Here is a 139,045-nt window from a genome sequence, read left to right on the forward strand (position 1 = left end):
ATAGCTCGTAGTACCTGGCTGGCAGCTCCAAGCCATCTGAATATTTTGGTAGGCAACTTGTAGAGTCAGGAAGTTCGGCCACACCTGCAGACATATCCATCTAAAACCCTGCCGAGGAAAATGAACCACTTTAAAGTCAATCCAGCCATACGGGATGAGATTAATTTAATTCAAACAATTTCGAGTGCATTTACATCAGGCATTTACACTGGGGCAGCCAGCTTGACTTTAAGCAGGATTAGCTGACTGGAGAAGCGCAAAGCGTTTCCTTGTCTGAAGGGCCCTTGGTTTGATGCTGTTGCGGGGTGGATTAGAGCCGAGCAGAGCCCTCTGTTCCTTGCAGCACAAGGAGCTTAGGGAACGGATGCCGCAGGCGGGAGAGCTGGTGAGACACGATGCTAAGCACAACCCATCAGGCAGCTTGGAGGAATCCTGTTTCTGTACAGCGCTTGATCACATTTTGCATGAAGCTGGGATTTATCTCGGCCGTGGCGCTGGCTTTAAACAGCACCTTCCACTCAGAAGAAATTTCCTGGCAGAAAGAAAAAGACTTGTTAGAAAAGTAATCTCATTGACTAGTGCAGCAGGAGCGTCTCGTCTCGGTGGCTGCAGAGTGACCGGGACACGTGTGGACGTGCCCATCAGCATCCCCAGCTCCACAGCCTTGGAGCAGCGAGGCTGCACCAGGTCTGCCCCAGGCGCTCAGGAAGCCTTGGAGCAGCAGCACTATCTTCGTAGCAGCCTCACGTGCCAGCCCTGGGGTTATTCCCCTACTGGAGCTGCAGAAATCTGTAGCCTGTATCCAGTGTGGGAGAGGTAATGGGACCCAGCCCTGGCAGAAACATGCCTCTTGGCCCCACATCAGACGGTTGCATGGGTCCACAGGGTTGCCTGCAACTCCTGTAGTTAGAAACCGCCCCGCTCCTGCCCATGCGGGGTTGGCTCCTGCCTTGCCAGTCTGCCTGCCTGCAATGCGTTTTCCCATGCAGCTAACAAAACACTTACTGGCAACATCTGGTAACAGCCTCACCCTATTTCTGACCCTTTCAGGACCCTTCTGGTCCAACACCACAATTTGGGGTTTTAGAAAAGCCTTAGACATGACTAAAATCTTTCTGGTGCTGCTTTCCCTTTTTCTTTGACAGGTCAAACACTGCTCTGATAGGAGGTCTCACCTCACCTGCGCCCACACCCCTGCCTACCAGCTTGGGTCCATTTTTAAGCACACTTAACAGCACTCTCATCCCAGTGTGAACAGGCAGAAGGCTTGAACCAGCTCTCCGGTCAGGCAGCAAGTGTCTCTGGCTCTCACCTACCAGATGGCCACATTTTATTTTCTGACCATGAGTTTTTGCTGATGATGAGCAATTTGGGACAGAAAAGGAGCTCTTCACAGGGGCCCAGGTTATGCTGCTGCTGTGTGCTGTGACCTTGTTTATTTGTTCCACGCCACCTTCCAGCACTATTTCAGCTGTAATTTAATTCCAGGCTTCTAGGAGAACCACTTCTTGTGACCACCTCCATCCTCCTCATGCCCCTTCCAGGGATGCTTTTCCTCCCCCTCCTGCACTGGTGACTGCAACCTTTTGCCATGCCTGGCTTGGCTGAGTCTCGCTGGAGAGGAGACACTGCTGCGTAGGAAGTGGTATCGGTGCTGTGTTAGATGGTGCTTTTCTTTCTTCCTCTCGGTTGGTGTTGAACTGCAGTGGCAAAGAGCACTCTTACTGAAGATGACGTCTCGGGTGAGATGTCTAACTCAGGTCCCGACTGCTCAGCAGTCATTAAACATCTCAGGGAAGATGTTCCAGGAACAGGGATGTTAACCTTGTGGTCCTGGACTGATTCCAGCTCGTTTAATTACAGTCTTCACAGCCGAAATTTGCTCCGCACTTTTGACCGGTGATGGGATTTTCTTTCCCCATCTCCTCTAAGCTGTTGAGCAGCCTTGCTCTGAGCTGCCACGTTCCCCACACGAGCTGAAGCAATAAGCAATTACGGCTGCTCCCTCTCCCAAGATTCTGAAATTCATGGCATTTTCTGGTTACTTAACTATTCAGGATCCTGCAATGTATTATGTGCTCGCCTATACAGAAAAGTTTTACCTGCTTAATCTGGATAAACTAACAGCACCGAGTATCCAAATACGCACCGCTGTTGCAAAAGAACATGATCTTTATCATTTATAGAAGTAACACATATAATATAGAAAAATATTAAAAGTAATTTGAAGTAAGAAATAATGTAATACGAGCTAAACAACCTACACACATTCCCTTATAATGAAAAACTACCAGTATAAAGCTAAACTATGTGAGTATAAAGCTTATATGAGTATAAAGCTGTATAAAGCTATAGGAGTATAAAATCACTGTATGAGTATGCACATATATATAGGTGTGCATACATATATATATAAACCCTATAAAAGTGTTTAAACGTACACCCCTGTGTATCTGTGGTGAACCTCCAGAGGTCCCTTCCAACCCTAATGATTCTGTGAATCTCTCCCCATCAGCAACCCTTTGCCAACAGTCCAGGGCTACTAAAATCGTGTCACGATTAAATCCCCACCTGCCAGCGTGCAGGGGTTTTGGTGTCGTGACACGAATCCTACGCTGGACTGCACGTACAGCAGCTCAGCACCACAAGGCAGGAGATGCGCTGTGTGGATGTGCCCCAGTCCCGCAGGAAGCCCTAAGCAGGGCCGGGTTTTGGGATGGCTCTGAGGTGATTTTCCTGCCTGGATCAGGGCTGCGGGCCGCCCACAGCACCTGCCCGAGGAGCGGACCCAGCGCCTGCAGGAGGCGCCCCGGCTCCGTCGCTACCAAGCCCCTGCCCCACGCCACACACCGCGGCGGGGCGGCCGGGCCTGGCGTTGCCGCCGGGGACTCAAGGGAAGGAGGCGCTGGCGGCGGCAGCGGGCTCGGCTCTTCTCCCGCTCCGCCCCGCTTCGCTTCCCCGCCCCGCCGGCTCCGCCCCGGAGGCCGGCACGCTGGCTCGCTCCCTGCCTGGGAACATGGCCGAAGTCGGGGAGGACAGCAGCGGGGCGCGGGCTCTGCTGGCGCTGCGCTCGGCGCCCTGCAGCCCCGCCGCGGCGCCCCCTCCCGGGCCGCCGCCCCCGGCCGGGCCGCCCGCCGCCGCCGCCTGCGCCGGCCCGGTGCTGGCGCGGCTGCAGGGCCGCGAGTTCGAGTTCCTCATGCGGCAGCCGGCCGTCACCATAGGCCGCAACTCCTCGCAGGGCTCGGTGGACGTCAACATGGGGCACTCCAGCTTCATCTCCCGGCGGCACCTGCAGCTCAGCTTCCAGGAGCCGCACTTCTACCTGCGCTGCCTCGGCAAGAACGGCGTCTTCGTGGACGGTGCCTTCCAGCGCCGCGGCGGCCCGGCCCTGCAGCTCCCGCCGCAGTGAGTGCCGCTGACGCGGGCTGGGTCAGGGGCGGCGGCACCGCGGTGAGGCGGCGGGGGCCCGCAGGGCAGGGCAGGGCCCGCTTCAGAGCGAGAGCCCGAGGCCTGCGGGGAGGAACCGAGGGCCTGAGGGGGTGGAGAGGGAGCCGTCATTCCCCGGGAGGGGACGTGGGGCTGGGTGCAGAAGGGCTCCCTCCGATGAAGGGGATGGTGAGGGGTCCTTTAGCCTGGGAGGTGTGTGTGCCCCTGGGAGGGAACGTGGGTCTAGCCAGGAGGTGGTGGTGAGGGTCCACTGCTGATGGACAGTGAGGGGTCCCCCACTGACCACAGAAGGCCTGAGGAAAGGTGAAGGAATGACTCTGAAGGAGGTGGTCTTGAGGCCCTCCCCAGACCACGGAGAGCCTGAGGGGATGGTGAGGCTCTCCTTGCTTGAAGCTCGTCATGGAGGGTGAGGGATCCTCTGCACAGTGGTCCTCACCTGATGGAGGGCCTGAGATGGCCGTGAGTGGTGTCCGCCTTGGCATGTGGATCCACCTCAGCGTCAACAGGGGATGTCCTCACCTTCCCAGTGTTGCTTGTCATCCATGACTGAAAAGGGGGTGATGTTTGTCAGGGCTGGGGCTGCTCCCTCTGAGGGAACAGCATCTGTGGAAAAAGCATTTGGGGCCCCTTGCTGCAGGGCACTCCTTCAGCAGGCTGTGCCTCATGGTCATCATCCTCCATGCCTGCCTGCTGACAGACTCATGGTCAACTGGTGGCCCTTGAGGGGGTTTCCAGAAGATAAATGAGAGAAAAAGACTTGTCAGTGGGCTAAAAGCTTGCTACTCCCATGGCTTGTCTTCCCTGGGAAAGATCTGGTGGAAAAAGCTGGGAAAACAGTTTGCCAGAGTGCTCATGTTAGGGTTGATGAGTTGAGTGTTGTTCCTGGTGACTCCCTGGGGCAACAGGAACAAAGAGGGAGTTGGGCCAGGCCAGAGGTGATGTTGCTCACCAGAACTCCTGGAGAGCAGGCACCCAAAGTGTCCTTGCTCCATTGAGGAAGGGGAGTGGGCTGCAGAAGGGTGTCTGTGCTAGGAACAAGGTGGTTGTGCTGTGGTTCAGATAAACCCTTGCAGGAAGAGGAGTGGGGTTGACGTTGATCTATTTCTTCCTCTGAAAACATTGTTTATGGTTGCTGAGCACTGTCTAACGACTTGCAGTGCTTCACCCCAGGGGTGGCATCCTGGTAGTGGTGGGTGATGTCATTCCTGCATGCATCTCTTCAGGTCATACCAGGCAGGCTGTCTCATGCCATCTCTGAGTGGAAACGGACTGTAAAGGCAGGAGATTAGGTTTTTGTTGTTTGTATAAAACATCTGTTTTCATCTGGCAGTTCTTGGCTTTGGTACTGTTTACCTCGAGCACCAGGGTCCTGGAGTTATCCCTCTCTGGACAGCCTGTTGCTCAGGGGAGGGTTTTTTAATTACTCATTTCCTCTGCAGGCTGCTTCATTTTGTACTTAGTAATTTAGTTATAACTCCCTAGCTGCTCGCTTTGAGGCGTTTTGGTTTGTAGCATGTTTCATTTTCTACAAGAGATGTCCTTTAGTGGCTGTTTAATTAATCTTGCTTTGTAAAACAAGACCACCCAAAGCCCAGGGCATTTCTCTTGTCAGTCCCTCTGGCTTTGGGTTTATCTGTGCAAGCTTTCTCCTCCCTGTCCTTCTGTTTCTTCAGTTGGTTAATCATAAGCACTGTGCTCGAAGACTCTCTCGAGCAGCAACTTGGTTGCTTACTTCTCTCCCCTTCCATTTGCTCGTGACTCCTGGAGTGGGAACGGCAGTTTTCCTTCTTCATCGCTTTAAAGGGAGGAGTTTAATGTACAGTTATGAACTCTGCACAATAAGGCATCCTCTTTGCTTGGCCACTGCTTGAGCTACATAAATAAACTGGATGCTCCTCCCTTTCTGACTTCCAGAGTAGGAAAATGTTTTGCATCAATCTAAAGGAATTTGCCCCCTTGCTTCTAGCAGGTAAACAACTACTTTCCTTCTACTGGCCAGTGAAGGATTTGTAACCCAGACCAGGAAAAATCCTGTTGAAGCTTGGTATACGGAGTCTTGATTGAGGCTTTACTGTTCTGTCCACTGTTGAGCTCTGCTCTTGACAAGTCAGACAGTTCCCTTCCAGTCACCCCCTCCACATGCATACACACACCCCCAGATCTCTCCCCAGTAAACAAAACAAAGGGCTGGTTGGTGCCCTTTCTTTTCTGTTAGAGGAGCCTGTGTGCTTACTGCTAGCCAACTGATACTGTCAAAAGTAGGACAGAGCGAAGACAGGCTGTAGTACACAGAGTTTACAGTACAAACCACTGTTTTTTGTGAACATTATTATATGGTAATACTACTTCCCTGTGTAATACAGCCACACCACCTCCAGGTACCAGCAGAATATACAGTTTATGTTAAATTTCAGGAAATAGTGGCCATTCCAATGAATGATTTAGATGGGAGGTCTTGGTCACCTCTGAAGAAACAGTTGTTTGAATAGTTGTCCCCTCCAACCTGTGAAGGGTAGCAGAAATGTGCCAAGTCCTATTTCTTTATGACCAGTGCAGTTACTTGTGCTGTTATGTTACAAGCAAAGGAGATGCTTGTGCATCATGAGATCATGAATGGAAGCAGGAAAAAAACCAAAAAGCATCTTTCAGATGTCATTCATACTGTTTGTTAAAAAAGTAGACCCTGGACTCAGAGATTCTGCTTCTGAGGTTTGTTCTCACTTTACTTTTTCTGTGTGAAACTTCTAACTTTAGGAGTAGTTATTCCTAAAATTTATGGGAAACTTGTGTGGAGGAGTGAGGAAAAGTTTCTGATACCTTTCTTGAAGACTGCACCTACCTCCCAACACAACAGACCTGTTCAAAGTCAAGGGCCTTTGAAAAGTTCCGTATCATTTCCTCCATCGACATCATGTGCATGTATAATCTGCTGTAACCAGAATTTCACTGGTGGGTGGGAGTATCATTTTGCACAGCTGTGTTGTTATGGAAGATTATATTTCACAGATGTGATGACATTACTGTAAAGTATAATTAAATGGTAATGACCAACAAGGAGGGCATTTCCTAGAGGTTAATGACAGTTAGGAATAAAATGGGTGGAAGAGTACAGGGCCCAGAATACAGCTGAAAACCCCATAATCTGTTTAATGAGTGCCAAACTGCAGCAAGCATTACAAATATAAATGAAGGTGAAATTATGGAAGTACTTACATCAAAAATAAGTGCTTTCAATCAAATTAAAGACTGATGGGAACTTTTTTTAGCTGCGCTAGTGGAAGCTGCAAATCTGTGGATGAATATCTGGGTATTTCTGTATGGGAAAAAAAAAGGAGAAACTAGATTATCAGTAGGTTATGCACTAGATTTTAAAGTATATTCATTTGATTTACAAGCCAAAATGTAAGGTAGAGCAGGAATACTGGGTAGCTGGAGACTGAAGACAGTAATTTTTCCCCCAAATGTATAGTGTTTATAGGATCAGGTTAATATTGAATTAATTATCTTTCTCTTTGTTATCTTCAAAATTGACTCAGTATTTTTAAAGTGACAATAACAAGTTAGAGACTTCCAGTAACTAAAATAAGCATTTATTTTATTTATATCCCCCACCCAGCCCCCTGAACCAAAAGAACTGAAGCAGTTGAAAGCGAAGCTTGCTAACCCGAATTTTAAGCAGCTGTGGGTCAGGTTTTCCAATGCTCCTAAGTACAAAAGTTCTGTTCACTAAAACCTGCAGATGTTGATTGAGCATAACCTGATAATAGCACTCGAGCTTTCTGAACTGGAAACTCAATAGATTGGAAAATGGTGCTTGTCTGGGAATATTTCATGGGATATTTGCTTATTGCTTCTGTGACCCTTTTGTATTTTTGCAGTAGCGATATTAATGGAGCTTGAAGTTTGTGTTTTTCAGTGTAAATGGATACTTCCAATATGAGATTTCTAGGTGTAAAAGTTTTTAACCTGTAGTTCTTTTAGCATTTAGGAAAGGGAAGAAATAAAGAAGATGCTTTTTAGTTTGAGCATAAAATACAAGAGAAGTAAATAAATGGATATATGAAATAGATTAAAACATGGAGCTAAAATAAAAGAAATACGCATATAAGCCCCATTATAAACTGAAAACTTACCATGCATGGGAAGTTTTATTAAGAGCGTGCTGCTTTATTTATAGTGGGATTTTCCTAGGTACTTAATAAACCTGACAAAAATAAACAGCCCAATAGTCTGAGCACATATCCAGATGCTGATCCCACAGATTGGGGGGTGTGTGTGTGTTAATCTTTCTGCATTGTGAGTACACAAATTCACTTCAGCATTTGAGTAGTAGGGGTGTTTTTGCAGTTAAGGATTTCATAACCAAGCAGAAAATGGAGAGCTAGATCCAACAGTCTTTCCACTTCCTTCTGTAAGGGAGGTGATTGTGCAGTCTGTTAGCCAGTAACTTGAGGGACTAATAAAAATCTAATCTAGAATTCTAATAAAGAATATAATCTAGAAGAATGAAGATCTGCTCAGCATGTCGCAGTGTTTTGATCAGCTTGCTAACCACTCGGCCTCCATTGTTGTGGTTAGGGTGATGCCATCATGGTGTGTATGAGTGTGGTATCCTTACATCTCAGAGGGAACTGCAAGCCGTACATACACATACTAAGGAAGTGCTGTGACCACATAACCACGACTACAGAACTAGTTGTTTCTGAAACGCTGCATATGTATGTTGACTCTGATAATTTTACTTCTTAAATATTGCATAATCTGCATTTGCAACTATTTCTTCTTTTGTTCTTTGAAGTGCATCATTTGCTTTGCTGCAACTTGTGGATGGTGGTTTTACTCTCACTTAGGAACTCTTTTAAAGATTTGCTGTCTCAGTGCTTCATCTTATATTTTCCTTATGTCCTTATTTGATTTCAGACTCTTTGAGAACAGGTTTTTTTTGTTGCACAGCGAGATAGTGATAAAGAATTACTAGAGTTTAATTATGGACTTTATGTCAAGTAATAAGTTTTGGCTAAGCTCAATTTGTCACAGGTTATATTAAACGTTTAAGGAAAGTTTCTCTCATGTGAAAATACAGCTCAATTTGTTGATTCAAAAATAGCTGTGCTGTAGGTCAGGTTGTGACTATAAACTAACGCTATGCAAAGCTCAGTGTGTGCTCTCTTATGTATTCCTTTAAATCAAGCTTGGCTCAGTTTAGCTGATGTGTTGATTATGAAAAGATTAATTTAACCCGAACACGCCACACTTGTCTTGTACATTCTTGTGCAGGGTCTCAGCTGTAAAGGCTTAAACGTAGATTCAAGTTGCGCTGTTGTAACTTCCTTGTGTTAACAAACTCTCAATCATGACATGTATGCTTAGCTGACTGGGGGATTCTTTCAGTTGGTACTGATGTGTGTTTATATAAATCTAGGGGATGAGTGAATGCACGAGTCTTTGCTTTTATGAAAACAGGAATAAAAATGATGAGATCTGTAGTAATTCGTATCTCGGTTATTCTGGTGCCAGCTGTGTGAGCATCCTCACTGCGCAGTGTCTGTTTTGACTTCCAGCAACAAATCAGAATAATGCTTTTTTGCCTTTTTTTCTTTTTTCTATTTCCCTTCCAGAAAATGGGACACGCAGCCTTGCACCGACTAACTGAAAGCATAAATGACAACCAGATTAATGGGATTGTTTTCTTTGTAAGCAAGCTCCTAGTAACTGTGCTGCCGTAGCCCTTTGGCGTCAGCTCTTCTGTGGGATGCTAAATTCTCTTGCTCGGTGTTGCAGTTTCCTGGAGGAGTAGATGTAGCAACAGGATGTTGGTAAAGAACAGGAAACTACTTGAATTTGCTACTTATGCCATGCAAATGAAGTCCTGCTACTGGCCCATGTGTAGTAATTAGTGTCTGCTATCCACAGAAGTGTTTGCAGCAACTGCAGAGAGTGGAGATTGGTGAGTGTGTTCAGCTGAGTGCTTGAGGGGGCTGCACACTGATACTGTGGGTAGCAGAGGTGACACAAACTGGTTAGGTGCTTGTTAAACCGCTGCTGGAGAGTTGACAGCTCCAGCTGAATTCGTCTTATTCAGGCTGGGTCTCTACTGGCACTCGGGTCCATATCAGTTCTTCTGACATGCTGATTTACTTTGAGGTCCTTCTTCCTCTAATGTCTGAGCAGGCAGCGTCTGGGTGTTCTGCCATGGGGCAACGTAACCCAAAATGCTTAGCAGACCAGACTTCACCTTACTGCTGGTTAGATGTGGATGAGCCAGCTTTCCCTTCCCAAACCAAGTGGAAATGTGGTTTAAAAAAAGAAAAGTCATGTGCTTTTGAGCTGGCAACATTAATGGAAAGGGAGAGGAATTATCTCATTTGCTTTTAGTACAGATTCTTTCCTCTCCTTTTCCTTAAAAGCAGCCCTAAGCACAGAAGCTTCTCTCGCATGTAGCCATACCTAACAGCAGCTTTGTTTTACGTGTCTTTGCCTTAGTCCCCATGCGTCTAGGAGTTTCCTGAGGTTGCGGGTTCATGGGTAGGAATCCACTTCAGGATTCCTACTTCAAAGAAAGAGAAGTGTGAAAGCAAAATATGCTGTAGATTTTAGTCTAGTGTATTAGTCTGTAGTGTGTAGACTTAGCCTACAGTGTCTATTCTATAGTGTAGTTAAGGGCTTTGTTGTCTTACAACTGCATATGTCTAGTACAGGCAGCAGAACTGTCTCCTGAATGTCAGCTATGAAAAAATATCTTTTAAGGTACTTCCAGACTTGGTTAATTGACTAATTGTGAGTACATATTATTGTGTGGTCTTAATGCATTCACTTCAGTCAATAATTCAGTATTAATCACTGAATAGTGTTTTCAAGCATTCAGAAGTCGCCCTGTATCAGTTGACTGCAAGACTCCTTATAAAAGCAGATTGATGAGATGCTTATAGAGCAGGTAAATCACTTAGGTAAACGCAAGCGACAATTCTTATGCAATAGTATATTCTTTGTTTTCATAGTCCAGACACAGTTTTACTAGTATCTATTCACTCTTGGCCACAAATGGTTTTTGCTACTAATTCACCTCTTCAGTTTCTTCAGAACAGCTCGATAAAATGCATGCGTGCATTCTGCCTGCATGGCACTTAGTTTTTATGAAATACATATTTTATTGGACAGTAAAACATTTAAGAATCTTAATGGCCTAATTAATACTCTGCATCCACTTCTGGCTCTTGTGTTTTGCTCTTCAGTATCGTACAGCTCTTTTTTTCATGTCCTTGTGCATTTTTAATCATAAAAAACTCAAGCAGTCTTGAGAGAGCAGTCTGTTAGAAGCCCGTTCTTGGAATATTCAGCAACTCTTAAGATGTGATTGATAGTCCCTTCCCTCCCTGCCCAATCTATTTTTAGTCATTTAAAAGCGAGTTTAATTCCTTGGGTTGTCTTTTGTTGTGTATGTGTGACTGACTGTGGTGGTTTTCCTCCCTCCTCTAAATGTCCCAGATACGTAATTTTCATGTTGCTTGAGGACATCTTGACAGTTTGGGAGAAATAAGGAAGAAATTAATTGGGGGCTCTGCCTTAGCTGAGGGAGCAAAGATGGACAGCCTTTGGTTCTGCTGTATATATTCACACAATATATACTGTGTGATTAGGATAGGAGGATAGGTGAAAGATGACTTTAAGCACATTGTTACCACTTACTATCCTGTTTCAAGAACCCCCTAGCATATGAGACTGTATTAATGTACAAGTAGAAGCCACTCTTTGAATTGTGGATCTTTTAGAACAGAATGGGAAGACAAAAGCACCTTGCAGAGGTGATCTAAGCACTATCATAAAGGATGTTCCTCCCCGTCTCTCTGAAATATAGCATGCTGTACCCCGGTTTTCTGCTTTGTGCCACTTAAGAGAGCCTTGGGAAGTTTTCCTACACAGTTTTAATCTTCCATCTCCCTTAGGCCACATACAGAAGCCACCGACATTTTGACTAAGCACAACTGGACTCCCTGCAGAGCCAGTTTGTGCACTTGCTAAAGGAATTGCTCTTGAGCAATTTAAGGCCTTTCCTCTCTCGAGGGCATAAGAACTATGGACTCTTAAATGCTCAAAAACCTGATTGTGTGGGAGGAGAAAAGGACGAGACACAGAAAGCAAATTTTGTTTCCACCTGGTGGGTAGACCAAAAACGTGTTTGCTTTTCATACTCAGGTTGAGGCGTAGCCCAAACTCGTAGACTCTTGGTGTGGGATATGTGCCAACAGCTATTTATTTATTGATCTTCTTTGTAATTGGTTGATGGCTTGTGTAAGGTGGTGTACCTTGGGCTGGCTGCCTGCCCACCGTGCGTAAAGGGGTGTTGACTGTCAACAAGCCTGGCAATTGGGTGGCTTTGCCTCCTTCTCCTGTGTCCATTCAGCTGTATAATTACTATCTATTTCCTTCTACCATGGCTCCCTCAAACACTGTCTAATGAGACAAGCCATAGTGAAACTGTTTTAGCACCGGGAAGACCTGCAGACAAAGTCAAAGGCTGGCACATGTTTCGCTGCTAATGTCTTTCTTTATGGACTATTAAGGCAAGCGCTGACGTTTTCTTCAGGCATAGGAATTCTTAGGAGAAAATTCCTAATGCGTAGTGGTTCAATGAAAGTGTTGCTGGTGTTTTGGGTTTTTGTAATTTTGTGTAAACAAGGCAGATGCAAACTGGTTCTTAGAATAGGTGCAGTCAAGTGGTTCACAGACTCGCACATGTTCTGTTTACAGTTGAACATCCCAGATCAGCACTTCACTGCAAACAGCCACCGAATGAACCTGGGAAACAAAAGTATTCTGATGGTCAGTGATTTCAAATCTGAGGTCTCTCGGTGACAAACCAGTGCATCCTCTTCTTCAAGTGGTTCACAGCTTCTCAATTTCATCCTGCTTTGTGCTTTGCCAGATAGTACTGCAAATGTGAGAATTCCCATTAAAAAGAACTGTAGCAGGGAAGGGCTAGAATCCTGTTCTAGCTGGTATTGCAAACGATGAAGCTTGCGTGAAGCTTCCAGGTAAGATACCTCTGTTAAAGAAAACTGTTTCCCTAATTCTGTATTTTATACTGAAGCACAGGAAGAGGAGCATGAGAATATGGCAGTAATATGACAACGTAACTCTCTAAAACTTCCTGATCTAAAGATAATGAAATCACTGTGGCAGCAACTTAGATATTTGCTGTTGTTTTGCAAGAGTCATTGTCGCTTCAGTTGGTTAAACTCCTTTCAAGGAAGAAACCCCTCAGTGCAGTCCCATGTGCTGGCAGGATTTAAAATGCCTTAATAATCTTGGGATTGTTTTACACTGTTTGCAGTCTTAGCCATGCCCTGCTAAAGTGGTCTTTCACAAGCCAGGCACGTAGATATTTTCCTCCTTCTGAATCACAGTAAAATTACGTTCCTTTCGTCTCCTTTCATAAGAAGGAAGATTGTGCCTAAGATTCTCTTCTAACCTTTATTTTCAATGTCAGTGTTTTGGATGCTGCAGGTGGATGTCACTTTGTAGACATTTGTGTGAGAGAGTCTCTGTGTTGCCCCAAACATTTATTTGGCTCTGAGTCTAGAAGATGTCAGCTTTTAAAACATGTAAATTACCCTCCGAGCTGCTTTTGAAACAGTAATCCTGGCTTCCTCTATTGGGTATTGAATGGATTGTGAAATGTCTTCAGAGGGAGTGGAACGGACCTGAGTGAACAGTTTGTGAAGTCTAACTCCATATGGATCATTTTTTATAATGTACATAAATAGCACATTAGCTCTTTCAAATCACTTTCTAAATGAACTGAACCAGCCTCAAAGGAGAATACATCATAGTCATGCTCTGTGTGTTAGAGCCCTCTTAGAGAGTCTGACTGAATTCAAAGGTTAGTAACATCCCACACACAAGCTTTTTCTGGCATATGTATGTGGGAATTAGGATCTTTTCCTGAGCTTTACTGAGGTTATTTTGTTTTGCACAGCCTTTGCTAATGTGTTTATAGGTAGCTCCCGAGCTTTGGAAGGGTAAGTCGTCTTCTACCTGGCTTGTGAGACCGTTCAAGGAATTGGGCTGGCTCCTTGAAAGCATACCCTACAATGATGAATGGCCCATTAGAAGAAAGTTGATGGCATTGCAAATGAGATTTACATGAGAATCAAACTGCTCTAGTGTATCCAACAAAGATGCTGAGACAAGTGCCTCTCTCTGTGATGGTTATTAGGGGGTTTATGAACTGATCTTTTCAAACAGTTAGTTTCTCCTCTTTCTCCAGAGTTTAATAGTTTCCCAAGGATCTGGATACTTGCAGTAATAAAGGAAGAGCATTCCCAAGAAGATGGAAGGTAGGATGAAAGCACGGATAGAACTGAAGTTTCATGTAGTCTGTGGGAGCTGTGGCCACATTTCTGTGGTGAAAGAGGCAGGATCTGTGGTGAGCTGGAAATTCCATGGCCATTGAGCAAAGTCTTAAAATGCCTGGTGTTGAGTTAGGTATGGAAATGAATAACTAGTGCTACTTGGAAAGGCCAAGTGTGGCACTGCAGTTAGTTCCGTGCTGTCACTATGTATTTAATTCTTGGTGTACTGCATAATTTCTTATTGAAAACAGAACTCTTTGTAGAAGCTGTTATAGGGAAGTTCCCCAGAGCGTGGGTGCAGGTGGGGCTTTGGCACTGAGGTAGGTGTTAATTGTGGTTTATGATGGAGAGAGAAATATACTTAGATGAGTGTTTCTGTCAAGATGAGCAAAGAAGGAAAACAGTTAATATTGACCTTTTTCTTTCAACAGAGATCAGTGGGAACAGCAGAGACTTGGAAAGCCTCTCAGGAAAGCTCTGGGATTTCAAAGAAGTAGGGAAGGAGTGAGAGAGGCTGGTGGTAGCCGTGCTCTGCTGAGTCACTTCTTGTGGTCTCTGCTGTGGTAGAATAGAAGCCATGCTTAGGCTCTTAAGGTTTGTCTGGAGGCGGGGGGGAGACTCAGTGCGTCATGAATGGGGGCTAGGCAGCCTTCTCTGGTGCTGAAGTGCCAGATGTGTGTGTTACAGAGCTAGTACTGGCCTTTCTGTGACATATCTGAAAAAAAACCTGAATGTCAGACTGACTACTCACTGCCTGTTGCTGCCAGAATAGCCATGGTTCAGGGGTCCTGAAGCAGCCAGGGGCTACGTGTCATCACAGGGGCTTGCAAGCTGTGGTTTGGTAGTACTGCCCTGGGACTGGGGAAAGTGGGATGTGAGAAGTCCTACAGGAAAGTGAGATAATTGTTCCTCTGATCCCTTGGCAAGGGCTGAGCAAAACTTACTCCTGATCCAACATTGTATGTAGTGTCTGCCACATCAGTCTTACAGTGGAGAGTTTGCCACCGCCTCTTGAAGGGGATAGGTGTAGGACAGGGGTGGTGACAGCAAAATATCAAAGTACCATCCTGCTTTGTTTCAGACAAGTTGCCTTTTGTTGTGTGCTTGAATTAAGTTAGTGGGGCAGCAAGTTAGCATGGGGGTGGATGGAATAACCTTGCTTGTCACCGTGGTGTATACTGTATTTTTTAATAGCATAAAACCGTGGCTGTTGTCAAGCACACACTTAAGAATATTTATCTCCACTGTTTTTTCTTTAAAGCTTCTGTTCCACTCTATAGTTCTGTCAATTTGATGTACTTTAGGTTTGTTTAATGGGTATTATCTGGTAGGGTTGGGATTTTGTTTTGATTTGGCTTTTTCTTCCTTTGAAACATCACACTGGGGTCTAAAATGGGGCTGATTTAAAATCAAGCACTAGAATATGGTGGGTTTTTTTGCCAGTGTTGTCTGAGTAGCAACTATATAAAATGTATTTCTGTGCCCTCCCTGATATGCCAATGAAGAGTTCTCCAGGGCTTTGTGGAAATGCTGGCTTAAGATACATCTTCGCTCTCTGTCAAAGCAGGAGTGACAAGTACAATGTTGATTCTTCTAAGATGGATACTGGCTTAACAGGACTGAAATGCTTGCTCTCATGGAACTCATTTTAATGGTCTGTAGAGGCCAATAATGACTAGAATATGTTCAGAGTTATTTGAACTAGGTTTGAAGAGGTACTTTGTCACCCAGTCTAAAAAGATACCAAGCCCTGTGATGAATGCTGTTAAAACCCCAGGAGAGCTCCTATAGGTCCTAAATACACATTTACCGTGTAAGCAAGGTGGGCTGCACTCATGAAGAGACACAATGGATCCTGCTCCTGAGTTGATTTTCGTGGTGCTGGCATGCAAGATAAGCAGGACGAGAGGAGTTAAATTTAGCTTGATTAGCAACACAGAAGGGAATCGAGATGACTGCACTGTAAATGGCAGTGGGATGAAATCAATGAGGGTAATTTATTTCCATGCATCTAAGTGGGTGTTCCCGGCAGTTTAACTTTGCCTTTTTTCTGTTTGTTTTAGAGAACCAAGAATGTTAATGCATTTAGTCCTTGAAATCCTTCTGTGGTTGCAGTTCTGGATACTTTAATGTTGTTGCATAGCGGTTGTTTTAAATGAACACCAGGTGCTCGTATTCTGTTCCTTTGCAGTTCCTTGTTTCTCTGCTCGCTGGTACCTGGTTCAGCAGCATGTGATTCTCAGTACTGGACTCTGTTTATTCCTGCTCAACGTTGTTTATATTTGGGAGCATGTTCAAAACTGTTTATGATTAAACATTGCTCAAACAGCCAGGTACAGACTTATTGACATAAAGGAGGCTGGGAGGAGGGAGTAGCTGGCTGGTCATCGGTGTCTGCCTCCATCAGATAGTGAAGTTGTACACGTGTCTGTGCAATGGCTGTGATGTGACAGACAGGCTGCTGCTCGAAACCATAGTGCCAATGGTCTGATACTCGTCAGCAGTCTTTTTTTCCTTTGGATGGTACAGTAAAAGCTCAAGCAAGGGAGTGTATGTAGGTGATGCTTGGGGTTCTGAAAGCATCCTGTGGTTCTTGAGTAGGGGACCACTGCCTTGGTGGCAAAGGCTTGCGTGCCTTTGAGGAGGGAGCTCAGACTTCAAAACATGCTAACAGGGTTATGACCTACAGGAGTTTTAACACGGATGCTTTCAAGTAAGACCTGTACTCTTTAAAGGACAGTGGTGTTATGGAAGGCAAGGAGGTTCAAATAGAAGAACGGGAGGCGAGCACTATTTAGCAAGATAAAGTCAAATGAAAATACAAAAATATTAGAAAGAAGGTAAGTTCATTTAAAAACCCAAACAAATAAAAAAAAAACATGATTTTTTTCCTGAAGCTAAACCAATTTGTTCCCTGGCCCCTTTTAGCAACATACAGACCAGAAGGGTTAAATAGCAATTTGGCTTTTAAAGGAGTCTAGATGCAGCCTGTTGGGGTTTGTTTGTTTATTTTAGAATAACAGATACTGATAATTTTCAGTCTTTAGGAAAAAATCAAAATTAAAATGCAATGTTGACAATCTCCTAAGGAATTTAACAGATTGATCAGCCCAACATGGAGAGGGATTTTTGCAGTTATAAGACTTGCTGATAAAAGTGAGATACACACAAATGTTGCACATAATTTAATAAGTAAATACTTTTTGGCTGGTGAAGAAATGGTTGATCGGATCTAGACCTCTACAGGCTGGAATCCCCGATTAGAGCAGCAGGGTACACAGGCTGCTGTGTGCACTGTAGAGTCTCTTAACTCTCGTTATTTTTATGTATACAACCACACACACAACAAAATAACATAATAGGCTTGCTGTGTGTTACAGATGATATCAGGCATCTGCAGTGCTGATAGTGAAACTTTCTGCTGCTGGCAGCCAACCTCATTTAAATAGAAACATCGTCTGTTCTTTGTGCCAGCCCACTTCTTCGGTGGCAGAATTTCATAGCAAGGTTTTTATATGTCAGGCCACTCGTTCTGACACTTAAAACACCTCCCTATTGCCAAACCAAAAAATAAACAGCAGCTTTATGGTTAATTTTAGACTTTAAGGACTGCTCACTAAATGTTCTCTGCAGGTAGGTAGATGTTGACATCCCTGGGAATGCAACTGCAGGTTTCCTCCATTTGTTGTTATACTTAGAGGCATGGTAAATGAGATAGACTTTGACTGGCAGAGTGGTGTTGGGTTAGGACATGGCTTACCATATGACACACAGCAAAAAGTTTACTGTGTCTTAACAGTTTGCTCAGAGACATGAAGTTGTTTATAGTAAGGACTACACAGGAGAACAGAGCAGCTTCTGTAATGGTGTGGTAGAAGTGGGGCCAGGATTCACCTTCAGGAGACTTGAATATACAAAAACCAATCAGACCAAGAAAAGCCCAAGCAATATTGATTAGAAGATGGATGTCACTGATGCTGCAGACTGATTTATATTGGTGTAAAATCACATCTGATTTTTGTGGGTGTAGGTAAGACCTTCTAGACTCATATGTTCAGCACATTGGCAGACTTGAGTTAGATCTTGCGATGCTTTGGACTGGCTGTACTCCAGGTAATCTGCCCTATGTGCTGCTGAGCTGCAGCTTGCTTGTTTTTAAAGGAATAGGAGCACTCAGGAGGGAAAGAGGTATTTGTCTTCTGATAGCAAGCCCTGTGCCCAGCACTCCTGGTTTGGAGTGAATGGCATATTTTGAAGCTGACGCCAATGTTTTGAAATGTGAAGCTAAGTGAGGTACAATTACAGGAACCACCTCTGTGTTTCTCTGGGCCTGGTGGATGGGCACCAAGTAACTACCATGTTGTCTTGGCATGCATATTTAAAAGGTGTTTTGGGTGGTGAGCTTTAACAGAGTTCCTGATCAAAGTACCAAGACTCTGCTTTAATGGTATATGTTATAAAAGCCTGTTAATTATATTCTGCCAAAGCTTGGTTTCTGAGATAATCTTACGTATTTATAATCCATGTGGAAATAATTATTAGGATTTTTCTGGATTAATTTTAACATAAGTTGGTATTTTCTGTGTTTTAAGTAAGTGAAAGAATCCTTAGTCAGGTGTGGATTGACCAGTGTTCCTCTGAGTTTGTAAGTGAGTGGTAATAATGGTGGAGTTTCAAGAATATCCTTCAGCTTTCTTGCAGGCATTAAAGTCAATGAAAAGATACTGCTAACTGGCTTACAGTGCAAAAGTTTCAGCAAGATCAGTTTTGAAACTGCACATTCTTGGCCCCTTGAGCACTGATAGTTTTCTGGAAGAGACTGGAGCAGCTTCAGGTAGGGTTTTTTTTGCATTGGACTGGGCAGGATTACTGCAAGACCCATTCTGCAAAGCTGGGGGTAGTAGGAAGAGGGAAAGACCTGTCCATAATGTGAATTTCCCAGGCAGGGTGGTGACTTCAGAAGGAACCTCCTACCTATTCGTGCTGGCTCTCCATAAGCTGATTGAAACTCCCTTCTCAGCGATTGCAGTGATTTCTTTCCTCCTGTTCTTCTATGAGATGCTCTTGTGATACTTCATGAATTTATTCCCTGACCTCGTGATAATTTCATTACACTGAAAAAATGGTAACTACCATATCTTACATGGAGTGGTTTTTTTGCTTTCCTGCTCTGTGCTTTACTCCTCAAAGGGGAGAATCTGGAAGTGAAGCTGTGCTTGATGTCTCAATAATTTCCAAAGTGTAAAATCAGAATATTACTAAAGACACATAAGGGATGTAAAAATAAAAAAGACAGCTCTTGATTCTTCACTACTAATTCTTCAGTGTAAAACAGCATTGAATGTTCTCACCTGGATGAAAAATCAACTGTTTCTGTCAGCGGTGTTGCTTGATTTATCCGTTTGCTCTGTGACAGCAATTAAAACGCTTCCTAGGTAAGAAATTGTAGGGAAGATGTGTAGAATAAAATGACTGTTGAAGTTTCACAGCATGGTATCACAGTGCAAACTTTCCTGAAGCTTTTGCTTTTAACATCTGGCTGCTGGAGCCCCAAAAAGTGCTCATCTTCTTCTGTGCGCTTTTAAAGGTGTGTATATATAGATATAGATTTATATTATATATATGTGTATATATATATATATGAACCAAACCAGCATTTTGTTGGTTTTAGAGTTGGGTTTCTGCTATCTGTTCCTTTTTAGCCTTCCTGATCAGCCTAGGGGTGTTTGTACTCTTCCCCCTCCACCACCTGCTTGGCTCAGTTTCACTCACTGCCTTTTCCTGGGATGGGCAGCAACAGGATAGGCAGCACCCAAGACCTTGCTCTTCATCAGCATTGTGAGGTGGGATATCTGTGGAGAACGGAGGCACTGAAGAGACAAAAATAACCTCTGTGTATGTGCATGGTGCTGGCAAGGAGAAGAATCCCAGGGTTTGCTCGAACTTTCCTGTGAACATTTGCTGTCTTCAAAGGAGTTTGCTAAAATACCTATTTGAAAATCTGCCTGTGTGTGGAAGTGTTTCTCAGTGTGTTTGAACCTTGATGAAACGGCAGAAAGGGAAGCCCTGTGCAACTGAGCTCGATAGAAACATTCATTACAGCTAATTTACTTAGTGCTTTTAAGAGGCATAGCTATTCATAAGTTGTGGTTTTTGCCTGATGCTGTTAGTAGTATTTGTTTTAAATAGATACACTTGCCTGCACACGCTCTTTGCCCATCTGAAATCTTGTCTGGCTGTGTTGGAAACCTCATTTTAAACACAGTAATATGCAGTGTTAGGCAAATCACAGTGCAACCTGTGATGCCTTTCATTAAGGGAAAAAATCCTTTACCGTGTGTACAGTTCCAGCTTAACAGCATCAAGGAGCATAAGGAAACGGCTTGTGACAAAGAGAAATGGCAATTTTAACTATTTCTGAAGCATTTTCCTCGTTCAGCCATCTTGTTGTGATTGCCTTTCTTGGGATAATCAGTGAATAAACTCTGGATGCACAAAGGTACTAACCTTTGCAGGGCCTGTGTATCCCATCTGAGATGGCCACAAACCCACTTCTGCAGATGTGACCTTGCCAGTTGCTATGGCAGAATTGCCATGGGTACAGGGCTGCAGGAAGCGCTTGTTGGAATGCAGACAGCATTTTAAAGTCTTTGTTCAGTCCTCTAGCATACAGCTGTGGGACTTGGGGTTTGAAATCGTTAAGCTGAATCCCCAAATATAATGATTTTTCTGTTTTGGGAGCTTCTGAAAATTTCCAGCCTTAGAGCATCATCATAGCGGCTGGTGTGATTTACCTGATAAGGGCCAGAGCTTTTCTCAGAATGAATGAATTGCATTTTATTTTCTGAAAGGAGAAGGCAGTGTTTGGATCATGTGATGTTAAATCTGAGTCTGTGGTTACATACCCTGGGGTTTTTTTATAATCTATTATAAATCTGCAACATTTTTGCTGGTTCCTCCTTTCCTTCCTCTGCTTGACACTTGTCCCCTCCACCTCCCCAGTGTTGGTGCCTGTGCGGCCATGTGGATGGCAAGATAAGGGATCTGATCTTCCTGACAACTTAGTCCCAACAAAAAAAAGAAGTGAATTATTATTTCAGCTACCTGGTTTGACCTGCTGCGCAGTGGTCTGGATGGTACCATTGACATGAGGGTGACATTGAGAGGATATGGCTGAGAGAATGGGATGGTGGGGAGGGTAAAGGAAATGCCTCTTAAAGCAGAGAAACAGATTTAGACTGTGTTAAAATAAATTTGCATGAGATTGAGGAGCACAATTGATATCTCTTTAGGGAGATTATTTCTAAGGCAGAGGAAAACCAGTGGGCTGTCCATGTGAGCCTGAGAATTTTACCCAGTTGTGCAGTTACTCATCCCAGCAGGTCAGGGTGACCATGGAAAGAGGAAGATTTCCAGCTAACTTGGACGCATTTCAGTGGAAGGACAGAAAATCCTTCCAGTAATCTGGGATTACAGGCTAGTCAATATTAATTCCAGTGAGTTGGGTATGAGGGATTCTCATTTATTTCAGTGTGAGTTTGCCTTCTGTAAGATCAGGTTTACATGAGCTCTAGTACAGGTGTGATACCTGAGAAGTGGTGCATGCCAGGGACCCCAGTACACTCGAGTTGAGCTGCTTGGGCATGTGACATAACAGGGGAATGCTGGTACTTCCTCTGCAAAAACACCCAGCAGAAGAAAATAATTAATGAAGTAGAAGCAGGACCACTCTTAAATTCAAGTATTTATTTCAAACCTGAGCTCGTTCACATGTGCACACAGACAAATTGGGTTCAGTCTCAGCTGGTACATGTACTTCTTGTACATGTATCATGTACAAAGCATGACAGTGTATATTAGATTGTGTTACAAAGTGTGCAGGGCGAGTGATTTGTGAGCTCAGGGTAACTGTGAGGTTAGAAACCAGTCCTGATCTAAGCTCATGTTGTGGCTAACTGAATAATTACAACTAAACCTTTCAGTGGGTTGCTCTGTCTCTTCAGCAGTGATGGAGATCTCTATAGTCCTTTATTTGCAGATCATTTCAGTACTTTCTAAACCTAATTCTCCTTCACATATGTTAAAAACACTAACGGGGGACTTTTATAGCTTTTCCTCTAATTAAACAATAGTGGATAACACCAGAGGCATTTTCTCAGGGAACTCTGCAGTTTATTTCCTTGTCCTGCTGCTGTCTGGCAACATACTTGCCTTGCTTGTCTTCAGATTGAGTTGATTCATTACAGGAAGAACAAATGTGGATTTTGGGCTTCACCATTTACTTGCAGACCCTTTTGTTTGGCTCTTCATGAATGCAAGAAATGATTTTACCAACCATCTCGTTACAGCTGCTTCTCTGATGTGTGTTTAATAAAGGGCTGTATGGTTAGGCGTTCAGTAAGATTTTGGTGTTAAATCTGGTTAGATCAGGAAAGCAACTGAAAGGGAAATAGCAAATGCTGAAAACTCAGTACTTTAAGACTGTGGTAACCTCTAAAAGGAACCAAGCACTCTTAAAAGCCTGGCAGTTATGCTGCCTGTGTCTCCTAGCCTAAAGAGATGTGTAAAGGAGAGAATTATATTGACTCTTAAATTGCCATGGTGATAGGTACATGCTTGTTTTGTAATGAGTGTTTAGACTTAAGAGAATAAAATGCATTTGTCTTCATTCCCCCAGACTTCCTTCTGTAGTCTCAGTGCAATTAACTTTTTCATTTGGAATGCAGACAGCACTAGCCAAGTGGATGATATAACTGTTTTCTTATTGGTGTTGCTTACAAAGTGTTATTTAAGGGGGGAAGAAAAAAAATCTAGGGTAGGGAATGGAACAGGAAATGTTGGATGATTTTTATTATAAAGGAGAGGCGAATATACCTTATTTCCTGTGACAGCTCACACAGCTTTCAGGGCTTGTTGTACAGTTTTATGACATGCATTCAAACTAATACTAATTTGAGTACTAATACAATTTGAATTGATTGAGAGGTGGTTTTGTTACCTAGGCTTTTGCCCACTTTGCTGCTTCAGGCAGCTCTAGTTCCAGCAAAATAATCATTTTGAGCACAACACTTCTGATGATTATTCCCATTGGGGAATAAGGGTCTAGTGTAGTTGCGTGAAGACTGGAAAAGAGTCTTGGTTATTTTAGCTATGAAAACGGAGGGGAAGCCTTCTAAATATTCTGCAGTTGGAGTGTTTTGGTTTGTGCTGGATAATGAGTGAGGCTTGCTGTAAGAAAGCCAAAGTTCTGAAGAGCATTGCTCTCCCTGGGCAGAGTGCAGCATCACAAAGCAGCAAACCTTGGTCAATAAATGTTCCCAGCTCAGCTGTTTTGCAGCAGCCACAGCAATTATCAGAGCCTTGTTTTTGAAGAAACAGGAATCTGAGGCAGTTGTGCCGTGTCTCAGTTTGCTTATCTCTCTGTGGGCAGACCTTCAGGGCTTAGATACGTGTTAAGTGAAGCAAACTATCTTTTTCATATTGGGTGCACTGATGCCTAAATTTTCCCAGTCTTTTATGTTGTCTAAGGCACCTCCTTTCAGATTGGTTCGAAGTATTACGGAAAAATTTAATGGGAACTTGATTTTTCATAGATGCAGGCATGTGATTCTTCCCTTAACTGATCACAGAAGATGAAGAAAACCAGTTACAGGAGGTAATTGGGGCACTTCTCTGTAATGGCTGCTACGGACCTTACCTGTACATTGATCATGGCCTGAAATGTAGGTATTTATCCTGCACACTGACTGAAAGGATGAGAAGTATCCACTTTGCCTTCTGGTAAAATCATGTCAGGTACCTTGAAATAACTGGTAATGGTAATAGCCTGACAAAGATGATTGATGGCAAATTCTCACTTGTGCTGAGAAACACAGTGTTTTTGTGGAGCTCTGTGTGTGGGAATAATACGGTGTTCTTCTGAGTGTACTGTATGTAATTAACACAAACCAGATTGGTTTCAGAAGTTACAGGGGACAGAGAAACAGCTGTTGTGTGGGGCTGGTTTGGGACTTTCTTCTTTTACAACGGCTTCTGAGAGCATATTTGGTCAAATTTTAGCTAGTAATAACAGTTCTGTTTCATCATGACATGTGCTGATGTAATTAGATCTCTGGCTGCCACCTTTGCTAAATCCAAGGTATTTGCTGATTGTAGAGATCACTGCCTCATCCTTAACAGTTGGGCTGGTGTCCCCTTTCATCACAGAACCACAGAATCATGGACAAGACCTCTAAGATGATTGAATCCAACCATTACCTGCTAGTTTCACTCTTAAACCATGTCCTCAGGTGCCATACCTACATGTCTTCTAAACACTTCCAGGGATGGTGTCTCCACCAGTGCCCTGTTCCAATGCATGACAACCCTTTTGGTGAAGAAGTTATTCCTAATATGCAATCTAAACCTCCCCTGGGGCAACTGAAGCCACCTCCTCTTGTCCTATTGCTTGGGAGAAAAAAACCCACAACACCCACCACACTACAACCTCCTTTCAGGTCCTTGTAGAGAATGATGAGGTCCACCCTGAGCCTCCTTTCCACCAGACTAAACAACCCCAGTTTCCTCAGCCATTCCTCATCACACCTGTGCTCTTGAGCCTTCATCAGCTCTGTTGCCATTCTCTGGACCCGCTCCAGCACCTCAATGTCTCTCTTGCAGTGAGGGGCCCAGAACTGAACACAGGATTCAAGGTGCAGCCTCATCAGTGCCGAGTACAGGGGGACAGTCACATCCCTAATCCTGCTAGCCACACTATTGCCAATACAGAGTGGCAGAGGGAAAGATTTAGACACTGAGAGTCGGAGCTTGAGGTAACAGCATCTGCATGTTTAAAAAGTGGAAGTTGCAGCAAAGGCAGACAGTCATGCTTAACCTCTTTAGACTTAAACCCGGGGCCTTTTTTTACTGTTTCAAATTGCAAAAAGTGTTATTTTTAACAATGCTCTTCCTATAATGTTTCTTGCTCAACCTGCATCTCAGCCCTGTTTGTAACGCAGATGCTACTGGTGTATTTCTACCCCCAGCGTTCAGGAATAACAGGATTTCATGAATTATGGCAAGATAAAGTAGACAAAGATGGTACCAACTTGCTGATGACAGCGCATGTGTAGCAGTCTTCCAACTTACTTTTCTGGTATTCCCTTTTGCATAATAAACTGGAATGATGTTTATATAGAACATACAGTATTAAATATTCTGTTTATATATATCACATAATATATAAATAGCATTCTAGGGTTTATATGTACATTTTTGTATATATATATTTTTAATAATGTTTCACCTTGGCTTTTTCACCATTTTGACACTCTGCGTTTCCCACAGTGTAAATGTAAAAACATAAATGCAGCCCAGTTTCCTGTCTTCTTTTAAAATCTTTAAATAGCCTTTTCTTGCTCTTATGCAGCAGATCTTTGCAGAAGTCACTGGGTGTCAAACAGCACTCAGGGTGCTCTAAGAAAGAAATTGGTGACTGTAACAGCTTCTATTGAACATGGTACTGTTCAGGCAAACGCATCTCCTTTTCCTTTGCGTATGTGAGTAAAAGGCACTTTGAGGAGGGGGAGAACATGCCTGGTTTTCAGTTATGCAGGGTATGGAATCATTTTGTTGGTGTTTTTTTTTTTACCTAACCATTTTTCTGCTTTAGCGGTGGCTGTTTATGTAAAGTCTAGCATTTCCTAGCACTTCATCTACATACGGTCTGAAAATGAAATGCTTGTGGTCACTGTCACTGGTTCACCACATGAAGGATGCCCAGTAGCACAGGTGCTGTGTTGTCTCTGCAAGGAGCTCATCCAGGAAACTCCTGGAAAATCTGTCCTGCTTAAAACAAACAAAATTCTAGCAACATCTTTTATATCACTGTAACTGTATGTGGCATGTGCACTCCTTCCCTTCCCCTTGGTCTCCTCTGTACATAACAGCATGCATTCAGTGAGGGCTTATGGAGTCTGTGAACTGTGATTTTTCTCTTTCTCCTGCCTGTAATGTAAGAAGACAAGAATTGTTTCCATGCAGCTTATGGAGGTTGGGGTTTGTGTGTGCGTGTGTGTGTGTGTGTGTGTGTGTTTAAACACAACTGAAAGAAAGCTTTCTATTCTCACTGATTCAAGGCATCCTGGACAAATGGGAATCCTTTCCCCCAAGGAACTGACATATGCAACATACTGTAACTGTATGAGTACCACCCAGATGGTTTATATGGTCAGGGGTTGCAGGATGTACGTTTCTGTAGCAGGTTATCAAGTAAAACTGAGCAGTTCTGGAACTGAAACAGGTTGCTTCCTGCCTGTACCAAGACCAGGAGATTTTGCAGACCATTAATTTACCCCTCTAATTAGCTAGAAATTTCAGAGGTACTTTAGAATTGCCTCTTAGGTACCCTTGGAAATACAGGTTAACTTCATTATGCTTTTTATGTTGAGTCTAGTCTCTAGTTCTGGATTGATCTTCTCATGATGGAAGTGTTAAGCAGTAGTAGTAATTGCTATGCATCTTTGATAGGAATCATGCAACATGAATCAAATAGTATAAGTCATTTTAAATAATTCAAAATACATACAGTAATCTTAGAATCACAGACTGGTTTGGGTTGGAAGGGACCTTAAAGATTATCTAGTTCCTGCCACGGGCAGGGACATCTTAAGGAAGGCATGCTTAGTTCTGCTTGGGTTGTCTGTCTTGTCTTGCTTATCTCCTGTTAAAAGTATAGTTCTCATAGGCTTAAATCCTGCACTAATGTGCCTCTCTCCTAAACAGGCCTGCCTGATATAATTTGAGTTACCCTCTTTTGGCCTGAAAGAGGTTAATTAAGGGAACAATTAGAAAAGCTCATTAAAATTGCATTCGGGTTCAGTGTAATAAAAAGTGAGCTTCCTGTGACAAGATGATTCAGAAATCATGCTTTTGTGTTTTCTCATTGACACAGTTCCCCAGTGTAAGTGCATCTATGCTGATTTGAGGCAGTGTCTTGGGCTGTGCCATTGTCACTGTCTGCATTACTGTGGTGGCTGTGGTAGAGACTGGCACCTTCTCACCCCTGGGGGCAGGGAGGAGTTCTGCAGGAATTTACAATCTATTTTACATTGCATTTCCATTTCTTGGGTCCCAGGTTTTTACAGCAGTAAAAGTATACATCAGATAAATGACTCCCACCTTGGCTTTGCAGGCAGTGTCAATACCGGAAGCCAGCAGAGATGAGCCTGCAGAAGCCTTCTGAAGTTGTGAGCACCCATGCATATATCCACACTGATTTTTCTGGGGCTGGTTCCTTACAAAATGGCTATATACGTGCTAGCAAGCATAATCTGTGCAAGCGAGTTGTATGTCCTGGCTTGTGCTTCAGTGGATTGGGAAGCTGTCCTTCTAAAAATGAAATCACAGCAGGCAGCAGATTGTTTGCTTGTGTAGTCAGCCCAGCCCAGCCTCCCTGTTTCGCTTCGTTCCAGTCTGAGATTGTGGGTAAGTCACATGCCTGAATCGGATAGCTTAGGGGAGGCTCTCAAGGAAAAGCAGTGGTAGATGGGCTTTTTGAGCACATTTACTGGTTAGCTTACACCTAATATTTCAGGTTGACTCATGGTTTTGGAAAAGTAACAGATTTTCTTAAGATTGCTTGTACACACAGACTGATGGGACTGTCTCACAGTGTTTTGGGTACAGGTATCACTTTCTTATCTAAGCTTGTTACAGCATCAGAGTATTGTAGGGTTGAGGAGTTAGTTGCACCATTAGCTGAAAGCAGTAACATGTAGATGTGGATCTTGCATTACCGGGTCCTGAACAGTAAGACTTCAGTGGCAATGGGATAAAGCTCCTTACTTGTGTGAAGCTGCAGTGGGGATGTTCTGCCCTCAACAGTGCTGCAAAACTGCCTGAGAGCTCTGTGCAGTCAGGCCTGTTGAGATCAGCAACAGGTTGGGATTGCACTGAACACTGTTAAACAAGGACTGATTTGTCCTTGACTCAGATGTTGAAAAATGCTGAGCACCAGGTGTTACAGCAGAGAATTCCATTCCTCTGTGAAAGCAAGCTCAGCTTTTCCCCAGCAAGGGCTTGAGAAATGATGAAACTTTGCTCATACTGGTATTGAGCCTCAGTCCATGTGGTGCTTATTGCAAATTTATATATTCTCTACTCTTTTCTCTAAGTAAATCAATGTTCCAGTATGAAAGCTTAAAATCCAGAGAGTGATTCAACAGTCTTGTTTCGGGTTCATCTCAGTAAGCTGTGTGCCTGCTGCTGGCAGACACTGCAAGGTACAGACACTACTGTTTGGAGTTGTGCATCTGTATTGAGTCTGCAGGGACCCGTGTTTCAAAGGGTTAGATAAACACAATTAGGCTGCATTGCCAGCAATGATGTTCTTATTTAATACGTTAAAGAGTGCAGGTGGCAGGACCTCTGAAGTGAATTAAATGCAATGTGCAAACTCCTGCTGTATGTAGCAGAGCCATAGTGAGTCCAAGCCGCTGAATGCTGAGCCAGGTCATTTGAGAGATGAGGTGGGAGATGGGAATGAGCTTCTTATGCCTGAATGATAATTTTACACTCTTCACAGCAGGCTTCTGAACATTACCTTACAGCAGAACTAGCTTGTGCAGAAGAACCAAGAGCAAAAGAGTGCGGTTTTAGAGCTGCAGTAGGGTATTTCTCTGCATTTCTCTCAATAGCATTGAGATAGTCACAGATTTACTTGCTTGCTACCTTTTTCTGTTACCTGGAAGCATCCAATAATGCAGCACCATTAGCATTATTGAATCTAGCACAAGCAGTGCCAGAACAACACTGCCTGTGCCCCTTCGTTTCCTTCTGTAGGCAAAATGCTAGAAGCCAGCACAATTACTGTGCTCTGCTAGCCTTTCCCACAGTGAAACCTGGTTTTTATTTCCTGCTTCTTTAACCTTATCAGTGAAGTGATCCCTGGAAAGCTTGTATTGATTGCACATGATTGTCTAATTAAAGTGCAATAAGAATTGCAGAGCACTTGCTCTTACAGCCCTGCACCCGTTGTAGGTGCTATAAATTAGAAAGCTGTCAGTTCAAATAGGGAAAATGTCAGTGCTTGTTTCCTTTTGAGTTTCCCAGTATCTCCTGAAGGCCACACTTGGGAGATGTGTGATTTTGTTTTTATTGTTTTTCCATACATAACAATTGGAAAGAAGTGTTACTTGGAGAAGAAATTAGGCCCTATAGGCTTGCAGGGACCCTGTTCTGGCCCTGTTCGCTATAACCCATGTTGTTCTAAAGGGAGGCAGTCGTAAATTAATGTATTTTAATCTGAAACCTGCTAGATGATCCTGTAGCATTATGTGCAGAGATATAAATGGCTATTAGTTATACAATACGTAGAGGCCAGTCTTTAAATAGTGCTGCCTGGTCTTACCTGGAGGCTGTTTGTTGCTGTCTGGATTTTATAGCTCTGGTACTCAATGTTGCTTGTGGTTTAATACTTTCTAGTAACTTGTATCTTCCTGAGTTATGTGCAGGGAGCTAATAAAAGATGAATCCTAGTCCTTGATATAGCAGGAACCCAAGAGTTTGTCACTATAGTTCTGCATGTTGCTTAGTCACTGATTGAATACATGGCCTTGGGGAAATCACTTAACTTACTCAAACCTTCAGCTTGCATCTCATCACTAGTGATACATGACACTATGATACAGAGATCTATGAATGATCAGTGATTCTGCACAGGACACTGAGCAGAAAGATGCTATAGAGAATGGTGGACTTCTGTGCTAGGAATGATTTAATGAATTCATGGTTCACCAGTTGCATGCAGAAACACTTATATATTCATTATTATGTGTGAAACTGACTTTTCCCTTTCTTTCCCTTACAGATGTACTTTCCGATTCCCTAGCACGGTTATAAAGATCCAGTTCACATCTTTATACCATAAAGAGGAAGCAAAAGAGGAAGCCTCATCACCTCCCCTTCGGCCACTTTACCCTCAAATATCACCTCTGAAGATCCACATCCCGGAGCCGGATCTCCGGAGCATGGTCAGTCCCCTCCCGTCCCCCACAGGCACTATCAGGTAAGATGTTAACTATCCAAAGTGTGTTCTCTGACTTCAGTCTGTCAGCCCGCTTTTGTTTGGTATACTTGGTGCATGAAATACCCCATTAAAAATAGCTAGCTCAGAAAAATCTGTTCAGAAGATGGGAGAGTGCTAAAATGGTGTCATGGTGGCTTGAAATAGGGCACAAGGGTTTTGTTTAAGAGCTTGCAGGGTTCAGGGGGGGAACTTTAGTGTTAGTTTCACACTATAGAGTTACTAGTCTATCTTTGGCAACGGAATTAGAAATATCTATCAGGAGCTACCTATATGCCTGGAGAAGAGAAAGCAGGCAAATACTTTCTATGTTAGGACCGCCTGTTTTATTTTTATCTCAATAATATTCTGTTGTTGCTGGGTGGTGCTGGTGTTATCTGAAGTTAGGGTGGCGATTGGCACGTGGTTTCCTGGGAATAGAAGGAAATGGGGGTAGGATGCTGACCATGTACTGAGGGGCTGTAGCAATCTGAATGTACATCTGTGTGAGCATCCTGTTTTGTAAATTATCTGATTCATGAACGTGCGGTGGAAATAACCTGACCATTGAGTTACTGCCTGGAATATTTTCTCTTTCTTTCTCAGCAAAGAATTGATGCTATGGAGTTGCAGTTTAATCTCTTTTAACATTAAAGCTGCGGCCTGAAGTATAATATATTTTATAAAGTAAAACAGACTCCTGGTGTATAGGATGATGCATGAGAGGTTTAAAATTTTCAGGCCTTATAAATAGCAAGAGTGTAGCTGGTAACAGTAATAGCCTTTTGGTTTGTTTTCTTGTCTGGCCATCTATAAAAAGATGTAATAAACAGCTTCTGACAGCACTAATTCAGTGAATAGTATTCAAATATATGTGGCTGAAAACGACTTCAGTGTCACAATGAAGCCAGTTTGGGTTTGCATAGATTTGCAGGCGCTTGCTTGTTTGGGTTTTTCCGCCTGTCTTGCAGAGCTGCACAGATGTGCAGTGCAGATATTCTAGAAAGAGGGGGCTGGAGGTAGCTGTGGTTTTAGTCCTCTGTTCAGGCACTGCTTTTAGTTTATATTTAACCTTCTCTTTTTAGATGAAGCTTGTTGCTGGGAGGGGAGGGGGATGGTTTCTTTGCCAACATATGGTAGTTAGTTTCCATTCAGTCATCTTGCGCAAAGCAGCAGTACAGTGTGGTTTCTGTTACTAACACAGGCTGTATCTTTTGACTCTGGCATATGCCTGCAGCTGATATTTGACTCCCCGAGAATGTTTCTTTTGCATAAGGAGAAAGTGGAAATAGTAGTGTTGAATTGTGCTCAGCCCCTAACAGAGTGTTTACTAAGAATGATTAATGATTGCATCCGTTTGTCTTGAGCAGAAGCTAATCCAGCCAAGTCTAGAAAACCTCAAAAGACATCTGAGGTTTCACTTGCCAAACCCCTTTCATTTCTGAGTTCCTCTTGCAGAGGAGGGGCTGACACATTTGTAAACATCTCTGCTCGGCCCCTTCAACCATTCCCTCTCCCCCGGCAGGGTCTTGCAGCTCTTACATTCTGTGGGCCAGGCGCTGGGAAGTGATTTGGGTGTTTCTGCCCGAGAAGGAAAACGCTCTCCAGGGAGCACATAGCTGTGCATTCTGGCTTTCAGGGCAGCTCTCTGCCTTCTCGGTGGCTTTGCAGTAGTGGGTGAGGCTGTCACAGTGTCCCCTCCCTTTTCCCAGGGGCAGGGCTGGCTGGGGTTCAGCATGGGACCCATACTCCCATGGCTGGCTCTGGGAGGAGGTTTCAGAGCTGGGCTCTCCTCCCTCTCCCCCTTCTAGTATTTACTTTCCTAATTTGGTCCGTTTGCCTCGCTCCTCCCTGATTGGCCCATGGAAAATTATTGCAGTTTGGAAATCCTGGACAGGGTGAAATTTCCTTTTTGGAAAGCTGCTCCTGGCCCCTTTTCCTGCCTCCGCCCCACTGCGGGGCAGGGGCTGTACCTGCGCTTCCACCGCCCGCTCCAGCCCTGCCCTCCTGACCCGCAGCCCTGCGCTGCGCTGCCTCCCTGTTTACATTGCAGCTTGCTGCCCTGCGGGGTCCCCCCTGCAAGCTTCTGGGGGATTTTTTTTTCTTCCAGCCTATTTATTTTCCCTCTGCAAAGTGCACGCCTCGAGAGGGAATGAGCTTTAGTTAAACAAAACCAAGCCGGCCACCCTCAGCAGCTTTGCAAAGCGAGATTCCTGCTTACTCCTAGGGAGAAATGCATCCACTGTTTTCTCAGCTAGGTGTTTCCTCTGCAGGAGGGGCCGTTTGGAGATGTGGTTTGAATGCTGTTGTACAGCTTTAAGGGAAAACGTTGGCTGGCAGCGTGCTGTGAGGCTTACACACAGGCATGGCTTATTTCTTCCTGCTTTGAGTTCAGAATTCCTTTTAAGAAAAGACAGGCATGTTCCAAAAAGGAAGAGGCCACTGTGGCTGTAAGAAGTCAGTAGAAGCAGCCTGGCATTTTACACAACATAAGAAAGGGCAGAGTAGCACCAAATCTCAGTAGATTCAAGGCATTGAAAAGCTGAGTGAAAACCACACGTACTGTGGTTAAATTCAGCTCTGCCTGTTGGGACATATAAATGATTCACAGTTTGAGGTGTTAAGGGGACACTCTTCTGATACATGGCTTTAAGGTTGTGCAGCTTGCATTTGGAGGATCCTCTGTGAGTGACACTGGTGACGTGAAGTTCCTCACCTATGCTACAAACACTTCACTTTGCTGGGTTTTGCTGTAGGGCCACAATGCCTACTTGAATGTGACTCCATGTATATGTTGCAATTTAGTCCCCAGAGTAGCTCGTGCTTGGATTATAACGAGATCCACATAGACAACGTGTGATGCAGGAGACTTTTCCTGGTCTCAGAGTCATGCTGAGTTGGAGTTCAGATTTACAGTGTTTAGTTTGCCTTTTATTATCTTCCAATTGGTGTTAATGACCCTGTAGTAGTAACTTAACTCGGTTTTCCACAAAAGCATCTCTCCAGCACTGCACCTCAGGGTTGGGGTATTTATGAAAATGAAATTATTTCTCTGTGCATGCTTCCCTGTTCTAAATAGCAATTATGTTCTCACTGATCTATATATATTTAAAAAGCTGCAACAAAGAAATACTAAATGCTGCACTATGGAGGTCAGTATCGTTATTCATATTTCACAGCTGCTACTTCTGGCTTATCTCTGCACCAAAATGATTGTGGGCTTGAACACTCTGTCTTGTGCTTGTTTGGTTTTTCACTGCAAGGGCATGGATAGTTAGCTCACATACAGTCTTTATCAATAAAAGAAATAATGGTGGCATGTAGGAGGAAGAGCCCTTAGAGCCCTATGAGAACCAATGCTTGAGAAGTGTCTGGTGAGGTTCTGTGTTAATGCTACACTGGTACATGTTCATGTGTGCCCACAAATGTGTATTTTAACTCTTAGTACTTCATGTACCTGCCCATGTTCCACCATTACTAGAAGGGTCGATATCTAGTTTACAATGAAATTAATGGTATGAATAATGAAAGTTCAGCTGGCATCCTTCTGCTCTTTTGTCTTATAAGCTTGATTAGTAAACCAGAAGATGTGAGCTGAATTGCCATGGTTTCATAAGCTGTACTCTTCAAACTCTTTACTCTTTATTTCATTTTTTTCCTTACTTCCACTAGGCAAAATTAGTTCAGTAATGTATTGCATGCTCTGATAGTGGATTACTTGAGGTAATTGCAGTTATCTTGGCTTAGCCACCAACTTGTTCTGTGGCCTTTAACAGGTCATTTAAATTCATTGACTGATTTTTATGCATCTATAGTGTAATTACTATTTTCCAAGAGTGTGTAGTAGATAAATTATATATTGGGCTTTTATTCTGTAAAGCATGACAGAAGAGTGTGTGTGAGCCATGTTAGGGTAGATGTGCAAATGCTGGCTCTGTTTTGATTCAGGCTTGGCTTAGGAAAAGGGAGTGCATTTTAATAGGCTCCAGGACAGCCATACAACACTGCTTCAGATCACTTGGGATTTACTCTGGACTTAACCATTTCCTCTGAACGTATGTAGTGGGAAACTGAATGAACCCTGACTTCAGTGGCTGCATTCAGTCACCGGAATAGGATGCATAGGTATCGCCTGCTCTGTTTCATTCAGGCTTTCCTTCTTCCTATAGCACTATTAGCCATTTAACTGCAAAAGCCCGTGAAGAGCTCCAAGGCAGGTTTTTTTACAGGCTCTTTTGCATTGTCTGGGTTATACATTACTTCCTGCATTTGGGCTGAATACACAGCTCGGGTAACTCCCACAGTTGGACAGCCCAGTGATTATTTTTAATCACCCTTGTCTCCAAACCACAAGCCAACTAAGTGTGATGCATATACATCATGTAAGAAAGAGCAGCAACCTGTACCGGGCTTGGGAGTTCCTACGCATGTTTATTTCAGATAATGGACCATGTGCTAGAGGAGATGTGCCAAGCCATGTGCTAGAGAAAGGGTTGCAGATGTCACCAGCTACACAAGCACTTCCCCTGACCACTATAAAATGTTCATTCAGTGCACAGTTGGAGTGAGCTCACTTCCTTTTGAAGAGAGGAACCACTGGAGCACAGACAAGTAACAAGAGATTCAACTTCTGCAGATAGTTAACTTTCCCTGTGGCTTGTTCGACAGCTTTGGGTTTGTTTCAGCTTTAAGCAGGCAGGGTAGTGCTCAGATTTCTCCTTTCACATCAAAATCCAGCTTGGTTTGGCAGTCTCACCACTTGTGATTGTTTCTGAAACCTGTCTGAAGCATGCAACGTGCAAGGACTTGCCTTTCTTTGAGTTACGATTTTGGGGCTAGGCGGGGGAAGGAAAGAGCAGCAGAGAATTCTCACCCGTTATTGCTGATTGGTGTATCGTGGAAATGCTTGTTTTGCAAGCTGAAGTGTTGTACTTTGACCTCATTCTTGCTGATTGCACGTAAAGAGCGTCCCTGTATCTTTTGGTGCCCCTTTTTGCAGGCTTACGAAATGCAATATAGAGGTAGTTTGAGGTTTGCTGTGTTTCTTTAGCCATTGTCTTTCGTGTGCCTGGCAACACGCTTCCAACTTGCATTTGAGGAGGAGGCTGGTGGCTAAGATGTTAAGAAATGGGGATTCTCCCTTTGTACTCCATAGGTGCTTTAAAAAATTGCCTATTCAGACAGAAATCTGTGTATTGGCATTATTGCTGTGCTTGTAACTCCTGCCACTGCTGAGTGTCTTGTACCTGCTTCACAAATGTGCATTTGGGCATTTTTCAAAGGCAGCACCCATGTACATACCAAATCCTAACCCACAGAGTTGAAAAGCTGGATTTTTCCTCTTCAGCAGTGCAGACTGCACATCAGGGGACCAATTTTATATGGGATCCCAGGTTATCTTTCCTTTTCGTCATAAAGAGGATAGGTGTTTTATTCATATACCTGGCTTAAACTAAGCCTTTCTAGCTTGATCCCTACAGATACCTTTCTTTATGGAAAAGAATGAAATTAAGTAATAGAGCAACTTTCTTGCATTCTTCCACTGCCTCTCCTTCTGGGGAAATTGGCACTGGAGTTTGGGAGTGTTTCTGTTCCCAGCATGTTCATAGACTTGTAATATGACCATAAATAAATCATTTAACCACTTGTTGCTTCATTATTTTATATTGGTTTTCCCCCAGTCTGTAAAATGTGGTCTGTATTGAGAGCGTCTGGAGGTCTTCACATGTGGATCTCTCTATGTGCTCAGGCAACAGATCCCTCTAGCACAGTATTCTGCGTCAGATAAGTGTCTTTGGGGTAGTATAAGAGCACAGAAAAGACAGAGTAATGGTAACCCATGTGCAGTTTTCCTCCACCATTTTCTTGGATCAAGGACTGCTTCAGAGCAGGGACTTCCTGACCATCTGTTTAATAAAGCCCCTGATGGATTCCTTGTCTTCCTCCTTTCCCCCAGACCTTGTATAATAGCCTTCTGTATTCACATAGCCTTTTAGCATCAGCCCTGTCTTACAGCATGTTATTGCACATGCTGTATGTAATTGCAAGCGTAGAAGCACTTTCTCTTGGTTTGGACATGCTACTTAGCTCCATTTTGTGTTCACCATCTCTTCTATTGGAAGAGGTCAGGAGCTGAACACCTCTTGGCTTTGTTTTTATAGGCTTTGCTACCTTGTGCCTCAGTTTCTGTCTTAAAACTGTTCCTGTATGGAATCTGTTCTGTATCTCTGCTGATCCTAGTGATCCCATCAGTACCTTCCCTGGATCTGCTGTATCCTTTTTTATTGAAATGAGAAGAGACAAGCAACACAGTGTCCTCGGTATGGACTCACCGTGCACACAGTGCTGCACCCCATTTTTGATTCTTTAGTCGAAGCAAACTTCGGCTGGAATGTCCAAAATCAATGCAGTAAGTTGCACATATTCTTCAGCAGCTGGCATTTAAAGATTTAATTGTTGTTGCTAGCAAGTGCTGTGAACTTAAGAGGCTGGATTCTTGTTGGCAGGAGTTGAAAGTGAATTGTGATGCTACAAAGACCTGTTATGTTCTCACTAGCCAGAAGTTAAACCCTGTGTTTAAAAGGCATTCTGCCCTTTACATGGGTGAATGTATTGCAGACACTGCATTCAGCCCTCATCTTTCTGGCCTTCCAGCTGAAGAAGAGTTAAATATTAAATGGAAAACATGCTGCAAAGGACTGATATGATACTGCACGTGGTTGTAGTCAGCTTCTAAAGCCGAGTCTCAGCGTGGTATTTGGGGAACTGTGGCTCAGTGGCTGGCTGCAGTCAGTGCTTGAAGTTAAGATGCTGAATCCTCAGTGGGTGTCAAAGATCTCTGGAAAATGAGGCATTAACCATGGTGCCCACCGGATTAAGACTGTGGGTAACTGCAGCAGGTTTGCTTACATGCTGTGTGTGTTTTTCAGTGGTATGAAACGCTTGCTTCCTCTCCAAAATGCTTTCTTCTGTGGTAGATGAGCATAACCCAAATTAGCTTGGATTGCTTGTAAGCTAAGATTGCCTGTATGGACATTAAGCGTGGATCACAATCTAAGTTAAGGATGTCTGAGAGCTGGGGAAATTGCAGACCTAGCTATGCTTTTAGGTTATAATATCAAAATGGATCAAGTTATTGCCAAGTATCGGTGCCCTGTTAATGTCCAACAAATCGTAATCACTGTCCCCACACCATTTTTGGTTTATGGCACAAACAGGTGCTTGCAGGGAAAAGTCTTTTTTGTTCCATAATATTTTTCAAGGGGGTGTGAGTGCATGCAAGCATCCCCAGCCAGCCCCCAGATCTGGGTGGCGAGGAGAATTCCAGGAACTCCAGGAAACTGATGTCACTGCATTGTGTTTGCTTGTTTTCTTTTGACTGCATTAATGTTTAATTTTAACTTAACCCTCAGAGGGGTATTTTTAGTAAAACTGTTTCTTCACTCCTCCTGTCCCTGTTGGGGACAGTGGGGAGCAAGACAGATTGTGTCCCCTTGGTTTTTTCCAGTATTCAGCTCTTTCTCCCTTCTCTCTGAAGAGCAGCTCTGGTGATTGACTGAGAGCTTGAACACTTAACAGCACGTGTTTACCCTGTTCGTGTTGCTTGTTCTGTGCCTGTGTCTCTTGATTTGATCATTGACCCAGGCTGAAAGGAAGCAGGTCTACCTGGACAAAAGTGCTTCATTCTGCTAAAAGAATAATACCTCTTCCAAATCTTCAGATGCTGCTGTGGGTGTCCCAGGGGATAGCTGCTCCTTTAGGGCACTGTCATGTTCTTCAGTGACTATCTACTGGAAGAGGCTTAAAGTTAACACCACTTCAGGTTGGAGGGGCTTTGCCAGCACTCAGGAGAATCACAGCCCTGCAGGGTAAGGGGTTTTCCCTTTGGTTTTTCTAATTAAATAAAAAGGGCAAGAGATCACAGATCATACTTAAAACTCATTATCAGACTCAGAAGCTGAGATTTGAACACTAAAAGCTGAACTACTTGCTCTGCTGATCTTGAAGAAACAAATCAATTCTTATATCTGAATTGCATGAGGTAATCTTTGAAGCCATGCTAGTTTATTAAAAACCTAAAGAAACACAGGTCTTTGCAGAGCATGGGTTTACTGAAGAGCTTCTCTTCCATATCTTTGACCTGAATTTTGGCTGCTGTCTGTGGTTTGCTGTTCATGTATTTCTGCAGACAAAGAAGAAAATGGGACAACTCCGTTTCATCCGGTTCCATTCCTAGTCCTTGTGTTACAATAAATGCTCGGGTGCCAAACACAAAGATAAAAAGAATGGCTGTGTTGTTGCTTTGTCATTGTTTCATGTATGGAAATGGCTTTCATTTGTAATTATGTACACATTAGAAGAAGTGTGTATGTGGAGAAGCTATTGAAAAGTGACAGCAGAATAATTAAATTCACACTAGCTCCCATGTGAATGCTAAGACATCAAGAGTGTCTTCTGTGGTTTAGCATTAGCCACTTCCAGAGCAGGCTCAGAGCGTGGAATAGCAAACTTTGATTCATTTTCCTGCATGAACAGGTTTCTGATTTTTGAAAGACATTTTGAAATGCCTTTATCTCTAGCAAAGGGAGATTTATACATATGGGCTCATCAACATCATGTATTGTGCACCCTCCTGCTGCGCTTCTGCATCACCCGTTCGTGCCAAAGACTATTGCTGAAAGGGTTACCAGGTGCTGTGCCCCACTTTGCATATCTCTCTTATAAGGAAAACGGGTTTTCTGTTGCAAGGGTTTGTTGTGGCTGGGTATTTGTGCTGCCTTTTCTTCCTCCTCTGGCCCCCATCCTATAACTCTCTTTTAAAAGAAACCAGTCTGGGTTTTGCTGAGCTCAGCACTGCAGCCATTTGCAGAGACACTGCAAGGAGAAGCAGTATTTCTCAGTTTACAGGCTGGACTGTGGCAAAAACTGGTCATTGCTTACACTGTCAGATTGCTTATGTGCTGAAGGTATTGCCCATTGAACAAATAAGGGCTGTCTCACAGTTTCCTGTCTGTCTTCATGTGTATGTGTGTGTGGGGAAGCTATTTAGACAGTCCCCTTTTGGAGGAAGGGATCATGTTCCGCTTCTTCATGCAGCATTCAGTAGTCTTCTAATGAGTGTCAGTTACTGCATTGATCTGTGTCAGGGTTAGCACTGCTATTGAGTGTTTGACTGATAAGAGGATTGTTTATGCCACTTGTACTGAATCCTGGTTCCCAGCTGTGGGCTTCAGTTTGCATCTTTTCCTGCCATTCGAGCTGCTTGTTTTGCTACGTAAATCATATGGGTATTGTTTTCCTTTCTTGTTCCTTGTTTCTCTGCTCTTATGTAGAAGACATATGTAATCCTGGGATTTGGCTGTGTGTCATTCGGCTCTGGTGTTTTACCCCTCATTGCTGGACAGCACAGGACAGAGAAAGGGAACATCAGATTCCCAGACTCGTTCCTCTCCTCCCATCCTTTCAACTCTGCAAATGAAGGATGTGTGATCCCTAGACAAGCCCTTCTGATTAGTTCCCATCTTGAAGCTCACTTCTGTGTGCCTGAGTGGTGCTGCAAATTATAGCCACCTTTCATTTGTTTGTAGCTTTTTATGAGCTCTAGCAGAGCTTTGCTGCTCGGTTGTTGTTCCTGTAATGCCATCTTGTGGTGGCCCTGCCACTTTGAATGGCTTCTCTGTGCTAGCCAGAGCTGGTGAGTGAGCTACCCTCTGCATTGGATGCTATTGGGAGCGTTTGCATTTCCCTTCTTCCAGCTTCATTTGTGTACTGGTGAACAGTGTGGCACTGATCAGTGTGTGATCTTACGAAGCTCAAGTGCTGTTTTGGACAGTGACCTTCATGACAGGTGCCTGCACTGAATGCTTCAACTACAGTAGTGTAAAACAACACAGCCTGTATCTGTTAGGAGGATTGACTAAATATTACCAGTCTTATAAGGAGAGTGGTGTGTTGTTCATTCACAGTTTATAATACCAAGCTCTGTACCCATCCCTGATAGAGTGTATGTTGTTGGAAGTTTCACATAGCTTGAAGTGCTTCTCTAAACACAGAGGAATTGTTTAATACTTTGGGACTCTGCTGTCTTGTGATTGCAGAAAGTGTGTGGTGGGAGGGGTGTCCGGACTTTGTAGGAATTCCAGTTTTATCTCTGCCTTTATTTTCTCAATCTGTCTGGGCTTTGGATAAGCCACAGGGATAAAAATAAGTCTAGTACATATCTGCTTCTCAGTGACGTGGGAGCTTTACTGTACTTCAGAGTAAGAACTATGTGTCTTGTTAATAAATGAAGTAACAACTCTATTTTCTTCTTGTTTCTCCAGTGTTCCCAATTCCTGCCCGGCCAGTCCACGTGGTGCTGGATCCTCAGGATATCGCTTTGTTCACAACATTACCTCAGATCTGCAGCTGGCAGCAGAGTATGCTGCAAAAGCAGCATCGGAACAGCAGGCAGATGCATCTGGCGGGGACAGCCCAAAGGTTCAAAGCAACTTAACTTACCCAGCATTGCTCACGGGGAGGATTATTAAGATCTGGACTTTGTTGCCAGTGGTGGATATAGTTAAAAGGGGTCTAAGGGTGCTGTGTACAGTATCCTCCAGGTTTTTGAGACCATGCCCTCAAACCACTGTCTTAATAGTGGTAGAGGATGAATCTGCTTCCTTAGCTGCCCAAACTGTATGCAAGTCATTGACTAAAATGGTTAAGGAAGAAGAATTTCTTTTTGCTTGTTTGATAAATCAAGAACCCATAAAGAGGTGCAGTAAAATCCAGAGTCTTGGTTTTGCCTTTTAATTAATGGTATTTTGCAAAACACAGTTGGAGGAAGGGGAAGCAGAGGAAGAAACCAGATCTTTGCCATGAGAAATCTGTAGTCTGACTTTAAAACAAACATGCAGGCCTGTCAAGCAAGCATTAAATGAGGAGAGTAACAAATGGAATTTAGATTAAAACATAACTTAGTTATAATGATAAAATTTTATTCTGGTAAGCTGATCTTCAGATCAAAGTTAAAGGTTTAGATCCAAAACCACCTGATTTGGGACTGGGTGGAGGAGCACAATACTGGATGGCTTATTTTGTAGCTTGAATTCTCCCTTGAGACAAGAAGCGCTTTTCTTGATGGAGTAATATGAAGAGCTGGGAATATGAGATCTGGCAAACAAATTACAGTTCTTAGAATGAAACAAATGCTGCTGGAGAGGGGAAGGGACGGGATCTAGTTTCATATCGAGCTTGTTGCTAGGAGGAGAACTGATAGCAGGCTTGCATGAAACCTTCCTAGCAGAGTGTAGTTGTAGCTGGGCAGAATTGAAGGCTTTAGTTTCATTAACACTGAAAGCTGTAAACATACCCTACATGCTCTAACTCTGCTTTCAATTGCATGTCCTGATGCTCTTCCTTGTGCTGCTCTAAGCTGGTGGTAGATTTGGTGAGGAATGGAATCAGATTTAAGATGAGGTTTTGGTGTGTGCTTGTGGGGAGAGGGAAGGAGATACTTTAATTTGGCTCAGTGCTAAATTGGGATTTGGCAGTATTAAACGGGAGTGAGAGGGAAGAGGGTGATGCTGCTCTTAGTTGCCCCAGCTGTTGTCTTAGCATCTGTGAAAATTACAGCCCAGTGTGCTTGTTCAGTTCATGTTATTCTTTGCTAGTGACTAAATCTGTTTGGTTTTCTCCTTAGGATGAGTCCAAGCCACCCTATTCTTATGCTCAGCTAATTGTGCAAGCTATATCTTCAGCACAGGACAGGCAGTTAACACTAAGTGGGATCTATGCCCACATTACCAAGCATTATCCATATTACAGAACGGCTGACAAAGGCTGGCAGGTGAGTTCTTGACACTGACAAGCTTTTAAACTACTTTGACAGGGCTTATCTGCTTTGAAATGCATGTATTAAAGTTTTGGGGCACTGGGAATAGAGCTGCTTTGACTGTTCCCAGAGTGAATTTGTTTAACGTAAGCTAACTAGTTTGTTTGAGGGTGATTAGTATTTTTAAATACTTGCTATGGCAATGTAGTGTGTTACTGTTGGGCTCTTGGGTTCTTGCAACCCTTTTAATGCTCTACTCATGCATCTTTCATTTTTGTATGTTTATTTTCCCACATCCTTGCTAACAGTCACTCCTTTGCCCAGAGACTTGCCTTAATCTTGCTCAATCCTTTACCTGGTCTTTGTTTGGCATGATCTGTCCAGGCAGAAGACGGCCAACCCAAAACTGAGGTCCCAGTTTTTAACCACAGTACCTTAAGTGATCCCAGATGTTTTGTTTTCCCACTGTATCAACTGCATTGTCTAAGTCACAGTTGGCAAGTTTCGAATCTCAGAACGAGAACTGGGGGAACTTTGAGTCTGTGTGTTTCTTGTGGTATTAAAGGAAATCTCACCAGCTTCATAGGAGAGTTTGGAAGTAGTTAACACATGCTAAATCAAGCTTAAGTGTTCGTTTGAGGGCTGCTTTCAAAGTTTTAGAAACCTCAGCTCCACCTGCTTTCAGACTTTTTCTTGGCATCACACCTCTCAAATAGGTGTTGTGATTTGAATATAACACACAAATGCAGCTGGAAAGCTTCTTGCAGCTGGTGATTTCATTGCATTCAGCTGGCAGGAGCAGTATTGCTTGGTGCACTTTGAGTAAAGTTGGAATAAATACATTTTTGCCTCCCTGGCTTTTCCCTGCAGTTCTGATTAATTGTGGAATTCACTTCCTGCCTTAACCTGCTCAGCAGAGTTGTGCTTTACGAACCAGTTACTGGATCCTGCTTCAAAGAGAGCTGCGTTTCAGTGGAGGATGAGTTGCCTTTTCCTCCCCACTACCAATAATGTTGTAAGGCTTCGTTTGTGAAGAGGTTGTCTAAAGCTGCTACAGAAGCTCTTGTTTTGTATTGAAAGTGGAACAGAAATGAGCCTGTGCACACCTGGGCTCACTGAGCCTTTCCACTAGCCCAAAAGACAGTGCTACACCCAGTAAGAGGTGGGCTTTTGCAATTAAAAGCATAAATAGTCTTGTAAGCATCTGGAGAGCTGCACAGTGCCAGACTAGTGCCACACAGATGATGGATTCTTCTCAGACAGGTGTCTGAGGGCATGTTGGCTGGCTTGCATTATGATTACCATGAGATGCAGTGTCCTTTAGGGCATGTTTGGGCACCCTGGTGATCGTTTGGCAGGTAAGCAGCGCAGGCTCAGGCAATATTTTTCTGCTTGCCTAAAATAAAGCCTGTCTTTTGAGAGAGTTCTGATGTGGTTTGCAGTGATTTCCCCCTGCATCAGCAAAAGCTTTGCTTTCATTGCTTTCCACAGAAAAGTCACTGCATTGCCTGGCTCCAGATGTCTTTAAGTGATAGTTAAGTACCAAGCAAACCCGTCAGCATGGTTAGTAGAAACTCTGACATGTTTCCCCAGGTTTTCTCTTGCAGCACTTCTGTGACTCCAGAGCTGTGTGAGTCAAGTGACTTGTATCTGCCTTCACCACTGATTCTGGCAGTGTGGATTTCACTTTTCCAGGCTGTGTGGTGAAGCCCATTCGTCTTTGTTATATACATCCTCTTGTCAAAATAATCATCTCATTCCTCTGCTTCCTGCAGAATTCCATTCGGCACAACCTCTCCTTGAACCGTTACTTTATTAAAGTCCCACGCTCCCAGGAGGAGCCTGGAAAAGGCTCCTTTTGGCGAATTGACCCTGCCTCTGAAGCCAAACTAGTAGAGCAAGCATTTAGAAAACGAAGGCAAAGAGGAGTGTCCTGCTTCCGAACACCTTTTGGGCCTCTCTCCTCCAGGTAACTTGAGTTTCCTCTCATCGCTGTGCCAAACTCATTACAAAGAAAGCAAAACAAAAACCAACATACAGTGAGCAAACTTTGCTGCTGTGTATAGCTGGAGAGCTAATACAGTTAGATTGTCCTGAGGCATAATCTGAAAATTGCTCTGACTTCTTAAATGCTTACCAAAAAGGAAGATAAAATAAAATCCAGAAGCAAACTACAAAAGTGCATCAAATAACATATCTGGTTTGGCATCATTTCAAAGAAATTCAGAGCATTTATCACTGGAGTATTTTCAGATGCCAGTCCCTCACTTCAGGAAAGCTGTGTTTAGATGTGGATTAGATCATAGGAGGAATAACTTCTCTGGTATTTGAAACACTTTCCTATAGGGAAAGACCATGTCGATTGTGGTTGTCAGCAGTGAAGCAATGGGGGGGTTCTGTGTAAGCCACTGCAGTGTAACTGCAGAACAGGAGCTGTGTGCAGTGAGAGCTTTCTCTGAGCCCTATAACTGTGAGGATAAGGCTTGCAATTAAACACTAGCTGGAGCAGTTTCATGTAACGTTCTCCCACACCTCTTCTTTTTTTGTCTGGTAAAATGAGGGGGAGGAAGCAGGAGGAGAAGTTTTCAGCTGATCAGTTTCTCTGTCCTTTGTCTTTAAAGAAATGTTCAATTCCTTGTGTGTTTGGTGCCTCTGTGGGACCAGAGGTGGGATGCAGTGGGGAGAAGGGGGAGTAGCCGCTCTGCAAGCATACGTGGGGGCAAGACACTTGCATCCACATTGAATCTTTCTTCCTCTCCCATCACTCTCAAACACTGGCAAAGATGCTTTGAGAACAGCCTGAAACTATAAAACTGATCTGAACATGAGGCATTTACAGCTTCTCTGCCAGCAGTGGGTCTTAAAATGAAATGTTAAGCATACTCTGGGTCCAGTTTCCTTCAGCAAGGAATAGTATGACAGTATTTAGTGCTAGAGCATTACTGTGTACCTTTCAACTCTTCTCAACAAGACTATATATTGGGTAGTGTGGGAGAAAAGCTGTCTTTTCTGATGGAGAATCCTTTCCTGGAGGTAACTCTTGGTCTCTGCTGCTGTCTTCTGGTCAAAATGCATGTACACTTGCCAACACTATGTTTTGGTGTTTCAGGAGTGCTCCTGCCTCCCCTACTCACCCTGGCCTGCTGTCCCCTCACTCTAGTGGCCTACAGACTCCAGAGTGCCTATCACGGGAGGGCTCACCCATTCCACATGATCATGACTTTGGGTCAAAGTTAGCCTCAGTTCCAGAGTATCGGTATTCACAGAGTGCACCTGGTGAGTAGCTCTTGTTTCACAAAGGGTGACTTCAGCTGCACCAAGGGCCATGCTAAGGACACCACTGGAATGCTTCTTACAGTGTGTTAAAGGAGGATCTAGGTCTCTCTTTCCACTTTGTTGTTAGAGACTGATGATGCATGTGCAACTCCAGAGCATTTTTCTTACTGCTCTTTGGATGAGGGGACAAGAGATGAAGGAATGTGTAGAAACACATGGGCTAACCTTGAACTAGACCTGGCAGCAGAGTAGCCATGGCAGTGGTAGCTCACTCATTCATCTACCAGCCTTCTGGATAAGATCAGCTTGGCTATGCAGAGCTCTGTGGTGCTGTGGCCAGGGCCAGGGTAATTTGTTAAGCCCTGGTAAGTATCTGCTTGTCAGCTGTGCTGTGACTGGCCTGATGTTTAGGGTGTTCCTGGTGAAGTTGGAAGGCAAAGCTCATTAAGTAAAGCTACATTTTTTTGTGCCTGTTGTGGCTTTTGCTCACAGATACGTGCTCACATGGCAGGTGGGGGTTTTGTGAGTTAGGAAAGAGAAGATTGAAGGTGGTTATTTTTGAAGCTTTATTTTTCGTTCCCTATTCCTGCCAGTGCTGAAGGATTATTGCAGAGATTAGAAGTGCACAGATGAAATGAATGGAGGCCTTTTTCTCCTCTCCTACTAATGTATGCTCCTCTGTTCTGTTCAGGATCTCCAGTCAGTGCCCAGCCAGTGATTATGGCTGTTCCTCCCCGACCATCTACTCTGGTGGCAAAGCCAGTCGCGTACATGCCAGCGTCAATAGTGACTTCTCAACAGCCTTCATGTCACGCAATTCACGTCGTGCAGCAAGCTCCCACTGTTACAATGGTCCGAGTTGTGACCTCCTCTGCAAACTCTGCAAATGGATACATCCTCACAAACCAGGGCACAGCAGGAGGAGCTCATGAAGCAGCAGGAACAGTGTTGGACTTAGCTGGTGACCACCGAGGTAGCTTTTCACCTGCTTTACTACTCTGCTAAGTCTCGAGCAGGCTTGTGGGGGGGTTGTCAGACACTGTTTTCACTGGCTGGGTGCTTAGCCCTCAATCAAAGATGTTTCTCTTAAGCTAAAACTTAAACCAAGTAATAGCTTGTCCATTTGATGTCTTCAGGAACGAGCAGGGTGACTGTGCTCACTTATCTCCTGTGGGGAGCAAATTTAAGAGACTTTGGAGGCTGAAAAAACATGCAGTGCTTTAAATATTTACATTATCCCCGGTATCAGTACTATGCTTGTGTATTGGTCAGCTGGATGTGCTATGGAAATGGGTGCATTTTGTAGCCAAAAAAAGATGGCCTAGGAAAGGCTGAAGGTCTCTGCTTCAGATGGCCTTGTGAATAAATGATTGAGCCTTTCTTTTCTGCAGGCCTGGATTCCTAGAGGAAAGCATGTGCTTCTGGAAGTGCAGGCAGTACCCCGTTAAAGCAGTCTTCAAAAACCAGTTACAACAAAGGCCTCCTTTTTTTTCCTAAGCTGGAAATTTCCAGCCTTGGGGGTTTTAGTGAGTTAAATGTTCTCCTGCTGTGATGTAGACAACACCTTGTCTGCTCACCATTTCGCAAGTGCTCAGTGCTACAAGGTGTGTGGTGTACCAGCAGCAAGACTGGTTACTCTGATTGCTTTTATGTGGGTAGTGGGGCAGTGACTCTTCTCTAAGGGAAAGAGAGAAATGACAAAGACTTTCCCCTGCTGCAGTAGCAGGACCACTGGCATTTTTAGTTCATCATGCTTGAGTTTCACTTGCATTCTCTAGAAATTCCTGTCTGGATCCTATACATGTTCCTGAAGTACTAGCAGTTGCAGCTGCTTGTCACCTGCTCCATTCTTTCATTCACTAATTCTTGGTGTCATTTGCTCTTTTCCTACTTGTCCCTTTCTTATTCCTACTCGTGTCCTTTTCTAGTCTCTACTTTCCCTTTATCTTTGCTAGTTGCTCCATTTTCCAGCCTTATATCTCTGCTTTCCTTGCCTTTTCTTTCCCTGCTTCCCATCAGTTTGGGAAGCTCAGTGCTTATGTGCCATATAATTCCACTCTTCTTACAAGTCTACTAATATTAAAATGGGAGAAGTCTTTCTCTTCCTACAGGACTAATGAGTTTGTGCTTCCTGCTTTCTCTGCTTTGAGACCCTAAAACCTTGAAGAAGAGTGGCTTTCCTTTCCTGCATGCCCTGCAGGAGGCTGTCCTCTATGTGTTACATACCTGCTGAATTGACCCCTTACTTGTGTTGGGAAGTGAGATAAGTGGTTGAGTGCTCTGAAACAGTTATTTCTGTCCATGAACTCATTCCTCCTTTTTCTTACTATTTTTTACTTCTTTCTGGTTTCTTCCTATACTTCCATAGCTGGCAAAAGCTTGCAATTATGGAAAGACCTCCTTGTAAATCAACCTATGTGCACACCTGACAGCAAGCTGTTGCAGACTTCTAGCTCCAGGCATTCTTTAAGGACTTAATGCCCTCTCCTGCTGTGTAGTATTGAAAGTCAGGCCAATTTGCCTGTAATTACAAAGTAAGCTGAGATTTGCAGTGATCACAGCCATAATGTGCCAGTAAGGGAGATGGTGCCTTTTTAGGACAAAGGGTCAAGTTTATTATCTTGATTTTATTTTCTTTGGCCAAGTGGCTTATGCTATAAGAAAAATGATCTTAATATTTATAGGGTATATGTACAATAGAGAATATTTTAGTGTTTTCCCCGACCTTCTGTGGTGCTGAGGTATTTTCACATTTGTAAGCCTGGGGTATATATCACTGCTAAACTGTTTATGAGAGTAAAGCCTGCTCCTGAGGCAGGGTAGTAAATGATGGTTGTCTCTTTTTACTCTCAAGCAGGCATGGATGAAAAGCCAACGATCGCATTTGCCACGATACCTACAGCCAGCCGTGTTATTCAGACAGTTGCCAGTCAGATGGCACAGGGTGTTCCAGGACAGACAGTCACAATCCTTCAGCAGGCAGCTCCAGTGACCATTGGACAGCATCAGCTCCCCGTGAGGGCAGTCACTCAGAATGGGAAACATGCCGTCCCCACCAACAGCATCACTGGCAGTGCTTATGGTAGGCTCTGTTTCCATCACTTTGTGGTGTTTGATTTCCTTCTGAGCTTAGCAGTTAGGTTGTAAAGCTCTAAGGGTTTCTCTTCTTAGTACATATCAAGTTGTTCCATGTGTCCAAGTTGTCCACTTTCAAAGGTATTCCAATTCTTCAACTCCTGTGGCTGTGAATATCAGTCATGGATATACTTCTGTCCACTTCTGTTCCCTTCCCTCAGTTGCTATCTAGCACTGGTTCTGAAAAGTCCTGTCTTTCCTTTGTCTTTGGCTATATATTTATTACTGCTTCACATTTTGAGGGTTACTTGTTGAAAGTGTTAGTGAGTCTTGTATATAGCCTGTTTTCATTTGTTTTCTTCTGACCAAGAGCCTTTGCTTCAAGCATCTTGTGAAATGATTCCATAGAGTACTAAGAAAATAACTTACTTTCTCATCTTAAGGTCATAGAGCCTGAGAGTAACAGGATCTGTTTCAGGATTTTTTAATATACAGGATGTGTTCTAGTCATTTGTCAAGTCTGATTTTTAAAATCCCATGCTAGCTTTGTCTTGGCAGCCTCTTTTTATTACTTGCTCAGTGTCTCAGATTTTGGTCAGTTAAGGATGATGATGGGGGATGGTATATCCAGGTTTCTTACAGCCCATTTCAGTGAGATGCTAAGCACTTCTGCCGTCCCAGGCTGGTGCTTATGGGGAGTTTGAAATGAAAGGGCACTGGGGGGATTTTGATGGCTCTTGTGAAGGTAGGAGTGTTTATACCTGCCATGTCTGTTTGCAGTATCACCTGGCTTGCACTTGAATTGCAAGAATCTCATTGGAGCAATGAAGATAGCTATAAGGTTTTATGTAACTAGGATGTAAAAGGTATTAAATAATCAGACATGTGGAGCCGCTGTTACCCAGCAGTGATGTTTGTCTATTGTAGAATTAGTTTTGTACTTAACATTTTTATGTTGAGACATCCTAATCTTATCAAAATGTTTCTAGCACTCTCCTCAAACTGGAAAGTATTCCATTTGCATCTGAGGGGGTTTCTGTAAGTGGTAGTGAATTTTCTAGTTCACAAAATGGAGCCTGAGTCTCTTGACTCCTGTCTGTAGGAAGCTAGTATCTTTTCAGCTGCACGGTTTAGGTTCTCCAAGTCACTGCAGTGTAATTGGTGACTGCCCTCATCCTAACCCTATCTTTTTTTCCTTCATCCTCTTGATACTCTACACCCCCCTTCCCCTGCCTTGGGAGAAGTTGCTGGGCTTTGAGGACCTTTGTTCTGTTTGCTTTGTTTATTTATCCTAGGGCTCTTTTTTGCTACACTTAGTCAGCACACCCCTAATGTTCTGTCCTTCCATCCTTTGCAAATCAGTCTGGAGGGCAGAGGATGTGCTGTCTCCCGAGTCCCCTTTGGCTGCCTCTCCGATTGATGCAGAGGCCAAAAACTGCATGTGTTTTGTTTTTCAAGCAGTGGTGTGTGCCAGAGCCAGTGTGTAAGCACATTCTCTGTCTGGAACTAGAAATTGTAGACATTTTTACGGAGGGTTGCTACTAAATGGTCTTTTTTTCTCACCGCTTTCATTAATGGGAGGGTAAAACCTTTTGTTAGTACTGGAATACAAGATTAGACCCAAATATTCCTATGTTCTCATCCCAGTTCTGATGGGAATGCACTTGGTTGTATGGGGTAAGCTCTTTCCTGCCCTTTTTACAAGTGAGATGTCAATACATTCAATATTTAGATTCTGATCTAGTTTCCCAAAAGACTGGCTGTTGTTACTGTGCAAGCAGGGCTAAAGAGAGCCCTCTAAATTGAAGGCACAGCACACAGATGATTTAGCTTCCAAGTTCTGGTTGTAGGTGGCCAGAGAGCTACCCCTCAAAGAGGAGGTGTGCTGTAATTTTAATAGGGGTTTGATCCTCCCCTTCTAGAGAGGAATGCTTAGCTGGCAATCCCTTGTTTGATAATGGATAGGAAGAAGGAAGTTCTGGTCATTACCGCTTTGGTAAGCTGAGATGGTGGGGGAAGAGGGAGAGACAAAGCCTTTCAAAAGGGACTTGAAAACCACCCTTGAGTATGTGCCAGCTGTTGCATCTGACCGTGGTGTGTTGTTTTCTTGCTTTCTGGAATAGCAGACACTTGCGCTGCTTCATCACACTAATTCACTTTCTCTCTCTTGTCCTATTTCCCAGCTCTCACAAATCCATTGCAGCTTCTTGCAGCCCAGGCCAGCTCATCCACTCCTGTTGTAGTCAGCAGAGTATGCGAGACAGGGACCGAAGAGACAGCAGCAGCCTCCTCCAGTGAACCTGAAGTCAAAAGACCCCGGATAGAAGAGTCCAGTGGAGCAGTCCCAGCCCAAACTGGAGTCATCACATCTGCAGTGCCACAAGGACAGGCAACCAGTGAATGAAGAAGCAGTGGGAGGAGTTGGAGCGATGCAGGGTGGGCATGGGATGCCAGGAGTCCTAAAGCAGCTTCTTTGAAAAACAAACCACAACTGTAACAGCTCAAACCATAGTGGATAAAGAGCTCTTTCAAGTCAGATTGTTATTCAATGGGAGGACAACAGCTGTTAGAATCACAAGGTGCCAAAAAGAATGGAAAACCCCTCCCAGGAACCCATATCTGGAACTCTGTTCTGTCTTTACCTATGGGATTTTTTCCTCTTCTGTTTTGTTTTTAAAGATTCAAAAAAGAAAAAAAAATACAGACAACTGATTGTATGACTGCTGGGATATTTCTGACTGTCTTTTCCCCTTTTGGCTCCAAGGGGATGGGATTTGCAGTTCAGCATCTAAAGGAATGTAACACAAATACAGTCTGCTCCCTGGAAAGAGAACTCCTCATTTTCTATGCCTTAATACTGTGCTTCTTAGAGCTTTGAACCACAGGACCATTTTAAAAAGGCCACCTAAGGCAATCAAATGCTGAAAGATGGGTGCAGTATCTAGCAACAACATTAAAGAAACATGGTACCAAGCTGAAAGGAAAAAGGCAAATGAATTTGGTTTTGAAAACAGAAAAGATCTGGATATGAACTAATGTTTATTTATGTGGGATTCAGGAGGAAGAGTTACAGGGCTCAGCCACCTGGATTTCCAGATGCAATTTCTCTCCATTCCCTCTGAGGGAGAATAAGATGACAGAGGAACTGTATTAATGTAGTTCCTGTAAAGATATTAAAAACAAAGGGGTTTGTACCTTCAATTATTTCTTACAATTATTCATCACTTGCTCTGGACAGCAGCCAAAGTATCTCAGTGACTGAGAATCACATGGGGAAGGGTGTCTCCAAAAGGTTCTGTGTGCATTTGATTGATCACATCCTGTGCTGGAGCACAAGGTTTTGTTTAGAATAGCACTGTAGGTGAGCACATTGCCACTGTCTCTGTGAACCTGAGAAAATACTGCACTAAAGCAGTCTGCATTCACCTCCCGGTGGTACTGTGGCCCTCAGCTATGTGAACAACAGCCAGGAGGCCAAGGCTGGGTGGGAATCTGTCACTGACCTTCTGCTGTGGCTGATGGCAAAGCTTCTGTTTTATCCTGAGAGGGGAAGTTGAGAGCTGGGCTGAGGGGCAGCAGAGTTCATACTGTATTTAATACAAATTCTGTAAGGGTGTGGAGACCAAGGCAAAAGAAGCCTTTTATTTTCCATGTGGCGAAAGTCACTGGTGGTCTTGAACATGTTTTCCAAAGGGAATTTGGAGGTTTCCTTTCATTGTCTGACTCCCTCTCCCAGCTCTCCTCCCTGGAGGACCATTTGGGTTGGTCAGCAGGAGGAGGCTTTTACTCAAACTGTATTCCAGGCTCTTCATGTAATACAAGTACGTGTTACGAGCAAAGCAGATTTGAGTCACTTCAGCCTCGTGGAGCAGTGGGTACATGTGACACCTTGTGACTGGCAAAGGAACCAACCCCTGCATGTAGCCTCCAGCTAACCCCTTCGGTTTGATGCCTGTTTGCAATTCCTTTGTCTAACATGTCTTCTGGCAGCACAGCAGAGATCTTTTAATTGAGAAAATATTATGGCTTTGGTAATGGCAACAGAGATTTAAGAGGGATGGGACTTGCCTTTGGTGGGTTATCCCCCTGTGTGTACTGATTTATTGTCACTTTGTGGCCTTGTACGCTCTGACAATGCTATCACAAAGCAGAGAGGCAAGCCCACTGCATAAACATGTTGCAAAAAGAATTCCCAAATGTGCAGTAAATGATACTGTCAGTATATCCATGGGGATTAGAGGGTAAGACACAACGTTCAGTGTCTGCTGGAATCTGGGGAGGGAGAGGAAATCCATAAGGTAACAGCTGGCATCACTTGTTCCCCTTGTTCCCCTTCTAGTTTTCCTTTCTCTTTGCCAAATCCTATTGAATAGCCAAGTCCCACTGCTTGAATAAAATCCAGCCACGTTTTATTTTCAAGCCAATTGTTTTGGGAGAAGTATTTCTGCAAGAAGGAAAGAATTTCTTGGTCTCCTGGTTCGTGGTTACTTCCTGCAGTTAGAGGCACACAAAACATTCAGGGCAGTTCGGTTATTTAGAGCTAGGCTTTCAGAATTCAGGTGTGTGCCTTTAGTGACAAGGTACTAGGTTGGGTGTTAGTACTTTGAAATGATTCTGTGAAGGAGGATTGTTACAGACCACAAAGTAATTGAAGCAAGCTGGCCTCTGGCTGTCACTTTCTCTGCTAGGAAGCACTAGGTGCGGCATAGTGGAAAAGCGCATGGATTAGCTCTGCTTTCTGTAGCCTTTTCAAAGTCAATTCAATAAGTGGGCTTCAAGGAAGAATGCACAAGTGAGAGTGCTGCATGGTTTATCTCTGATTAATCATTACTTTTGGGTGAGTGCTGGTTTAGAGCCAGACGACGCCTCTGAAACAGCCCTGAGGCTAGGGAGCTTTAGGTTTCCAGTACATTGGGTGAGTTGCTCAGCGTGAGCTGAGCAACCAACGGAATACGGTTCAGGGTATGGATTTTTCTTTACTGCTGCTTTTTCTCTTGGAAAGTCTAAATAGTTAGGCTCTAAACTTCTGTAAACTATGCCAGCACCACAGAAATACATCCGCTGCTGCTTCATGGATACCTCTTGAAAGCCCACCTTCAGGTTGCGGGTATAGATCTGCCTCCTAAGTATTTAGAACAGAGTAAGTTTTCTCATTCTTCCTTTAGTGGCTCACAGTGCCTGCTGGTTGAAATGTGAGCTGAGGATAAGCATCTTTGATCTGCTCACTCATTCTGCTTGAGGTGTCTGGAACTTGTCAGTTCATCCTATCAGAGGGGCTTTGCTTCATCAGTCTGTTGCATCCCTCCGCTAATGTAGGAAGCAGCCATTCCACTTGCATATAATTTCTCTCTGGTTTAGGATTGTCTATGTCATTGCCTGCTACTGTGTCAAATAACAGTTCAGTCCTGTTGGATGCTGTGGAGAAGTGTGGTCCTCATCTGGACACATGAGACGGAGACATCTTGTTTGAGGCCTTCAGGCTCTTTCAACACACTGCTTGGTCTGGAGGACAGCACTGCTCTGGTGCTTTTTCTCCAGCTTTCAGTTTGGAGCACTGCAGTGAAGTGAAAATTAATCTGATGGTAGAATTAAGTCTTCAGCTAGAAAGAAAACTTTTACCTTAATGGTTATATGCAGTACTCAGATTATTTTGACTTGATAGTCTACTTTGTTTTTATTGCCCAACATTGCATCTTATGTCCTCAAGTAATTACATTAACTGAGGGGAGGCTTAAGGGGGGGGGAGGATAAGGAAGCTTCACTGCATCTTCTGCTCTCTGTATAACAAAGGTCAAGGTGTGTTGAGTATTTAACCTATTGTAACTTGGACTTGGGAAAACTTCAGCTTTTCGTACGTGAATTCACTTTTCACCTTACCCTATTGATTTATTTTTCTTTTATCTTAGGCAATGACAAAGACTAATTATAGTTTGATTGCAGTCTGGTTATAGCAACATTTGTTGCCTCAATTTGCAAAAGCTGAATGTGGTTGTTCTTGGGGTTATTCCACTGGAATTCCTTAGTTATTGTTTTGTCTTGACCTTGGCTCTTGTGATACAGGAAGCTTTTTACAGTCAGATCAATTTAATGTGATTTAGTGATAACACAACACAGTGCTGAGCGCAGAATTGAAGCTCATGATTAGCTCATATATTCTTTCCAAACCCTTTTTTCTTCCCCCATTCCTCCCTCCCCCATACCACTAATGCTGTTCCCTGTAGCATATCCAGTCATTTTTATCCAGTGAAGGGAGCAGCACCTTGCATTAAGCTCTGCCCAAGGACTCGAGGATGAAAATACCTATGGGATACCTGGAACTCCGCAGCGTGTTGAGAAAGGTCAATTAGTTCACCTGTATTTAATTTTCATACTGTGTTTTAGACATGTTACTGTTGGGCACAGCTTGTTCAGGCTTGTGTTTTCATGTTAAAGCTTTGAAATAGAAAGAAGCAGTTAAATAACAGCTAGAGCCTTTGCAGTGCTTCTGCAATCAATGTCATGGTCTGACTTCAGGTTTTAGGGAGAGCAGACTTGGTTTTGCATGTTTCAGACATCTGTCTTGTGTTCTGACTTGGAACTGTCATTCCAAGTTAAATTCCACATTTTTCTCTCCTTTTTCAGTAGTGAAATGTAAGCAGTAAAATAAAACTTGAAGCACAGGAAGGCTAGGGATTGATATCTAAGCAAGTGAGGATGTCTGACCTGAGCTTTCACATGATGTGGTATGGAACAGTTTTAACTGACTGCTTAATGTTAAATTGCTGTTAGAACTTTTCATCTGTGTTGGTGAAGGGGTTTCCCAGTGATAGATCTGATATCACTCTTGATGTGTGCTAGCATGTAGAGATGAATGCCAAAATGTGGGGTGAAAAGAGAAACGTTTACCTCCTGTACGTAGGTTTGGGTATCTTGGGTGACAGGATGTAATCTGGCAGTAGGTCTGTATCTTTGCATCGAGGATCAAGAACTGTGTCTTCAAGTTTATTACATCTAAGGATTAAATTCTACCTGGTTTGTTGTTCCATCTTCATTTCTGAGGTTTAAACTATGAGGTACAAACTGTAGTTTATCACTGGGATAAACAGATCACATAGAACTGTAGCATTAGGGAAGATCAAAGCTCTGTTTTCTCTGACACTGGCCAGCTGTAGCTGTGTAGAAATATAGAGTAACTTGGGTTGGAAGAAACCTTTGGAGGTCTCTGCTGTAACCTCCTGCTGAGAGCAGGTCCAGCTAGATCACATTGCTGTGACCTTGTCCAGCTGCCTTGTCTGCAGAGATAGAGGTTCCATGACTCTCATCCCTATTCCACTCTGACCAGCCATGAGGTGAAAACTATTTCCCAGCTATCTAAGAATGATTTCCCATGCAGCTGCATGGGTTCATTGTCTCTCGTCACATCACACCTCTGAGAAGAGCCTATCTCTGCCTTCTCTGCATCTTCCAAATAGGTAGTTGAAGACACTAGTAAAACTTTCCCCATTTGCTTCCTTTTCTTAAGGCCGAATCAACCTGCTTGTCTCAGCCTCTCCTTATACATCACTTTTACATCTTCTTGTACATTCTTGTGTTCCCCAGGGCATCAAGTGGAATTGCTGCAGGAGGTTCCTGTCTGTCTTGTGCTGGGGAGCCCAAAACTGGGTACAGTATCACAGACATGATCTGACAAATGCTGGATGGAGTGGAAGAAAAATCACTCCGTTGAAAAAAGTCACTCATTGAAATGATTTCCTTGGACAGCTAGCTACGCTCTTACAAGTACAGCCTGGGACCTGTTTGCTGACTTGCTGCAAGGCAAGTGTAAGTGTAAGAAACAAGCAGCGTAAAGTGAACTGGAAACACTTAGGCTAGCATTCGTACATGTGCAACCATCTTGTCCATCTCTTTTAAGAGTGCCAGCTTGGGTCTTGAAGGTTTTTGAACAGGAGGCAGCACTGAAGGATCCTGATCACTTTAAGGCTTTACCTTAATGATAAGGTAAAGGACCTTGCCTTGAGTTTCTACCCAGATGCAAAATCTTTCAGGTTTATTTAGTCCTGCTGCTAATAAGTTGGTCTAGGGCATTAAGAGCAAACCTCTAAAGGAACATGACTAGCCTCATAATTTTAGCCCTTGCTGCACACAGAGCTTTGGAGTTTGCAGATGCCATCCTGAAACAAATGATCTGTCTTTCCTTGTCGGCTGGTCTCTCAGGCAGCTCCTGTTTCTGCTCCCCATCACAGTTTCTCCCCTCGATTTGTAGTTGTTTCTGTCATCTCCAGAGCCCTTTAATCCAACTCCTAATTTAATGCCATTGCTTGAAGGTCTGCATCTGGTGAGAATCTGTGCGTTAGATTGCAGTTATACAACAGATTGTTCAGTCATGTAACTTTGTGTTTCCTTCTGGTGAAAAAATTATGCCAAAGCTGCTACTACTATAGCATACACTACTGTCGTAAACTGTAGCTTACAATGGAACCAGCTGTGCTGCAGAAAACAGTTACACTACAAGGTCATCTGGGTTGCTGGAACTGATGGGATTGGGAAGTGATGCCTTCTTGCATTTTGATCTGCGCCTCATCGAAGCATAGCTGTGACTTCATGCTGGAGCATCTCTGCAGCTGCCTAGTGGCTATTTGGCTGTGATTAGATCAGCCTCACCCTGCTAGGTGGGTTATTTGCAGGACAGCGCATGTGTTTGTGCACACAGGTGTGGGTATATGCATGTGTAATAATCAGCAGTGGAAAATAACCTAGCTGTGATGGCAGGCTTTCTCTTAGGGTGTCTTTCATGTGGCAGTAATACAGCAGTGAGCATTGAACTTTGGCCTGAGCAAGACATTTTGAAAAAGACTTAGTTTTCTTGGAGCACTATATTTAAATTCCAATTTTTAAATCAATTTCTAACCTTTGTATTTATATGTTCAGAAAATTCTTTTGATACCTTTTCAATTTACCAACACTGAATTAAAACCCTTCAGAATGTATGGCTGGTCCTTCTCCTTATGCGTCACTTTACGTTGCAGAGAGGGGTAGTTGTGCCAAGTCTACCCCTTTGCTTTCAAGATAAAGAACATTGACAATTCATGGGTGGCAGCTAAGGAAGAAACCCTTTAAATATGTTTTTTTTCAGAGAATATTAAATTAGATCTGTGTAAACATGAAATTTATATTTATTAATGTGTGTGTGAGTGTGTGTGTCTGTATAGATATATAAATGGTCCATGACTATTTCTTTCTCTTCAATGGTACTTTACACAGACTTTTATACAGTGTGTTGGTAAAATCCTGCACCAGGCACTGATTCTAAAAGAAAAACGTACCTATTTTTGTAATGAATATGAGCAGCCAGAAGAAGCAGCTTCACTTCAGTGGCTGCTCTCATTCCTGTCACAGAGCAGAAGAGATGACTTGGTACTTGCATCTTCCTTGTGTAGGAGCCCTGCTTCTGGCTTTGTCATGCTTGCAGCAACCCCACCCCATGCTGCTCATCTGGCAAGAAAATGTCCCAAATGGCGCTAATGAAAGCTGGAATCCTTTCCTGTCTCAAATTAATCTCTTTACAGATTCTGCTCTGTAAGTAAGGGGACCTTATTTCTAACAGAGGAATTGAGTGGAGGGTCTGTGAGGATGCTGTAAGGTTGAGGAATTCCTCCCGGTCAGGTGGCTAAGCTAACACTGGGGCACTGTGAAGTGTCTCCTCTGTTCTTTTATGATGCTCCTATCTCTTCACAGGGTGTGAGATGTGTGTATAGCCCCTTAAAACAAATGCATAAGAGTTTTTCTAATGTTCCCATTCACCTGAATGTCCAAATTTGAGCTATGGCTTAACTCCATGAGGATCACTAAATTCACAAGTGTGTGTTTTGACCCACTTGGAATTACTTTTAAAAGCAGGTGATACTTCGCTTCCTAATCCTGATTGCTCTTCCAGAACCAGAAATCCTTTCTCTAAGGACCTGAATGAATGCTTCGCCTCAGTGCTTACTATCTGGTGACCGGGCTCTGGTACTAGAGGGGAAGACAGGATTTGGTGGTAAGAAGAGTAATCGGAGCAGTGAAAGGAAACAGCTTTTCTCCTCAGCAGAAAACAGCCCATGTTAAAACCACACTTCCTCTAGTATCTGGTTACTGCTTTGTGTCTGCTGCTGAGTTAAGCAATGCACCTCTGCTGTGATCTCAGCCTTTCAGTCCTGCTTCTACCCCACCTCAGTTTCACTTAAAGCAGTCTGAAACAGAGCCTGCCTTAAAGCTAAGGGCAACGTTGAGGGGAAATATTCTGCTAGCTGAAAGAAATATGAGATTTAAATGGAGCAGAAAAAGTGAGATTCCCTTCTGTTTCACTGCCTTGCTGCTAAAAGTCTGGTGCAAAACATTCTAATGTTCTGATTTATATGCCATTCTTTGGAGGTGGGCAGGCTGCTAGGTAGGCAGAGTGGCTCTATAGCAAATGAAATTACTGTAAACTTAAACTTGCTTTATTTCTCTCCTGAATGGGCTTGAAGTAAAGAGAACCAGAGTATTGTTTGTAAGATCTTTTGCTTTAATGGAAAAGAAACTGGAGAATATGTATGTATATATATATATAAATCTCATTCAAACATACTGACACAGAAAATGGAATGGCTTTAAAATGCAGAAATCTGACAAGACATTGTCTTGGGTTCTGGCCATTTGTAGAGCAATGGGACTGGCCTTGTCCAGCCTGCCAGCCAACCTCCACATAGCCAAAAAGAGCTTTCAAGAGTCTGTAGCTATCCAAAGGACTGTTTTCAATAAGACTGTTAAAAACTGCTTTAGGGGTAAATCACGAGTTGTATGTGAGCAGTGGATGGTAAAGGTGGAAATTCAGATCCAACTCTGAATATTTGCTTAGATAAATCAGAAGAACCTGAAATCCCCCTGTTCTGCAGATAACACATTCCCACCGAGTCCTTAGGGGACGGCTGCACCCTGAAATACCTGAGGACCTGAAATACCTCAGTGGCTTCACAGAAGCATTTTGTAACAGAGAGCTGGAGGGAGCCTTGCCCCTTTCACCTTGGTTTGGCACTTAAAGACAGGGAATGGATGGGGGGACTAAAGCCACGCTTGCATTTCAGTTCCTGGTGTTGCCTGCCAAGGCACCTCCAGCCAGATGTTACGGGGTTTGCGGGGTTCTTTTTTCTTACAGCTCATATCAAGGTCATATCAAGGGTATTTTTATGTGACTTTTCGTTATCAGTGCTTTTCACAAAGCAGGTGTGTATCCCAAGGGGGAAAGCTCCATCTGGGGCAGTGGATGTGAAGTTCATCATGATCTGGCCATGTTGCAGCGCTGCTCCTGTGAGATGCTTAACTGCACAGGCAGACTGTGGCTCCCACAAGGGCTGGGAGAGCATCCTGGTCGTGCCAAGGAGGCTGCTGCTCATCAGAGGAGACGGTAAATACAAGCATCCAAGGAGCAGGACCTGCATTTCCACATCGGATGGGATACAAGTGGTTTTGTCTGGTTTTGATATGGAGCCATACTTCGGGGTTTTTTTAAGTAATTTGAGATCTGAATGTGATTTCTAATGTATCAAGAACGTTAATATTTTAAAGCTATAACAAAGTTTTAAATTTCTACTATTTTTGTTTTTCACTTGTTTTAACTGTTCTGTTACCTTCATTTGATGTATGTGGTTGGGGAATGTTGCTTCTCCTCTTAGCATTTGTTTCTATAACCAGAAATAAAATTATATATGAAAGAGAAAATGCCCTGAAATTCCTGGCTGCTTTTGAGTGACAGACCTGCATCCTTCCAGCACAGTATCATAAGGGGGTTAGGACTGCGGCACCAGCCTGTGTTGTACCTACCCCTTCCACTATGTGTTTCAGTGTTTTTCTTGTCCTTTTATTATTCTCATTAAACGCTTTAGGAAGTGTATGATTGGACACCTTGCATTGGTTTAGAACTCATGGATACTCTGATCCCTTGTTGGTTTGGGGGGAAGCTGTTAACTCGTGGAAGAGGGAACTTAAGTACCAGTGTGTGCTTGAGATCCATAATGCTTCCCTTGGGGATTATAAATGATTCCTGCAGTTCTAGCTTTCATTTTGTCATGAAGTGAAAGGCTGTTATTTTGAAAGATAAACTATTTCAGTGTGGTTCCCTGTAGTTTATAAAGATCGTTTCACCTAAGCATATATGGTCAGAAGGTAGTTCTTTACCTATGTTATTATACCTAGGTTTTCCCTCCGATAATAGAGCTACTATTTAAGTGCAGGGTTTATTTTGATCAAACAAGTCTTTCTGAGTTTTGAAATGGAGTAACTTTTAAGACCTCAGTTGACACAAAGTAGCTGTATTTGACTAAATAACGTTTAATACAGTTAGACACAGTGTAGCAGACTTAATGCTAGGCCAGCATCAGGCAGGGAAGTGCCAGAAGGCAAAGTGCCAAGCTCCCTCCTGTGACATCTCCCTGCAGGGTGATGCACAGCTCAGTGGTCAGAGCTTCACCCTTATTGGCAGTCAGGAGCAGACATAGTTCTAATTGGGGGAATATTAACGTCTTTTTAAGCTTTTGGAAGCTGGAGACCACCTGCTGAGCAGCTGTGTTAACATCTCCAGCCCTTTTGGGAAGCATCATATTTTAAAGGGGTTGTTAAGAACGGTTAATATGGCCCTTTTTATCATCATGCTCTTACAAACCCAAACTCTGCCCTATCTCTGCCATGAAGCGATGGTTCCCATGGGTCTGAGTCCTGAGAACTGATCTCTTTCACGCCGTGCGGGACAGCCTTGGGCTCCTAAAGGAGAGAATAACAGCAGCAGCATGTCAGAACAATCAATGAACAGCCCCCAGGGAGGACTTTCCCATTACCCCTTCTTCCCTCTTCTTGGCGGGCAGGATCCAATCCTCTTTCCCCAGGGCTATCGCCAGCCACGCTCCACCCCTACCGGAACCTTCGCCAACGGAACCTTTGTGCAGCAGCGGCCGCATCCCCCCCCGGAGCCGTCCTGGGTGGACCGCCCGCCCCTGGGGGAACGCTTTGGCCGCGTACCGAGGCGGTAGGAGCTGCGGACCGTCCGGCATGTTCACGGCGGCGGCCGAGAGCTTCCTCAAGCAGGCGAGGTACCGGGAGGGGTGCTGAGGTACCGGGAGGGTGCTGAGGGTACCCTGGGTGGTGCTGAGGGTACCGGGAGGGTGCTGAGGGTACCGGGGGTGGTGCTGAGGGTACCGGGGGTGGTGGTGAGGGTACCGGGAGGGGTGCTGAGGTACCGGGAGGGTGCTGAGGGTACCGGGAGGGTGCTGAGGTACCGGGAGGGTGCTGAGGTACCGGGAGGGGGGTGCTGAGGTACCGGCAGGGTGCTGAGGGTACCGGGGGTGGTGCTGAGGGTACCGGGAGGGTGCTGAGGTACCGGGATGGTGCTGTACCGGCGGGGTGCGAGTTACCGGAGGGTGCTCATAGCTCAGGAGGTGCTGAGGTACCGGGGGAGGCCGCAGAGCTCCCTTGGGGCGGGCCGAGGTCCTGCCTGAGGTGCCGGGGCTGGGGTCGGGGTCAGGGTCACCCCGGGGGCGGAGGGCTGCGAGGTTTCCAATGGAGACCAGGAGCTGACCGGTGTCCCTATGGGCGCTGCCCCCGCCAGGGAGATCCAGGAGGAAGAGCTGCGGAGATTCGCCTCCCGCGTCGCCGCCCTGCTGCAGGGCCCGGAGCCGGGCGCGGAGGCCGCAGACTGCCTGCAGAGGCTGCACCTCACCGTCGCCGCCACCAAGTACCCCCGCAAGTGAGTGGCTTGTGCCTCGTTTGCTTGTGCCTCGTTTGATGCTCGCAAGAAGCAGCGCGTTGCTTCATTGACAGAAGCAAAGGGAGGGGGGAGCTTAGTGCTTTAAAACATCACCTTGTTTGGAAAACACTGAGTTCCACATCAACGTAGAGCCCTTCACTGGCTTTTTTTCCCCCATTGCTAAGCAGAAGCTGCCTCCTTTTGAGTTCACGTCACTAAGCTGTGCTAAGGAACAAAATGCAGGAGATCATCCCAAGACCATGGATATGAAGGAATTAAGCATCTGAATCTTGCCTTGCAGTGATGCTTTACTGTGTTCCTCTTGCAGGCTAGATGGCAAGTTTGTGGAACTGTTGCAGACAGTGCTGTGTTCATCCAAGAGCCCTGCGCAGATCCAGGTGTTATGTGCTGCCATCCTGAGAGAGATGTCGCCTTGCAATGAGCTGATCCTGTCCTGTGATAAGATTCAAGATGCAAAGCTCCTGAGCCTGGTATCCTCTGTCCTTTTGGCGCAGGTAAATGACCTGCAAAGGCAGAAATCTTCCTTTGTCAATAGGGACTTGCTTTCTGATTGTTCCCTGTTTGCTGAGTTCAAAGAGAGTGAAAAATTAATTGGAAGTGTCTAGGAAAAAAGCAGAAGCATTTCCATGTTTATTTAAGAAAAAAAACCTAATTGTTCTGCTTTGCACAGGAAAAAATGGCAAATTTTTGCATTTAGTATTTGATAACAAAGACTAAAAATTGTGGTGTGTAGAGACTGGGGACCTCAGGCAGGCTTGTAACTAACTGGAAGCAAAAAGGACCTCTTTAATGCTAGCTGCTATAGTAGACTTCAAGTCAGAGCTGCTTGAACCTGTAGAGCAAAAGATTTGAGAGTGAATTTATGATTTCTGCTTTTCATGGTGCTGGCTTTCATGTTCAAAGGTAAAAATATATACATAGAACCTATAAAACACGGAGGGCTATAAATGTGGATGGCACTTCAAAGATCTAGATTCAACATGGGGAAGAAGACATGAGGACCTTCCTGTTTTGAGTGCTGCCTGCACTGACTGCCCTCTGGGGAATAAGCTGGAAACTTTTCTACTTCTTCTTTTACTATTATTGTGCCTATTAAAGGTAAAATATTTTTCTGCACCTTCTCATTCTGAGCTTCACTGTGTGCCAGAAGTGCCTCCTATGTTTCAGATTGCTTCTCTGAGTCTTACTTAGCTGGAGGAAATGAAAACATAGGAACAGAAAACAGAGACATATTACCTATGTGCTGCCTTACAAAGCACCTCTCTCCCATATCCAGCCTTGAGACTGTCCTGCAGTGTAAAAGCATACCCTGGCTCTTAGTTTTTGTTAGATTACAGCTGAAACCATGAAAGGCTTTTCATCAGTTTTTGATGTTACTAAAGCTTACTGTATTTTAGCCATTTCAGTGTCACTTCTCTAACATGGGCTGTAATGAGCAGCAGCATCATTCATGAAAGCAGCCCCAGTTCAGCCCCACTTCAAAAACATCTGCATGTTTTCATTTGTCGCTGCTTTGGGTGGAAATCATCCTCCTTGTCTTTGCTCCCTCTGCCTTTTGGCTCTGCAAAGCTCATGTTCTTTTTGTAAAGCTTTTGGCTTTCCGCAGAACACAGCCTCTACTATTTATAGCCACGGCTATAACAGCCTCTAAAAGAGGAAGCTGCTTTATTTTCCACATTGTGAGGCTATGGACTAATCAGAGAGTCCTAGGGCATGATCAAACAGCCAATTTTCTATTCATAAATCTCTAATTTAACATCTGAACCAGCAAACTGACCATGTGGGGAGTAGTTAGTGCTAGAACTGCTCTAGAATTAATGGATCATAGTGTTCAAATTCAAGACATCCATTGCAGTTGTTTATTTCCACTTAAAGTGGTGGTTGTCCAGAAACCTATTGTTCCATCAAAATACTCTCCCCTCATGGAAATTGTGAATTCACATTGCAGAAATGTGGTAGAGTAGCCTGTGCTGCGAGTTCTGTTGGTGTTTGACATTGGTACTGATGCCTGATGGAAGAGTTTGTATGGCACTGGTTTCTAGCAGTAGTAGATGATCTGCCTAGCTTCACCTCTGCTTTATTTTTAAGGGAAACAAGAAGGCTGTGTCTGCTGTGGGGCAGCATGTTGTAAAAGTCCTCGAAGGAAGACTGCCTGAGGGTCAGAGTGCACGGTACCTTCTTCCTGTCCTGTCAAATGTGGTCAGTCTTTCACCACAATCCCTAACTGAAGGTAAATATATATGAGGGTCTGAGATGAGCATCTGGCTGTGACCTATATAGTGATTAGAAGGCTCACTGAAGTGCTTGGCTGGGAGTAGGACTTAAAAACTGCTGTTAAAGTGACATCTCTGCCACAAGGAAAGTGAACTTATTGGGCAAGATATATTTTACCACTCAAAAATGGGACTGGGCCTTCAGCTGCTTTGGCCCCTTCTGGGGACCAGAGTTTCTGTTCTGCCTGGATTTGTGTCATGGTAACAGGTACCCTAGGTATGGTCTCCAGATGCAGTAGGAGTGTGAAATTGTAGCTATACTGAAGCAACGTAAGAGATAGAAGCAGATGTGCCTGCGGTCTGTTTGAGAGAGCAGCAAAAACAACTAGGTGTACTCTCTGTAAGAGAGGCAGGACTGTACGGGTAGTGATGGGCAATATGCCCTAGTGAGTAAGCCATAGGAGAGCATTCCAGGTGTAAAATGGTGAGGAATTGCGTTGAGCAAGAGTCTGTTTCTGGAAGTTTCTTGTGAGATTTTTGTATGTCCTGCAGTATGCAGGGGCAGTTCTGGGGAGGATGCTGGGCCAGAGGGTATGGGCTGTCTGAGCAGGCAGGATCACCTGCCTCAGCTCCTGTGTGTTCTCTGTGAGGGATTTATGCCTCTGTCTGCTGAGCTGAAGCCAGCCACTGCCTGAATAGATTTGACAGTATTTTTGCACCTTCCTCCTAATAGCATGTGGATGGAGACAAAGGAACAAGTGCCTCTCGACTCTTCTGGTACTAGAAGTCCTTGATTCTAGTGCTCACTCCTTGACTTTTTGTCTGAGGAAACGGGCAAGACAATAATGAGACTGACCCAACGGCTAGGAGCTAGGAAAGGACACAGGGCTCTGAAATGAGTGCGGGTGATACTGAAGTAGTATGAGGAGGACTACAGGGCATCCACCTTGAGGTACCAGTTTCTTTGCTGTGACAGAGAGATGGTGGTCTAGGCTAGAGGAAAAGCACAGCAGTTGAGGGGTGGCAGAGGCTGCTTCTCTGCCTGATGTAGCAATGACCCTGTGACTTGCCTTGTACAGAGCAGACCAACGTAGTCAGTAAAAAGATGGCAGACTGGCTGAGGCATGCAAGTATTCAGCAAGGAGTCACTCAGTCCTCTGGAGGCTTCTTCAGTCCCAGAAGCAGGCAGGTAAGTGATCATCTCACAGGGGCATTTGTTACTTGCATGCTGTTTCGGGTTCCCAAAATCAGCTTCTTTTGGGAAATGATAACTTAGAAATGCCAAGACACAAGGGAAAACCAAGTAGAGGGATTTGTAGCTCCAAGATTTAGGAGCTCTGCTGCAGAACCAGAGCTTTGATCCCTGAAGTAGTTTTAAGGCAAAGTCTTTTAGTGACCATTAATTTGGAATAAAAGCTGATTGCAAAGGAGGCCTGTGTCAGAGAGAGGGGGAGAGTTTGAAGTGTTTCAGCTCAGGGAAGGATCCAGCAGAGCTGGCTTTTCTCTGCAAGACCCTATAGTACATATAAATGGGATCCTTATCTCCATGGGCTCAGTGGAGTTCTCCCTCCCTTCTCTCTTAGCCTCTCCCTGGGCATCTGACCTGCTGAATGTTTTCTCACAGCCTGGTCCTGTCACAGAGGTGGATGGTGCCGTTGCCACAGACTTCTTCACAGTGCTCTCAGTGGGTCAGTGCTACACACAGGACCAGTGGCTCAACATGCAAGCCTTCTCCATGCTGCGGAAGTGGCTGCTGTGCTATGGGGACAAGGAGTTGAAAACCCCTAGTTCAGGTACGAGCTGAAGGGCTGTGGGCCAGTCTGGGTTGCACCCTCAAGAAGGGTGTGTGCTCTGTGATGATGAGGTGGTTGCACCAGCAACCCAGCAAGTGGTAGGAATAGGGGTAAGAGTTAAGAGTTCATGGACTAGGAACAGGGAAACTTTGGGGAGAAATATCACAAAACCTCCTTACTGACCCTTCATGAGGAATTACTTGTTCAATGAATCCCCTAGTTTCAGACAAAGCTCCGTGGGTCCCTGAGAAAAAAAAAGGCCTGGGTGGTGGGAGACAGCATCTCCTTAGAGTTCTTGTAACACTTCCTTCTTCCCCAGTCTCCTTTTCTTCAGAGTGCACCTGAGGACTGAGAGCAACCTTGCTGTTAGTGAGCAACTGTGTGGGTTACATTGCCCAGGACATGAGCTGATAGATGGTAACCTTGATTCTGTAGATGACAAATCAGGAATGGACAGCTCTGTTATGTCTGTGGTCTCTGCTACATCCACACCTGGTCTCCTGCTTCCCCCAAAGGAGCATCTGCGGGAGAAAGCCTTTGAGTACTGCCAGCGGCTGATTGAGCAGAGCAACCGGCGTGAGTCTTGTCATGAACCCTCCTTGGAGTTCTCTTGGGAGTATTCCTGAAAGTGTTTCTGATTCACTGCCTCTCCAGGCTGGGATCTCACACCCTAGACTCCATAATCAGGTTGTAGGCATAGGACCTGTTGCAGTTGCTGGTGGAAGTCATTGACCAGCCCTGACCTGGGGCGTTGGGAGGGATTTGGAGGCAATGGCCGTGTTCTGCCTCCCACCCTTGGTTTGCAGGGCAAGCTGTGGAACCTGGTTCTCGTTAGGCTGGAATTGGGATTAGTATGTGTTCCCAGCTGTCCTAAAATCTGTGTTAGTGCTCAAAGTGACAACCTACTGTCCCTGTTTGGACTCAAAGTTTAACTTGGACTTCTTTCTCTGGCAGGTCCCCTGAAGAAAAATGATGGAGACCTACAGAAAGCTGTAAGTACACAGAGGTGGGGCTGAAGCTCTGGGAGTTTTGGCTTCTCCCACTCTGATGTGACTCTGTGTTCTCCTGTAGTGTCTCATTGAGGCAGTGACAATCATGGACATCATCTGCAAACAGGACTCCTCCTACGTGCACCACGCAGTCTCCTTCCTGAAAACCTTGCATGGCAGAATCTGTGGGGATGCCTCTTACGCAAGAGCACTACTGCCCATTGCCCAGTTCTTCCTGAACCACAGTAAGTCATCAGCTCTCACCCCCTCCTCCATGATCTACTTTTGCATACTCTTAGCACAGCCTTTTCTTCTGGCAGTTTGCTGGCTGCTAGAGTTGGTAATTCAGCCTTGGCTGCGCTCTGGGATGGATGATCCCACTCCAGGAGACCCAGGACATGGGGTGACTGTACCTTTTGTTGGCCAGGCTGCTGCGTCAGCTGTGCTCGGTAATGTGCTGTGTTCTCCTAGGTGAAACAGCAGCTGTGGACTCTGATGCAATCTACAAACACCTATTCACTGACATCCCAGCTCAGCATTTCCACAACCCATCACTGGCCTTTGAATTTGTCCAGTTCTGCAAAGACAACAGCCAGCTCTTCACTGAGACCTCCAGCATATTCAAGCAGAGCTTCCCAAATCTCTTTAAGGTACAGCTTGCTAGAGCAGCACAGGAGAGAGCCTGTTGCATGTGCCTCCATGGCAGTGCTAGGGAGAGAACACACAACGACTGTTATAAAAGTAAGCATGAGTTTGAAGAGGAAAGAGGGTTCTGGGTGTGATTAGCACTGCCAGCAGAGGAGTCTGTGTTAGGATTACTGCCTGTGGGTTGGAAAGCGGTAAACACAGTTAAGACACAGCACTTTGTTTCTGGAAAACTTTAATAAGTTGCAGCTTGCCAGCCACTGAAGCAGCTGCCAGATGTCTGTGTTGAGCTTCCAGCAGCCCCCAGGTCTTGCCCAAACCCTCAGACTTCTCTGGTTTTGCTTTTAAGAAGTGACTTTCCCTTCCCTGTCTCTTTCAGTCACAGTGTGAGAATCATCTGGGTGTGTGGTGGGGTAGGACTGATAATGCAGCAGTTTGTGCTTGTTCCTTGCAGTTCCTGGCGTGGAACAGCCCACCCCTCATCTCAGAGTTTGTGGACCTTCTCCCAGTTCTGCTGGATTCAGGCACAGCCGTTGAGGTCTTCCATTTGCTACTTGACCTGCCCTGTTTGACAGCAGCTCTGGACATCCAGCTGAGGTAATGCTACCTTCTGTTCCTCTCACTTGCTAATCAGGGTATTGGTGGTGACCATAGCCTAGTATGTTTCTGTGAGTCTCAACTGCCCTCTGGCTGCTGCTGTCACAGAATGAGAGGCATCTGCTACAGTCAGGTTAACACAAAGCTGCAGCCTGATTTTCCTAGTAATGTGCTGTGCATGGGAAGAGAAGGTGACCAGCTCTTGCACTTCAGTACATTTCCCTCTCCATATCTAGTTCCAAACAGTTGCCACGTGAGAGTGTCTGCAACCTCAATACAGAGGTGTTGGCTACCTGGTCTTTCCTCTCTGCTCATACCCCTCTTTTCTGGCTTTCATCTCCTGGAGGCATACAGAGGTTTCTTCCTGAGGAGGAATTATTAGGAACTTTGAGTCTCCAGGAAGGTGGGATAGCACTGGAACTGGCTCTTACTGGAGTGCTTAGAAAAGGGACTCATCCTAGAGGCAAGAGGTTGTTGGGTTTTGATGAGTGAGGGAAACAGAGCATCATTTTCCCCTTTCCCAGGAGTGATACAGAAGCAATTCTGGAGCTATTGTCTGAGCTTATAATGCTCTGTCATCTAGGTTCTCTGGCCTCCAGAAGGCCTGGGGAAGACCAGCTTGCTGTCCCTGTTTTAGTGGAAAGGGAATTACTCCATTCTACAGGATTCCAGCTGTGCCCTGTGCCTATTCTCATAATGCAGCACATTCTTTGTGTTGACCTCCTGCTAGGTCAACTGCTCTTCCTACCTCCAAGAGGGCTGCCAGCAACCCAGCTGTGAAGCCAGCCACCTGTATGGAAGCCTTTCGCCATCCCCTCTACAAAAGCATGTTCCAGTATCTTCTCCGCACCAGTTCTACTCCTGAAGATGCCCCAGAGAGGTGGGACACTGCTGTAGGAGACTGCCACAAGGGTTTGGTTCGGCCATCCTGCTCTTGGAAGCAGCACTGGGATTGATGGGAAGTCGTAGCTGGGGTGAGATGGATTTGGTCTTCCCTGTGTTATCTTTGCCAAGTGCTGAAAGGCCTTGTTATGGGGTTGGAGGAGGGCAGCCAGGAGAGTAGCTGGGAACAAGCTTCAGCAGTAACTCTACTCTTGCCCACAGGCTGATTCCACTTCGGCAGCTGTTGGGATCCCTGGCCAGCAGCCCAAGGGTCGTGCAGTGTTCAGAGACTGTCCCTGTCTTACTAGAGCTCTTTTTCAGGGTGGTGGCAGAGGTAAGCCCTTTTGGGGGAGTTTGGTTCCTTGTCATGCTGGGATCTTTCATTACCTGAAGAACAGTCATAGAAGCAAAATTGTTAAGACACTGCAGCTTCAAGAGAGGGTATATATGGGGGGAGTGGGATGGTAATAGTGGCATGAACCACCCCTGAGCTGGCTACTACTTCATCCAGAGCAGCAGAAAAGATACATGTTCTCTCAGTCAGCTGAAAAAGAGGTGGGTGAGAGCAGAATGAGTGCCTGGTACTGGCTTTGTGCACTGCTCCTGTCCTGCTAGATGGGGCCGTTTCTGTGCTGGCTGTCTTATCTGGCTGGTTAGTTTGGGTTTTGGCTGCTGGAAGTCACTGGTGTTGCTGAAACAAGGCTGTTTGTCAGTTTGCAGATGGTCCACTGATAAACCAGCTGGTGGTGCTGCTGCTGCAGAGGAGTGACCAGCTCTATGAGATCCCAGCATTTAAAGATGAGGTGTTCAGGTGAGATGGGACACTAGGCCCAGCCAAGCTCCCAACCCTTTCACTGCCTGCAGCCTGCCAGCCCAGGAGCCTTTTCAGTTGTGGTCCAGTCCCTGCTGTGACAGAGTGTGCAGACACTGCACCAGGGGCTGGTATTGCCAGCACCTCCTTGGTTTGGTGATGACCACCTTGCCTCTTGCCTGAGCTCTGCCCATCTCCCTTCTCCAGGGTGCTGAGCTCGCAGCTGGTGGTGCTCTGCAATATGCACCCTGCAGTCATCGTGGAAGCATCCACGGAGATCCTGGAGTTCTCGGGAATGGCCAGCAATGCCCAGAACAAGGGGGCCATCTTCACCCAGATGGTAAGCAGGGCCTGCCTGCTGCTGGCACAGGTTGCTCCAAACTGCAGTGTGATCTGTTGATCACCTTCCCTTTCCTCCTCTCCTCTGTCCTAGGATTAGTTAATCTGATTTGCTTTGATTCCCTTTCCTTCTTGCCCTGAACACATCTGCCTTTGCTTCAGGTCTGGGCTATTGGAGAGTACATGTCTGTGTCCTACGACAAGCGCTGCACTGTGGAGCAGATCAACGAGTTCTTTGAAACTCTAGAGGTTGTGCTCTTTGAAATCACCCAGCTCCGACCACTGGCCAGCATCCCCCACTATGCACCCAGCACCATCAGTGCCCTTATGGCCACCTTGACCAAGTTGGCAGCTCGCAGCCAGGACTTGATCCCCAGGTGAGGAAGGATGGCAGGAAGGGCTAAGGGCTCAAACACGCAGACATCATGGGTCCAAACACAGATGTTTGCTAGTGTTAAATAATCAAGCTTGGCAGCTGATGGAAACTGAAACAGGGTAGAGGAAGCAGGCTGTGGGGAGCACAGTTTGTTTTCCTCTGCTGACTGAGGCTCCGTGCCTCAGGAGGAGGGGTTTGGTAGCATCTAGTGTTCATCTGCAACAGTCCTTTGGAGTACACAGGTTTAAGTAGTGACCTTACTGGGTGCGAAGGTCCTGCCAGCTGATGTCTGTGTCCTTCCCTCCTGCAGAGTGTCCATGTTCCTGTCCAAGATGAGGACGTTTGTGCAGAGCCCGGCTGTCACCTCTGTTTACTGCGAGGCAGACCTTGAGGAGCTCCAAATGCAGGCAACTGAGCTCAGTAACCTCCTGAAAATGCCAGACGTGGCTCAGTTTGTGCTCACTCCACCTGCAGGTGTGGGCAGCACAGGGTTTCAGAGAGAGGTGAATGACTCCCTCCCTTTTGCCCTCAGGATAGTCACCCATCTCCTAGAGCCGGCTCCTGGCTGCATGCCACGGTGAGGGCATGAGGTTACTGAGAGGCTCCAGCCTCTGTTGCAGCTCACTGGACACTGTTGATGCTAAGGCTGAGGCCCTGCTCTTCAGTGGAAATGAGGAACAAATGATTGTGAATGAAAACAGAAAACAGAAAACAGGAATAAGTAGAGCTGAGGTTGCTCTTCTGGTCTAAGGCTGTTTGTGTTTCTGTCTCCTAACACTGGTTGCGTTTCTGTTGCCTAAGTTAGTTTTATCTCTCTCTGGCAGTAAAGATTGAAAATCCCAGTGGATCTGTGTGAATGTGACAGGAGAGCAAATGCATGCATTAATGCCCTGCCAGCACACCATGCCCCTGTGGAGACATACTTCATCTTCGCTCCCCACCTCTGACTTGTTTCTCCCTCCCTTTTGCCCTCGTTACCCCCTGGCTATGCATGTGCTTCCTTTATTGCCTCTCTGCATGCAGCCAAGCAAAGGCCTGTGCAAGGTGGAGAAAGCAGAAGTGACTCCTTTAAGTGTTGTAAGCCCTCGCTGCTCTTCTGCCTTACCTTCAGAGTGAACATGTTGAGATCCAAGAGCCAGCTACCAGACCAGAGCTTAGAGAGATTTATTGATCCAGTTTATTGTTGACACCAAGAGCATTTCTTAGCATACATCACCCCCGTGTCAAACAGGCGCCATGCTGTGTTCTGTATCTTCACCAGAAGTTTATACACATTTGAGCTGTACAGTATTAACAAATAGGGGAAGTAAATGCATCCCACTGCTCCTCCCAGGAGAAGCAAGCCCTCATGCACGCTAGTATATTAGCAGGGTTTATTTACAGTCTGTTTCAATGCCTGACTGCACTGTGAGCAACACGCAGCTCTGGGGCTGATTCCCACCTCCAGGGATGCCTGGAGTCAGGCTTGGTGGGGAGCAGAGGGTTGCATTGGTACCACTGGAACTTGCCAGGGTGCAGCCCTAGTACTGTCTAGTGCAAACTGAGCCTCCCCCAAAGCCCTGGCTCCGGGGCAGAGGGGAGTGAGGAGTGCATGCAGCTTGCCCAAGGGCCCTGGCAGCCTATTTCTTGCCCTGCAAACCTGCTGAGCTCCTTGGAGGATGAGTGGCCGACATACTTGCATGATACACTGGAGTGAATCACCATGAGCACTGTGAGGCCCTGAGCCTTTGCCTGCCTGCCTGCCTGGTACAGCCAAGTCAGTGGCGGGAGAGATGCATTGCTCCCAGTCCCTGCTGGGGCAGCACCCCAGGCTGGTTGGCATGAGCACGGCCTAGCAGCAAAGCAAGGCACTAGTGTCTCAGTGAAAGTGCTTAGTCCGTTGTGCCCTGGAAAAGGCAGGCCAGGCTGGGTAGAAATCCAGTACTGGAGTACTTCTCCTGTGTAGATTATTTTGACATCCCTCCTGCAAAGTGCAAGACTAAGCCCAGAAACCAAAACTACAGCAGTGAGGTTTAATTAAGGCCAACCCTGTTGAACATCCCTTTTTTAGCATCACAGTCCTCAGAGCACTGTTGTTGTGAGATGCTGTGTGAATATCTGGTTTGCTTCCAGAGCTAAACCGTGCTGGTTTAAGTGCAGAGTGTGATGCAGGGCTCTGTGGCAGGCTGTTCTAATAGGGTTTGGCTAAACTAGGTCTCGGTATCAGTCTATATGTGGAAATGAGGTCAGGTTTATCCTGTGAATGGTGTTAAAAACACAGAGAGGACTTGGCAGGCAAGAGGCAGCCACACGGTGGAGCTGCCACCTCGGCTCTGCTGACACCACTGCTGGAGCAACTACCAGCTCCTTTGGGATGTTCAAGACTGACCTTCCAAAGGGGAGCTCCTGCTGCCCATCAGCACCCATCAGCACGCACTTCTGAGATGCTCTGAGCTGGGCAGGAAACAGGGTGGCCTTACAATGGCCTTGCAAAGCTGGAGGGACACCAGGACATGGTGTCAAGACGTCATTTGTCCGCCTGGACTAGTGTCAGGATGCTGCTGGGCTCACTCAGGTTCCTGGTGGCCTTGGACAGGGCAACAGCTTCTGTGTGGGCAAAGTCTCTGCTGGGTTAGTCCTAGGCTCCTTCTGCCAGGATCATGGTGCCAGAGCCAGGCAGTACATCTGCTGCATGAGCAAGGGCAAGAGCATCTTCTTCAGGGGCTCTCCCCAGGGCTCACAGGGAACTGCTGGTGGTGTCAGCCCTTTGCTGTAGCTGCTTCCCATCCCAAAGCAGGCCTGGGGGCAGTGTGGTTATAGCCAAGCAGCAGAAAGGCACCTGACATAGGACATGGCACCAGGGAACTTGATCTTCTAGCAATGCATCCCACTTCGAATCCTGCTTCTGGATGCTTATGCTGCTTTACCATTCTCAAAGCTGGGCACCCTTTTCCAGCCTGCTATGCCAGCACCTCCAGTGGTCACTGCCACAGGCAAAACCCAGGCCTGCCCCACATGCCAACCTTTAAATCCCAAAGGTGTTTCAAGCCTTCCACCTGCCAGCATGGAGAAATCACGCAGGGCTGCCAGCCTAGAGGAATGGAGGAGCTGTGAAGGGAGCATCCCCTTCCTGCCCCCTGCCAGAGGGGACAAAGGACCAGGCAAGCTCCTGAGAAGGTTGATACATAGTACAAGGTGAAGCTGGGCAAGAGATCAGGAATAATGCTCCCAGTAAGTGCACTGGGAGCAGCGTGCACCTCCCTTGCTTGTCCTTTCATCCGCTGCAGTGCAGGGGTGAGGTGTCGATAAGCAAATCAAGGGCGGTTGTGGAGTCCCGGTCCTCCCTTTTGCACTCCAGGCTCCCCAGGGTCAGCCTGAACCAGAGCTGCACCCACAAGCTGCTGCAGAAGGACCCTCGTGCCACAGGGACTAGGAGGAAGATGAGCTGGAACTGATTTTTTTGGCTATTTCCATGTCCGACTTGGCAACCAGGAACCGCAGCTTCTTCCCTCCGGAGCGGATGAGGTCCACGGCACTGCAGAGAGCAGCAACAGGGAGAGGGGTGAGTTCTGGCTCCCTGCAGCTTGCCAGGAGCCTGCCAGGTCATGGACATGTACAACATCCCCCCCCCCCCCCCATTTGCAAAACACCTGCACCCTCTGCTCTGTGCCTGCTCAGTGTCACAGGCAGGGTCTGTTTCTCTTCACAGAGAGCCTGGTCTCCACGCCAGTGCTGCCAGGGTAAGGACAAACAAGCCCTGAGGTGTTCTGCCCCACGGGCTCTGCAGGGTGCAAGCTGTCCCATCCCACCACCTTTGAGAGGAACCGTGGGGTGGGCTGGGGTTAGAGCAGCAGTGCATTGCTGAGAACCATCTCTGGAGCAGTTGTTGCTCCCTGATCCCTCTTCCAAATCCCCAGAAAACTGCCTTTCCCTATTTCCAGTGTCCTGGGTAGTTTTTTCCTCTCTCTGCAGCTTGCTTTTACTGCAGCATCCTCTGCATTATTGACTGTACCAGGGACTTGGAGACCCCTGTGCAGCTCTTTGCTGCAAAACAGCTGAAAACCTGGCCTTGAGCACCAACTCCCACAGTGCTGATACCAGCCCAGGCCCTCCTGCAAGGTGCAACTCACCTTTGGTAGTCTGCCCCGATGAGACTGGTGCCATTGACAGCCAGGATGCGGTCCCCAATGGAGAGCCTGCCATCCGCAGCCGCAGGGCTGTCCTCGATCAGCGTGCGGATGTAGATCCCAGGGGAGCAGAGAGGAGTGTGCTGTTGGCAGGGAAAGGTGGTGAGTGACCAATCGGGGCATAGGGGACATGAAAGGTTTGTGGTCCCAAAAGGCTGAGCTATCTGGGAAGGGTGACTGTCCCCTGCGGCTCACAGCCAAGCGGGTGCCTGATGCACTGGGGAACTTGACGGATGGGTGCTGGGGACGGTGTCACAGTAACAGGAAGGAAATGCAAGCCTTCAGTTTTATATCAATTTATAAAGGAGAGCTGGGGGCAAGTTTTCTTGTTCAGTTTCATTAAGAGTAAAGCATCGTTAACCTGCAGCCATCTTGGGATGGGAGCTCTTTACTCTTTGTCGCAGCAGCTCGGTGATGCCCTGTTTCCTACTGACTAATGCACTGCCGTGAAAGGGCACTTAGTAAAATGATCCACCACGCTCAGCCAGATTGCAACGTCCCCATGAGCAATGAGTGCTGTTCTTGGAGCAGTTCTGGCACCCTACGAACTTCCTTTGCCACCCGCTGAAGGGTGGAGGAAAAGACCTCGGCTGAGTCATTTTCCTTCCACCAGAGGGCTGAGCCTGTCTGCTCTCTCCAGCTGTGGGACAGATGTGATGGCCTTTGCGTGCACGGCACAGCAACCTGGGAGCAGGGATCTGCTCCTCCTGAGTGATCCGTCTACACCTCGTTTTCCCTAGGAGGAGCACTCTAGCTGCCATGAGGAAGCCAATAGCTTCTGGATGGTTTCACATGTCCCACGCCAGCTCTTTGGAGGAGCATCAGGCCTGTCCTGTGATGGGTGAGGACTCACCAAGCCATCAATCAGCCCCATCCCCAGCCCGATGGGTCCTCTCTCCAGCTCCACCACGAAGACGTAGCAGAAATCATCGGTGGCAGAGCTGCGGCTGGAAGACTCTGGTGTGGGGTAGTCATAGGGGGTCGGTGAGCATCCTGCCAGCAGAGAGACTGGGTTATCACTATGGCATCACCCAAACCAGCCTCACAGCTCCCCAAAACCCCATCAAAGCCAATCTCTTGTACCCCCAAGGCTGCGATGCTTCATTTGCTCTCCTTGTCCAAACACGGACAAGTCCCCACAGGAACCAGGGAAGGAGAACAGTAGCAAACACGCTCACACCCCGATCCTGCACCCCAAATCAGGGCAGTGCCAGCTGTCATTACCTTCAGGAGTGCTGCTTTTGGTGCCATTCATCCCGTTCCTCCGAGGGTCCTGCAGCCCCTTGCCGGTGCCCTGCGGGGACTCTGGGCTGAGGGAGTCGAAGTTCAATGGGGTGGTGGGGGGTGTCAGGAGGCAGGAGGGGTCTGTGGGTGCTGGTCCAGCCTTGGGGGGCAGGCCCCTGCCCAGCTGCAGCTGCTGGAGCCTCTCCTGGAGCTGGGGCTCACTGTCGGGGTGCTCACAGGGGCAGCCATTGGTGGCCAGGCAGAGCAAGGGGCTCCCCTCTGGCTCGGTGCAATGGTCCTCCTGGGTGATGGTGCTCCCCAAGGCAGCAGCAGGGCTCCTGCTCACCTCCAGGACATCTGCTGTCGTGCATGCCTCTTCCTTAAGGAGAGAAATGCTCTATGGGACCCTCTGCATGTGCTCGTCACACTCTACCTGTGCGCTCTGCAGGCACGAAGGCTGCTGGTTCCAGCCAAAGCCTTGGAAATCTGGATGCTGCTAGGGCTTGTCCTAGCACAATTCTGCACCCCAGGTTTGTGGCCGGGGCTGTGCTGGGGATGCTCACAGCCAGACAGAAGGGGATTTCCTGTCATGTCTGTGCTGGGGGGAATCCCATTGGAGGGTGACACTGGGGGAGCACAGTGATGTGGTCCAAGGGTGGCACAAGGAGGTAGTGGTGCGTGTGGGTGCTGCAGTCAATGGGGAGAAAAGAGCAGCTGCTAGAGGAATGTCCTCCACAGGGAGCTGGCGATGAACAGCAATTGAGCTTAGCACCTGCAGCACGTCTCACCCTCCCTGTGCTTTATAGGAATTAGCTAATCAGTGCTTTTGTGCTTGCTTGGCTACACGGGGACAAACAGGGCAGGGAGGAGCAGGAATACACAGGGAGAAGGGGAGTGCTGCCTACAGATATCCCCCTTCTTCCCTCCTCCCCACTAACAAGATTGCTGGGACCAGCCTGTCCTTCCTGCTCACCTTCCCACTCCCCCCAGGCTGGGGGATTAACAGCACTAATCCTTCCAGCAGCTCTACGTGAGCTCTACAGCAAGCCCTTGCCCTGGGCTCAGAGGGATCCAAAACCCTTCTGCCTACCCAGGAGAGAAGCAGCCCCTCCATGGGGTACAGGCTACCTTTGGGGGTGCTGAGCCCGGCCGGTCGCTGGTGCTGGGACTCTTGCTCTGCAGGCTCCAGAGGAAGTGGCGGATGTAAAGGAGGTGCCTGTAGATGTTGTCATCCAACGTCTCCACCTCCAGGTCCACTTTGAAGCCCGCGCTAGGCAGGATGATGGGAGGGTGGTTGTCAAAGGACTCCAACATCTCATCTGAAAGGCAGAGAGGTTAACACTGGCCTGGCTGTACCCTGCTCCTGCCTCCCGACTCTTGGCCATGTGTGGTCTTCCAGATGGGACTGGGGACACGGTGAGGTGCAAGGCAACAGCATTCCCCATTTGGGCACACAGAAAGAGCCCCAAGCCCTTCTGAGTGCACCCTTTGCAGTATCAGAATCACAAGGCCATGGTTATTCCCAATCACTGCAGTTACTACAGGAGTCCCCAGGAGGAGAAGGGAATTGTCTGCTTGGCTTCTACACAAAAACCCCAGAGGGAGCCTGTGTGTGAGCAGAACACAGTGACCAGAGCAGCACTGAGCGCGAAGCCGGGGCCTCACCGGGCTGGAAGGTGGCCGGGCTCTCCTCCTCGCTGGGCTGCCACGCTGCGATGCAGCCCACATCCATCACCGCCTCGCACTGGCTCAGCACCCGGTGGAGCTGCGCGGGGCTCAGCGCAGGGAACTCGGCTCGCAGGGATGCCCAGGTCATCTGAGCAAGGAGACAGAGCATGGGGTGAAGAGGTGAGGAGCTGCTTTCAGTGAGAAGCTGCGGCTTGCGAGGGGAATGGGAGGGAGAGAACAGGCAAGATAGAATCATAGAATCCCAGACTGGTTTGGGCTGGAAAGAACCTAAGCTCATCCAGTTCCACCCCCCTTCCAACACCTTCCACTAGACCAGGTTGCTCCAAGCCCCATCCAACGTGGCATTAACACTTAAAGATGGAGTGAACCTGAGCATCCCTCTTTGATACTGCGCACCCAACCAACACGGGGTGACAGGCTGCAGAAGAAGGCACATATCATGGTAGGGACCCCCAAACACCAAGCAGCGTTTCTCCTGCCTGTGCCCATCCCGATGCCAGGCACCCCTCACCTGCACCAGCTGGGAGCCGGGCATGGCCAGCAGGTTGGCCACGTTGGCAAGTTTGGCAAAGAACTGCTGGGCGAGCTGCTCGAAGCCAGCGCCACGCAACCAGTCGAGGAGCAGCCGCACGCTGGCACGAAGCTTCACCCCCTGTGACCAGTGGAAGCAGCCAAGAGAGGAGCCTGAGGAGGCAGAACATCCATCAGCACTGTCAGGGAACAGGTCACCTTGCCTTCAGCTGGAACCCGGGGGGAGGGATGCCCCAGGGAAGTGAAATAGATGCAGGTTAATGGCCCCAGCATCCTATAGCTGTAAGTACTGGTGGTGGTTGGATGGCACCTGGCACTAATAGCAGTGTTAATGAGGGCTAATGAGCACCTCAGTCAGAGAGCAGGCTGCAGTAGCTTATTACTGAGTTGCTCTCAGCATCCTTTGCTCAGGCTCAAAAGGGCAGTACTCTTGCAGGAGGTGAGGATAGGGCACTTGTGGGACTAAACCCCTCCTGGGAATGGGAATGGCAACTAGGTCTGTGCTTGACCTGCTCATCCCCAGCCCCTTGAAGCTGCTTGAAGCTCCCTCCCTCCTGTACCCCTCAAGGTGGCACTGGGATGGACTGGAGGATCTCCCAAGGGGTCAGTGCCCTAAAGGTTACCCGGTCCGGGCTGGGTGTTGCAGGAGGACTGACCCTTATCCAGGAGCTGGTTGAAGAGCAGGGTGTTGGAGAAGAAGAAGAGGTAGGCGAACATCTGGGAGGTGATCTCGGGGTGCACTTCGTACTGGCGCAGCAGGTCCAGCGCTGCCTGGTAGATGAGTACAACCCTGCGGAGCTCCTCGGGCAGCGATGGGTTCGCACGCCAGCTCTCCCTGCACTCATTCTGGAAGGGGTTGCACTCCAGCAGCGCAGGGAGAGACACGTACAGACACTGCGGAGAGAGGTCAATTCACACCACCATGATCCTGCTGCTTTTTCCCTTCTTTTCCTTTCCATCAGCCCCAAACCCTTCCAACCCCCCTCACCTCCACAAGCCAAGCAAAGTGCTGCTCTGGTAAGGGGTTGCTCTGGCTCACCCCTGCCTCGATGCGCTCCGGTGGTGCACAAGGATGTATTTGAATCATATATAAATATTAAATAAATATAAAAATGAACGTTTCTGGTGCTTTTAGCAGTTGGAGTTGACAGTGTGGGACCTCAGCTAAAGGGACCTGAAAACTGAGCTGAACCAGGGCTGGGAACAAGGGTGAAAGAAAAACCAGAACTAATGGGGATGACCTTTCCCTATGGATTAAACGGGAGAGCAACACCTAGCATCCACTCCTGCTAAGGGGAAGGTGAGCAGTGCCTGCGTCCCTGCGTGCTGACACCAGCACACAGCAGCCTTTCTTCTGCCTCACACTGCCCGCTCTGTTCCCTGCTCCCGATGCTGCCTGGCTCTTGCGGTCCAACGGCAACGGTCCAGGGGCCCCTTTCCATCACACCCTGAATCACACCATTATGCCACGCTGGCCGGAGCCAAGCAGCTCTCCCCAAACGCCTCCCCTGAGCCGCTGCACTGCAGGCAAGGAAACACGCTGCAGTAATTCAATCCTTCTCCTGGGCTGTGACCAGAAATCGGGACATTTCAGCCCAAAGGAAAACACCTCAATGTGGTGGAACTGCCAGCTTAAGGAAACCTTCTGCAGAGCACAAGAGCTGCTGGGGATGCTTGTGCCTGCCCCATGGGATGCTGCTCCCCTCCCTGCAAGCACATACCTTGGAGATGTAGTAGACACACTGCTGGAAGGTGTACATGATCACCTCCTCCAGCACCGTCATCGCCTCCTCGCTGGCTGTGATGGTCGAGGAGAAAAGAGACTCCTTGGAGCCTACGGGACAGACAGAAGAGGATGGGGAGCAAACCGACAGCAGTGAAATGGGCTGAAGTCACTGCTCCCAAATCCCCAGGGTGATGTTATCGGTGCTTCCAGGCTGGCATCACCACTGTGGCATCCCTCGAAGAGCCACTGGCAGCACAGCGCAGTACCACAGCATGGCAGTCTCAGCCCACGGATGCACCCCTCCTTCCAACAGCCCACTGCCTTACAGGTTTTGACTTGCTGCATAGACCAGAAGGTTTCTGAGGCTCATTTAACTCCTTTTTCCTTCTTTTCTGTCTTTTTGGCTGGCACTAACACAGGCTCACCAGTGAGCAATTCTGCCTGCAACCCCAGCAGCCAGCGGGCGAAAAGCTGCCCCCAAAGCATTAACCACAAGCTGCCACGGTGGGAAGGGGAGGTGGATAAGGGGAATACAACAAAACCTGCCCCTGAAGCTGAGCAGCACCACTGCACGATGTGAGGCTGCTCCTCCTGCACGGATTACCCCAGTTTGCACTGCAGAGATGCCCCTGCTGGTGAGGATTGGGGGGGGTTAAAGGAGCATCTCGGTGGCACTGACCACTCGTTGCAACTGGGGATTAGCAGAGCAAAAGCACTCGGGCTGGAGAAGCAAGCAGGGTGCTCTGTCCAGCCTTACCTCTGATGTCCAGCTCCTCCTCCATGCTCTGGATATAGGTGGGTGATTTCTGCTGGATGAAGTAAAGGATCTCAATAGCGTTGGCCATCCAGAAGAGGATGTGCTGCAGGTCTGGGAGAAGGTCCGTGACGGAGAAGTGGGACAGGGTGGCAGGGTCCTGGCTGGGGAGACACAGTGAGCATTACGGCTGCTGCTCCTCAGCATCCCCACTCAAGCTTCTGGGGAGAAAACACCCAGCCTGGGGCAACGCCAAAGAGCTGCTGCATCCCCTCACCCCCAAGCCCAGAATCCCCCTAAGGAAGACAAGTGATCTGGTGGTCCCAGCTCCATGGGACGGCAAAGGAGACCATGCAGGGACCAGGGTGGCCGAGGGCTGCTTGCTCTTTGTGGGGTGCTGCTTTTGGGTGAGACTGCCCATAATAGAGCGGAGCTGCAGTAACTGCTTCTGGCTCTCCCCAAGCAGTATGTGCTGTTCCTGCCAGCTCTGGACGGCTGAACCCAGCCCGCCCGCATGGGGCTGCTCAAAAATAAAACTAACCAAATAAAAAGCATCTGGGAAGTTGCTCAACTGCTTTTCCCTGCTGTAGGAATAGGCCTGGGAAGCATCCGCAGGAGCTCGTCCTGGGGGAGAGCTTGCAGCAAGCACCAGCAGTTTCTCCAGATGTTGCTTTGGAGCCTGGATCTTGGAAGCGGCTGGGAAGGCAGCCCCCCCACACACACACTGCTGTGATAGCCCCAAGGTGGTGCTCCCCATCCCTGTGCCACCATCCCTGGATGCACACTGCAACACCAACCGTATCTGCACTCCACAGACAGGTCTTCAGCATTAAGGGTGTGAGACCCTGCACCGAGGCCATCCCTGCTATATCCCTTAGGAATTCTGAAGCCACATGTGCAAAGCCTTGGCCAGGTCTTGGATCAGAGAAGACCCCAGAGCTGCTGCAGGTCCTATTCCTGCAGCAAGCTCGCCTGCTTTTCCAGCCCTACACATTTCCAAGCAGGAGCTTTGTAGGCAACGCGGCAAAAGAACCAGGAGCTGAATGCATGGGATTAAGCAGGAAAACTCAGTGTGTGTCAGTGCCGTCAGGCACTTTGAAGGTGGCTTTAGGCAGCCACAGGCTCCCCTCTCTCATAGAGGAAGAAATGGGTTGAATTCTCCCCATTCAGGGCCAAGACAAGGCAAAGCAGGAGGCTGCACTTACTGCTGGGACTGCTTTTCGGCCAGCTCCCGTGTCCGCTCCTGGGCAGGGAGAGAAGGGGAAAGCAAAGTGAAACCCAGTGGGATGGGGTGGCACGAGCATCACCCAACCAGCACTCGCTGCCTCCTTGAGGGGGTATCAGCAGCACCCCCACCCCACCAGCACCCCCATCCCACCGCTGACTGACCCACACCGTCCTCTGGATCATTTTGGCCACTTTGAGCAGCAGCTGCCCGAAGTCTCCCGGCTCGAAGCTGGTGGCCGAGTGCTGGATGCAGAGGCAGAGCAGGAAGGCGGGTGTCAGCTTGTGGTCGTCCCCACCGGGCTCGATCAGGGTCATGATGCGTCGCAGCAGCACGTCCTCAGCCGCCGGCTCGAACTCCAGCAGCAGCTTCCTGCGGGGTGCCCTGGGGCCGGCGGCAGGCGAGGGACCCCTCTTTTTGGTGGCGGGGTCCCTCAGCAGGCTGCCGCATGCCCTGCAGACAGGGCGACCCTCGGAGACAGCGGGGTGCAGGGCTCGCAGCCTCAGCAGGGTCTGTGCTGGCAGCGGCTGCGCCTTCATGGGGTCCTTATAGAGGAGCAGGTAGTAGAGACCGAGGGAGAGGAGGTCCCCGTGCTGCAGCACGACCGTCCGGGCCACCTCGGTGAAGTTGATGGAGATGCCGGCACCGGCGATGGGCTCCAGCACCAGCTTCTCCTCCGAGCAATGCCGGGAAGGTCGGAGCTTCCTGATGGTGCAGTGCAGGGGCAGGATGTCGGGGGCTGACAGGCTGATGCTGGGCTTGCTCGCCTGCGTCCTCTGGCCCACCGTGTGCTGCTCGCGGTTCAGCAGGTAAACCAGGCTGTCCTGCCAAGGGGGGAGAGACACGGCATGAACCAGGGATGGAGGGGCAAAAGGGACCCTCCTCTCTGCCGTGCAGTGGGTGCTGCAGCATCCCGCTGTCCCCAGCCATCCCCCTGTCCCCTGCATCTTTGCATGGCAGAAACACATTTCTCTCTGCTGAGCAGGACAGCAGCGATCCCAGCTTTGGGCATGCTAATAAATGGGGACAGTAACTTTGGGCATGCAGTGAATGGGGCTGCTCTGGGCAGAAGGAGTTCTCCCTCCATCTCTCACCTCCTTCTCCCAGCTGCTTGTCCTTCCCACCTTCTTCTGCAGCAATGCCTGCATCCCCCAGCCCGGGAGGACAATGGGACAGCAGTCAGAGCAGAGACTCCCTGCCCTGCCTTATTCTCCAGCCTGCTCCAAAGCAGGTCTCATAACCCACTCCCCCGTGCCTCAGTTTCCCCAGCTGTACTAATGGGGTGGCTGCAATACCAATGTCACCCTGCAGAAACCTTGGCACAGCCTGATTCCCAAAGGGGACAAAGTAGCCATTAACTACAAGAGGCATCCCAGGCCTTCCCAGTTTTCCAAGTGCCTCCAGCACTGGGGACCAGGGGCTCCCAGCCGCTCTGTCTCCTCGCTGCCTCATTACGTTTGCCACTAGCAACCAGACAAGGGATGGGGCAGTTCAGCCATCACTCGCAAAACCGGACCATTCTTGCGCCAAGTCAGGGACGCTGCTCTCACATCCCTCTGGGATGCTACCGGGGGGTCCTCGCTCTGCACCCCCAGTGCTTGAGGGCAAGCTGGAGGACAGACTTGGTGACAACGCTGCAAGTCCCAGGCTGGCACCGCTCTAAAGGATGCTCTTCCACGCCACCACCCCAGCAGCTCCGGCCATGCAAGCAGCCCCCCGGGGCTTTAAGGGGTGATGGGACGAAAGCGGAGGGGGGTGCAGGGGGGTGCGCAGGGAGGCGGCGCGGTGCTTACATGCTGCTGGCTGTAGCCCTGCAGGAGCAGGAGGTGCGGGGACTGGTAGAGGGAGTACCGCATGCTGCTGCTGCTGCTGCTGCTGCTGCCGCCGCTCCGCGCCGCCGCCGGGCTCCCGGGCAGGGTGGAGCAGTGCCGCTGGACCCGCTCCCCGGGACCGGCCCCGGTACCGACCCTCCGGGCCGGGATGCCCAGGCTGGTCTCGCTGAGGCTGCGCCGCAGGGCCGGGGGGGGGCCGAGCCGCTCAGCCCCAGCCGGTGCCCGCCGGGCCCCCCGCGCCCGGTGCCGCTGCAGCTTCCGCGCCTGGGCGTTGATGCCTGCGGGGATGGGGGGGGAAGAGCAGCATCAGTCCCCGCAGCCCGCCCCCCCCCCCCGGTACCGCAGCACCCTATGGCAGGGGGGACGCTGCAGCTTGGAGAGGCTCAAAGCATCCCCAGCCCCGGGTTGGTGTCCCCCCTGGTTTCCCTGTCCTCCTGAAGGGTGACAGCAGGACATCAACGCAGACACTTTCACCCCAATGCTACCACCACAGAGGGGGTGTCCCAGAACTCCTAGGCCCCCAAACCCCACTGACTGGGACAGCCAAGCTGGGCTCAGCATCCTCAGCATCCCCCACGCTGCGAAGGCTGGGGGGAGAGAGGAAAACTCTGCTAGAAAGAAATTCAGCTCAGTAAGAGCCTGGATACTGCTTTTTAGGAGCTACAGGGAGGTCCCCCCGGCCCCCACCCCGAGCATCATCAGGCACGGGAGCTGGAGCTGCAGTGGAGCCTGCCCGCTGCCTGCTGCAGGAGAAGCTGTAATTAACAGCTTAATGTTCCCTAAACATCCATTCGGGAAGAGCTGCTTGCAAGAGGAATAATGGGAGCTGGAGCGAATGAATAGGCCTGGCCGAGCTGCAAAAGCAGCCCCTCGAGTGGCATCCCCATCCCTAAGGGGGTCCCCACAGACCCCTCCGTGCTGCAAGTGTGGCTCCAGCTCTGCAGGACAAGTTGGGGGTCCGATGGGCGATGCTCGTACCTGGGGTGGGCAGCCTCCTGGGAGCAGGTCGCTGGCATTCAGGGAGGACGAAGAGAGGGGGGAAAAGCCTAAAGGATTTGCTTGTGGAAGCAGCACTGCAGCAGCATCAGTGCAGCACAGAGCCAGAGCCCCATTTACGGCTCAGCCGACCAGCGAGCAGGCTGCGGCCAGTGATATTTGGGGACAAGCAGCGGGATTTGGGGACGGCAGAGCAGAGAGCCTGGTGCCCAGGGCTGCTTAAAGGGACACTCACAAGTTCAGACCCGAAAATGCCATCGGCCTTATTTGGTGAGGAACGGGCTGCTGGTTCTGGAATACATTTCTGTGTTTGTTTGTTTTAAAGCAAGTGCTCCATTGCTGGGAAAACGAAAGAGATGGGGATGGGGAGGGTGGTGGGAGAGGGAGAAAATAGCCCCTGCTGTTTACATGCCTTGGGATTAAGGCAAGGCACAGCCAAGTCACCCGAGCGGTCCAGTGCCCTGTGTCCTTCTTTAAAAGGCAATCGGCCCAGCTCATGTCCCCATCACGGCCAGCAGCACGGCATTGGGATGTCTGGGTCCTGCTGATGTGAAATCCAGGGAGTGCAATAAGCCCCAAATGTGCCACTGGGGATGCCAAATGCCCCCCCCCCCCCCCAGGAGCCCCGTCCCCAACCCACAGCATGGAAATGGACCAAAGGGATGAAGGATGGTTGGGCAATGCCTGACTATGGAAGTGGAGGAGGAGAAGGGCTGGATCCTAGGGAGCTGGAGCTCATTGCATCGGGATGGAGGAGGGGTGCCAGGATTGGGGTCCCACCACCCAGAGGGAGACGCCATCACCGGTCCCTTATCTAGGGGAAAGGAAGCTTCTGTACTTGTTTTGTGCAGGAAAAGGCTGCTTTTTCAGTGCTGACAGAGCCCCCGTCACAGGCTCCCCGCTAACCCCGGAGCTGCCCTGGAAAGATAAACACGGCTCTTTTCCTGAGCATAACAAAGCCCCTCCATAAACCAGGATAGGGCTTTTTCCAGTCCTCTCGTACTGCTTTCTCTTCCCAAGCATGTGCAGAGTATCCCACCCGAAACACTGCACGAGCATCTCCAGTGCCGAGCTGCTGAAGCCACACGGTGATGGGGATGGGAATGGGGCAGGATCACGCCCTGTCCCTTAGGAAGAACGGGGCACCCCTGGCCAGCACCCACCAGGCCCCACCAAGCTGCTGCCTCTAAACCCATCCTGCATCCCAGATGAAAACGTGTTGGTTGTGGTGCCTGGGATGTTGACCGGGATCTGCCTCTTTTCAGCCTAGGGAAGATGTTCCCTGTCCATGGCTGGAAATAAATCAGCCAACAGATACCTCCAGGGGCCCCAGGAAAGGAGAAATGCTTTGAATTTACCCAGGAGGAGCTGACGCCAGGCTGGTCCTTCCTAATGGAATCGCTACTCAGACCCTGCAGGGAATCTTCCCTGGATGCACTCGTGCTAAGGCGTATCAAAGGCAGATCCTCGAAGGTACCTGCCAGAGCATCTTTTATAGGCTTAACTGCTAAGTTTCTCGAGTTGTGCGAGCGTTTCAGCCTCCAGCCTCTGGGAAAGCCTCAGCAAGCTCAGGACATGGTGCAAAATGGGGCTGTTTTGGAAGATGAATGCCATAAAGATGCCAAGTGCCGCACCTCTGGGTTGTGGGTGCTCTCCCCGGATGCTCCCTACCCACTGCCTCATTGCTCCCCAAAAGGAGTGGGGCTGAGGGGACAGGCATGAGAGGGAATCTGCCTCCTTTACTGCAGAGCTGCTCCACCTGTGCCGCTGCTAATCAGTGGCATGAGGAGCGAGCACCTTCCTTCCCAGTGGGAAGCAGCTAATAATGATTAGGATAATGGGTAACCCAGCAGATAAAACACCTGAGCTATGTGCTAATAGGCTTCGGATGGGTGTAGGGGCTTCCTCCCATCCATCAGCTCAGCAGCAGGCAGGAAGTGATGCACCAGCCTGAGTGACACCAGTGGTCCCAGTCCTGCAGCTCCAGCGATGCTTAATGTGGGTAAGGACCCTGCAGGTATTTCCCATGGGATCCTGCTTTGCAGCATCCTTGTTTTGTTTTCTAGGGAGCTGCAAGCCCAAAGTCCCTTTATGTTTGCACAGACGCTGCGTTTTCCACACCAGTGCATTTTTCCTCACCCTGGGCAGGCAGCTGATGCTTGGCAAGGGAACCTTTGCCAGCTTGGGGCTGGTGACAAGGGTGACCCTGGTGGAGGGCACTCACAGTCGGTACCCATCCCACCAGGGGTTTCATGTCTTTTGGGGATGCTGGATGAGGAGGAAGTAGATACTTCCCCCAGACATGCTGCATCATTCCCAGAAGCTTCTAGATGGGCTGGGAAGGTGTGGGTCCCAGCCCCACAGCACCCCTTTGGGCAGTGCCACCAGTATAGGGTAAGAAACTGAAAGAAAGGGCTGCAGGAGTGAGCTTTTAACGGGTAAGACAGATCGGGGCTGTGAGTGTGCAGAGCAAATAGCCCAAACAAACGTGGGTGTAGGTTTTGTGTCTCGGAAGAGCTTGGTCAGCTATGGAAAATGCCCAAAGGTTTAAAACATGGAGCATTTCCACCACCCCACCCAGGAGTGCTGAAACAAATGAAGGGATATCTACACTGAAAGCATAACGGGCTCATTTCCAGATCCAGGGCACGCGATCCCATCAGGAGCTGCTCCTTCATCAGCAATCACTGCAGGCTGCTGAGCCCAGGCCAGCTCGGTGCTGCCTGCTCCTGCACCAGGCAGCCTGCATCCTGCTGCTGCCCCAGCCTGTGTGGGAGCCTTGTCCTCCCCATCGCTGCCAGCCCACCCAGGTCACGGCTAGGAGCGCTGCATCCAAGGGGGAGGATTTGAGGCCAAGAGCTGATGTGACCTTGGGCTCAGGCTGGGAGCTGCCACGTGGCTCTCCCCACCGTGTGCTGTAACCATTGTGCTTGACTCTTGCCCTTGCCTCTATTCAAAAGATGCTGTTTTTAGAGTCACCGCTGTCCCAAAGTGCTTAAGGTCTCTCTGATCCTGCCTGAAGAAAGAGATGAAGGAGTAGAGAGCATCCACCTCTGCAGCTCCCTCCCTGGTCCAGGGGCTGGCAGCAGTAGCCTCTTTCTCTCTGTCACGCATGCAATGAGCTGGAACCTGTAGCATCCCCTCCATGGACTGGACACAGCAAGGGATAGAGGCAGCCCCGTCTCACCATTGGCATCCCATGGACCCCCCTGCACAGCATTAACACAAGGCCTGGGGGCTGTTTTCCCACTGCTCCTCCATTCCATTGGAGGTGAACCCATCCCAAGCCCCCCCACACAACACAAGCAACCCCTAAAGCTGTTAACTCCACACTCAGATTTTGGGGCATCTGGGCAAAATTGCAATAGCAAATCGCAGCCTCTGCTCTCTCTGGTTTCCTTCATTCCATGTGCCTGGTCTCCTTCCAGCCCTCATTAGAGCAGATTGGAAAGGAGCCCCATCCCTACTGGCATGGGATAGGTCAGGCCGTTTGTTCTGCTGCTGCTGGGGGCAACCTTGGCTCCTGTTTGCTGAGCCCATGGGCTAAACCTGCATCATCATTAGGCTGTTTCTGACAATCACAACTCCTTGCTACAGGTGTGAGGAGGCACTTAGTGCCCATCCCAGCAAAACCTCCCAAGCTGGATCTGGATGCTTCCATCAGCAGGTCAGACCCATCAAGGGCATCATGCAATTAAAAACCTGATTCTAAACCTTTCCACCCTCATCCTTGTGGGGCTTTTATCTGAGGGTGGGAGGAGGAAAACTTCATTAGCAGGGTCACTTATTAACCTGCTGGCTCCTAATGATGCCCTTATCTCCTCCTGCCAGCCTTAGATTCATCAGCTATCTCTGAAGGAGCTCTCCTGCCCTACATTGCTCTCCCTTCATTAGCTTTTCATCTTGCTTAATTGCTCCTGCAGATTTGCCTGGGGTGAACCACCTGGGGGATGCCCACAGGGAGATGGAGGTGCAGGAGAGCCGGGCGTGAAGCTGCACCAAAGCATGGGACACCACGATGTTGGCCCACAGTGATGGTCTTGCTGCCGCTGCCTGGCTGCAAGCGGGGTCCTGTATGAACCCCTAAACTGGCTGGGGTAAGTATTTGGGGTCGCAGGTACCAAAACTATGCAGGAGAGCTCTGAGTATCAACCCTACCCAGAAGCCTTGCAGCTAAAATGTGGCTGCCCTCCCGCTTGCACCACCCACCTCCCACCACCAAAGCATGCAGAAGCTGCTGGTATGGGATGCCTGGGGAGGGTCCCATCTCCCTGGACCCTGTCCCTATCCCGCACCCAGCTCTGACCTGCAGTGGTGGTGTCCACATCCCTGGCTGCCATCTCCTCCACTTCTGCCCTCTTGCGCAGCTCCAGCCGCCTCGAGAAGCCCTCCCTGGGCTTCCACAGGTCCTGGATGAGCAGCGGCTTCTCGTGGTCACCGAGCACCCTCAGCCCTTCCGTCTGCCACTGCTTGTCGGGGCCCTCGAACCTGCCGATCACATCGCACAGGGCGTACTGCCCGGCGCTGAGCTGGCTCAGCCCATAGCGCTCCAGCGCTTCCTTCACCAGCTCCCGTGCGCCCGAGCTGCCCGTCACCAGCACGCTCTTGTAGTTGGTGCCCGCGCAGATGTTGCCCCCAAAGATCTTCAGGATGCCGGGGACAGAGAGCTGGGTGGAGAGCTCGGCTGGGTCGTCCTCATTGGGTGCTGGGGAGGAAGATGCTGAGCTCCGGTCCTTGTAGCTCAGGGTCCGGTACAAGACTTGGGAGAAAATCCGGCTCTGGCGCTTCAGACGGTTCTTGGATGGTGGGGCCATGGTGGAGGAGGAGGAGCCGTAAAACATGGTGCGTGAGGTCATTGTGGAGCGTGGCTGGGCAGGGGAGAGGAAAAGGGGAAGTCAGTGGTTTGGAGGCCAGATGGGCAGCATGGAAGCAGCAGGTGGTGGCCACGGAGGAGCTGCCGCCACCTCCAAAGTGAAAAGGGACAGCAGCAAGGGAAGGATGTTTCCCTTGTGCGACCCAAAACACCGGCAGCCAAGGTCCTTGATGTCAGCACAGTTACCCCAGGGTGGATTTGTCCCTGCAAATGCAGCTGGAGCAGCCCCAAATTCCTCCTCCATTGCATGCATTGAGGTCCCTCTCACCCAAGCAAAACGCAATAGGAGGAGAGCAGAACCCAGCGTGGCCCATCCTGGTCAGGAGCCAAGGCACCAGCAGTGACTTCCACTAACGAGTTTACGGAGCAATCCCATTTATTTAGAGGTGAAACAGAAAGCCGAAGTGGGAATTCGGTCACTCTGAGGTCACTGCTAAATGCTTTTGCTCACTGAGAGGCACAGGGTGAAAACGGGCTTTGATCAACCCTTCAAAACCAGCCTGACTCTGGCAAACCTCTTGGCTGTTGCTTGTTTGTGGAGGACACTAAAGCATCACTGACAAAGGCTGACCTTGTCACGTTAACCAGGGCAGGGCTGCTTGGGGCAGTGGAGATAAGGCCATGGGACCGTGGCCATGCAAGAGCTCCTGGTGCACCTCATCCATTGGAACAGGCTGGAAACCCAAGTGCTCTTCTGGCTTTAGGCTTCAGGCAGATAGTGCCAGATGTCACTGTCAGCATCTGGGGCCGGCTCTGAAATCACATCCCGGATGCACAACACCCGGCACTTGCGCAGCACTCATAACACGACCGGCTGCATCGTGAGCTGCTGGTGGGAAAGGTCTGGAAAGACAACTTCAGCATTCCCGATTCCAACAGCACAGGGATTTCCCTCGCCTCCACGTTTATAACATGCATCTGGCATGCAAGGAACAGCACCAGAGGACAGCCAAAATGTCTCATCCCCAGCTATGCAGAGCAGCCCTGAGGCGTGATCCAGCAGTGCATGCAAGGTTTGTTTGGGATACCAGCACCTTTCTGCATCTGCAGCCCTGCCTTGCTCAGGCAGGATCTTGCCACCAGAGCAAACCCAGCACTATCAGGCAGAACGATGTTGGGCCTGGAAAGCCTCCAAACCACCATCTAATTCGGGAAGAGAACGTGTCCCTGCTGCTAATGGAAGAGGTCACCTTCTAACCCAGAAACAAGCTCCCTGCTGTGCACAGAGGGTTTCTGCGGGGCGTGCGTCCTCCCATCACAGAACCAGGCACCCACTGAATGCTGCAGATGGGGAAACTGAGGCACCAGCAGGAGCTGAGGCTGCAGGCTGTGACTGGGAGCTGTGTGATGAACCTCTAGGGATGGGGTTAGAGCTTTGGCTCTCCCCACACTGCTGCTCCTCTGCCAGTGCTGCTGCTCCCACTGGGGACATCCCTGGGGACACCCCTTGATGTCTGCTTGACATCCTTGATCTGTGCCACCTCCCAGGAGCACCAGGGCAGACCCGACCTGGGGAGCAGGTCAGGGCACTAACAGAGTCAGGTTCAGGAACAGCTACCCCAGGTTGTTAGCACAGCACCATCAGCCCTCATTAACATCAACCAGACCAAAACCTTCCGGTGTCCCTGTGAGACCTTGCCATCAAGGATGCAAAAGACAAACCTTTGTCATCAAATCACTGTTTTCAGCTTGCAGGTTTAATCTCCTCTGCCCTGAACTGCCTCCAGCACAAAGGGGAATCTTCTAATATCTGCTGGTGATAAAATCGTTCCTCCAAGTCCACATCACAGACTGAGACATCATCCTCGCTGCTTGCAGGTCCCTGCCTGGTTGTGAATACGTTATTTATAGCTCAGCTATTTTCCTGCTCTTTTGATCAAATGCAGCTTCTACAGAGTGCAGGGAGAAGGCATTTTATGGGGAAAAAATCAGGAGCCTGGATTGGGAGAATCTTCCAGCCTGGTCATCCCATTTTTCAACATCTGGAGTAACATTAGTGTGATTGAACCAGGCATCAGCCCGGGTCACCTTCTCCCAAAGACAACACATGGTCTTAATCCCCCTGAGGGCTCTGATGGATGCAGTGATAATGAATGGGCTCTTCCCACATCCATGTGCTCAGGCTTGCTGGTCACAGGCATCTCCAAGGAGGTTAAAGAGAAATCTGGTACGTGCAATACCACTGGGTCCTGCGGTGAGAGCAGGGATGCTCCAGCTGGGCCCAGCTACCTGGACACAAGCTGTTAAGGGTATTAACAACCTCAGGTTGATGGGACGTGTGCTCCTGGACCTCCCAGCTCAGGCAAGCTCTCTCCTTGCTTCAGGCAGCCTCCCTGGAGGATACATGCCTGCAGCTATGAAGCATGACTCAGACCTTCCAAAAAGTCCCCTTCTTCAGCATCCAGAGACACCTCCACTAAGGACTACACCGGAATTAGCCAAAAGCCTGTGATTGCCTCCCAGTGGGATCCTTCACCTCTTCACATGCCACACCAAAACCAGGTATTTTCCATGGCCAGCACTGTCTGTATTTACCCTGCAGAGCTATGACAAATCCTTTTGGAATCCACATGGCCACCACATGTCCTTCCATCACCACAACTGACTGCAACCAACAGGGATTTTCCTGCTGGCCCTGAGGTTCCTGCTCCCACCATGGGTGAGCAGCTCCTTCCCACCAGTTCCAACCAGTGCCCAGGCAAAGTCTCCCCTTACCTTGCCATCCTTCTCACGTGCCTTTTTTCCTTCCATTCATCCTCTCTCTTAAAACGAGCCTTCTCCCCTGTCACGCATTGTCCTGGGTGGGCATCCGTTGTGCCTCTGCAAGAGGAAGAGAAGTGATCCTGGGCTGCCCACAGACATCAGCTGTTCACAGTGTGGTGGCTTTGGAGGGCGCAGAGATGCTATGACTCCTCTCCTGATGTGCCTCACTTTTGCACGCAGACTACTGAACCATGTATATATCCCCTATGGCTCAGCATCCCACTGTATTCCCCCTGCCTCAAATCAAACAGCCCAAGCACAAGCTGCTGCCATCTGGGATGAATGGGGCACATTGCCACAGGGGATGCATGCCTGGTGACGCATGTGCTTGCACATGTTCGTCCAACCACAGATGGGGAAGTCCAGACCAGCCCCAAGCTCAGGCTCCATCGCAGCAGGAACGCGGCAGCCCTGGGGGGTGAGATGGAGCAAACCCAGCCACGGTGATGCCCATGGCAAAGGGACAAGAGAGAACATCTACAGGAAAAGAAATGCTATTGGAAAGGAAAGGCAGAGATGGGACTAGTGGCAACCCCATGACCTTTATCTCCTTCTCTTAAGCATTCACCTCCCCAGGGATGCCAGGCTGGGGACCCTCTCACCCATGGATGGACAACGAGTCCTGGACCAGCTCCTTCCCCCTGCAGCCACAGCATGCTGGAATGCTCCCTGGGATCTGTTTTCCTTGAATCTCAGTTTGTTTTGCTGGACATTGAGGAGAACCACCAAGCACAATCCCCTCACCCTCTCAGCATAGATCTGCAAGAACATGCTCACTGGTAACCAAAGGGAAAGAGAAAAGAAGTGCCTGCAGTGATTTCAGTGGTGTTTCTCAGAAAGAGCCAGCAGGGCACAAGAAATAGTCCTTTTCTGTTGCTCTGCTGTGATTGAAATTGCACCATCTCATTAAACCACTTCATCAGGGCCTCAGTGCCGCTTTGATCCAGCCCTTCTTGCTTGCCCAGCACTGGGACTATGGGAGAAGCTGCAAGGTGACGGGTCATGATGCTAAAGGCAAAGAGATGCTGATGCCACCTCTGCTGCTCGCTGTGTCTTCTGATGATTAATTGCTCCCACAGGTTAAATATTTACGCCTTATTACCAGTGTGTCTGCCTTCAACTGCCAGACATTGATTCCTGTCATGCTTTTCTCTGCTCAATTAACAAGCTTTTGGCTACCATGTATTTTCTCCTCTGCGAGAGTATTTAGGTGCTTTAATCAAGCCACACTTGCTCCTCTTTGGTTTGATTTATGGGGGGATTAACGCAATGGCCATCTCATCTCTCATTGTAAGATGCTTTCTGCAGTCCCTCGGTCTCTTCCCTGCAGCCTCCACACCTCCACTGAGATGGAGAGGCTGGGTTTGGCTGTCATCAGCCCAAATCCAGTTCTGACAGCACCCTGATCACAAAGGCAAATAACTGCTATTTCTTTCCATAGCAAAGTTTCCCATTAATCCTGGAAAATACTCAATTCTCCAGCATGGAAATCGGGATGGACACACACAGCCACCCCTCAGGCAGCTCCTGCTGGAGGAGGGAATGCGCCCCTGTGCTGTCTCTCCCAGCTTCTGCTGAAAACCTATCATCCAGGTTAGGGCCAGGAAAACATGGACAACTCCAGTTATTATTTTTGGGTGCAAAAAGACTTCCCTTTCCCATTTGGCTCCAGTTAGGAAGGCTTTTGCTTGCCCAGTTTACCGTCCAGATTTGTCCAAGCTATTGACATTGTGCTGCTCTGGGTCGGCCCCAGGATTTTCCAAGCAATCATTCCTATCTCCTTCCAGCTTCGTGATAAAAGCACTGAAACACGGAGGGCATGCAACCAGCTAGCAGTGCCCAGCAGTGATAATCTCCCCTGATAACTGCCTTTGAAATGAATCGGGTTTATTTCATACCGGCTTCCTTGACATCGTAGAATGTCAGCTCTAAATACTGGCCTGGACTGGGTTTAATACTGAAAACTGCAGGTTTTTACAAGAATATCACCTCACATAACTCAAATGCCTTGTAAAGTTGTATTACAGCCAGAAAGGCACCTCTCGCATCGGAGACTGAAGTCATTCCTACGTGCCAAGAGTTATTTTCCATAGAGGCACATTGGACAGCAGGAATTTATTCCTGGTGCTGAAGTCTTTCATCAATTAAAGCCTGCGCCAGGTTTCTCCCTCTTCTCCCAAGGGGATGCTACCAAGCCAAGCAACCTGTGGCTACCAGGTCATCTTACTCCCTTTTGGGAAGAGCAACAGCACTATTAAACCACTTTTTAAACCTCCTGGAATTTCCCTGGGGCAGACGCAGGTTTGCATGGATGGGCGGTGAGATTCCAGCTGCAGCCACCCCAGAACGGCCACCAGGAAAGCCATTTCCCCACATCCCCATTTGGAAAATTTCCCTTTTCTTTTCCCTTTATGTTTTGGATGGAAACCACTGCTCTAATGGCAACCACAGCAGCCTGGATGCTGCGAGCGCAGGGAGAGGCTGGCCGGCCCTGCAATGTGGAACAAATTATAACTGAGAGAGCAAAGGAAATGAGAACACCCTGGACACGGCGCCTTTGACGTGCGCTCCTTTGGCTCCAAATCCTGCCCCTCTGCAGATCCCATCCCTGCTGCTGAGGCAGAGTCCAGACCCCATTCAGCGTCAGAGCCCCCATTCTGGATCGAGTCTCTGCTTCAGAGCCCAGTTTCTTCTTGTGTGAGTTTTATCCATCTAATCTAGGGATGGGCTGGAGGCTGATAATGTCGATGCCAGCCTCAGTGCTGTCTTTAGCCGGATCAGAGCAGGTAAACTCCTTACCATGTTATTATTAGCAGCAGGCGCTCTGTGGTAGCACCCTGGACCCCACAACCCAAGGACCATTCAAAGCAGGTATAAAGGCAGTCCTGCAAAGACGAACTAACAGCTTGTCCTAAAAGCACTTCTAGCTCTGCAGACAAATTATACTGATTAGGACTCAATTCTACAAGAACAACAGGAGTCCTTTCAGCACATTTTCTTTTCTCACTTCATTTTTTCCCCTATTATTTTGCAGGTTTGGAGCCACCAACGTGCATCAGCTCTCAGGCAATGCACAAGTACAAATTCCAGCCCTCTGCCCAGGCAGCTCTCACTTCTCACACAAGGAACACTCACAAAGAGCATTTGCTTTCTGCTGCCTCCTGAGCAGCAGAGTCTCCGTAGGCTGCCTAATTATAAGATCTTAGCAGTGATTCTTTTCCTGCGATAATTAACTGATCCTGGAGAGTGCTGAAAATAAGCACTTCCCAAGCAAGCAGCAAACTCCCCTGAGTTTCCTCTGCTAGAGTTACAAGTCAGCATGAAACTGCTCCAGCCACACGGGGACACAGACCCACAGCAGCTCCCTGCCAAGGCCTGAGATGCCACGACAGTCGCAAGCAGCTGAATACAGGTGAAACTGCGTGTGTGGAATAGCAGCGCGATCCCAAGGGGCATGCAAGGGCGAGAAGGATCCCAAGGGATGTGCAATGGGGAGAAGGATACCAAAAGGTGTGCAATTGGGTTAAGGGCCCCAAGGGGCATGCAGTGGGGAAAAGGACCCCGAGGGGTTCGCAGTCAGAAGCATCCCAAGGGGCACGCAGTGGGGAGAAGGATCCCAAAGGGTGCGCAGTGGGTCAAGGGCCACAAGGGGACACCCAGCGGAAGGAAGGGTCCCCAGGTGTCTGGCAATGGGACGACGATCCCAGGGTGCTGCATCTCCCCAGCCTGGCCCCCGCCTGCCCGCTGCCCCGTAGGGTCTCCAACAGCAACCGGACGAGCCTCAACCCTCACCGCCGCTTTCCCCCTGCCTCCACTTTCCAAGCGGACGAGAAACAAGCGTGCCCGTCCCAGCAGGTGAGGACAGCTGCTGGCCCCATCCCGGACAGCGGCTCCCGGGAGCGGGGAGCTCCGTACGGAGGGGCTGCCCGCGGTGTCCCATGGGATGCCATAGGGGAAGATCAGTCCCCAGACCACCCCCTCGGGTAGGGTCTGCCTTGTCCGGCCCCACGGTGCGCGCCCCCCCCGCGGTACTCACCGTGCGGGACACGGCGGCTGCAGCGCCCGGACCCGCCGGGGCTGCGCGGCGTGTCCCGCCGCCGGGGCGGAGCGCAGCGCAGCGGAACGGCACTGCGGCGCCCCCCTGTGGTCGCCCGCAGCGCTGCGCAGCGCCGAGCTCCGCGGGACGGGGTGGAGCGGCAGCGCCGGCCCTTGCGGCCGGTAGGAAGGGGCAGGACGCGACATGTCGCGACTTGATGGTGGAGCAGGGCCAGGGAAGGGCAATGCAGCTGGTGCAGGGCCTGGAGCACAAGTGTGATGGGGGACGGCTGAGGGACCTGGGGGGTTTAGTCTGGAGAAGAGAAGGTTTAGGGAGACCTTATGGCTCTCTACAAGTGCCTGACAAGAGGATGGAGTGAGGTGGGGTTGGTCTCTTCTCCCAGCTAGTAAGCGATAGGAGAAGAAGAAATGGCTTCAGTCTGCACCAGGAGAGGTTTAGACTGGAGAACAGCGACAGTTTCTTCACTTAAAGGGTGCTCAGGCATTGGAACAGGCTGCCCAGGGCAGTGGTGGAGGCTATCCACCCCTTGAACCGTTTTGAACACTATCCCTGGAAGCGTTCACAAACCCCATAGATGAGGCCCTCGGTGACATGGGTCAGTGGTGGTCTTGGCAGTGCTGGGGAATGGTTGGATTTGATGATCTTAAAGGTCTCTTCCAGCCTTGCTGATTCTATGGTTCTATTCCCCCTGGGCACAGTGCCCAGTGGAAATGCCAGGGGAGTGAGACAGCTTTGGCTAAACAGGTTTTATCAAACAAGCTCCAAAGGTGACCTGGAGCCTGCAGTGGCTGCAGGGTTGAGTAGAATCACAGAACAGTTTGGGTTGGAAGGGGCTTGTAAAGGTCCAACCCCTTGCAATGAGCAGGGACATCTCCAGTCAGATGAGGTTGCCCAGAACTACATTCATCCTGGCCTTGAATGTCTCCAGGGTTGGTGCATCCACCACCCCGCTGGGCAGCCTGCGCCAGTGTTTTACCACCCTCATTGTACAGAATTTTTTCCTCTCATCCAGACTGAATCTCCCCTCTTTTAGTGTAAAACCATCACCTCTCCTCCTATCACAACAGGCCCCAAATCAGGAAGGGATGGACCATAACAGCACTATAACAGCACCAGGGAGTTGTTTGAAACAAGGAGGTGGCCGATGCTCTGCCTCCATCAGCTGAAAGTTCTCCTTTTGGTTGAAGACATGGTGCAGGGGTTACGCTTTGGGTGGGGAGGTGGCTCTGCCACCCAGACACCCTCTGGGAGAGACAGCACCAAAGGAAAGCAAAGCAGGAAGCCTCCCAGTCCAGCCCGATTGCTGGCAGCAAACAAATTATGGGCGAGGTAGAAGTTGTGGGTCAGGTTTGGGGGTGAGTGCAGCTGCCCCTGGAAGCAGGGAACCCTCCCTGGCTCTCTGGGAAAGCTCCTGAGCCTGTGGGGGATCCAGCCCTGGTGTGATTACACTGGAGAGGTGCAAGCGAGAGTGGATGTGCAGAGCCCTGGGCGGGCAGCACCATGTGGAGGGCTTCATGAATGGGGGCAAATTCTCCTTCCACAAGGGGAGCCAGTGCCTGTGGGAGCTGGTGGGTGATGGTGGGTTTCCTCTCTGGGGTCCACAGCGAGCAGTGCTTACCCCCTGCCCCTTTCCTCCTCCCTAGATCTGGCATCCTCATCTCCCTGCAGATGCAGCCCCAGGGCTTGATGCACATCAACCCCTGGCTCAGCTACAGCAGGAGAGGAGATGGCAGGGCCAGAGCATGCGTGCAGGGCTTGGCACCGAAACCACTGCGGTGAGGTGCTGGGGAGCCCTTCAGCCGCCACCACTGAGCATGGGGCCATCAGCAGCCACCAATTGTTCTTGTTTAAGGAAACCCCACAGCTTGGAGCTCAACCAGGCCATGGCCTCCCAGATTTCCCTGTGGTGTGAAGGGTGCAGCAGCACTGGGTCCCCCAGCGAGCCAAGGCAGAAGATGGCACTGCCATCCATGCATCAAAGTGAGTCAGTTCTCAGCGCTCCATCACCATAGATGGCTCCTCTCCTCACCCATATGGGCCAAGTCACATAGAAAATGGGTTGATTTCCACATACTGCAGGTTAAGTCATTTTGATATAACAAACAGGCATCGGTGAGGTATCTTGAGTTTTTATTTCAATCCTACTCCACAGGAAGCAATAGTCATTAGCGTTATCTTCCGTACATTTGTGTTTCCTTGACCCAGTACTGTGTTAACTATAAAAGACTGATCGAACAAGAATGGACAGTGAAAACGTGAGATGCTAAAAAGGCCCCTCGGACCCTCCTCCGCAGACATCCTCAACGTTAGGAGTCATTTAGGATTAGTATAAAACAGGAGGACAATCCCATAACCTGCTCTGTGCTCCCTGCTTTGCAAGGGAAGGATTTAGGAAGCAAGAAAAGAGGGGGGATTTATCAGTTATAGCAAAGCCCACTTGGCAGATCTGGGCTCAAGGCAGCGTGGCGATGTCCCCAATGGAGCCCAGCCACCCATTCCCACCTGGATATCTGCCCTGCCCTGGGTTTTCAGCAGGAGGCTGGGATAAAGTGGCTTCGGAAAGGTCCTTCGGGCACCCCCCTGTGACTCAGGAGCCCCCAGGATGCATTTAGAGCCAGAAGCCCCAATGGCAAAACAGCTTCATCCCTTGGGATGAAGAACGAAATGCAACGGTGGTCCCTGGGCATCCTCAGCCCCTGACTGCTGTGTGCATGGCCTGTTCCCAGTGGGATTTAGTGATGGAAGAGGAGGAGAGCCAGGCACATTGAGCCGCTGTTGTCACCATGCCCCACGGTGATGCTGGGAATCTGGTGTCCCCCCCCCTTGGTTAAAGTTGAAGCACGCGTTTGTAAAGCACTGGTTGTCCTTCAGGTGCTCCACAGGGTCCTCACATGAGCCCTGTGAGGTAGGTTGCTGTCTTCTCCCCCATTTTACAGATGGGGAAACTGAGGCACGGAGAAGGGTAAAGACTTGCCAGGCAGAAAAAAATAGCATCTTCTGTTCTGGGACCTCCTATCCTGCTATTTCAACCCCCAAAATGCTCCACCAACTGCTGGTTACTCACAGCTTATCCTCCACCCTCCATCTGCAGCAGATGATGGAGCAAGGGATTGGACATGGGATCTTGGGACATGCAGCAGCAGAGACTGGGCTCACACTGGGTCATTCATCCCCTGTCCCTTAGGACCACCCATCACCCCAAGGGGTGACCCAGCCCAAAGGCTGATTTGGGGTGCCCTGGGTAGAGACCCCCCAGCAGCCCTATGGCAGAGGCATGCACCTAGAGCCCCTTATAGGAACCTTGTGCCTATGGAAGTGAAAACCCACAGGATTCTTTTGTTGCCCTGGTGACCACAGCCACAGTCAGGAGGGGATGAGCATCTGGATGCTGTCTCTTTGGTCATTTGATGGACGATACAGAGCTGGTCCTGGGATGATGCAGGCTGGGGAGACCTAAGCTCTGTGGGAGACGGAGCAGAGCCTGGAGCTCAGCTCCTTGGCTACCAGAGAAACAGGAGACGTGGGACAGTGGCCATAAATCTCCTTCGTTTGCCCCGTTGTGCCAAGGCTGCTGCAGCCACAATTAATCAAGAGGCCGAAAAGAGCTGATGGGAAATCGATGCCTCCAGGGGCTCCTGAGGACTGTGCAGGCAGGGGTGAGAGCAGCGATGTTGTGCGGGGTCCCAGCACAGACCAGTCCTTAACAGCTCCAGCAGCCTGGGGAGCAGGACCAGTGTGGTTTTCCCATTCCAGCACTATCAGGCTGCTTCTGATGGCTGAATGGGTGCTCCATGTCTTGTTATCGTACCCTGGAAAGCAGCACTGTGGAGCTGTGGTTAGGTGTTTAATAGCCGAGCATCACTAGGACCTCCCCATTCAGCTCACCTCCAAGCATCGCGCAGAGGCATCTTTCCCCTACATCAATTCTGGGAACGCCAGAAATCCTCCCAGGAGCGGAGTTAATGATGATGGGCAATAGGCTCACCACCAGAATGGGAGCAGAAAAGGCAGGCAGCCCCGTGATCCCAATCCAAGGAGGTTTGCTTCCCTCCCTCAAGGAGAACAAAAATCCCCTGATGTGGATGGGCTGACCCCAGCCAGGCGGATGCTGGGATCCGGATCCCCCCTCTGCTCCCTGCTTGAAGGCACAGGCAAGAGCCTGGGAGCGGGGCTGTGCTTTGAATGTGCCACGGCACTGAGATTGGAGAGGAAAACAAAGCACCCCAAGGACAAAACATCCTGGTGGGCTCCCCGGGCCCGTTCGGGGGGGATGTACTGAGTTGTGCACCTAATACTGGCTGAGAGAAAGGGTTCTGCAGTGCTTGGGGACTCTGGGGTGCCCTGGAAGAGGTCCTAGTTTCAATCTCACATAAGGCTTTGTTGTCCCTGGACCTTCCCATAGAGAACCTGTGAGGGAGTGGTTAATGCTGGCATGATTTAGGTCCATTTAGGAGCTGAGCCCGGTTGGAGCAGGGATGCCAATGTGCCCCCTCCCAGGCTGGAGCATCCCAAGGGAAAGGGGCTGTATCTCTCCCCTCATCCCAACTCCTCCAGTCCCTTGGGGGGCCCATGCTAAGGGCTCAGTAGCCAAACCCAGGGTGTCACTATTCAGGGGCAGGTGGGGTCAAGGACCCCATGGGATGCTCAGAGCCAGGCAAGTGAGTGAAGCCCCTCAAGCCCCTGGCACACGGTCATTCATTCCCCTGCCACCAGCAGCCCCTTGGTGGGTCACTGTGTTACAAAACCTGTGCCCAAAATCCAAGCAGTTCCCAAGGTTAAAAGAGGAAAGTCTGTTTAAAATCCACCTCCAGACTCTCCTGGCTGTGCAGGAAGGGCACCAGCACTGCCCATGGGGCTAGTGGGTGGTTTAGGGTGAGCCCGTGGCACAGGCTGTCTCCCTGCTCCCCTTATGCCCCCATGTGCTGGTCTTTAAGGCATCTACCGGGATGTTTTAGCCTCCAGCGTGCCAGGCCGGTAGAGATACCTCCAAATGGCATAGTAGTGGATGCCAGCTCCAATGGCCACAAAGAGGTGCCAGATGGCATGGGCGAAGGGGATGCGGCCGTCGCTCTTGAAGAAGACCATGCCCAGGCAGTAGGAGAATCCACCGGCCACCAGCTCCGGGAGGCCATCCCTGTTGGGCTGGGAGCAAGCAGGGAGATAGGGCTCAGTGATGGCCTTGGCATCCCTGTCCTCCTCTCTGCCTTCTGCTGCACCCTCCCCTCCAGCCAGGCAATGGGGACCCAGCACCCTGGCTTGGCTTGGAAGACTTCAGTGCGATGGAGCCCAGGTAGGAAGTCCAGTGGTGGGGACCCAAAGCACTTACAAAACCAAGCTGGGCCACATCGTATTTGGGGCTGGCTTTATCCACCACAGAACCCTCCGGAGTCCTGCTGGGATATGCCCCTTGCGCTGAACCCGTGTGCTTCCCGGCAGTGGCTTACCATGGAGAGGATGACCAACGCAGGGAAGAAGCCCATGATAACGTAGCACACCAGCTCCACCAGCTTGTACCTGCGACCGACAGAGAAGCTGCTTGGAGGCAAGAGCATTGAGTTTTACACTTGTAAGTGCTATAGGAAAAGGGCTGGAAGTGCCACCTCGGCAGGTCCCGTGTCCTCATGTGTGAGCCACACCACTGCGACGGGGCTGGCACCCTGCTCCGGGGTGATGGACCCTCACCCTGGCTTCGGAGCTGCCAGCTCAGGGCTGGGAGCCTGGGGCTTCGGGGACAGGCATCTGGAGCCTTTTGCTTTCCGTTTGGTGCCACCATGTGGAAGAAGCAGCTCATAGCAGCACGTCCCTGCTCCCGCGTGCCTCTTCCCGCATCCCTCTTCCCACATCCCTCTTCCCGCATCCCTGCCACCAAAGCTCCTAAAGCCAGAATACAGATGGGGAAGGACGTGGTCCGATTCTCCACTTCCAGCTGACCAGAAGACTGCCAGGAACACTGTACCTGTCTGTCTGTCTCCATCCTTCTTGCTCTCCCCTGCATCCTTGGGCATTTATAGGGGCTGGCAGAGCTGGGCTCTGCAATACCCACCAGCACAGAGCCAAGTAACGGCACTCACCGCTCATGGAAGAAGAAAACATAGACGGTGCCAACAGATGCCATGATCCAGATGATCCAGCGCATGTGGGAAGCCCAGGGACCCAACTCCCTCAGGTTCAGCCTGCAAGACCCAAGTGGTGGTGAGGATCTAGGGCAGAGAGGTGCCCCATGGCTATCCCATCAAAGGTCTTCCCAGCTTGCAACTTCAACTTAAAGGGCTTGCAATCTATAAGATAAGCTTTTGAGGAAAGGGGTGGGGTACAGCCCCGAGCAGAGTCAAAGCCACAGAGGGAAGCCCTATCTGTTGGAGCTGTTGTGATTTTCTCCCATCCGGGGGGAGGGCAAGTGATGGCCCCCACTCCCCAGCAACTCACCAGGGAGCATATGATGCTGCGATGAAGAAGTAGATCACCATCCTGTCAAACATGTGCAAGCAGTGCTCCACCGTCCTGTGGGATGGACAGAGACAGACAGGTCACAGCCTGCAGCACCATGGGCCTCTGGACCCCTTCCCCCTTCTCCTGAACCCCCAGCAATCAGGGCTGGTACCTGAGATGCCTCTTCTTCCAGGAGATGGTGTGGAAGATGGTGGAGACAATGAAGAGGCTGGACAAGCCACAGCCATAGATCCAGGCTGAGATAGTTTCCCACTGGTCATCAGAGAGGATGTAGAGGATGGAGCTGCCAAGGATGCTGGGCAGGATCCAGAACTGGAAAGGAGAAGCAAATCTTTGCTGACTCTCTGCATTTCCATCTAGCAGCTACAGTACAGTCTCTGATTTGCCTTTTAGGTGTTCCTTTTGCTCCTGGTCAAAGCCACCACCCATGAGGGGCAGGCTTTTTCCCCTCTATTTTGGTGCAGCTCCAAAACAGCTTCTCCAGGTGAAGATGAGGAGGAGGAAGGCACAAGGAGGATGGCTACCCCCGAGTCATCCCCCAGGACTCAGAGTGGGAGCTGCCAGCTCCTAAGGGAAACCCTGATGTGGGGACCGCTTGTGTAGGCAGCCCCATGGGGCTCCTGTCACCATCCCTGCTGTGAAAACCACTCTGTTTTCATGGAGCTCTGCAAAATACTCCTGCTCCACTAAGCCCACGGCAGCCAGCTTCCCTGGGGGCATGGTGAGTGAGAGCAAGGGACATGCACATCAGCTTCCCAGGGCAGAAGGAGGGAGAGCATCCCATTGCTCAGCATCCATCTGCTTCACCACAGCCCTGAGACCCGCAGCAGCAGGGCTGAGCATAAGCATTTCTAGGAGTTCCTTGAAGTTCCTCAGAGGATCCATGGGGAGCTGAGCACCATCCCACCTAGCCCTGGGGTGGGGACAGGGACTCACTGCATGGGTGGCACAGTTGGCTGCGTGCTCGTACTCCGTCGGCTGGTACCTGCAGTTGGATGGGACACGGTGATTCATGAACCTGCAGCGAGAAGCATGGAGAGGAACTCACTCAGAGGATGGGGTTTGGAGGAATCACGAAATGGTTTGGATTGGAAAGGACCTTAAGATCATCCAGTTCCAACCTCCTGCCATGGGCAGGGACACCTCACACTAAACCATGGCACTCAAGGCTCTGCCCAACCTGGCCTTAAACACCACCAGGGATGGGGCATTCACAGCTTCCCTGGCCAACCCATTCCAGTGCCTCACCACCCTCACAGTAAAGAATTTCCTCCTTATATCCAATCTAAACTTTCCCTGTTTCAGTTCAAACCCATTACCCCTTGCCCTATCTCTACAGTCCCTGATGAAGAGTCCCTCTCCAGCATCCTTGAATCCCCATGTTGCCTTTGGTTTCTGGGTACCACCTGCAGCTATCTCCTACTCACACATCCCAGCACAGATTACTGCAGGGAAAACCCCACCATCCTCCCTTGGAAACCTATAGCTTTATTTCCGTTTCTCTTAGTCTGAGGTATCAGCTTGCTCCTGGTGTTCAGAGGAACATATCGATTTCCTCTTGTCAGATCAACACACAGGGATAAAATATAGTGTCTGGCTTGGCCAGTCCATTGCTAGGTAGGTGCAGCTGCATTAAGAGGCAAATTAAATATGCATCTGTGGTAACAGGTCAGAGCAAAGCCTCACTCAGCACCTTCTTCTGGCAGGGGCCAGAAGTGGAGGCTTTGCAGAAGGGAATAAGAACCAGGCAAACAGGGAGTGATCCTTCCCTGCCTGATCTGGTAATCAGGGGGTTAAAGACTTTGCTGCTGCACCTCCGGACCTGGACTAATTGCTTTATGACCCTGTTTGCTTCCACTTCTGGCACCATCTGTGGTGGGGCTCACAGCTGAGCTGTGCCCAGCAAGGGGGCTCGGGGGCTGGCAGGACCTTGCTGCTGGGCACAGGGTGATGCAGGGCATTGGGGAAGGCAGGAAAGGTCCCCTCTCCGCATCCCTGAGCCACCCGCATCCATACAGACTCTTCTGGCTTCTCCTTGCTCAGCGCCACTGAATGAGCTGCTCACTGCTGCCTATTAAAAGTGAGCCAGGCTGGATTAAATAGCTCAAATTACATGGATTTGAGGCCAGGGGGAGTGTGGCCACAACAGACCCAGGCCAGGGAACCTGTCCCCAGCCCCTGCCCTGCCTGCTGCCAGACCTTGGTACCATGGGAAGATGGGTGGTGATCCATAAACTATGGATTAAGAGGAGAAAGCAGAGGGGCTAAGCTCCCACTGCGCTGCAGTGGAGGACCCACACTGGGTAAATCAGCACTTATCAGGACTGGGCATCCCTCGGGATGTGCTTGTGCCCGGCGCGCTGTCACATCCATCCACGGGACACCAGGGATGCCCCCCTCATCCCGACGCTCCCACCACAAGGAATGGCCAGGCTGGAGCCGTGTCCTCTGGCAGGAGGACATTGCTGTCCCCTGCGTTGCCAGGAGACTGTCCCCAGCTCCCCTCTGCTTTCTGCTTCCCTTTCTTTTCCCTTCCCATAATAAGGCGGCGGGCAGGGGAAGGCCAGACATCCCGCGTGACATCGGTTGCTGAGGAAACGCCTCCGAGGCCTTTTCCTTGGATTTATTTGTTTTAACAAAGCCCTGCACCGTCTCCCCTCTGTTCTGAGCTCTTCAGAGCAGTAACAAGGAGCAGAGGCAGGGCTGGTTCCCACAGCCCCTTCCTACAGGGCTGAGGGACATCCAGACCCTTTGGAAAGGGATCCCTGGGGTGCAGATATCCTCCCTGTCTCTGGTGCAGGGATGGAGAGGCCAGGAAGGGCCACCCCAGCCATTCCCATGGGATGAGGTCAGACAGAATGTGTGTCCCTGAAGCCCAAAGCCGTGCTGGTGCAGCACACTGCAAGCATCTGCGTTTCCCAGAGGGAGAAATACCCTTGAGGAGGGACTTCTTTTTGACCTGCTCTTGTTTCCTTGCCCTGCTTTCTAATAAGCATCATCCTGTGAAAGATGGGAAACGGAGCATCACAGAGGTGGGACCTGGCTGCACAGTGCTGGGCCAGCCTGGCTGCAGCAGCTCCTCCTGGAGCACCCAGGGTTGTATTTTAGGGGTAGTTGGACACAATTTCATGGTCCTCTGTGCTCAGGAGCGGAGCTGTGCAAACAAACATGGGAGCAGCCGACGTTTGCACATCTTCTGGCAGGGCAGGACGAGTCCTTCTGCAGCACCTTGCTCCCCAGGGGTGCAGAGGGCATTCCCTCACCTTCTCTTCTCTCCTTTATCTGTCTCCCAGACCATCCTGGGATGCTAAGCATCCATCCAGCTCACGCCATCCCTGCGATGGCAGAGCATGGGGAGCCCTGCAGCGTTCCCAGCCTGCAGAAAGTTGCTGTAGTGGTGCACCAAACCAGCCTCAAATCTGAACCTGGACAGAGACACGCTTGGAAAGGGCACCTGCGACTCTCATTAGAGCTGATGAAAGCCCAGAGAGGTTGGAGGCTGCTCTGTGTTTCCCAGCCCCAGCTCTATGCAACTGGGATCAGGAGAAAGGGAATTGCTGCAGCCAGGCAGAGCTCTGGGGTTTTTCAATGCAATAATATGAGAAACACCTCTCCAAACTTAGCTCTGATCCCTGCAGGAAGACTCCTGCCCGGCTGGCTCAATCCACAGCCATCGCCTGCTCCATGTCATTGCATCCGTAGGGTTGGGGATACCCTGGCTGTATCCCTGGGTGGGAGGAGATGAGGGAGATGTGTTCATAACAGCATCCAGCCTACACTGCCTGGGCAAAGCCACAGTGTCAGACCCCACTTGGAGCACCGGGTACAGGTCCTGTGTCCTCAACATAAGAAGGACATGGAACTGTTGGAACAAGTCCAGAGGAGGCCACGAGGATGATCAGGGACTGGAGCACCTCCTGTGTGAAGATAGGCTGAGAGAGTTGGGGCTGTTCAGCCTGGAGAAGAGAAGGCTGCGTGGAGACCTCAGAGCAGCCTTCCAGTATCTGAAGGGGGCTACAAGGATGCTGGAGAAGGACTCTTTATCAAGGGCTGTAGTAATAGGACAAGGGGTGTTGGGTTCAAACTGAAACAGGGGAAGTTTAGATTGGGTATAAGGAGGAAATTCTTTCCTGTTAGGGTGGTGAGCCACTGGAATGGGTTGCCCAGGGAGGTTGTGAATGCTCCATCCCTGGCAGTGTTCAAGGCCAGGTTGGACAGAGCCTTGGGTGCCATGGTTTAGTGTGAGGTGTCCCTGCCCATGGCAGGGGGTTGGAACTGGATGATCTTAAGGTCCTTTCCAACCCAAACTCTTCTATGATTCTATGTCATGGCTCATTCAACACTGCAGGTCTGGGAAGCTGCAGACAGGCGATTACACCTTGGCTGGATGCTTCAATGCATTTTAGCAGATGCTTTAGGATTGCAAAGTCCAAAAGACACAAACCTTTCACACCTCTTGCACAGCAGGAGCAGGGGCATGGTCATTCTCAGGGATGCCACATGGGAAGCAGAGACCCGAGGGGCTCCCAGGCACCTTTTACTCCCAGTGCTGCTCCTGGCAGATGCTATACAGACCATCTATATGAAGATAGGGGGGCTGGTGGGGGTCCAAGCAGGGATTATTCATGCAGCCCCAGGGTTTTCCCCTGCCCTGCTTGTCCTGCTTCCCCCTGGCCCCTTTCCCAGGGAGGGAGACTGAAAAGGGCCAGTGCAGCAGGCTCCGGCCAGGGGAACAAAGAGCCCCTTGTCGCAGGCAGCCAGGGCAAAGTGCAGAGCCAGCTTCCCAGGCTTGTTCCTTTCTCCTTCTCTTTCTCCCACTCTGTTTTTTTGTGGTTCTGGGAGCATTTGCTAAGTTTTATAAGGACTTTTATCCAAGAACAAAGTTCTGACCTCGAAAATCACTCCTGCTTTGCCAGGGTAAGGGAGAAGAAGGTAAAATGGGGATTAAGGTATTCCTCAGGAGGGCTCATGTGTGAGCATTTGAACACCAAGACAACCTCCATCAGCCACTCCAGGGGCACCACACGCTCACACAGGCAGAGCCATGGGACACTTTGCAGAGCTGTGCCCTACACACACAAGGTGGGAACAGCCCTGATGGAGACCCAGGCTGGGATGTGATTCAGGAGAGATGGGGTTTAGCTCTGCCTTCAGTCCTGACCCTCTGGCTGGCCTCTGCCACATCACTTCCTTTCCCTTTCCCTGCCTTTATCCCTCTCTGAGTGAGGATAATAATTTGTCATCCTTCAGGTGAGCTGGTGGATGGATAGCATAAAGAGGGTGCAAAATAAAGGAAATATAGCTCAGGTATTGGTATATATTAAATATACCCATACATCTACACATAGTATGTGTATATATATGCACACGTGTATATATATGTACATACACACATGATACGGACAGGCAGGCATGAGCTGGGGTGCCATTGAGCAGCTCATCCCTGCCTTTGGAAAAAGCCAGTCCCACAATGACATTCCCAGCCCTGCTCTAAACCAGGCTTTATACATGACACGTGGCTGTGCATCTATGTGTTGAGGAGCTAGGCTCCCCCTGAACATTGCCATGGCTGCCACACTTGAAGAGCCAACACATCCCCTTCACAACCCATGAAGCACTAAATGTGCATATCCTACAGTGCTCCCAGGTGATGTGAATCTCCCCAGAGCAGCTAATATCTACAAGTTTCACCTGCAAATAGCTTATAAAAGGGCTGGGTTTGCTAAGGAGCTGGTTTAATGTCTTAGGTTAGAGGTTGGATGCTGGTTTGCTTTGTATCTATCTTCTTGTCCCAGGGATCTGTGTTCCTATGGGGCAGCTCCTGGGGATTTGACTGCAAAGAGAGGGGATTTCTCCTTCTCTTTGTGACTGGTATCTTAACTGCTTTTAGGGTAATGGAAGTGGATTGTATTTTCATGGTGGCATCTTAGAGAGGAAGGACGGAGAAAGCATTTGCTGGATGCTGACCGGCAGCAGTGGTAAGTCCTGCTGGGACCCTTTGGGTTGCCCCTTGGTAGAGCAAGTGTTGTGATGCCTGAGGTGACATCAGTGGATTAGATGTGTCCCTGTAGGGCAGGCTGGCCCCAGACCCCTCTCAGTGCATGGTCTGGATTTGCCCTAATGGGCCCAGAGGCTGCACACCCAGTGCTTGGTCCTCACATTTGTGCTTCCATGCGAGCTGCGGTGGTGGCATCCCTGTAAGCTGGGGCTTGGCATGTGCTCTGCTTCTGACCTGTAATCTGGTAATTCTGCAGCCCCTGGTAAGAGGCTTCATCCCCCTGAGCTCCTCTGTGGCTTGTAATTAGCTCAGGCCTGGGGAGCTCTGTGTGATGATGCAGCGCAGGGCCCTCCATGCTGCTTACGTATGGGATGCAATCGCTGGATCCAAGAGACAGAGCAGGACCACAGGGATCTAGTCAGGGCCTCATCAGGTCCAGGCCATAGATTTTGTCACTTGGTAACATGGCAAAGGCTTCAGCTCCCAGTGCAGAGCCCTCAGACCCTGCAGTACCACAAAGCTGCCTTACCCAGCCCAAGAGCACTTGAGAAATCCTGGTTTTTCCTTCTTACCCATTAACATGGGAACGTTTGCCTCTGGAAGCAGAAATGCTCAGGCTGATGCTGCCCAGCATCACCATCTGCAGAGCCACCCACATGGGCATGTGCAGCACCCCATTAAGAGCTGAAACCTCTGTTTCCATCCCTGCTCTTCAGTGCTTACATGCTCCTACACGAACATATGGTGCTCCTGTTTTGGAAAGCTGAGCTGTGTGCTGTTAAGCTTGCAGGTCAGCTCCCTGGTGAGGGGAGGAGGGGCAGATGGGGCAAGCCTGCTCCATAGGCTACTCCTTTGACTCCAGCTCATCCCGTATGGGAAGAGGCAGGAGGGCTGATGAAGCAAAACAGTGCAGTGTTTTCTGTTGTGCTGCTTCTTGGCATAGTGTAAAGAGCTGGCAGCTTGGGTAGGGAGCAGGAAATGAAAGGCTTTTTATTTAAACCAGCATTTCTCAGCCTTTCTTAGGGGTAAAGTAGCAGATCACCAGATTCCTGGAGTAACCTGCCCAGATGGATGCCCCCAGTGTGAGCCTTGCTTCCAGAAACAGGCTGCAGATTGAGTCATCATTCATCACCTCTGATTACCCTCATCCCAGTTTTGCTTGTTCCCAGCACTCTGACATGTGGTAACACCCTGGGCTGGCTGCAGACCATCCCCTGGCACTGCAGAGCCTGTGTGCCATGAGAAACGATGAACAAGTCTGCTTGCCAGCTTAGAGATGCTCCCAGACAGGGACCATGTGCTCAGCCCTGTCCGTGCTGTACCTGGCTCTGAACTGCAGGCACAGATGAAGGGACAGAGAATACACTCCCCTGGCACATCCTGCTGCTGCAGGAGTGGATATATGAGGGGCTGAGACTGGCAGGAAGACAATGTGCTGCTATTTCCCTGAACACACTGAGGCTGTATCTAAATCCTGTTCTTTGCTCCTCATCCTAGCAGAGACAAACATGGGAGGCTCCAATCCAGATGCAGGCATAGACCATTTCTGCACCCGTGAGAGCCCCTATATATCCATAGGCCTTGGCTGGTAAGTGGAAACTCAGCAGGTAATTCCCAGCATGGTCATAACTGTCTGTATTCCCATTCTCTGTGCAGGGGTATTTCTCTTTCTCTCCAGCAGGCTTCCTGCTCTTTATGTAGATGGTATCTCCAGCTATTCCAAGACAAATCATGACCCTGAAGCTGCAGCAGAGCTGTTTATTCACAACAGATGGGATTGGTGAGTGTTTCCCAAATTACTTTCTGAGCTGGGACTTCTTGTTTCACTTGGTACTCGTGAGACAACAATAGCTGATTAGTCACAATGACTCCGATGTCCCAGGTGCCTTGTGAATGTGAGGAGGGCTGATTCCTGAGCTGAAGATTCTCTGTTATTCACTATTTGCTTGTTTGGAAAGTTGTTCCTTGCTGCCTTGCCTGCATTGCCCTGAACGCAGAAGGTAGTGGAACAAATCCTGAGCTGGTTCTGCCTGCTTAAACTCCACAACAGCCCAAGGAGGGTAAGTGAAGAGTTTGAGGTCTGGAGCCTCCCCAGCCTCTGACCCTGCCTGTCTCTGTGACTGAAATGACATGGGCAGGGCATTGTTTCTCAGGTCCATAAGGTTTCCCCATAACCTGAGACAGGCTCTTATTTGGGATTCCTGGATGATGCTCATGTACAAATGATATCTGTATTACTCAGCAAATGCCTCTGGACCACAAAGGCACAGAAGGAGAATAATGAATTCCACCAGCCAAGCAAGCAGATACCAGCATTTCCATTAGTGTTTGCGACAGTGCAGGTTGTTGTCTAGTGCTGCAGTACCAGAGTGTGCTGCTTAATACAGTGCTCCTTGCCCCTGACCTGCCCATCTCTCTCTGCTTCAAATCCCTTTTCCCCAGCAGCAAGCCTGGGCTCTAAACTGGAACAGACATGGATCTGAACTCTTCCAAAGGTCAGCACTGCTTGGCTCAACTAATAGGCATCTGAAGTAAACATCTAGGAATATGATGCTTGTGTTATCACGTTATGAGAAGTTGCCAGTGGATCACATAGAGCTCATCAGGCTCTGCATCTTCACTGCATAAAAGCATTGAGGTTCAATTACATCTGGACAACCCCAAAGGGAGAGCTCTGGTGTTTGGTCACGTCTCTGCCTCACTCAGCCCCTGCTCTGAGCATTCATCCCCTCACAGCATCTCTCTGGGTACTCAACCAATCTCCTTTTGCAGCCAAGCACCTCGTAAGAGCAATGAACTGAAATAAGTCCTGTTCTTTTCCCTTCCTTCCTGTAGGAGTTGTAGCTGGTTTGCATTGCTTTGTCTTCCTGTGGAGCAGTGTGGGAAGGGAGGAGGGAAGAGGAAGGCAAGCCTCGGAGCAGCCCTGGGAGATCCCTGTTTCTTGTGTTCAGTGACCTGCCATGCTGGGAAGTGGCTTGAATTTCCCATGCATAGCGTTGGCTGCCACCCCATGAAGCTGGCCATAGGAAGCTGGCCAAAGAATCACATCAGGCTGATATCCAACACCAGCTGAAGGAGGGAGGAAACCATGGGGCATGTGTTTCCCAGGCACCCAAGAGACCTTCCTTCCCGCACAAGGGCAAGGCACAGGGCTTGGCTTGCCCACTCCAGTGCAATGATTCCCCACCTGAGCTTGTCCTGCTGGCCCTCCAAAAGGAGGGAATGGGGCATTTTGAGGGACTATCCCATTGCAAATGGGGTTTTGAGTACTTGTTGCCTTCTAAGTACCTGGATCCAATAACTGCACCCTGGGTGCAGACATAAGATGAATCCTACCAGTGCCATCTCAAGAGGGTATCTGAGTCAGCCTGATGCAACAGAGCAACCAATATGGAATTGGCCGGTGACACTGGATGATGCTGGGGATTCTGGGGGTCTCCCCATCTCTTGGAGCAGTGCCTTTTGCAGCAAGGGGATCTGTTCAGCTGGGGCAAGCTAGCAGATCTCATTGGGGATGGTGCTCGCACGGTGAGGAACCCCTGCCTCTTGAGCATCTCTGAGCTGCAATACCTACACTGAAAGCATTTCCCTTCTCGCTGCTTCATCCCACGCTGGCTGTGGGGGAAGCAGAGCTCTTGGAAAGCATCTCAATATGTGTGGGAGCAGGCGAGGGCTGCTTGCGCTTTCATTGCAAACGGGGACCAGATCTTCCCAATGCGATAGCTGTGTTCAGGCTGGCAGCCTGGCATTGTTTTCATCATGTCTGGGGGCTGAGCACCCCAATGTTTTCTCTCTCTCCTATTCCTACTGGTGGTTCTCTTCCTCTCTTGCCCAGAGATGCTGGAGAAGGAGTCAGCAAATATCTCCTTGCTCAGTAATTGCAGGTGCAGAGAGCAAGAAGGGAGGTTTTCCCAGCTGTATTTCTCCAGACTCAGAGGCAGGGGGGTTGGACCTGGATGATTTTAAGATCCTTTCCCACCCAAACCATTCTATGATTTCCTTGTGAGCAAGTGTAGCGTCCAGATCTCCCATCCCCTTGTGCTGGTGAGGAGGTAGCGGTGTCTACATTGCAGACACCAGGCAGGTGAAGACGAGCCTGGACCGTGCACCTATTGAGGCCCCCTTTTCCCCTAACCTCCTTCTTCTGTGCTGAGAAATTAATGTGGATTTTCCTGGCTGTTCCTCTCTGTGTTACTCTGCACAGACAAGCAGACGCAATAAGATGTAGAGCTTTTTACATTAACAAATCCAATCGTGAACTGCTATCAGTTTATTAGGATGATTCAGTGCCCTGCACAGCCTGCAGCTCCAGAGCCGCTGAAGCTGGCCAGACACAGCAGCATCCCACTTAATCATGTTTCCTTTCAATGATGGCTTTGGAGGGCTGAACTCTGGGAAGCATTCTGTGTCCCTGAAGGGAGATTTGGGCTGAGCTGCAGCCCCACAGAAGGTATGCAGGGAGGAGGCACTGGTCCCTATCTGTGGACCAAAGTGGAGTCAAAGCTGGTGGTGAGTGGAGGGAGGGATCAGTGTAACCTGGCCGATGTGTTTAAGTGATGAAGATGCCACTTGCACTGATCTGCTGCTTGGGGGGGAGGAAGCCAACACCACGTTGGTGAGCTGGGAGGAAGAGAGGAAAGGGTGGAGGGAGAGTAGGGGAATGACAGCCTGGTGGTGGGGTAAGCAGGAGGAATCGCATCTGCTTGCACCCTGTCACCGCATGCTGCTGCTGGCGTCACGGCTGAATTTGGCCTGTCGGCAGGAGATGACTATCATTGCCACGGCGCAGGCTGTGAGCGACAGGGGAAGCCTTGCAGCAACTGTGCTTCTCAGCTCCCTTTCCCCATGGTGGCAGGTAATGGAGGAGCCTCCTGCACCCCACAGCAGAGCAGAAACCACAGGGCCTCGTTTACAACCATGACCTGCTCGAGCAGCATTGCCACGCATCCCCTGTTCCCACCACGGTGCCAGCGCCTTCCCTTTGCCACAGCCACAATCCTCTCTCTCTGAAGCCCAGCTGGGAAGGATTTGGGGACTCCTCAGTGCTCCTCCAGCCCTGAGTTTTCTCCTGGCTCCAACATCCTCTCTTCTCCTGAACGCTCTCACATTGATTCCTGCCTTTCATCTCTTTGTTCAAAGCCCGGTGCCTTCGTTGCAGCTTGCACACAACAGGTCTTCCATCAAACACGCTGTGTTTTATTTATTCCTGTTGGCAGGTATCTCGATGTCCAAGTTTCCTTTCTTGCTCCTCACTCAAAATTAGATAAAACTGTGCTAAAAATGAAGCTCTTCCAGACTTTTCCACCACAATGAAAACTTTCTGCCTTTATTTTTCCTTAAGGAAGGCCACAGGCAAAAGCTTCTCCAGGATGCTTCTGATGCCTTGAAGGGACTGTGCCACTGCGAGCCTTGTGGCTCCTGCTCACCCCAATCCCCATCTGGTGTGTGTGGAGTGAGGGGGGGAACAGGGATTAGCCAACTGTTATTTTTAAGCACTAGGCTAAGAGGATCTCTGAGGTGATGGAGGAAGCATCATGTGCTGCCGACTGCCTTGGGGTGAAATCCAAGGGAGCACTCATCTCCTTCTGCTGCCCATCCAGCCCTGGTACCTTGTGGGAGATGAAGGATGCTCTGTGGACCGAATCCTTCCTGTGTCCCACAGCCCCTGCCCTGCATGTGGGCTCTCTGTAACACCTCATCCCCATTTAACAAGTCATCTCCAGAAAGGACCACAACAAGCTTTCATTTTGGACAAATCCAGCAACAGGTTGCAGATGGATTCTGCCTGGGGGGACTGAGGTAGGGAAGCAGCCCCTTTCTGCTGTCTAACCCTGAAAGAACCTCTGCACTACTGCTGTGGGCAAAGGCATGGTTGTCCTCATGCTTTGGGGGGGGTACAGCCTTTAGCCTGGCTCCATCTTCCCATGGTGCTGTCCTCCACATGCCAGCAGGGAGAAAAGGGTTTGAATTCTCTGTTTTCACAACTGGATGATGTGCAGAAGGTACCTCCTGCGTCTCCCCACAGCAGAAGTGGTTAGGAAGCAGCTGTAGGATCAAAATGGGGTTTGAGCACAGTTTTCGGAAGTGCAAGCATGGATTGTCCATATGGGACACCTGGAAGGAGAGGAACTGGTGGCTTAGGGGGTGGAAGGGAGGTCTCCTGCTCTTACCCAGCCCAGCATCCTTCAGAGATGCTCCTGCCTGGAGCAAGCAAGAAACACCATTGCTGCTTCTTTCCATTCGAGTTTCCCTCTGGTATCTGCCTCTAACAGGACCACTGGGATTCTGGTGATGGCAGCAGCTGAACTCAGTGTCCCCAGGAGCTGCATGAGCCTGTGGGACCCTCTGCAGCCATGAAAACATCCCCAACGCAGTCAGAGGGAGCTGGGAGCAAAGCATGTCCTCAGTGCAAACCCGAGTACCCCCAGCGCCACGCTGAGCCCCATCTGGCTGCGCAGCACACAGCACTGCACGATCCAGCTCATCCTTGGCCACCCGCTGTGCTGGAGGTCTGTGGGTGACTGATGTCCCTACATCACCCACCAGCTCCCTCCTAAAGGCCACATCTGATCCCCCAGCAGCGTGCATGGCCGAGTGCCCTCTGACCCGTGCTTAGCAGTCCTCAGGTTTCCCCCTACACAGGTAATGCCGTGAGGTTTCTCAGCGCTCCTGGGCTTTTCAGACCAGTCCCTGCTGCTGGAAAACCTCACCAGGTATTTCACGGAGCAGGGAGAAGGATCTACCACCGGTGCACTGCATTGGAGCCCCCAGGTCTACCCCGAGGGGGCTTCTCGGGTGATGCAGGACCCTGGGCAACCCTGGTCCTTCCATAGAGGGTCTGTCCCCAGGGTCCTGGTCCCCCAGCAGCGGGAGAGCAACAGCGAAGTTAGACCCAGCGAAAGGCAGCGACAGCTCTCAAGGATGCTCAGAATCCCTTAGGGATGCAGAACAGCAGGTACCTTTCTCCCAGAAGAGCATCCCGCACCTGCCCTGTGCTTTGGGGCTCTCAGCAGCTTTTGAAGGTCCTTTTGGGCTCCGTCCCCCGCTGGAACCGAGCTCGGGCAAGGGGGCTGGGGCTGTCCTGGGGCTCCGCAAGCACCCGGGGGTCGGGGACCGCCGCACCGACGGCTTTACCTGGCGTAGCGCGTCTTCTGGAAATCCAGGAGCCGGGACACGAACATCGCGGCGGTGCCATGGGGGGTCCCGGCGGCCGGGAAGAGCCGCCCGAGGGGGGAACCGAACCAACTCCGCCGCGGGGCGAGCGGGAGAAGGGGCGGCCGGTCTGGTCCAGCCCGGCCCCGGCCCCCTCCCGATTCCCCCCGGCTGCTCGGGAGAGCGACTCGGGGAAAACAAAGGCGACCTCCGGGAGGGGGGAGCCAGCCCCGCTGCCGCCCTCGGATGTGCAAAGAGGAGGAGGCGGCAGCGGGGGGGGGGGGATCCCGTCCAACTCTGCCCGACCACAGCAACCTGCCCGCTCTCCCTCAGCCGCCACGGCAGCTTTAAGCACAGCTAAAAATACTCCCCCCTCCCCGCCGCCAACCCCCGGCGGATCAAATAGCAGCAGATTTGAATTGAAAATGTGATTAAAGCATCGCAGAGCTGGGGGGGGAGGAAGCGGCGAGTGCGGGCAAGCAGCCCCCCCTCCATCCCTTCCATGGCTGGGTCCCCCGGGATGGGTACCAAGACATCGCTTGCCTGCCCCAGGGCAGGGCTCCCCAGGGAGCTGGTTGGGTCGGCTTGGCTTTTCTTGATTTGATTTTAATTGGTTTTGTGTTTTCTCTATTATTTTCCAGAGGCCCCGGCAGGGTGGGTGGTTCTGTCCCAGCCCCATCGCTGTGGGGTGTCCATGGGTGGGGATGCAATTCCCTGCTTAGGAGAAGGGGGGCAAAGCAAGGCAAGGGCTGAAGAGCCCAGAATCCTCACCCCATCTCTACCCTAAGCCTTCACTGCTCCACCCTCTCCATCACCCAGGGAGGCTTTCAAAGCAGGTGATGTCCCAACATACATCTGAGGTTGGGCAGCTTAGAAAGGGGATTCAAAAGGTAATGGGGGCTCATACGGGCATCATCCGTGCCCACTGTATGCCAGAGATTGCAGGCACCTTCAGGTCTAAGCATCTAAGGGACAAAAAAGGTGACATAAGGTCAGCAGCAAGTGGAGGAGGAGATTCCTGCTTCCCCCCAGCTCAACCTCTCCTTGCTGATGCTGTAATGATGAGAGAAAGGTGGAGCAGATGAGGACTTCTCAACATGAAGGGTTATGCTTGTATGGCCGTTTCCATGGGAAATAAAGTACACTCAACTCTTCCAAAAGCCAAAAGAGACAAAAATTAAAGAATCCCTTAATTCAAGGCATGAATTAATCCTTGGACCCTCTCCAAGGCCATCCGAAAGCAGCTCATCCCCCCAGGGAATGCAAAAGGGGTGATGCTCCAGCTGCACTGTGGGGTGTCCACAACGCACACAAGAAGCACTCTAGTTCTCCAGTGCTGGGAGCCTTCCTGCACACTTCCCATCATGGATGGAAGACCCTGTTGGAGATCATGCTGGTGACAGCAGGATCCAGGAGGTGCAGGGGGGGAACAAAATAAGGCCCATCTTCAGGAGGACCTTCTCAGCATATCTGGGACAGCCAATCTCTGGTTGAGAGCAGCAGGTCCAGGCTGAGATGCAGAGTGAGATCATCTCTGAAAACCTCTCCCACGTCCTGCCACTTAGCTGAGAAGGTATTTGTCAAGCTCCTTCCCCAACCTGCTCGATGATGAGGCATTGGCAAAGGCTGTTTCATGATGCCTGTGCCTGCTTTACCTTTTCTCTGGGCCTCAATAGGGGAAGGAAAGAAAACAGCCCCCATCCCCAAAGCCCCCAGGCTGCAGCCAGGGGTGCTGGCAATGGGCACCTGAAGTGAACCATCAGTCCTGAAATAGAGCTGTCTCAGAGGGCAAAAGGCAAATGGAATGAAAAATAAGTTACTATTTTTGAAGCCTGAATCCAGTTGTTATGGCAACCAAAGCCTCCCGCATGGTGCTGGGGAACGGCTCCAGCCGCAGCGCTGCCTCCAAACCTGGCAGGCGGAGGATGGTGGGATGCGGAGATGTCCATGCTCACATCACCTATGCCCCATTGGGACACGTACCCTTTCTCATGGCAGCTCCTCTCATGTATTGCTGCCCATAAGAGCACCTTGGTTTTCTTTCCTCCCCCATCCCTGGTGCTCTCCCCATCTTCTTGCAAAGATCTGAGTAATTATAATGATATTAAGGAGCGTTTCCAATACTCAGGAATACACTGAATGCATTGACCTTTTATTAATGTCTCCAAACCAGAGTTTTCCTTTAGAGGAGGAACGGGTCATGAAGGCCAGGGCTGCTTCCTCCCCAAACTGTGCAGATCCCAGACCATGCAGGAATCCCGTAGCGGAGACATGTCTCTGTGTGGGTCCCAGCACCTTTGGGTGCTACAACAGTAGTGCTGGACTCTGGCAGGGCACGGTGTAACTGCATTTCCACAGGGAGGGGGGGTTCCTGCAGGAAAAACCTCCCTGTGTGAGAGGCTTTACATGAGTAATAGGAGTCACAGGGCACATGGGTGGGTTGGTAGCAGCTGGAGGCAGAGGTGAGCAATGTGGGTGCCAGGACCGGCTCAGGGGTGACCATGGGCCATGGCAGGATGGACGTAGGACAGCAGGGAGCTGGGGCAGGGCCCCTTGGGAGCCCCTTTGCCAGCAGCGTGGCGGAGCCCAGAGGAGTCCCTTATACATCGTGGGGAGATGGCTCCATCACTCATGAGCCCTCCTGGGCAAGCTGTCTCCAGAGGCACAAACCCGGGATAACTTTTCAGGGCCAAGTCCTTGATTTTGTTCCACTTTCCAGACATTCCCTGTTCAGTTGCCTTATTTTGCCTGTAATTTATATTCTCTCCTGACTAGCTGCTCCCTGTATCTCAGCCCGTGACTCCCCTTGCTCTGACATGGTCTCCTGCCCTGTCCTGCAGGCTGGGGACCCCCAGAGCATCTTCACCCCAGGGCACAAAGCCACTGCCCTCCGCAGTGTGCCCAGGAGCAGAGCCCGCTGCCCCGTCTGCTGCGCCGTGGGGACCTCGGGTGGCACGAAGCAGCACTGCAGAGGCGCCGGCAGCGAGGAACCGTGCTGTTTGACCTCGGAGGGTCCGCGGGGACCGCGACACTGTCACGGCCATCCCGGGTGTGGACAGAGGGGACAAGCCCGTGTTGGGGCGCGACTATGAGTCTCCCATCCAGCCGCCGACCCCTGCGGGCCCTGCTTAGCTTCAGAACGATGCTCCACCCCTTTCCCCCCCCCCTCCACCGCTCCCAACCAAGTTGCGCGCCACCACCCGAGCGCATGCGCATCCCGTCCCACAACTGCAGGGCGGGGCGGCAGTACGGTGGCCGGCTGGGGCCATCGGGGCGGGACTGCGCATGCGCAAGGGCCGCTTCGCCCGCCTGCCCGCAGCGTAAACAAGGGGCCGGCGGGGATGAAGAGGCCGCGGGGCCGCGGCGGGGCCTGGGGCTGCCGGGGTTGAGGGTCCGCTGCTTGGTGGAGGCCTTCCCCCCCGCCGGACGGGGGTGGCGAGGGCCGGCCCGCCATGAACTTGGCCAGTCAGAGCGGCGAGGCCGGCAGCGGCCATCTGCTCTTCGCCAACTTCAACCAGGACAACACGTAAGGGGGCGGCGCCCGGGCCTGAGGTGGAGGGGGAACCCGGCCCTGAGGGGGAGCGGGTCTTGGTGGGGTCCCCCCCTCTGGTGCTTCCCCTTCCAGCAGCCTCTGCCGTCGCCGCCACAGAGCGGGTCCCGCTGTAGCGAGGAGGGGTGGCGGCAGCAGCAGTCCCCCTCGTCCCTGGGTGTGGAGCTGAGGGGTGCGAGGCGGCGCTCGCAGAGGGGTAATGGGCTGCCGGAGCATGTTGCCTTTTCCTTGCACTTTCTTCTTGTGCGTGAGAGGCATTGCTCGCTGTTGCTTTGGGAAGGAAGGGAGGGAGGGCTGATTCTCCTTAATGGTGCCCAAGCTTTTAGAAGGACCCAGGCATTAAGACCCAAGTCTTCCAGGAGGTGCAGAGATTTCATCTGAAGGTTTATTATAATTGTCTTTTCGTACAGCTTATTTTATTTTCTCCTGTTGTCTGGGTTGATGCGGTATAGAATCATAGCATGGTTTGGGTTGAAGGGACCTTAAAGCTCATCCAGTCCCAACCCCATCCCACGGGCAGGGACACCTTCCACTAGAGCAGGTTGCTCCAAGCCCCTATCCAGCCTGGCCTTGAACACTGCCAGGAATGGGGTATGTTTAAAGATATTTTTATGAGCCTGTGCTTGTTTTGGCTTTGAAAAAGAAGCCCTTCTCCTGTAGTCCTTGAAATTGTACTTATTTGTGTTTCAGCTCATTTATGCTGCGCGTCTTGGAAGTCATTTAACTGTAGCGGCGTATTTAGCTTAATTAGCACATTAATTTTAAATGAGGTATTAAAACTCGTTGCTTTTCAGTTCAAGAAATCACTTATAGTTGGAACTGGAGCCCTGAAGATCCTTTAAAGAAGGATTTGACCATTTTAAATACCTGAGAGATGAAACTGGGGGTCAATAACCGAAAGAACTTGTACTTGAGAAAGGAGGAGTTTTGTTTTAGGAAGTGAGTAAGAGGAAATGATCTCAGGTTGGCATCACGGAGCATAATCCATGTGTGTGGTGGTGGTTTCTTCTTTTAACAACTCATTGGCTTTACAAGAAGCGATATCTTGTCCTCACAAGAGAGATCTCTTGACTGTCTTCAGGATGTACTGTGTTATATGGGGATTGTGAAGGTGAGAAGGTTGGTTGTGGTGGCTGCCAAGATCGAGGAGGAAGGTCACATCACAGAAGGAAATATTCTGTTTGCTTTTGTAGGTTTTGTTGAGGTGAAGAGACGAACAAGTGGAGCTGGATAGACTTGAGACAAGACACTTTGACAGTAAATAACTTATGATAAAGGATGGGGGGGGAAGCAGTAGTCTTGTGTGTGTTTGTAAGTAAACCATTATCCATATATTGATTCCAGCCAAAGACTTCTGCAACTACTTTTGAGGTTTTTTTCATCAAGTACCATATAGAGGTCACTCTGCCATTGTGCATATAAAACAAGCCCATGTTTTGCTTAGATACCATCCATTTTTTACCTGTTACTAGCTAAAACAAGTCATAAAACGAGGAAATCTCTCACCTTTTTTTTTGCAGTTCATGAAAGTTATTATATGAGGTTTTGAAGTTCAAATGTGCTGTCCAACACTGTGATCTGAAAGTTTTAGTATTTCTCCTTCTCTAAAGCAGTTGCCTATTTTCAGTGCACCTTAGCTTTGTGGAGAGCTGTGTGTATTGAAAGATCACTGAGTTGTGACAAAAGAACCCCAAGTACTTCTATAGAACAGAAGAGCTGCAGGCTTGACTTGAGAACAAACCCGAGACAGAAGTAAAAAGAAAGTAAATGTAATAAGTTTATTTGTATAAGCTCTTTGGCTTGTGCAGCTTGAAATCCTTCCTCAAGGACAAGTGTGATTGCTTTTTAAGGGAGGGGGAAAGGAACAACTGGATAACGATTTCTTTCCTCAACTTTGTATGTCACCTTTTCCATTTAATTTTTGTAAATATCCAAGAGTATTCTTTGATTTCTGTGCTGCAGCTGATTACTTTATTTATTCAGCATTCGCATGCCCATTGTGCAGGCAGATCTTATTAAATATTATTTGTATATGTAAATAACTTGGTGATTAGCTGATGGGATTTTTGGTGCTGTCTCTTTATGTGATCCAGACCTGGCCCATATAGATCTTTGCAGTTCAAAGTCTTGGGATAGTAGGTCTTTTGTGTCACTTTTGAATACTTCTGCATTTTCAGATTCCCATCATAGAAATGTCATAAATGTGAAAAGGTTCCTGTCCATGTTTTTGTCTCAAAATCAGGAGAATAATTTAAAAGGCTACTCACTTTGAGACAAATGAACTGGCTGGCTGGTGTCAAATAAGTATCCCTTCTTTCTAATAGTGGCTCAAAGAAATCTCTGTAAGGAAAGTAGTAAGAATAAAACAAGTCTTGCAGACATCTTAGTGAGCAGCTTCTTACTCAAACACTTGTCTGATGTGGTAAGTGACCCGAATAACCGCATTACGTTGTAGTTCTTAAACTGTGTGGAACTTGGTGACTGTGTAAGTTGTTTAAACTGAAGTTTATTCTTTTTTCCCCACCCATGATCTCTCTTAGTTGCTTGCTTGAATTGAGAAGCAAGAAGTGGACTTCTTGTTTATTAGTATACTGTTGTATCTAGAAGATCACTACTCACCAAGTGACAAGACTGCAAAGAACTTACCAGGAATTAATTGCTTTCCATGCTAGGCCTCAGAAAGCTTACTTATTTTCACCTTAAATTACAAGTAACAAGTCTTTCTCCAGGCAGACAAGGTAAACACATGCATATTCTCTCAGCCAGTATATGAAAGACAAGCTTTGTTTATGTTTTCTCATAGTCGGTAGAGCTCACATCATGCTTTAAGGTGTGCTTCAGTAATTAGAGGAATTGCTGACAGACAAAACCAAAACACAAATGACCCGGGTGCATTGTTGTTATTGCATTTAAAGCTTTTACCTTCAACTTAACAAGGTGCTGGTTACGCTCAGGCTCAAGTGTGTTTTGCTTACTTAGGCAGCAGTGCCAATGGCCTTGTACTTGTTGCTGGTAAAAATAGGTATTGAGCTAATATGTCGTTGGGTTTATGAAGGATTGGTAATTAATTATTGTCTCTTGTAGGAAGGACGTGAGCTTCATGGTGGCTTTTAGTCTTGGGAAATTGGATTGGTGGTAGTGAGAAGAATGTTGTCAACATAAGAGTTGCTGTTGCTTTTCCCCTAGTTTTTAGCTGTTTTGTTTTTCCCAGGCTTAACTTTTCCTTATTAATATTCATTCATGGATGCTTTATGTAGTGACACTGTCTCTTGGAAATAGTATCTACGTTATTGCAAGTGCTGTCTTGCCTCTTTATTCCGTATTGCCTTAAGGTTTATTTACATGGGAGCTTTGAATTATTGGCTGGAACTGGAACTCTGCCTGAAAACACTCCAGCTATAATGCAGGAGAAGCAGTCGGTTTGTGGCTTCTCTTTGATATGATATGTTTTCATTAAGTAGAAACATAGAGAAGGTCATTTTCAGAAGATGTTTTAATGTGCTTGGTTTGGTCCTAGCCCTTTTCCCCAGTGAATCAATCATTGCACAACTCGTTGTGACTGGCACTGTCTGGAAGAAGCTTCAGCTTGCAGATGAAAGTGAAGTAACTGCTCTGAATTTGGGTGCCAGCAAAACCATGCAGTGGAAGGTTGTGGGTGATCTCAGTGTTTTAGCAGTTGGAAGCCTTTAACAATAGATGCTTGGTAAGAAGTACAGCTTAAGCTTGAATGCTCTTTGTATTACTTCTGGGAGACCTGCTAAAACTGAGCACAGATACATTTATTGGAAAACAAACTCACCTTAAACTCCTACAAGCTCTAAAACCCATAAGGAAAATAAGTAATGTAATAGAAGCTTGTAACTTCTGTTAAGGATAACTTCAAGGTCTCAAAGCTTATATCTGCCTATAAAGTAGGTAAAACTTTCAGTCTCTATGTTGTTACACAAATATTCCCAGAGAAATGCCTTTGGAAAAACTTGATTTGTATGGTGTTCAGATTCAATTTGCAGAAAACCCCCAAACCTGCTTGTGAAATAATGCAAGTCAAGAGACTAATAAATTGTGAATGCACATGGAAACAAAATAATTGCTGTAGTTTTGAAAACAGATTCCTGATGAAAGGACAAAAGGGAGCCTTGCGTTTGGACTTGCAGTGAAACACTGATGTATGCCTTATTTGCAGGGTTGCCTTTAGCCTCTGCTTTTGTGTATGTGTGGAGTTATGTCTGACAGGTATCAGTCCATATATGTTATTTCTGATCTAATTCTACCTTATTTTTTCCAAGTAAATCAGTTTTGTTCTGTGTTCTGAGCAACTGCTTACAGCTTTAAAGTTGTATAGCATGCTTCATGTTGCAGAAGTTCTAGTTCCCTTACCACGCGATGTTTGTATCTCTAGTAAAAAGCTTGGGGTGAAACGAACAGGGGTTAGCTGCTGAGCATTCACACCTCTCACTTTGTTTCTAGGTTCAAGTGTTATTCACCCATGATCCTTGAGGCCAGGAGAGCTTGCAGGCTTTAAAGCTGGACACACCAAAAGGAAGGAAAGAGGGATCACGTAGCTGTTGTGCTCAGGAAGGATAGCAGAGAGAAGGAATTGTAAGCCGTGCACTTGCTGGTGTTGCAGTGGAGGTAGCAGCCGAGGTGGGCTTGCCAGAGGAACTGTTCCTCAGCAGGCAACTATGTAGATGGAAGTTTGGCCTGAGAGTACTAATATTTCTTGGATTATGAGCTTTGTTGTCCCAGGCTATTGCTGCATGTTAAGTGAGGAGCAAGCGTGGTCTCCTTTTGCTGCAGCAGATTTCAGTTTGTGTTGGTTTTCTTTTAAAACAGAAAAATCTCCTGTGAGTTGTCAGTGTGTTGCTGACAAATCTGTTGAACATAGGAGTTTTTTGTCTAGATCTTGCCCAAAATAATGATGTTCTTGACCTTTTGATTAAACCATGTCTGTGAGATGTTACAGCTTTGCTTTTGGCAGACATTTGGGAGGGGGAAATAAAGCAAAGTAAGTTTCCTTAGTAATTCTTAATGTCATTTCATTGATTTCTTTTATTGTTCCACCCCTCATCATAAGCCTTTGTTCGCAAAAAGTTTTGCCTTTGGAAATTTACATTGGTTTTGAAATGGAGCATTGGTATAATGAGACTGTATCATAATGAAGGTAGGTTTAATTAAGCAGTTATTTAAAAAAGGAATGGCTTCTGTTTATACTGCAGCTGCAATTGATTTTTGATCTTTGAGAGAGATGCCCTTAGTAGGATCTTCCTGATTCATGTAGAATATTTCTGAGTAATAGTTTGTCTTCTATGGTACAGAAAGGGAAAAACTGGTTTTCTTCCTTCTGTATGTATATTAAGGAAGCAAAAGGAAAACCTTTATGATTCTAACCCATCTGAAAAAACTTGTTTCTAAAGAGCCAGAGATTGAACCAGCTGATTTCCCACTCTAGGTGAGTGCCCTTACAGTGAATGTCAGCATCTTGAAACGAGCGTGTGAACTATCTCATACCACCGTTTGCTTGATGAGGTTAGTTTTAATTATTTATGACAGCCACTCTTGAAAATGCTCTCAAGATTTATGTAGTCTTGGATCAGGCTGCAGTATTATCTTTGAAAGAAGGGGGTGAACGCAATTGCAGAAGTCCCGGCCATATTGGTCATTTTGTACTGAGTAGACAACGTTGATGATGAAATTACTCAAAAGTCTACAATCTGAGGTGTGTAATAGAGGCTCCACACAGCAGAGCTAAAAAAACACCTGTGTGTAGCATAGAAAAAAGGTGAAATTTTTGATACTTTCTTTTCAATTTCAGTCTCTCATCAGCTGCTGAAAATTGGTGGTAAGAAAACATAACACTCGCATTGTCCAAGGAGCTTCTGGTAAACCACAGTAGCTTTTTGTTGGTCCCTATCTGTTTGAGCAGTAAGTGAATGGCCTATTGATCATATTTCTTCCCCCATATGGTTACACATTTTTTTTAGAGGTGAGATAATTTTGGCTAGATACTTGTTTTGTGGGTTTGGTCATGTAGATAGCTATCAGGCATCTTAAAGGCTTAAGTGTAATATCAGTGCAGGGGAAGATGAGGGATTTAAATCACTATGGTTGTGCTGGTCTAACTCAGCCTACCGAGTTCTCCTATTACATATAAAAAGCCTTTTTCCAGTCGTTTCATAAGAAGTAATTTGAGAGTACATTGAAGAAAAGCCCTCCAAGACCAAGAATGCTGTTCTAGAAGAAAAATGGGTTGTTTTGCACTTATGCCTGTGTACTGTAATGGGTTTAATTATAGTGACTCGAGCAGGTCTGTGCAGCCAAATGATCTGGGACTTCATCACCTTGATCCTGACAGAAGTAACAAAAAGCAGTTGACATGGCTGTAAAGGTCCATTCTGTGCTGCTGTTTTTTTTGCTTCTACTCAGGTTAATAATTCTTATCATGTATGCAACTCGCTTTCACCAGTGTCTGAAGCTTATTTAAATGAGCTGTAGGTAGTCAGTAAGAACAAGAAAACAGGGCTTCCTCACTGGTTTCAGTGGTGCTGTCAGGACAAGAGTGATACAGCAATATTGCTGTGTTTAAAGCTGTAAGTACAACACAGGATTCAATTCTGCCTCGTAATAACACTTGCAGGCAGAGCTGCTGCGTGGCATTCTCAGTGAGGAAATCATCCCATGTCTTTTGTAGCTCGTTTATATTGCAAAGAGTCTTGTGACTCCCATTTATTTTTAACGTGGTTGAGTGCTTGTTTACCTTTGTGAAGTGACAGTTGTAATGCCATCCTTTGTTAAACTTTCTTCTGAGGGAAGCAGTAGATGACCTTGGAAAAAGGTTTTTTTCGGTTTCATAGTTTTCTACAGAATTTGGATTTCCATTGAGCTGTACAGAAGTAGGTGAGGAAAAACACTGAAGCATCTTTGGCAGCTCATCAAATAGAATCTGCTGAATGTACCAAATTTGTCTGAAGTAAAACGAAGTTCAGTATTCGAAAGGTGACTTAGAGGAGCAGGAATGAAAACTTCTCTGTCTCTAAGCCTAATATGGTTTTTTAATACCTTGGTTATTGAATCTGAGGAGGTTTTCTTCTCTTGCCTGGATGTTGCATATTGTAATTTGAAGATTTAAACCTTCTCAAATACAGTTTCTTAGCTGGACTGCGCCAGTTGTATTTTTTTGTCTAGAAGAGAAGGTCCTACCATCATAGAGAGGTTGATTTTATAGCTTGGGATCTTTATTTCAGAGGGAAGGCCATGTGAGGAGCAATTTTTAATCTTCTAGGTACCCAGAAATTTAAAAAGGGGCTCACTTTGGAGCCATGAGAGGAGAATACAGAAAGAACAAAGGAATCTGTGTTGTGTTCTAAATGCAGAACTAATTGTCAGTGCATCTGAAGTAGAGAATCATCTTACTGAGTTCAGAAGGGCATTTTGGCAGGGTTGGGTTTGAGCCTTGTAGTGAACGACTTGCCACAGCTTGGCAGATCGAAGTACATTTATCGGGATTGAATTAGTTTTACTTCATGTATCCTGGCAGGAAGAAATAGATGAGCTATAAGCGCAGTGAAACACTTCTGCACAAGTGTATTGACTGTTAATTTTCTTCTTCTGTGGTGTAAAAATAATCCTCTGCATGGGGAGAGGAAAATAAGAACATGCCATTGTCTGCTGCCTTGATGTGTAAAGACCTGCAAGACAAGCCTAAAGGTTTTTCTAGCATAAAATTGAAGACCTGTCTTTGACTCTGACTGGAAAAGCAATTAAATAGTCTGTGAGCTAAGTGTGGAAAATGAGTTATGGAGGAAAGAAGGGTTCATAGTCAGGTTTTGAATGTTCTGCTATTGTTAAAATCTGTTTAACGTCAGCGAATAGCATTTTTAAGAGGGTGCCTCTGATCAAAGATTCAACTTAAGTATTTGTAAGGCTGAGACCTGCCAGTGTGCTTTGGAGGTGCTAGAGTATCGTCAAATAAAACCAGAGAAAATTAAAGTTGGCAGTCTCTAATTCCTTTTTATTATTGGTTTTAATATGAAAGCTCTTTTTGGGGTGCTTGGGGCAGGTTACAGTGTCAGGAGCAAAAATTCCCAGACAGCCCGGTGTAAAAGGTCTTTGAGGTCACCTCTAATGATGAGCCAATGATGTAATGGGTTTGCATTACATTATTCAAGTCATCATCTTTCCTCCACACTAAAGCTTTTAGGCTGTATGGAGAAGGCACTGGTATGAATTGGGCAGCAGGCTTATGTTAAGCTGTGAACTCTTATTCCATTAAATATGAAGCAGGATTGCACACCTGGGGTAATTCTGAAGCTACTGGGTATTTTCAGAGCTGAGGAAGCTGCTTGTGTCTTTCGAGGCTTTTTTGGTCAAGCTTTTTATTGCTATGCTTGCTGAACTAACCCAAGTGGAGTTTTAGAATAGGATAAGAATCTGTCCAAGGGTAATCACAGATTTAATTGATGTTCCTGACTGGCTTGTTTCTTTTCCAGATCTCTTGCAGTTGGCAGTAAATCAGGCTACAAATTCTTCTCCCTTTCTTCTGTGGACAAATTAGAGCAGATCTATGAATGCAGTGAGTATCTTATTTTCTTTTTCTCTTTTTATCCCCTCAATTGGCTTAATTTGGGAAGAATAGGACACCTTTCATTTTTTCACAGGTTGGTTGACATAAAAGGAACCTTTAAGTGTATGATGAAATACCACACAAAATGATTGAATGCTGGCAGGGTAAAACCATGTTTCAGTGTTCTGTATTTAAATTTAGCTGTATGTTGTCAAATTTGATATTAGCCATGAGGTGAGCTCTTTGCTTTTCTCATGCTGTGTCCCATAGCCAGGTTATATAGCAGTGTGGCATTTAAAATACTTGTGTGAGAAGTGTGCCTTTTGGGTCTTTATATTGGCTATTAGGGCAGGCAACCACTAATACACTTTCATCACATAAGCAAACAAAGCCTTGATTATCCTTAATCCTAATATTTGCTGTTAGACAAATACTTCTTTAACATGATAGTTGCAGATTTACTTGTCCAAAAAGATGAGTAATCCAAATTCCCGTAACCTCTCAGTACTCATCACAGTTGAGTAGGATATGAGGTGAAACAGAGGGAAGCCTGGGGAGAGGAGAAGTGGTATCCCTTGTTTTGCCAGGACTTCCCTTTTTTGAGATGCTAAGAAGTAAACTATGAGTGCTATGTGTAAACTCCATGTGAACAAATGGTACCAGTAGCTATGACGTCAGCACTTATGGTTGGATCCTGGTGTGCCATGCTATACAAGAGAATTCAGCCTCTGTTCCCTAAGTGACCTGACCCTGTGGCATCTTAAGTTTGAAAATGGTGTATGATTCAGATCACCTATTACCTGTGGTGGCAGCCCCATTCTGTATACAGTCAATGGAGAGAAGTAATTGTGAGGTTCAAATTAGGCACCTGTGGTCAAGTTAAGCTGTGTTGCAGCTACCTTTGCCTGTTTGAGTCGTGATCTGGTTGTACTGGTTAATGGGTGGCTTGAATGCCATTTTATGCCGTTGAGTTGGTACCTGACCTCTGTAGTATGTGAGGCACTTAAAATATCTCGACTGATACCACCTCACGGGACCCAGTGAAGATGACTCCTGTTACACGAGACACTGAGTAAACATTGAAAGAGACTGGACTGAACTGCATGGGACTGCTGCTTTTAGGTAGTCCTTGAAATTAAAAATACAGGTTGGATCAAGTGCCTTGCTCAGAAAACCTTGACATGAACTGATAAAGCAGCTGGGATTGGCATTTAGACCATCTGGTTCCAGTCTTGTCTGAAGTCTGTTCTGGGATGCCTGTGTTGGCTTAACCTCATGAATATTGTTGAGTTTCTTCCATGAGTGTTAAGTCTGTAAATACAGAGCACAGTGTGAGCTAACATTTAGCAGAAACTCTGACAGTTTGACCTGTGTAAGGCAAACTTTGCTCATGGGGTATGCAATATCTGCAGCAAATCTAAATATTTGAGACCTTCATATTTGGTTTTGTATGTAGTTAAATGGTTTTCAGCCTTGGGCTTGCAAACCATGGAGGGCTTCCTGTCTGTTGGTACCCCCTTTTTGCAAGGAAAGGTATCTTTGAGGTCTCCCAGACATGTGCCACCTCCTCCCAGTTTAGTTTAAGGCTTTGCCTTGATTTGAGTGAGCGCTTTTAAGGTCTCCTCCCTCTCTTCTGTAAGCATGATCTGCAAGTTCTCATGTAGGTGTTTAAAGTAAACTACAGAATATTCCCCAGCTCTCTTGTGTTTGAAAGGTCAACTGAACAGACTGGGAGGTTTCTTTGCTGCCAATCACTGACTTCTACTGTGACTCTGTACAAAATCGCCTAACTGTGCTTGGTCTTGATCCCCCTGAGAAAATAAGTATTGGATTGAAGGGTGCTTTAAGGCTTAATAAATGCTGATAATGTGCTTTGTGTTCTTGGGTTAAAAATGGAATGAAAGCACAGCTGATCATAATCTGGCTGGTTCTAACCAGCTCTGGTCTGTGATGCTACATGCTTGTGTTTATGATGCTGTCTGTAATCTTGTTATGTATTTGCTTGTTTTCCCCTCACTGCTGATATGTACATTGTTCTGCAGTTCTTTTTGTTCTTACTGTATTTTGAGTTGGAGCTTCTGGCAAGGCTCAGTTGTGTAGCATAAAGGAGAAAATACAAATAGAGAAACCCCTGTGACTAGCAGCATTGCTGTAGGACTCAACTAGTGTTTCTGAACATATCATTACTTCAGGTCAGCTGAAGGTAGGATGTGCAGTATAGCCTGGTACTCTACTTGAATGGTTGCTTGTGAGGGAGCATACATGTTTTGGCAGTTGTAAAGAGATTATCACCTCTTCCTGTTAGGGAACACAAAGGAACAGAGGTGCACCCTGTATTTGGAGTTAATTTAAATTAAAAGCTCATCACTAAGCCTTTCTCTAAAGGTAACTATCTGTATTATAGTTGTGAGAGTGAAGGATAGTCTATACATTCTTAAGCATTTTCCTTGTTGAAAGTGTTTTCTCTGTGACTGCTTAGTTCTTGAGCATTTTCCTTGTTGAAAGTGTTTTCTCTGTGACTGCTTAGTTCTTGAGCATTTTCCTTGTTGAAAGTGTTTTCTCTGTGACTGCTTAGTTCTTGACAGTGCTCTTCCCTGTGTGCCTTCCCTGCTGCCTACACTTCCCATCAGTGCAGCGTAGGACAGCGCTTTTCCATCTGAATCTGCTGCTATTCCTCTTAAATACCAGTTCTCCTGCCTGGGAGAGTAATAAAGCACAGGAGCTGTGTCTTAACACACAGTTTCCCTTGAACAGGAAAGAAACTGTGCTCACCCAGGAGCAGGGAACAGTCAGACTGTGGTTTCTTGGTGTCTGTGTGCTGCTCTTCTAACTCTTTACAAGAGATGCCTTCATTATGAAGGACTCCAGGCTTCCATGGAAAGATAACCTATACTGTAAAACATCTGAGAACCTTCTGTGTTACTGGTCTGATTCAAAGAACACGGTTCTCTGTGTTTGAAAGTCAGCTAATTGAAGCATATTTCTGTTATGTGTTGTGTGTGGCATCAGCAAAATGGAAAACAGTTCCTTGAAAACAAAGTCATTGCTAAAATGCATTATCCCTGTTGGATGAGGAAATTGAATTTTCAAAGCCTCAGTAAGCTGTTTTGTCTCCTCTGGAAAAGTACCATATTAAATAGGAGATTTAGATAAAAGTCAATTATGTAGCATAGAATGCTGCAGATGCTTAGCATAAGCCTGCTCCTTTTCCATGAGGAGACTATTTCTCTCTCTCAGAAGAACATAGAGCATTAAATGTTTTCTGTTCTTCTTGAAATAACTGCCCAGAAAAAGCCACTTTCAAAGCAGATACGTCACACAGCAGTGACTTTGTCATGCCCTGGGAATGCTGGACAGGACTTTCTTCAGGGAATTTCTGTCACTGGTGATGAGAACAGTGCCAACTAATTATTTAATGTGTCTCTTGGCCAAAACAGAAGCCTTAAGAAATAAGCTTGCTCTGTTTTTTATGGTAGTTTTATGGTTTGCATTGAGCTAATCCAGATACTGATTTAGGCAAACTGGTTGTTTTGGTGGATGAAGGCCAAAGGCTCAAGTCATTTGTCTTGATTCAGTTCTGTAATAGAGGGGTAGGTATAGCCAGTAGCTGAGAGAGAGCTGCAGAGTGCGATAATGCTCTCTCCAGCTTTCTCCTGCTGTGAAGACTGTCCACTGTGTCCCTGGGGCTTTTGGAGAGGAGCTTCAGGTGATGAGAGGGGGAAGCAGACATGCCAGAGCGACTGGTGGTGGGACATGCACTCCTACTGTACTATAATCCAATACTGTACTATAATTGAATGCTCTAAAAGTGCTGCTTTGCCAGAAATCCTGGACTCCCCTCCCTCCTGCTGTCTTCTCCACACTTTGAATGGTGACTTGTGTTCCTCCTTTGCCTCCAGTGCCCCGTAGTAGAACACTTGACAAAAGTAATGCTGTTTTCTGGCTGTGCAGACATGCTGGGCTTGGGTGATTCCTTTTGTATAAATTGCTTTTGGGGACTGTCAGGTAAGAGGTAGTTTGTGTAAAAATGCTGGTAAGAGACTGAAGCAGTCTTATAGCAAATGGGTTTACCAGCTTCTTTGAGTACAAGAAGACAAGAGGTGTGTAGAAACTCCAAGGTGTTTGGTCATCAAAAATCTAAAGTATAGTATAGCTTTAAAAATGAAACACACACATCAAAAAACCCTGAAGCACAAGTAACACCTTTGCTTTCCTGGATTTCTGCAGAGGTAAGAGAAGATTGGAAAATACTGGAATTTGACAGCTTTTTTGCATCTCTGGGATTTTTTCCTGTTGGATCTTGGCTAGGAGCAGTAGGTGCTTTGTTCTGAAGCATAAACTGGCATGAAATCATGGGGTGGGGGGAGGAAACCTTTGTAAATCATCATTCACTATAGATGTTCTGCTTTATAAGCCTGTCCTGCACCCCACCTCAACTCTGAGCTGCTGTGGTAGAATGTTTGCTGTGGTAGACTGTATTGTCTTAGACAGTATTTCCTGTTGAAGTGCATAATTCATCTTCCCTGAAATCTCCCTGTGTTTTCCCCTTGCTATTGTGATTCCTCAGCTGACACAGAAGATGTGTGCATTGTGGAGAGGCTCTTCTCCAGTAGTCTGGTGGCCATAGTTAGCCTTAAAGCTCCACGCAAGCTCAAAGTTTGTCACTTTAAGAAGGGGACAGAGATTTGCAACTACAGTTACTCCAACACCATCTTGGCTGTCAAACTCAATAGACAGGTGAGTAGTAATTTTGACCAGATGAAAACATGGGAGGGGGTTTGTGGCTCCTATTCTGGCATGTCTGTTGATTGATGTTCTTTGCTTTGGTAGCAGAATTGCTGTTTGACATTAACTTGCGCTTTTGCAACTGTAGCTTCTGTATGGCATCTTGGTGCTCCTATTTAAGTAGTTTTGGTTCTATGTGTATGTATTTACTTGGGAAAATGCCCTGAGTAAGGTGGGCATGCACTGAGTAGGAGGTTGGGCTAGAGACCTCCTGAGGTCCCTCCCAATGTGAATCATCCTGTGTCCTAAATGGGACACTAACAGTTTTGGTTCAGGCTTAAATTTAAAGTTATGTGTTCACTTCTTCTGTCTTTAGAGTTTGCTGAATTATTTAAACATAAATAAAATCACTGAACTAGTGAAATTCTAGAGTATAGTACCAGGAACCATAGTTTGCTGTATTACTAAATCATTACTAATACATTAGTCTGCAAATACAGATCTGTCTGTCTTCAAACAGCTCATTCAAAATAGAGAATGGCATCTAAAGAACATCTTCATAGTATCCATATCTGCCCTCAAATTTCAGATGTGGGAGGATGGGATTCCTGTTTAAGGGGAACAGTGGCTAATTTGGTATCTGACATAGTGAGGTAGCATTAAATGAGTAACATCTAGTTAGTTATCCAGATGTAGTCTATGGAAGTGTAAATGAGATGTTAACTTAAAGCCCCTCACAAATGGTTTAACTAATAAATGGTTAAAAAAGATCTTGTATGGGTTTTTTTTCTGCTTACCCAAAGCAGAAAATTATTCCCACATGTGAATTTGGCTCTTGGAGGAGGGGAAATACATAAGGGTAGGTACAGAATAAGAATTAAATAGCTTTAAATGAAGGCTTCTGGCTTGCTGCCTTAAACTAGTAATGTATTAAACTAGGAATATAAATCATTTTCACTTAAATCAATCTGCACTAGTGTGGCTGAGAGAAGTCAAGTGCCCTGGTCAGTTCAAGTGACCAAGTTAGTACTGCACTCTTGAAGCCTTGTCAAGAGGTGTATCTTGTGTGTCTTGTGTCATACTTGTTTCTTCCCATCTGGTGGGTGTAACTTTTTCTCTATTGGAAGGTACCTACTGCATTTTTGGATACATTTTCTTTTAGGATTGATAAAGTAATATAAACTCCAGCATTTCATCCTCTTTCCCACATCTAGAGGCTGATAGTATGTCTGGAAGAGTCTCTTTATATACACAACATACGAGACATGAAGGTACTACATACAATCAGGGAGACACCTCCCAATCCTGCAGGTAAGCGTGTTCTTAGAAGCCAGTATAACTCTGAAAAGTGCATTCTGTGTCAACATAGGATGTTTCCTACAGGGAACTGTAGCATTGGTAATTCCACTTTCAAATAAAAGTAACAATTAAATACACGAGTGCTGTCTTAAAGCCTACCTGTTTAATCCAGGTGAGGCTTTTAAGAACAAATAGCAGGCTCTGCCTTAAACTGCATCCTCCCAGTATTTTAACCTCCTAGAGCTGATGTGTTAAAATGTTAAAAAGAAGCAGTAGAACTACAAACTGGATTTTGCTAGCACTTAGTTAAAGGCTTTGCCAAGTTAATGCTTTAGGAGTCATGACAGACATGGAAAATTCTACTGCTTAATCAGTTGTAGCTTCCTTTTCTCATTTATCATATATCAAAGCTTTAAATAAATAGTTGAATATGTTGCAGGTTGACTCTGAGATTATTTATCTTTGTTCTGATTCTTCTGATACCTTATGAGGATAACTTGAGTTATTCATTTAATATTCAAATGCAGAACCAGGAAGTTTTGCTGCCTACATCTTGGAATTTACCCCTCTCTGATTCTGTTCCTGCATCCCTTCTAGGGCTGTGTGCTTTATCAATAAACAATGATAACTGCTACCTGGCCTATCCAGGAAGTGCAACTATTGGAGAAGTACAAGTCTTTGATACGATCAATCTGGTAAGGATCTTTGTGAATGCCCTTTCCACCTCTAATGATGCAGTTTGGGGAAATCACTACATGCTCAAAGAGGAATTACTAGCCATTCAGGTTCCCCTGCATCAGTTTGCAGTGTGTCTTATAGCAAGGCTTCGCAGGACGCTGGCAAGGAAAATAGATGCTAATATTAGATAGGGTGAGTAGAGTTGGGCACATGAGTAAAGCAATTTCTATTTGAATTGCCTTTTAAGTATCCTTCTACTGCTTGTACTCTCTATGCACATGCTTCTATGTACTTAGCAGATAGTAAAACAAACACTGAAGCTCTTTTCCATAAAGTGAGACCCATATTTGCCTTGAATGCTATTAAATATGCAGTCTCAAGCTGCTTTTAACCTGTACTGTCCTAAGGTTATATTTCATTGATTCACTCCTGCAGAGAGCTGCTAATATGATCCCAGCTCACGATAGTCCCTTGGCTGCTTTGGCATTTGACGCGAGTGGTACTAAACTTGCCACTGCATCAGAAAAGGTAAAGTGGCTTTTTCTTGGCTTGTCAGCAGTGATAAAAACAAAACTTGCTTTGAAGCATTTTCAGTAGGTTTAACCATGCACAATTCCATCCACAAGTGCCAAAAAAGAAGGCTTACAGTTACAATGGCAAATCTTAGTTAAGAGCTGTTAATGATATTTGACACACTTTCCATGCTGTGAAATGCTGGATGATAATAAGATTATTTAAATAAACACATTTTAATCTGGCTGTAATCAGGACAATCCTCTCTTTCTCCCTTCAGTGCAAGATGCTTATTAGAAATCAGTTGTCTTGGTTTGATGCTGTCTTCCTAATGAAAACAAGACAGAGTCGAAATAGAGAGAAATGTCTTGTTGGTCTTTGGCACACAATGAGAAATTGTCAATCTACATTATATAAAATAGAAACTCTGAAGCTTCTGCTCTTTGAGTAATAGGCTTAGAATATAAAGGTGTAACTGATTGCATCTGATAAAGGCACAAAGGCATCCAGGTGACTGTACTTGTACTTGTCTAATGGTGTTATTCTCATGATCAAATATGATAAGAAGGGCTTGTTTGAGGCATAGCTTGTTCTCTACATTAGTAGCTCCCACCTCTTGTTGTTTCTCTAATCTTCAAACACATCCTACGAACAAGCTCCATAAATATTTCATGCTAGCATGTGGTGTGCATCGACAGCAGTAAGTTAACAGCAAAGTGGTTTGCTGCTTGTAGTTGTGCCCTGCTCCCTAGAGCTAATACACTGTGAATGAACTTGAAATGAAATATGTTTTTTTTGTCTTTACAGGGGACAGTAATTAGAGTGTTTTCCATTCCAGAAGGGCAGAAACTCTTTGAATTCCGAAGGGGAGTGAAGAGGTAAAGTTCAGCTGAGCTAATTATCTGGAGCTCATTCCTTGTGGCAGACCTCCAGTATGTTCTGCAGCTGAGCTGACATCCTGATTTTTGCCTATTTCAGTTTTCATTCATCCCTGCCTGTACACTTACTACAGTTTTGGCTTGAATGTCGTTCAGTTTCACCCCTTTGGACTTGAGTGTTCCACAAAACAATCCTGTCAGAACTGTACTCCCTCTGTCTTTTAAAAACTTACTGGTGAGGAACTTGTTTAAAGTGAATCACCTTTTGCGAGCTGTATTGTATTCTTACAGCAATTGGAGGTAGCACATCTAATGTTCTCACTCTCTTCTAAATCCCTGTGATCTTTGCTAGCCAGTGTGAAATGGTACTATGATTTGTGGTGGTAGTAACTTTGTAGCTCTACTGTACTTTATACAGAGGTAAGACTTAGTTCATATTGTTACTAATTGACCTCATACCTGATATACATCAGAGAACATCATTAATGGGGATCTGGCTCTTGAAGTGCTTTAAGAAGATATCAGAGAATTCAAAATGCTTATTATGGAAATGTTCTTTTTTCTTATTTGTGAAGCAGTGGTGACTGAGAAATCGGCTTAATTATTAAGCCACATACTTTGGTTTAATTGTGAGTCACCTGCCATCACTGACAGGAGAAGAGCAGCAGGTGAGTCTACCATACAGCTGCAGTTCCTCCTAGCTCGCAGTATGGCTTTTGTGAACATAATGAAGCACCTTAGGGGTGAATGTGCAGAAAGACTCCTACCTACCAAAATGGGGAAGTCATAGTCTCATTTAAGTCAATTCCCGGGAGTTAGTAAACACTAGCTTTCTTCTTACACCAGTTGGTAGAGTATTAGAGTGTCAAAGATACAATGCTTTGGTTTTCATCCCCCCCTCCCCAGGTGTGTGAGCATCTGTTCGCTGGCTTTCAGCATGGATGGCATGTTTCTGTCTGCATCCAGTAACACAGAGACGGTGCATATCTTCAAACTTGAGACTGTGAAAGAAAAGTAAGTTTCAGAGATGCCTTAGATTTTGTAAGGAAAAGGCTATAAAAATCCTTACCCACAACACAATGAGTGTGGACAGACTTCTTCTGAATGCTTCCCTAAAGTAAAGGGCATACGAAGTCACTTATGCATTAGCAACTGTAGTTGAGCTGTGGTACTGTTCTCCCAGTGAACAGAAGAGAATTTCTGCTGAAGAGAAATTGGCCATTCCTTGGCAGAGGAATATGAAGCAGTTCTGCCTTTTGGTTACATTGGTGTTTCACCTCAGCTCATAATCCATACGCTTTCCACCTGCTAATAGGGCTTTAAAAGGCACCAGGTTGTAAAATGTTCCTGTTTGATATGAGAGGACAGTCCGTCTTATGTTTCTGTGGCATTTGTTGGAAACAGTGATTTGCTTAGTGATAAACAGGTGAGTAATACCTTGAAGTGTAGCACTTTCCAGTAGATCTTGCTCTTGTATAATGACCCTTATGAAATGCAGTTTTATAACCAGAAGGGTCAGTTTACAATCAAACATGCTTAAATAAGAGGCTGAGGTTACTGTAGGACACATTGTGCCCTGGTAGCATAAATGGAGTGCATTAGAGTTCTCAAGGGTGTTTGTTATTTCTGAAGAGAAACAAATAGCTGCTTAATATCCTTAGAAACAGAGATGTTTTATAGTGTTTAATGTGAACACAAAGTTTCCTTCTGACTTGCAGACCTCAGGAAGAGCCTACGACCTGGACAGGTTACTTTGGAAAAGTGCTGATGGCCTCCACGAGCTATCTGCCCTCTCAAGTAACAGAGATGTTCAACCAGGGTAGAGCCTTTGCTACAGTCCGCCTGCCATTCTGCGGGCACAAAAACATCTGTGCACTTGCCACGTGAGTAAAGAAATGGAACCTGAATTCACCACCCTTCTGGGTGCTTGGCTGTGTAGAAGCTGATGCTGCAGAACACAACCTTATCTCCAGCAGAGTGGGTAGTACATGGAGCTATGGATCACCTGTAATCATTTCAAAACCCCTTCCAGTTTAAGAGCAGTGTATTAGAGCTAACACCTCACAGCCCTGTGATGGGAGGAGGAAAAGGCATAATATATGGATGTGACTAGACTAAGTGTTGCATAAAGATGTCTTTTAATACTGAAAGAAGAATGTTGAGAACAAACCCATAGGCTTACAGCAGTTGCTTCCATTTGTGCTGAGGGGGTGGATGCTGTGTCTTGTGTTAGCAAACTGCAAAATCAGGCACTCCAGACCAACCATTAAAGAAGTCTTTGAATGCAAGTTCGTATTATTCTTATCTCTAAAACAGCATAGCACTCATTAAAGTTAATTTTGAGGACTCAATTAAATCTGTATTCTGTTTTCAACAAAGGCAGGTCCTATTTGGCACAGCTACAAAAGCAATAAGCTGAGTGGTAGTAAACTTATTTTGTGGGGGGGTTTATTGGTTTTATGCTAAATTAACTTCATGGCTGCGCTCTCACTTCTCTGAGCTCAAAGCACCCTTTAAGCAGTGATTAAGGCTTGTAACATCTCTGAAATAAGTAAATGCTTCCCATTGGAATATTTGTCTCTGGAGTTGCACAAAGCTGGATAACGGGATGGTAACTTCTGAATCTGTTGTACTGGGTTGTATAAGATGCTTGAGTCCTGTTAGCCCCAGAATGTGGTGATGCCTCTCTTATGTGCAGCTCTGTCCTAGGTGCTCTGTCTGTTACCAGTTTTCTCTGTCTAAAAGCAAGAGAGTGGAAAATAATGACTTAAAATCATGGGAGGGGAGCAGAGTGTGCTTTCTGAAGTTCTTACTTGTCTGTTGCTCTCCCTTGAACCTTTCTAGAATCCAGAAGATCCCTCGTTTATTGGTGGGAGCTGCTGACGGATATCTCTACATGTACAACCTAGACCCCCAAGAAGGAGGAGAGTGCACGCTAATGAAGCAGCACAAGTAAGTCCACATTAACTGAGTTCTGTTCTTGGAACAGCTCATTTCTTTA

At 47.8% G+C, this 139,045-nt stretch overlaps 5 protein-coding genes and 1 long non-coding RNA gene across 12 annotated transcripts in view; 4 read left to right on the forward strand and 2 right to left on the reverse strand.

Annotated features, from left to right (window-relative positions):
- The first annotated feature begins 3,001 nt into the window (after positions 1-3,001).
- On the forward strand, positions 3,002-51,208 carry FOXK1 (forkhead box K1). Of its 2 annotated transcripts, none has more exons than XM_061473597.1 (9): positions 3,002-3,405; positions 29,647-29,844; positions 40,164-40,320; positions 41,525-41,671; positions 43,432-43,625; positions 44,766-44,932; positions 45,624-45,905; positions 47,787-48,014; positions 50,191-51,208. In XM_061473597.1, exons 1-9 carry the CDS (start codon positions 3,017-3,019, stop codon positions 50,409-50,411), a joined length of 1,983 nt encoding a protein of 660 aa, XP_061329581.1. In that variant the 5' UTR covers positions 3,002-3,016; the 3' UTR covers positions 50,412-51,208. The 2 variants fall into 2 exon arrangements, with proteins under 2 accessions (XP_061329581.1, XP_061329582.1); XM_061473598.1 differs by having other exon boundaries at positions 47,790-48,014.
- Positions 51,209-60,962: 9,754 nt separating this feature from the next.
- AP5Z1 (adaptor related protein complex 5 subunit zeta 1) lies at positions 60,963-71,136 on the forward strand. Of its 2 annotated transcripts, XM_061474100.1 has the most exons (17): positions 60,963-61,086; positions 61,602-61,739; positions 62,068-62,254; positions 63,849-63,990; positions 65,053-65,162; positions 65,598-65,766; positions 66,202-66,342; positions 66,721-66,758; positions 66,838-67,000; positions 67,227-67,405; positions 67,855-67,997; positions 68,728-68,877; positions 69,102-69,213; positions 69,593-69,690; positions 69,898-70,030; positions 70,192-70,406; positions 70,716-71,136. In XM_061474100.1, the coding sequence occupies exons 1-17, from the start codon at positions 61,046-61,048 to the stop codon at positions 70,984-70,986; spliced, it is 2,430 nt and encodes an 809-aa protein (XP_061330084.1). In that variant the 5' UTR covers positions 60,963-61,045; the 3' UTR covers positions 70,987-71,136. The 2 variants fall into 2 exon arrangements, with proteins under 2 accessions (XP_061330084.1, XP_061330085.1); XM_061474101.1 differs by lacking the exon at positions 68,728-68,877 and having other exon boundaries at positions 61,031-61,086.
- Positions 71,137-71,552: 416 nt separating this feature from the next.
- Positions 71,553-96,284, reverse strand: RADIL (Rap associating with DIL domain). The gene is made up of 16 exons (XM_061474099.1): positions 96,221-96,284; positions 92,137-92,241; positions 88,855-89,416; positions 83,514-83,830; positions 81,885-82,544; positions 81,701-81,738; positions 80,499-80,659; positions 79,737-79,849; positions 78,672-78,909; positions 77,996-78,168; positions 77,461-77,611; positions 76,924-77,114; positions 75,796-76,174; positions 75,425-75,564; positions 74,515-74,654; positions 71,553-73,919 (listed from the first exon to the last, which is right to left on the reverse strand). Exons 2-16 carry the CDS (start codon positions 92,170-92,172, stop codon positions 73,814-73,816), a joined length of 3,405 nt encoding a protein of 1,134 aa, XP_061330083.1. The 5' UTR covers positions 92,173-92,241; positions 96,221-96,284; the 3' UTR covers positions 71,553-73,813.
- On the forward strand, positions 86,287-88,483 carry LOC133279892 (uncharacterized). Of its 3 annotated transcripts, XR_009747005.1 has the most exons (4): positions 86,287-86,565; positions 86,869-86,986; positions 88,146-88,215; positions 88,472-88,483. It is a non-coding gene; the product is annotated as an uncharacterized LOC133279892 (long non-coding RNA). The 3 variants fall into 3 exon arrangements; XR_009747006.1 differs by lacking the exon at positions 86,869-86,986; XR_009747007.1 differs by having other exon boundaries at positions 86,289-86,565; positions 88,146-88,477.
- Positions 96,285-98,354: 2,070 nt separating the features above from the next.
- Positions 98,355-116,106, reverse strand: MMD2 (monocyte to macrophage differentiation associated 2). 2 transcript variants are annotated; one of them, XM_061473324.1, is made up of 8 exons: positions 111,661-111,728; positions 103,628-103,715; positions 102,843-103,003; positions 102,668-102,742; positions 102,313-102,414; positions 101,686-101,755; positions 101,226-101,383; positions 98,355-100,582 (listed from the first exon to the last, which is right to left on the reverse strand). In XM_061473324.1, the coding sequence occupies exons 1-8, from the start codon at positions 111,711-111,713 to the stop codon at positions 100,201-100,203; spliced, it is 1,089 nt and encodes a 362-aa protein (XP_061329308.1). In that variant the 5' UTR covers positions 111,714-111,728; the 3' UTR covers positions 98,355-100,200. The 2 variants fall into 2 exon arrangements, with proteins under 2 accessions (XP_061329308.1, XP_061329307.1); XM_061473323.1 differs by lacking the exons at positions 98,355-100,582; positions 111,661-111,728 and adding an exon at positions 115,824-116,106 and having other exon boundaries at positions 100,893-101,383; positions 103,628-103,709.
- A 3,006-nt stretch (positions 116,107-119,112) lies between these two features.
- WIPI2 (WD repeat domain, phosphoinositide interacting 2) overlaps positions 119,113-139,045 on the forward strand; it is a 22,583-nt gene continuing 2,650 nt past the window's right edge. Inside the window, exons 1-10 of one of the 2 annotated variants that reach the window (XM_061473721.1) lie at positions 119,113-119,367; positions 127,878-127,960; positions 132,519-132,688; positions 133,891-133,987; positions 134,573-134,670; positions 135,089-135,181; positions 135,974-136,044; positions 136,951-137,058; positions 137,763-137,927; positions 138,889-138,996. In XM_061473721.1, the coding sequence (XP_061329705.1) occupies positions 119,294-119,367; positions 127,878-127,960; positions 132,519-132,688; positions 133,891-133,987; positions 134,573-134,670; positions 135,089-135,181; positions 135,974-136,044; positions 136,951-137,058; positions 137,763-137,927; positions 138,889-138,996 (1,067 nt within the window). In that variant the 5' untranslated portion in view covers positions 119,113-119,293. The remainder of the gene's footprint in view (positions 119,368-127,877; positions 127,961-132,518; positions 132,689-133,890; positions 133,988-134,572; positions 134,671-135,088; positions 135,182-135,973; positions 136,045-136,950; positions 137,059-137,762; positions 137,928-138,888; positions 138,997-139,045) is intronic. The other variant, XM_061473720.1, reaches the window with a different exon arrangement.

Source organism: Pezoporus flaviventris, unplaced genomic scaffold (assembly GCF_033815535.1).
Source record: "Pezoporus flaviventris isolate CSIRO_AGI_PZ_B2104156 unplaced genomic scaffold, CSIRO_AGI_Pfla_v1 ptg000078l, whole genome shotgun sequence".
In the NCBI taxonomy this organism is placed as follows: domain Eukaryota; kingdom Metazoa; phylum Chordata; class Aves; order Psittaciformes; family Psittacidae; genus Pezoporus; species Pezoporus flaviventris.

What these genes read in the sequence shown, in the direction of transcription:
- MMD2 (XM_061473324.1), bottom strand. Translation starts at nt 111,713, where the DNA reads ATGGCCAGCTTCATGGGGTGGCAGCCAACGCTATGCATGGGAAATTCA. An exon ending in GCAGCATCATATGCTCCCTG is followed by an intron (nt 102,415 to 102,667) that starts GTGAGTTGCTGG and finishes TGGGTCTTGCAG; the next exon opens with GCTGAACCTGAGGGAGTTGG. An exon ending in CACTACTATGCCATTTGGAG is followed by an intron (nt 100,583 to 101,225) that starts GTATCTCTACCG and finishes GACCTCTTCCAG; the next exon opens with GGCACCCCAGAGTCCCCAAG.
- AP5Z1 (XM_061474100.1), top strand. Translation starts at nt 61,046, where the DNA reads ATGTTCACGGCGGCGGCCGAGAGCTTCCTCAAGCAGGCGAG. An exon ending in AGCTTCCTCAAGCAGGCGAG is followed by an intron (nt 61,087 to 61,601) that starts GTACCGGGAGGG and finishes TGCCCCCGCCAG; the next exon opens with GGAGATCCAGGAGGAAGAGC. An exon ending in GATTGAGCAGAGCAACCGGC is followed by an intron (nt 66,343 to 66,720) that starts GTGAGTCTTGTC and finishes TTTCTCTGGCAG; the next exon opens with GTCCCCTGAAGAAAAATGAT.
- RADIL (XM_061474099.1), bottom strand. Translation starts at nt 92,172, where the DNA reads ATGGAAGGAAAAAAGGCACGTGAGAAGGATGGCAAG. An exon ending in CCGGCTCCCAGCTGGTGCAG is followed by an intron (nt 77,612 to 77,995) that starts GTGAGGGGTGCC and finishes CTCCTTGCTCAG; the next exon opens with ATGACCTGGGCATCCCTGCG. An exon ending in TGGGGCTGATTGATGGCTTG is followed by an intron (nt 74,655 to 75,424) that starts GTGAGTCCTCAC and finishes CCCTGCCAACAG; the next exon opens with CACACTCCTCTCTGCTCCCC.
- FOXK1 (XM_061473597.1), top strand. Translation starts at nt 3,017, where the DNA reads ATGGCCGAAGTCGGGGAGGACAGCAGCGGGGCGCGGGCTCTGCTGGCG. An exon ending in CGGCTGACAAAGGCTGGCAG is followed by an intron (nt 41,672 to 43,431) that starts GTGAGTTCTTGA and finishes TGCTTCCTGCAG; the next exon opens with AATTCCATTCGGCACAACCT. An exon ending in TTTGGGCCTCTCTCCTCCAG is followed by an intron (nt 43,626 to 44,765) that starts GTAACTTGAGTT and finishes TTGGTGTTTCAG; the next exon opens with GAGTGCTCCTGCCTCCCCTA.